Source organism: Plectropomus leopardus, chromosome 12 (genome assembly GCF_026936395.1).
Source record: "Plectropomus leopardus strain MGB_pleo_1.0 chromosome 12, ASM2693639v1, whole genome shotgun sequence".
Lineage (NCBI taxonomy): Eukaryota > Metazoa > Chordata > Actinopteri > Perciformes > Serranidae > Plectropomus > Plectropomus leopardus.
The window spans coordinates 17,075,664-17,219,842 of record NC_142187.1 but is presented as its reverse complement, the minus strand read 5'-3'; the positions used below and the strand labels follow the sequence as shown (position 1 = coordinate 17,219,842).

General features: G+C 40.1%; 1 protein-coding gene across 1 annotated transcript; it reads left to right on the top strand.

Moving 5' to 3' along the window:
* The first annotated feature begins 88,853 nt into the window (after positions 1 to 88,853).
* dnah9l (dynein, axonemal, heavy polypeptide 9 like) lies at positions 88,854 to 133,595 on the top strand. Its single transcript, XM_088085038.1, has 88 exons — positions 88,854 to 88,946; positions 89,817 to 89,916; positions 90,529 to 90,740; positions 90,829 to 91,062; positions 91,411 to 91,578; positions 92,106 to 92,222; positions 92,452 to 92,589; positions 92,849 to 92,973; positions 93,253 to 93,448; positions 94,251 to 94,355; positions 94,924 to 95,115; positions 95,484 to 95,684; positions 96,235 to 96,570; positions 96,686 to 96,763; positions 96,835 to 96,890; positions 97,004 to 97,124; positions 97,286 to 97,455; positions 97,998 to 98,220; positions 98,322 to 98,438; positions 98,660 to 98,746; positions 98,878 to 99,036; positions 99,248 to 99,331; positions 100,224 to 100,382; positions 100,661 to 100,783; positions 101,193 to 101,315; positions 102,152 to 102,376; positions 102,483 to 102,701; positions 102,947 to 103,114; positions 103,335 to 103,460; positions 103,848 to 103,955; positions 104,050 to 104,181; positions 104,776 to 104,936; positions 105,474 to 105,630; positions 105,755 to 105,900; positions 106,018 to 106,134; positions 106,224 to 106,362; positions 107,722 to 107,814; positions 107,979 to 108,173; positions 108,495 to 108,572; positions 108,892 to 109,024; positions 109,345 to 109,472; positions 109,698 to 109,846; positions 109,954 to 110,104; positions 110,371 to 110,502; positions 110,620 to 110,793; positions 110,898 to 111,102; positions 111,889 to 112,054; positions 112,182 to 112,284; positions 112,686 to 112,823; positions 112,997 to 113,098; positions 113,299 to 113,460; positions 114,343 to 114,426; positions 114,831 to 114,940; positions 115,092 to 115,254; positions 115,582 to 115,705; positions 116,207 to 116,349; positions 116,472 to 116,633; positions 116,925 to 116,984; positions 117,073 to 117,246; positions 117,338 to 117,484; positions 118,407 to 118,520; positions 118,765 to 118,908; positions 119,425 to 119,607; positions 120,426 to 120,527; positions 121,325 to 121,459; positions 121,602 to 121,775; positions 121,978 to 122,110; positions 122,700 to 122,802; positions 122,944 to 123,066; positions 123,185 to 123,389; positions 123,995 to 124,159; positions 124,306 to 124,446; positions 124,850 to 125,020; positions 125,104 to 125,226; positions 125,340 to 125,533; positions 125,631 to 125,779; positions 126,256 to 126,383; positions 126,667 to 126,804; positions 127,846 to 127,935; positions 128,017 to 128,208; positions 128,340 to 128,459; positions 128,866 to 128,925; positions 129,654 to 129,836; positions 130,032 to 130,214; positions 130,494 to 130,609; positions 130,781 to 130,893; positions 132,298 to 132,438; positions 132,718 to 133,595. Exons 1-88 carry the CDS (start codon positions 88,854 to 88,856, stop codon positions 132,963 to 132,965), a joined length of 12,762 nt encoding a protein of 4,253 aa, XP_087941164.1. The 3' UTR covers positions 132,966 to 133,595.
* The last annotated feature ends 10,584 nt before the right edge of the window (positions 133,596 to 144,179 follow it).

Genomic DNA, 144,179 nt, shown 5'->3' with positions numbered 1-144,179 from the left:
AGACAGACAAATGAGATGACATGAGACCTTTCCCACACGAGATTCTTTTCTTTTCTGCTTTTTTCCTCAGACAGCATCAGCATTGTATCTAAAAAACACAGTTTATGTGTAAAAAGGACACACATCCACACAAGTGTTTTCAGGTCTTTTTGCTAATGATCTCAGTGTACACTGATGATGCCCAAACAGAGATTATCTTAAACAGCGGTCACATAATGGGAAAATGGCTAGACTCTTTCCTTTTTCAGGCTGACAATTTACAGTGTGCATCATAGCCAACATCTGTGGAGGAGGGAAACAGACACAGTCCTGTTACTCTGCCAAGTCTCAGCTGGTTAAACCTCCATTCTGTCCCCTCGTAGACTTAAAAGAAATAATGAACTTCGCCACCATGATGTCATACATTGGTTTGCGGACTGTTGTAAATCCATCTTGCATTTTTGAAGCGAGAAGTGAAGACGAGAGGGTGGGGCTATGGAGGAGCAAGAAGTAGATCTGACTCATTGGCTGTGGTGTCTCCTATAGACTATATGAAATAATGGCCGTTAAGACTCAAGTTTGGCATTTTGGCTTCACCATCTTGGATTTCTGGAGCCAGAAGTAACCATATTAGGACAAGAGGGTGGAGCTAACCCAAGCGCTGGCTGCTCGCTTGGTAAGCATGGTGACCAACAGCATTGTTTCTGCTACCATTATATTGGGGGCTCTTGGAGACAGCCTCAAGTGGCCATTCAAGGGATTGTAGTTTTTCGCACTTCCGCAGTGGGTCCTATTTTAGCCCCAGGAGGTTGCTACTTGCTGCTCTCTGTAATAGAACAATAAAACAATTAATGGAGTCAATAATGTAGTAATGTAGTGTATTTTTCATATTTTCCTGTTTCTGCTGTCAGACAACTGAACAAGAATCAAATCATGATTTGGTGGAGACGTAATTGATGTCTCAGTTCAGTAGCACATTACAGCACAGTAATAGTTAATAGGTAGCACTCACTATCACTAAAATGCAACGCCAGTGTTTTCTGAATCATCCAATCCAGTCTAGAGGTCAAAACTGATAGAGAGAGTTGTGTACTCTGGACGTACGCTCAGAAACGCAAACTACTGCAAGAGTCTTTCCTTGACTTTCACTCACTCAGAAAAAAGAGTCCATTGATAGAGAGCCGTGAGAATCAGGGAGACGAGCAGTACATCAGTAATAACATTATACTGCTCTTTTTTTCATCTGATAAACAGTCAGATGATTTACGTCATGCTGTCCGTAGCCTCATGACAGACAGAGACAAGAGGAAGAAAGAAGAGCAAAAGGGTAAAAAGCAGGAGGGAATGATGAAAAAGAGAGAGAGGAGAGAGACAATTTGTGCGTTCACATGTTTTTCTCAGACTTATCATCACGCAAATTAGGTCCTGCTTTCTGCTGATAAGGTCAGCTGTCAGTCTTGACTTATTTAAAGGAGTGTGTATACACAAACAGACACATACACCGCCGTATGCTCAAATGGACTTTTAAGCTGATTTTTGCGTGATTAGGACAGTATATACACACATACATAAACACATATCTGTGCACTTTACACATTCCATATAATGTGACGGCAGCACACTCCCACTCTCTGCACTTCACAAAACTCTTCTTTCTTGCTTGGCCTTCTCGGGATTTAACTGCATAGTCATGTATTCTAAAAATCCCCCTCTTATAATCTTCCCAGTCATAAGCTCATGAGTCATAAGTTTTAAATTCAATTTCATGTTGCAATCCATCCATTGTGAAAACACCCATCTGAATTGTGCACAAACAATGCCGCTAACAGTCAAGTGTCTTCTGCGCAGAAATATTCCCATATGCAGGTGCCAGGCCCTGTCATTCTGACATATTCATTTGACTATGGCAGAGGGTGCATAAAAGGTATTGCCAAAAGCTGAGCGTTTGTTAAATGAAGATGAATGGGATGGTTTGGATTGAAGGTGATATTTTATTTAGGATCAGACGTTCTCTGTTTGGTAATGCAACAGCCACTCTCGCAATAACATGACAGCCCCGGGAAATGGATATTGATTAGAAAAGGTTGATGCTTTTTCTCCCCCTCATTTTTTTTTCTTACACTCCCTCCATCTCTTCCCTCTCGCTCTCTCCTGCTGTTTGGCTCTTTTTAATACTTTCCCTCCCTCCATAGCTGTTTCAGAATTTCCCTTTCTCTCCGTCTCTCGCTGTCTGTTGTCAGGCCGTAATGTGTGATGTGCTATAAAGCATGATGGATGGTTAGAGCTGATTTTAGGGCCCCACAGCTGAAGCTGGGGGTTGGAGGACACCTGATCAAATTGCAGTCTTGTACGTGCTGTTTTGTGTGAATGTGTGTGTGTGTGTGTGTGTGTGTGTGTGTGTGTGTGTGTGTGTGTGTGTGTGTGTGTGTGTGTGTGTGTACATGCACGCGCCAACAAAAGCTGAGAGAAAAGACAGAGCTCTGTCCGTGCATATTATGAGGAAAGAACGTTTTGTAACAACAAAGCCTGAAGATGACAGAACGGCATGAATATCAGTGTGGCTCAACTTGTGGATCATTTAACAGCAACAACAACAAAAAATACCAGAAATATCCTTTTATACAGTGAAAGAAATTATATCACTTTAAGCTTATAAGACAGCATTCATTAAAGAGCGCAATAGATGGCTTTGTTCATTAGAATCAGTCCATAACTAACATCATCAAAACAAACCATTATATGTACGTGTTTCTTTCTCTCTGTGTATACCATGTTGTATGTGTATGTGATCAATATACCCTGCAGCTGTCGCCACAGACTTACGCAGTCAACACTCCACTTTTACAGAAGATGTATGGCTGTGCACTTTAATACAGTATTTTCCTACAATCTCACTTGTTTTTGATGCTTTGGGTATTACATTGACTAACATCCATTCCCTGGTTTCTTGCCTAAAGAAACAGTTCAACCCTGATCCAAAATAAATATTTTTCCTCTCTCCTGTGACACTATTTATCAATCTAGATTGTTTAAAACATGCGTCTGCTAATGGATAAGAGACTAAGTGCTCATGACAGTGCGAGATGTAAACATTAATGGTGTCTTCCTAGGCTGCGCTGTAATGTTAGCCAGCTCAGTGATGTTATGATGATGTGTTACTGTTGGCGGGAGTAATGGAAAAGAAATAGTTCCTGCACAATTCCTAAAAGAATCTAGATTTACAAATAGCACTAGAGGTAATAGTAAAAATTGGTAGTTGTTATTTTTGGGTCAAACTGTCCTTTTAATGTTAACGATAACCGTTACATATCTAACTCAATTCTTCTGTAACCTGAAAAACCTGATCTTAAAGCTGCAGCAACTCGTAAAATAACTAGCCATAGGGACCTTGATAGCAAAATATTGTCTATCTACACATCCAGCTGACACAGAGCAACATTAGCATTTCTTTGGGATGTTTTGTTGGCCACATTAAGTCTAACATTTACTCTTCTTTTAGCTCTGTTTTTAATTTAAGCAATGTTATTGGTGTTTGCCCGAACTGGTAAGACCAACTAGCATGGCAAGCCCACTGGGCATCATATTAGGGGTTTATCAGGGTCTTTTTTTCGCTGAAGCTGCAGCATTGACAAGAATAGTAAGAACGAATTAAAACAGTAGAGTTGGATGTCAGTAAACCAAAACAGTGAGCTGAAAGACACTAGAACGATAAAACAGAGCTAAGGGCAATAATGGGTGGTAATTCTCTTAAATTGTGAGCCCTTTCAAATATGTGAAACATTAAAAAAAAAAAAAAATTTGATTATCACACCTTTTACCAAGAATCAAGAGAACATTTAATGGTCTGTCTCACAGGGACCAGCTTTATGTTTCAAAATTAGAGGCAATGTTTCCTTATTTTTATAGTGTGAACAGATTTTTGTCCCCACAAGGTGATTAATCAAGTGTATACATACACACACTCAAAGATGAGAACACAGAAGAAGAAGAGGCATGAAGAGGATATATTGTGTTTGTGAACAATAGCATACTCTGCAGAGGGTGGTGCCATCATTAAAATTCCAAACACATGCTGACTAACCCCCATGTACCTCCACACCACCCACATGCGCGCACACACACACACACACACACACACACACACACACACACACACACACACACACACACACACTCTCAATACTACTGGTATTATCTCTTGTGCCCATACACCCTCATAATCATTCAGCTCTGATCCCTGACGATAACCTCTCCTGGGCAGACGCAGCCACATGGTGACCAGGATTATGCCTTTTGACAAGCCTAATTAATACAGACCTAACGACTGTGATCGATAGCATTGATTAAACATGGCAGGGAAATTCATAATTGCCTGAAGGTGAAAGGTTAAATGACTTATACAAAATCTTAATACACCATTAAACACACCCAGGGCTCTCTTGTGTCGCTCTTTCTTTATGTTCACGGTATAATTGACCCCAAACACAGCACCTGTAATTACCGCATTCTCTCTTTTTATTCTTTTATAGTTGAGGGCAACAGCCTCTAACACAGTCATCAGTGACTAGTGACGGAATAATATGGATGCTTTTGTTGTAGATGACACACAGTATTGACTACACAGGCCAACAACATATTACAAAGACTATAAAAAGTAGCACTATTGATTAGTTTTTGTAAGCTTGTCAATATATCCTTCTGAATGGGATCACTTATTCCACACTCAGCTGCTCTGGTGGGGGATGTCTCTATGAATAGGTGAGTCAAGGTGTATTATTTCATTTGTTAAATATAGATTTCTTGTTTGTCTACACTGAAGAGGCGGTGGCAGTTACATTGTGTACATAGGACTAAGAGGGGAAAGACATGCTGGTTGCCACCGGCTACAATGTAAGCACTCAGGGCACACTGTTAATTTACACCCGCCAAAAGTGCTTCTTTTTTTTGCAAATGATGTAGCCAGAATGTTATTCTGTGTCCGACAACTTTCACAAAGGATCCCTACAGAGACACATACAAGAATGGAGTTTGCCGTTTATCTGTATCAGCGTTTTATTTTAATGATCACCAATAAAATGAATTAATTAAAAAGCGCAAAGAAAGTGTCAGCATGGGAGGAACTTCATGCTGACACTTTCTTTCATTCATTTTTTCTTTCTTTCATTCATTTTTTAATTTAAATTTTCACTCGAATTTATAACCGACTGCACTGTGCTGTTAGCAGACTTTAACAGTTTCAGTTGCTCGATAAATAAAAGTCTCCCAGCCTTAAGAAGTACACAGAAAATAATCCAGTTTCTTCACTACAAGCCTCTGATAATTCCTTCTCTCAATGAACTCTTCAACAGCTGATATCTAAATCTTCACTCCAGTCGAGCTACACTCTGCTGCAGCTCCAAACCCTCTCAGCAAGGTTTCCCCCCACAGCTCTCTTGTCTTCTGTACTCTGCTCCGAGCAGCCGCTTGGCTGCTGAGATGAACAAGATGGAAGGCAAGAACAAGACTACTGCAAGGGCATGCTGCCCAGCAGCGCAGGCTTTGATCACTTCTCTGAGTCAAACACACTTAACTCCCTTTAGGAACCAGTGGGGGTCGACCCCGGTGTATCTCCTCCTCCTCTCTGCGTACTCTCAGCAGCAAAATACTGCTGCTGTATATACAACGCTAGAAGGAAAATACTATGATGAAATGATAAAACTTGTTTATCCACTTCTGTTATCAAATCTAATTGGATAAACTGAACCATGTAATAATTCAGCATGCAAAGAAAGACTTGTTAAGATGTGGATTTCTATATTTAACTACTTGCTATAAAAAAACAAAGCTTTCTTTGTATATTTACCACATTGTTCATAAATTCCCGCAGCACCTTTATGAATGTATCGAAACCTCAGTCTCACAAAAAAAGAACAGTCCTCTCTTCCCTCCCTCCTCCACACGGCAATCAGAGAGCAGATCTGTTTTCTACCAAGGCTGTCGTGGGAGTTTTTTCCTCGTTGTCATTGCCGGTCTAACATCAGTTGTGCCATTTTCATTTACTGTTATCAGAGCGTGGGCGTTTTTATAAAGCTCTTGGAGCCTGTAAGTGTAGTAAAGGGCTGCACAAATAAACTTAGCATTTAAAGAAAGCACCATATAGTACGGGAAGGTTTTCAAGGAACACGTGCAGTGCCACTAATTCTTCTAACTGTGCTTTAGGGGTTATTTACTTTCAGAAAACGTGAAAGTTCAGTTGTGGTGCTCTTTAATACTCAGTCTTCATTCTGCCTGTCTTTCTCCTTTCCAAATTACTAACATTCTTCAGCTGAAAAGTCAGGATTTTTGATTAATGTGCCAGTATCATAGCTGCAAAATTGACTTTCTAGAAGGTAATTTTAATCCTGCATTTTCTGTTGTATCCAAACAAGGTACTGGTATGAACATTATGGCAACAGTTTATGCATACCACCATGTGTTTAAGTGCTTTTTAAATTGAAAGAGCATTAACCAATCCATGCCCATACAGTACTTACCCAGATAAAAAGCATCTAACTGATTACCTCTGCCATGCAGACTGCAAATTGTGCGCTCTGCATTGTTGAAGAGAATGCCATCAAACTGGCATAAAGAGCATCTAAATCACACTGCAAGTCTATACAATGTAACTAATGGAGCTAGTAGAGTTCTGGTGATGCATCTTTCAGGCTGGGATGCAACATTTGTGTAACTAGCAGCAGTGTTTCACTCTAAATCATGTGCTTGTTGAGGTCATTAAAATGTCAGAGGTACTGTAATGCAGAGTTAGCAACTAATAGTTAAGTGATGTCAAAGGGAGTTCAGATTTAAGACAGCACAGTACTGTCTGCATACTCTTTTGTTAGCACAGAGTAAGAAATAGAGTGCATTTGTACAGTGAATAACCAGAAGCTTAAAGTGCTAAATCTTACAATAGATGTAATCTATTATGATAATGTGTGTGTGTATGCCTGTGGATGTTTTTGTCAGCGTTTCCTCTGTTTGTGTGCCTCTGCCTGCGCATGTGCACTCCAGAGTGCCTGTCTGTGTAAGTGTGTGTGTGAGTGTAATCACCAGGGTTCCTTGTCAGAGAAAGGGCAGGGAGGGTCCCAGAGGCGTCAGAGGGGACAGCAGGGAGCAGACAGAGGTGACACAGGGAGAGGACTCTGGTGACATTTGCGCAGTGGGAACCGACCATCACAGCATAATGATGAGCAAGGTCCGCTTTTACTAATGAGAAAAACAAGGAGGAGAATGTGAGCAGAGAGATAGCCTGACATCCACATGCCTACAATCAGAGAGACATGCATATACTCAAATATACACACTTCTTTGTCCATAAAATACAGTCTCTTTCTTTGAAAAAAAATTTTTTTTTCAAGGTGTTTTTTTCTCTATTTTTTCTAATAATTTTAAGTTTTCTGTTTATTTATTTTCTAAATAATTTTGAGTTTTTTTTATTTTAATTTCTTTTGGATGTTTTTAAAATTATTTTTTAGGGGATTGGGGTTGTCTTTCTTGTTTTGTTTTGTTTTGTTTTGTTTTGTTTTGTTTTGTTTTGTTTTGTTTTGTTTTGTTTTGTTTTGTTTTGTTTTGTTGGTTTGGTTTGGTTTTTACATAACTGAGGTTTTTAGGTGCTTTTAAAAAATAATAATTTTGTGTCTGTGTGTTGGGGGGATCTAATAATTCTAAGTTTTTGTGTGCTTTGTTTGTTTCTTAATGATTTTTTTATATTGGGTACTTTTACTTTTAATACTTTGAGTATATTTTCCTGATAATACTTATTTTTTCTTAAATAACATTTTCAATACAGGACTTTCACTTATAACTTTTACTCTGCATTGTCACCGTGTGGTATTAATACTTTTACTTAAGCACAGGATCTTAATACTCTGGCAACCACTGCTAATAACATAATAATTGACTTATTGTTTCTGTATAGGAAGGCATTACATCCACACACACCTGTGTTCATGCAAATGCACACACACCCACACACACATACAGTGAGCTGACCTCAAAAGCCCTCTGGTCAAACAAAGCTCTAATGTAGCATTCTCTGTGTATTGACATGCACTTATCCAGAGGCTGCTGAGAGGCAGTGATGCACCGTCTCAGCTCAGACCAGCCATTGGGAGTCTCTGTGCATCTCAATAACAGATGTCTCAGGGCCGTCGAGGACTCACATTGGCTGGTCTGGAATTAATGAAAAATGTGTCTGTGTGTATCTTTGCATTAGAACAAGTACACAAGTATTATTTAGTATTTAGCTCATTTTAATTCTGTCTGCATCATATTATTCACTGTCTTTAGCATGTATAGTGTGTTCATCATTGATTTTCTTGTGGTCTTTTGTGTGTTGTTTTCAGTACTGTGGCATTACCCATTTGGTAATTAAATAGTATCCTTAGCACACCGATATCTCTCCCCTTGAAGTAAATTTATTCCCTTTCTTTCTGAGGGTTAGGTGGGAAGATTGATACTTCTCTAAAGGGGACAGTGTTGAGCACCACAAGCCGAGTGGCATCTAGTTCCATTATACTGGAGAAAAAGCAGACATCTCCAATATAATCTGCAATCAAACCAAAACAGTCTAGACTGATAAATCGCACTACAGGTAAGAGGGAATATATGCATCCTTTTAATTTTGGGATGAACTGTCCCTTTCTGTCTGCCCAGGAGGCGTTTAGCTTAACTAAATTATCAGCAAGCCTGGATCTCTAAAAAGTTTAAAAATGTGTCTACCAACGCCTAATCAACATGCATCTCAGTTGTTTATATAATAAACAGACCGGCAGGGTCCAGCTCTGTAAACACACAAAATTCCTTAAAAGGAGTTAACTAGTATTTCCTTCAGTTTTAGGTCAGTGTTAGTGCTGTCAGAAATGTCAAAAAAAAAAAAACAAAACACTAAAGCAATCTTCCAGGAAGAGTCCGACCCTGTACCAGATGTAAAAAATGCAAATGTGAATTGTTTCTTACACTGCGTATAGGCTGTATCCCTATCTGTACTGCTATTGTTGAATCAAATTGCAAATAGAGAGTAGCAGAACCGGCTTTTACTTAAATGGAATTGGAAATATGGCAGATTGTTACTTGGCAGTGATTTGGAGAATGGGTACTTCTTTGGAAAAATGGATAAACAAGCAGTTATCGAGCAAAGGTGGCGTAGACGTTGAGGCAGCCGGGGGCTGCTGAGAAAAGCAGACTGTTTGAAAGGCCGTTTGAGGGGGGCTTCCAGTGCTGTGAGCGGAGACAAGCAGACACACAGACAGTGCCATAGAAGAGGAGCCAGTGGCTACAGGCTGCACAGGACACAGGCCAGAGAGATGAGCTAGGTATTGATCTGTTGAGTTTGAGTTTCTTTGTGAAACAGAATCTGAGGGCACGAGTGAGAGCCTTATTTAAAAGTCTCCCTATTCGCATCCATATCTATTGATCCATGCACACTTTCATCCAGCTTTAAGTAACTCTCTGGTTGCCTTCTTCCTTTTTTTCTGCGTCTCCTTTTCTCGTTCTTTATTTTCTCATCATCCTGTTATGGCTGTCCAGGCTTAAAGTATCCCTTATTTTCTTCCTCTGACTCTCGTATTTCTTTCTTTCTCCATCTCCCTTGGCCCCTCTTTAAGACTTATGTGAACTTTTAAGAGCGTACAGTATTTCCTGATCATGTTTCCACACAATTCATCTCTCAGTGATTGAAACTGGTTTCCTTTATGGCTATTTGTTTTTCTAATGCTTCTCCCATAAAAGTCTGTCTCACTATCCCCGGAATCCCCTATCTCTGACACCGATAAATAGAGCAGATCAACTCAATGTAGCACAATCACATTTAGCGATGACAGGCCGTTTTCAACACCCCCAACAAACACACACACACAGAAGAGATAACAACTTTGTTCTGTGGTGGATTTGATTGGCTGCGGATGCTGTTGTCAGACTGCAGGAGTAAAATATGTCGGTCGTTATTGTGCGCTGTCATAACTTGCCCTGTAAATCTCTCCCTGAGTGGAAGAGGGGAGGAGTGAGGAGAGAATTGATTCTCTTGTACTTCATCTTTAGCCGTGCTGCTCTTGGTGCCGAGCCAGAGGCCTTGGACACCATCTTCATTATGTGCACATCTACAAGAGGAGACAATATTAGTGGCCCCTCCATGTGATGTCATTTTAATTACTCCACATTCGTATCAGGGATGCCAGGGCCTTATGTCTTCATGTTTTTTTAACCTTCGCTGATTCTATTTTACCTTATTTCCATCAATTTACTCCATCTCCTCCGTCCCCTCCCCTCCCCCGTCTGACTGCTACCCAGCAGCAGCTCTGAGCAGACCTCCGCCGTTAAGCGGGGTACAACTGATAACGTCAACCATGCTGTCTGTGACTGACAGCTGAGTAAAATGGCTGTGGCAGCACACAGAGGCATGGAGAATCCGTTTTCAGGCTGCACCAGAGTCGGTCCCTGCGCCCATCTGTCAGCCGAAAACACGAGCACGGACTATCAGTCACAGCTGACCCCCAGTCAGCCACGCGAGGGACTAGCTGGGAGGGTAGAGGCTCAAAAGCAACACAAATAAGCATGAAGATCAACAGATGGCTCTCTGTCAATCACGTCTCTTTCTTGTTTTAATCTCACAACGCCTCTCTCTGTTCTCCACCATTCACTCTTCTATTATCCTCACAACATATTGTTTTATTCCTTGTATTTTCCCTCTACATCTTTCTTTTTTTCCCCTTCGTATCGCTTTTGTCCTCAGGTGGTTCAGCGGCGAATGTGACATGAGCTCAGTCAGGTGTTCCTCTCCGCTCCTACACACAGCTTAGATTGCTGTCATTACACTCACTCTGTGCTATTTCTCTCCCACTGTAATGGGAGGTGCTGTGAATGAAAGCAGGGGCCTTGATTTCATACTTTGAAGATACTGATAGCCAGCAGTGTGTTTGCCAAGGTAAAGTGTGTGTAGGTGTGTGTGGGCAGTGTGGGAGCTGTAAAATTTTGCATTACAGAGAAATAGACTGAAGAGAGCCATGCAGATTTAAGTGTTGCAAATGTTTGAGTAATTACTCCAAGAAAGTGTTCATTCACAGTGCTGCTGCCAGCCTTGTTTTAGGGAGCTGCTGTAAGAGTGTGACACAGGTTCACTGCATGGCCTCTCTTTTCACAGCCCCTTATTAAAGAGCACAGAGTATAATGTCTAACAGCTTGTTAATGATCTGCAAGCTGAACCCCGGAGACATGACTGGATACTAGAACTGCAGGACACAGAGAGACTATCTTCTCTTTTACGCTCGCAGATAAATTCATCTACGTGTAAAACTATAATTCTGCTGAAGGAGGACAAAAACGCACTTTTCGTGTGGAGGGGAAAAAAATCAATGTGGCAATTTAATTTAGTGTGGAGTGAACACTTTTACATATTACTGTACAAGATGCAAATGAGATTTCTCTCCTTGAATAATCATCCGTCTAAAAGGCTGAACCTCACTGGGAGGTAATTACACTGCTCTGATCATTAAATAACCCCTGTTCTCGCTCTCTCTCACACACACGCTTTCTCACTTACGCTTCCATCTCTCTTTGCAAACCGCTACACTTTTCTATTATACATACAAACTGAAAAAATGCCACCAGTTCAAACACAAGTTTACACAAGTTATTGGTTCGCTCACACAAACTTTAGCCCACACAGACACAAATGGACGGTGACACATGATTCACACAGCTCCACACCTTCTGAAAAATTTAACAGTCTCGGTATCAGCTACACCTCTTTTTATAATGTGATTTTTTTCCACACTCTCCCCCACCATGTGAATTAGCATCTTCCCATTGCTAATAATGTGCTGTGGTGAACCAGTTAGGCTCTGTATGCAGTAACAAACATTCTTCTGCTATTTGAGATATGGCATTTATTTGGAAAAATTCAAATTACAAAGACGATATTATCTTTATTCATTTCAAGGTTAAAAAAAATTGTTAGCAACCAAAGCCACCTGTAACACATTATTGGAAATACTCCATCTCAGCATATGAATACATGACTATAGTTTTTTTTTTTTATGGTCAGATAGTACTTCAATAGACGATGTAGAAATGAGTGTTAGTTTTTCAACAAAAATTGTTGTAATGCAGTCTTATTAAACAACTGACATGCATCTGATTATACTCTGTATGCTCCAGATTAGTAAAACAGTACAGTTTGCTATCTCTTCGCTATCTGTTCTTCTGGCATTTGTTAAGCTCCTAAATCTGATGCACTTATTGGCAGAATCTTGCATTTGCAGTCTAGTAGCCAGAAGAAAATGTTGGCATTGTACATTTCTACAAACAACGAAAAATTTTGACATTTGTATGTTTCATATAAAATGCTGTTAACCAAGTGTTTTTTGTGCATAACCATAACTGCATGTTAACAAAAGCATCACAATGGCAACACTTATTCAAGCGACTGGGTTGTCATTTTAGTAAAGTTATGTCTTTGGCTGTAATGGTGAAGAGTGTTGCTTGGATAGAAATAATAGACTTATAGTATTGTAAATTGTATTTCTATGAAAGTGGTCTACAATTCATTGACGAAATATACAAATATACATAGAATTTGCAAAAAATGCAGGCACTTCTGAAAAGATAAGATAATGTTTCACATTAGTTTCAGAGACTAGATTCAGGTGTAGTAGTGTAAGTATAAAAGCATATTACTGCATTAAATGAAAAAAGCAATGGCTATACATTTTCTGAAGAAAAAGAATTAAAAATTCATGACAAGGAAATAATATAATTGTCACTGAAAATAATCTAGACTTTTTTGTTGTTGACTAAAGTATCAGTTATCATGTAACTTAAATGTAACTTAAACTAACTCATCAAACACTTTAACTCAGGGTTACCAGTTTGTGAGGTACAGGTATATAAAATAATACAATTTGGGGCACCCGGTGGATCAGTTGGTAGAGCAGGCGCCCCATGTGCAGAAGCTGTGTCCTCGCCGTAGCGAGTCTGGCTTCAGCCCTTTGCTGCATGTCATCTGTCTGATCAAATAAAGGCACTAAAAAAGCCCAAAAAATGTATCTAAAAAAAAAATAATAATACAATTTAATACAACACCACTGACCCAAAAGTAAGCTTATAGTCACAGTTCTCTTTTTTTATACTGACATTGTAGAAACAGAGTCAGAAACATACAGCTCCTACAGAAGAATATTATTTTGTTATTTTTGCACACGTTATTCTGAATATTCTATTATGTTGTTTGCAGCATTATTCCAGCTGTCTGGCTGGCTTCACCTGTCTTGCAGTCGTAACTCTACCAAACATCTCAACCTGGCACAGCTGACGGTTTGCTTCGCTCAGATCAAAGAGTTGCCAAACTGCAGGCATTTTTCTTCACTGGAGAAGTATTGTATTGTGTCAAAACACAGCTGGTTAGTGGGAGCACAGGATGTTTCTGAGTGAGTGGCACGAAAACTTTATTTGCCGCTCCCTTTACAACTTGACAGGAGGATTGCTGCTGATTCGGATACAGTAAATAGATCGGAGAGAAGTGGGACACATTACTCTGTTCGTCTGGCTGCTGCCGTCTTTGTTTATGTCATCAGCAGTAATCAGTGAGGGAACCAAAAGTGACTCCACTGTGCCAAAAAGAGCCTGATCTCTCTTAACTTTTATGGCCCTGACACACCAAAGCGACAACAAAAAACTAGTGGCGATGAGGGCTGACTGTTGCATCACTGTTACGTCTCAGCCAAAAAGTTGCACCTGAACGGCCAAGTAGCGATGTTCAGCACCTTTCACATTTCACAGATTTCACAGTCTGTTATTGTGATTGTTGTAGCCTGAAATGTCGCTTTTCTTGGCAGCTCTCTTAATAAAACTGCAATGCATGTTGCTATGTTTATAGGCATTTTTTTTACAATGTCATTGCAGAAGCAAGTAGTAACTGCAAAGTAGTTGCAATACTGTTGTTGATAGTCTGTATTCCTCATTCTGTATTCTTTTAGTTTACACATCAACAACACATCCCGGCATTGAAGGAACAAATGTTATTTACTGATGCACTAGAAAAAATAACAAACAATCATGAACCGTTCCTGCTATATGGGTAAAAAAAGAATAATCTTACTGAATATAATATTGTTTGATATCAAGCCTTTGACTCTGATTGCTTTCCTCACTTCTGTTTCTTGTCTGCACAATGAATGAATATTACATAGATTGAAAGGCAGTGTATTTTATGTCTCCTGCTGGTAGGTTATCATGAGAAGAGTATTAATGATATGATGTTAATTCCGCTACAGATTGATGAGTGCTCAAATTACGTGGGGGAGTAAAAAATGTATTTATTGATATCGGTATCAATTATCCATCAAATGAGTTGTTATACATCGGCATATCAGATATTACCAAAAAATCCAATATTGTGCATCTCTAATCATGATAAATAATAAAACATGCATCAAAAGCTTCCACTAATTTTTCAGTTGTGTCTAATCAGAAAGGGAGAGGGACAAGGGACACACAAAGACAGGCACACAGAGATGCCCACACACACACACACGCACGCACGCACACGCACGCACGCACACACACACACACACACACACACACACACACACACACACACACACTCAAGCAAACAGTGACAGAGCTTTACATGTGATTAGATAACAGCAGAGATGCAGAACAGCTTTCTGATCGACGCACAAAAATGCAATCCTGGTGTGAGCAGCCAGGTGACTGCTGCAGGGGGGCTGTGCAAAGGTTAACATTTCGGGGAGCTTCTGCGTCCAGTGTGAACTCAGCATAAGGATTTGAAAATATGGCAGACAGAGAAGTAGATTTTCTGAATTCTGACCACAGCAGCTGAACAATGTCAGTATTTCCTGGAACCGTGCCTGGCTGAAATCCCCGTCTTGGATGTATGGACATCAAAGTAAAACCTAAACAGCGACCTTGCTCATTCATGGAAGACATTGCTATTGCAAAACTCATTATGCTAGTTGTCAGGAGAAGGTCAGCACTATGACACAGAGTTTCAAGCTGCCTGGAGAAATTTAGTATGGATCACCTTCTGCAACATGCAGAGCTCAATTCCAGCTGTCATCAGGCTGAAGGAGGCAGAAATGCATTACCAGCCAGGATAATATGCTTTATTATATAGCTTATATGCCAGCTCACGATGCCTCGGGGCAATGAGAGGAGCAATTACAAGGACAGGGATGTCTAGTGTGTGTGTGTGTGTGTGTATGCACATGCACACATACACACCTGCCAGCATTCACCTCTCAAAGCCAATAAACTCCTAATGCTTTATTTTCAAAGTCGTATCAATGTTTAAAACGTTATCAGCCCCCGGACATGCACCACTGCTTACTGATGATCTCCAGTACAAGGACATAATCCTTAAGCAGTCAGCGCAATACAAATACTGTATAACACACACATACAGTGCTATACATTCCTGACAGTACAGTGGTTGTCATTTGTTAGCTTATGTTATGAATTTCTGATTATTCCTCCCAATGACAAAAATTATTTGTAGTGGGGAGCTCCAGCAACAATCTGGTAGTTTAGAAGATTCAGCATTAAGTGACTCAAACCCCCAAAAGGCTTTCTCTTATTCAAAAGGGAACAAAAGCACTAACTGATATCTCTGTTGGATGAAATGCAATTTCACCATGATACCACCAATAGAGCCTCTCCCGTGGCACACTAGCACTGACAATTGCCAGCTTTCATGTTCCATCTAACAATAATCCTCTGCGCCTGCGTTAAACCCCAGCCCTGCGTGTTCTTAACACACCAATATAACAGCATTATGTGTTTTCAGATAAGAAAACATCACAAAAGGCTGAATCAAATATTCATCCTGTGTTACCTCGTTGATCAGTAATCTCCTGTTTTCATTTCGGCGCCGTCGCTTTCTCCATCCCCTATTCCCCTGCTCTCTTGCTCCCCGGTTTCATCTGCACGCTCTTTCCGATGTAATCTTTTTGTGGATGTGGGATGGGATAGAAAGAGAAATGATGATACCTTAAAAACAACACAAGGCTATTTGCTGTACTGCAGGAGTTACCGATGAAGTTCATCTCCCAATGTTTGCTGGTGAATATCAATGTGTGTGCTTGTGAATGCCATGCCCATTTGTGTGAGTATGTACTCTGCCTGGAATGAGCATCATCACTTTGCAAGGAAGATTGAAAAAAAATCTCCTTTATCTATTAGGTTTGAATCCGATTTATGCTGCAGCATGGGAAGGACATGTTCAGGCAGGCAAAGAAGTAACAATGACAATGTACAATTTTCAGCTCTGCAGCTATGCTGGGAGCTCACTGCAGCCTTGTACTTGTTAGCCCTGATCATTCTGAAGCATGTGTGTTTGTGTCTGCCCTCTGCTCTCCACGAGCATGTCTCTTGTTGATTGGATCGCGACACACACACACACACACACACACACACACACACACACACACAGACAGTGCCCGAGCTGCTCTACTGCTAACAGCTTAACAACTTATGGGAGAGACTGCAGATCTTTAAATTGACTCATGCTGACTCTAACTTCGATGGCACAAACAGAATGTAACACAATACTTACTTTTACTATTTTCAATTTCTATGCACAAGAGACATACATTTATATTTTAATTGGTTAAAATCCAACAGGAAATCACAATAAAACCTGTGTAAAGATAAGATTTATACTTTTTCGCCAATTTGTAGTTCAACCATCTAGTTTTTTGTTTTGTGTTATCTGATGCAAAATTAAGATCTAATTGCAATTGTTCCAATCATTTTAATACTAGGAACTATTGTTGAGCTTTTTGAACTGTGAAATATGATTCCCTACAAAGGCTAATTGTTGAAAATACACTAACACTTGATGCTTTAAGGTTTTTTGACTGTCTAGCCAAATGTGTTAAAGCTAGAGAACTGACCGTGCCCTTAATAAATAGGTATTAATAATGTAATTTTTATGCCTAAAAACCATGATCATCGATTTGACCTATCACCCCAAAAATGCACTAAAATTGTAGTTACTGCACTTTGCCTTTGTATTAGCTTTAACAGCTATAAAGATAATTCCACGGCAGAGTGCAGTTACTCCAATTTAAATGTCTTATCTTTTTCAGTGTGAGGAAAACTGTTATTTTTTTACTACATTCAATTTGTATTTGTTTCATTTTGACAGAAAATTGAAAGCAACTCTTGCTTCTTGCTGTGTTCAATGTAATGTTATCATAAACACAGTAACTACATATACTGCAGTTTACCTTTGATTTTGGTTGAATTTTGTTTCATTTTTTCCTTCTTAAAACCAATAACTGAATTTGCATATCAACAGATACCAGGTAGTCTATAGATTCAATACCATAGCATTAAAAAATAATTAACAGTTGTATACTAATATGGATGTGAAATGATTGCTATCATTGCTGTGTGGCATGGTTCAGGTTAAACACTTCAGTAAAACACGAAAAAATACATACAGAGAATCAATGCCATGAAGCTTACTTTTATCCCATGCAGCGTGCAGGGTGGATAATTAATCTGTAGATCCCTTTACAGCTGTTTAGGTTACATCAATGAATGAGAGGAGCTGTTTGCAGATGTTTGTAAGTAAAAGCAAAGTTTTAGATTCAGTAGAAGGCACGGTTAAATTTCATTTTTAAAGCGGCTAAAGTTCTGCTGCGTCATCCCAGCCCCAAGTGTGCTATAAATAACTGAGCAGTATATATATCCTAATAGCAACCCTAATTAACAGTCCAGCTGCAAAAAAATCTATTTGTGGCAAGGGATGATTTAGTTATAGCAAGCCAGCACACATAAATGAATATCTGGGAAACCCTGAATAAATTACATGTTATTAGATCGGTGCACTGATTTGCATACCTTCCAATGCACGATTATGCATTCTGGCCAGTATCGGAGGCATTCCCCATATTGTTATTGATATCAGGACAACTCTAGCATTTGCTGCAATTTTTTAAAATCTTTTTCTGTAGAACACAAGACTGAACCATTAAGTGTTGTGTTGTTAAGATTTATACTTAGTTTTAAGTAAATTTTGACCAAAATTGTAGTACTGCAGTTAGCTTTTATAGGGCAGTATGGTGGTCACTGCTTTCAGCAGGAAACACAACTATAACAAATAACGTAATAAAGTCTGGTCAAAAGTGTCTGTCAACGTATCTGATAATCTGAAAATGTGCGGGAGTTCTTCGCGTAAAGCAACAAGGGTTACACATGTGTACTTGGTTTTTCCTTGGCGTCCATCACTTTTGCTCTCTCTCTCCCTTCATCATTGCCAGTGGTCCCAGAGGTAATTACATGGAGTTTCAGACTCTCCACCAACCGTTATTCTCCAGATCAATTGCTGTGGACTAAACTGAACACACACTCTCAGAAGCACAGGACAATTAAAAGTCAACACGCACACACTCACATGTCCGCATGTGCACACACGCATTCACCTGAATTAACCAAGGCACAGTCATGAACATGGGAGCACAGATGTGTAGATTAGACAAATGAACATATTCAGCAAACATGCATGCACAAACACAAGAGTGCAAGGGGACAGTCAAGGAGAAAGGCTGAGACAAATGAACACATTCCCACATGCGACCGCAAAAACCTACGTACACAACGAAGTGGAAGTGGATTCAACAGAGCTTAAAGCCAATCTGGTGCTAAAGGAAAGCAGCAGATGAGAAATCTTTTTTGATAACTGCTTCAAAACAGCCTACCACTGTGAGGGCCCCACGGAGCCGAGTCGAGCGACAGCACCAAACAAACCTTTGCTCCGAGCACAACAAACGTTTTCATGTTCTCTCTTCAAAGGATCACACACTAATACACTCCGCAGCCTGCCTTATCAAAGCTCTCAAACTGCGTGAGTGTGTTTGTGCACGCGCATGAGTCAGTATCTGTGTCGTGTGAGCTTGCATGATCATATATATGTGTTTATGCGTGTGTTTTGCCCCCTGAGCACCACATGCGTACACGCACATGCTTGTGAGACGCAAGGGACTCAACTGTAATAGAAAAAGAATGCCACACATGCTAATTGGATGGAACACAGCGAACAAGGAGAGAAAAACACTTGATGTTCCAACAGCTTCACAAAGAAAATGTTTTACCAACCCACAAAGGCAAATGAAGGACATTCTGTGAACCACAGTTAACATCAATTTCATTAGAAATAAAGGAAGCCAAGGGAGATAAAACACAGCAAAGGCTTGTGTAAAAGCTGCTGTGCTTCAATGCATGTGGAGGTGCATGTATGCACACATAAACAGCGGCACAGAGCTGTACGGAGTGTGTAATGTATTGCTGAGTCTTGTGTATGCACAGTTGGATGCTGGGAACAGTCTCTTATATGGATCTAAATATAGAAACTCTCCCCTTGCTGTGTGTGGACTCTCACTTAGTCTCTCTCTTTCTGTCTCACTGGTTTCAACAGACACACACACACACACACACACACACGCACATCTCAATAAACACTCTGGATTTTCACAACTTTTGTCTCGCACACACACACTTATGCATCTATGCATGTATGTGTGTGAGTGTCTCGTGAGGGCCCTGGTGAAGTAGGGCAGGCTGGAGGAAAGTGGGGCGACAGGGGGGCGGGAAGTAAGCCCAGTCAGAATATCAATAATGGATAAACATGTTGCCATCAGTTGGGACTGAAGGGGAGGGAGGTGTGGTGAGAGAGGGAGAGTAAGGACATGGGAGAAAGGGTAAAGAGTGAGGACAAAGGAAAAGAAGAGAGAGAGACAGAGAGAGAGAGAGAGAGAGAGAGAAGCAGATAGAAGAGGGGAGGAGAAAGTTTTCAACAGTCAGACAGGCAGAAGAGTGAGAAGAGACAAGGTCATTTGCTTTAAAAAAATAATTTTATCTACACAATCTATAAAATGATCGCCATCATGATAACTTTTAAAAGAGTTCCAAAATCTTTTCTTGTCCTCCGTTGCCATCTAAGAAGACTTCAGACTCACGAAACTGTTACACAAACTGGAGTTTGTGGATTGCTATCTAACATCTCACCTCAATTTAGTCCCTTGCGCTGCTTTAACACGGGGCTGTTTTCAGTCTGAATGACTGCTAATACATTGGAGGTAAATAGTATTTAGTTTGTGCTGCTCACAGCATCAAAAAAATCTAAAATTCAACAGCAACGTTTGTCTTTCCGGAGACAACATTATTGTCATTTTGTTTAATTGAAAGAACACACTGTCAACAGTAAAAAAGCACAAACATACAAACAACACTTTTGTTTTTCGCTCGCATTTTTCCAGAGTTAAATCAGAGTTAGTCATTTCAAATTGTAAAAATTGGGAGCAAAACCAAAAATGTTTATATATGTTAATATTTTGTTCAGTGTAGTTTAAATGAAAACTGTGGTAAAGTTATTCTAATGGGGCAACCCTGACACTGACTCTACAGCGACATGGTGCTGTTGACATTTCTGGTCGAATGATACTACAATCAACTCTGCAACATTGGGGTGAAAGCTTAAATCTATATCAAATAATGTCTACAGATATTTCAAAATCTGGGCAAATAAAACCAAAACAATCTGTGCGGATAGAAAGCACCAGGGGTAAGTGAATTTTTGGTCATTTGGGGGAACCAACACTAACACAAGATTTTTTTTCACAATCTTTTGTCACCCATAACTGTAGCCAACTGTAACATCCAATTTCAAATTTCAAACAAAATTACTTGAAATGAAAAAAGAACTTTATAAAAGATTTATCCCTTGACTCTCTCTGGTAGTGGACCATTTATTCTGTCACCATTCCATGTGCAAGTAAGGTTATAATACATGCATGCCAATTACCTCCACCACTGTAAAAGCATATTATTGTTGTGATAATATCTCTGCAATTTTTTGGTCCACTTTTTACAAAGAGTCCATGAGTCACTAGTAGTGAGTGCTGGAGCGGAGGCGAGTGTGAGAGAAATGAAAGAATGTGAGGTTCAGTTTGAAAATGTACCATTTTTCACATTTAAGTAGGCAAATCAGTGTGAGAGGTGAGCCATCCAACAGTGTTCCAAATCCATTTAGCCTAAGGTAAATGATGAAAATAGGATGCACAGGGCTCCACTCTGCACGACATTGTCACCCCTGATTCATATTTATGCAGCCTCTAGCATAAAATCAGGTGCATGTGTGTGTGCGTGGCTCTGTTTTTCTTCTGTGTGTGGCTGCATGAGAGAGAGAGTGTAAGTGGAAAAGAAAAGAGAGTAGGTTGCTCAGAGGTTTTCAGCTACAGGGCACTCCAGCATTTACATTCCTATAAATTCTGGCTCTTGTAACCCCAGTCTATGAGCGTGTGTATGTGTCTGTGCGTGGGTGCGTGCATGTATTTGCGTGTTTTTTTGTGCAATCACAACTGCAGGATTGTGTCTGTATGCATTTAAACCAATTACTGATTGGCTCCTTGGCTCCTTTGTTCAACAGTCCACCCGAGGCATTTTTGGGTGATTGAGTAACTCCGGGTTACCGTGAGGGCTTGTTGCTCATGGCAGCTCAGTTGTGTCCACTTTTGTCTGCTCTTTTTTTCTACTTGAAAGACATGATTACACACAAAGCGCAAATAGGAGGCATATTGTGTTTCATGCAATGTGAAATATTGATTAAACACTATCAAAACTTCCCAAACCAATTGATTGGCTATTCATTCTTATGGACACTGATGACCAACGAGTTGCGTTTTAAATTTTAGTGTGTGTGTGTGTGTGTGTGTGTGTGTGTGTGTGTGTGTGTGTCAGGGGGGTGTATGTAAGCATGTGTGTGTCCAAGTGTGTGTGTATGGTGTGTGTAAACACATTGACAGCCTGCCTCAGTTCCTCTCCCTATGTACAAGCCTTTCTATTATTCCTTCCATAATGACACTAATTAGACTGTTCCCTTTAATTAATCTATTCTTGATTGAGCGTGTGTTTGTCTGCATGCGTGCGCATGGTGGCTTATGTGTGTGTGCACATTGCTGCCAATGAAGCGTGATAATCAGACTGCTAATCCCACTGATGCTGACGCTCCGTGTGTGAGTGATAGAAAATAAAATGTCAGGCTGAGTTTGACGCCGCATGTTGAGCTACTCGAATTCCACCGCCTTCTCGTCGATGACCTCCAAATGCAGAGCGGGGCAAAACCAGACATCTGCAATTATCAAGGTGGAGAGAGTACAAGTGGGATCCATTACAGTCTCCTAATTACTTGCAAAGGTCGCAATTAGTGAAGTAGTGCGTTGGGTTTGCATGAAGAAATATGAGAGCTGGAAAAATCACAGAGGGATTTGGAGTTGCACCAGCTCCTCCCTTTCTCTAATAGATATGATCAGGCATATTTTCCCTCTTTCCTTTGTTTCCTCTTGACTGTTTCTTATTTTGGTTTGCCTCAGGCCCTGTGCAAAACCCAGTCCACCTCAACAGAGAAAATGAGACAATGTTTCTGCCTATTGACTTTCTGTTTTCATTCTATAATTGTTGCCATAAAGCATAATTAAACTTCATTGTTCATTCCTTCATCCTCTCTCTGTCTCTTTGCCGCTCTCTCTCTCTGCTCTTCGTGTGTTAGAAAGTAATTATATCTCGGTGTGCCTGCGAGACGGCACACTCCTGATCCACTGATGAGAGCAGGCTGGGAGGTTGCATATAATGAAATGGAATACATTACAGGATGCCGACGCGCCATAGGCCAGGCCTTCCAGAGACATGCTGCTACACACACCAAGAGCTTCTGCTGCAACCACAGGACAGGATTTACTTCTTTCTCTGAATGTGTCTTTTTAGCCAAAGTTACCAGCTCACAAGTCTGTGATGCTGATGTTGTGCTTCGGATAATCATATTAGAAGTAAATGCTGCGGGAAAAATTCAACTTTTGTTTGTTTCGACTGTTGACAGCTAGATAAACCGATCCAGCACCCAAGATAATTAACAGCAACATATCTTGTGATCAGAGTTAGACATAAAGTGACATTCTCCCCTAAATTTGCATTTAGCTTGTTGGCATTTCCTTTCAAGTAAGCAAAACAAGTAAGGTGGGAGATCCTTCAAACCACATCACCCCTCACCCCACTTCGATCTCCAAAGTGGGTGCTTTGCGACTTGTTTACTTTGTTTGTTTGTCTGACTAACGTGCAGTAACTCCTGTTGAGATTTAGCAGTTATATCATTGGAAACAGAAATAATACACATAGAACATGACTACCTCTGCAATTTCAATAGTTCAAAACAAATTAAAACCCAACTGAAACTAGATTCATGGGGCTGATATGGAAATTTGAAATTTTTAAAAATTTCATCATGATATTTTGGCTGACTTTTCTGTTTTCAAAGTTGAAAAAAGGATAGTTATACGCACATCACGTAGGTGCAAAGCTTTCAAAAAACTTTCATGAGGAAAAAAAGTAACGCCTGCACACTAACTCCATGCCACACCTATATTTACATATGTATAAATGTAGGTATATATATTCATATATGTATAAATATGGGTGTGGATCGAAAGGTTGTCTCTAATAAACTTGTGTGGCATGGAGTAAGTCTGCTAGCGTTACCTTCTACTCTAATGACATTTCTGTTTTAACAAATTTGTGTGGTTGAGTGTGGTCAACTGGAAAATGGTGGATTGCACCTCTGGCTGAAGAAAGAGTGACTGCCCCAAGCAAAAGAGCTCAAGTATCTCAGGGTCTTGTTAATGAGTGAGGGTAAAATGGAGCGTGAGATGAAAAGGTGATTGTGTGCTGCACCTGCAGTGATGCGGACGCTATGTCGGACTGTTTTGGTGAAGAGGGAGCTGAGCCAAAAGGCTAAGCTTAAAATTTACTACATTTAAGTTTGGACCCCCACCTATGGCCATAAGCTTTGGATAGTGACCTAAGAAAAGAGATTGGGGATAAAAGAGGCCGAAATGAGTTTCCTTCAGAGGGCGGCTGGGCTCAGCCTTGTAGATAGAGTGAGGAACTCAGACATCCGGACAGATCTCTAAGTAGAGCCGCTGCTCCTTTGCATTAAAAGGGAGAAAATTGATCATCTGATCAGGATGCCTCCTGGGCACCTCCTGTTAGAGGTGTTCTGGGCATTGCCAACTAGTGGGAGACCCAGACCCAGAACACAGTGGAGGAATTATATTTTTTATCTAGCCTGGGAACACCTCAAAATCCCTCAGGAGGAGCTGGAAAGTGTTCCTGGGGGTATCTGGAGTACTTTGCTTAGCCTGCTGCCCCAATGACCCGGCCCTGGACAAGTGGTTGAAAATGGATAGATGGATGGAATGATGGATGGATGGATGAATGGATGGACGAAGAGATGGACAGACGGATGGATGGATGAGTGTGATCAGAAGGGCACTACTGTGTATCTAAAACCACCCCTATCAGTGATGTCACAGTGTGCAGAGACACCACGGACTACATTTCTGCATCGCTGCAGCAAGGTGAGAAGTTGGCTGACTGTGTAGCGTGATTTTTTCTGTATGGCAGCATCTTTTTTCAGTTGTTCCTAACATAAGGACAGACTGTATGCAGCTGCCTACAGAAAATGCGCTGCACCCAGTGTATTTTTTCAGAGTGCTCTGACTTTTTTCTACAACTGCTCTGAGCACTTCTGATTTAAAAAACTCTGAAATTTTCAGAAAGGCCATGATGTTGTCACTACTGCTCCTTTTCATATATCAGTTGGAGCAGGACTCATCACTTTAGTAACCAACAAAATTGAAGAGAATCTTATCCTGGTCGTGTCTGTTTATCGCGAGCTGTATATGTCTAAAAGAAACTATCAAAACAAAGCCAGAAAAGTCCATTTGTGGGAGCAGATCGGCAAGAAACTAAATGTTATTGGTGCGTGTTGTGCTTTTGTCACCGTACACAGTGTTAGCTTGATGTTAGCTGCGTAATCAACCTTCAGTTAACATTGCGTAATCAAAAAAGACAGTGCTTTTTTGAAGCAGTGGGATGAAGCTATCCCTAGTGCCCTGCCAGTGCTTTTCTGCCAGAGAGAAAAAGCAAGTATAATAGGGTTGATCTTTTAATTATGTAGTATTTTCTACTTGAAGAATAAAGTTGTTGGTGCTCTCTGGAAGACAAACTTTTTGATGACTCACTGACTCTGTATTAACTCAAACATATCCTTGGTATTCCCGCACTGAAAATCCTTGCTACATATTGGCCCGCATATGTGGCACACAACATACACCAGTGAGTCTATGATGCAGAAATGGTACCATCAGCCATGTTTATCCATCCATCTACCAACCGACAATGGTACACTCTAAAGAGGTCACTTATCAGGTCGATGATCACAGGGCTGACCCACAGGGACACGCTCTATCACACTCACAGTTTAGAGTCACCAGTTCACCTAACCTACATGTCTTTGAACTGCAGAAGGAAGCCGGAGAACCCAGAGAAAATCCACGCTAACACTGGGACAGCTTGCAAACTAAAACACAACCCTCTGGCTGTGAGGCAACAATGTTAATTTATGTACCACCATGTGGCCCATTTGTATGTATCAAAAGACAATTCAGTATATGTTATTTCGTAGATAATCAGCTTTTGTAGAGAACTGCCCCAGTGACTCAGTCTACTCAACTTCTATCAAAGCAAACAAGTCATGCAGTTAGTGTGCAAAAGGTGTTAAGAATTAACATTACCAACCATTTGTTAATAGGCCTCTACAAGAGAAATGAGGGGAATTATAACAGGTAGCAATTCCTATTAATAGGACAGCTGTGGGACAGAGAGGACAGGTGCAGCATAGGTCAAAGGTCAAGCACAGAAGTTTGTTGTCTCTCATGTAAACTAGCTCTGAGAGGAGCTGAAGAAAGAAAAGGAGGGCTTTAATGCCATCTGCCAGTGTGTTTTGCTATCTTAACATAAGAGAGATGACTCACTCACACACACACAGATGGATACAAGGAAAGAGTGCATTGGGGGTTGAAGCATTAAAATCTACATAAGTGGAGAACTTTAAAGAGAAAACGAATGACAAAATATGAGATAGCTTAGGGAGGTTACACCTCTGCAGCCACTTCTCTCTCACAGAGCAAAGAAGCTGGCATCACAGCATCAGCATACAAACACCTCGGTAATGAAGCGCCAGCAGTCCTGGGCTCTAACCACGCAGACCTATCCATCTCCCCCATGCATTATTCACCGCACACAGCCATTTTACCGCCCAGCGCACCCGGCAAAGATTGGTTCCACTTTTTATTTATCTGTTTTTCATCCCCTCCCTCCTTTCCCTCCTCCTTCCTTTCCGCAAGCTTTTCAATTAAATTAAGGCAAGCGCGACACTAAATCCATGCGGCAGAGGCTGCCCACATGACAATTAGACTGTCAGCCAGACAGAGAAAGAGGGAGAAACGAGATAGTGAACACAACCCAGGTAAGGTGGCAGAGCTGAAATGCTCATTTAGGGCGGCGAACCAGAGCCCTGACAATATGCCCGAGTCGGTGCATTGTACTTCTTTGAAACCAGATTCTGCTCAGACTAACAGTGAGACATTCATTCAAGGTCAAATTTCAATATTCAGACTTAAGTCAAACATCAAAAACTGCCTATTAATCAAAGCAGAAATACACAGGTTTATTGCATATCATTATGAAGTAAATGTTAAGTGCACAGATGTGATGGCTACAGAATAATGACACCATCAGTGTTTAGTGTCTAGTCTCATTTAAACCTTGCTTTCACTATGCAATCTTGTCTGCCACTGTGCACGATCTACGGCACAAAAGAAGTCCCTGAACCATTGTACAATCAAAACAGGAAGCGGACAGCACTTTTTTCCCCCCAGGTACCAAAGTGTATCAAAGCCAGTTCTTTGCAGTAACTATTCCCAGAGGTACAAGTGATGGACGGTGGTACAACCAAAGTTACTGTCTTCATCTTATTGGAATTTAAACCCATATGCATCAATATTTGACTCTCAGGGGAAGTCACATAGTGTAAAGGATGAGAAAGTCTGTGTAGGGATGGTGGGTCAAACAAACACAGACTTTTAGCCAAGCGACCACTGTTTGTGACCTGTGTGAAACCAAAAGTCTGTGCTTTTTCTACATCAGACTTAAGTCATTATGTACTTTTGAAACCTAAAACATGATGGTTTTTTTTCTAAACTTAACTAAGTAGTTTTGCTGCCTCAACCACAACCATGACTGTCACCCAGGAGACAACTGTACGTCACAAAAAGATGTTAAAGGGTGCATTTAATAGAAGCATAAAAGGGTGCCTCTATGAAACGCACACGAGGGGCATGATGACATGGGGTGAAAACACGCTGATGGAAACTCCACCTAGCAAAAGAAAAAAAGCCTGCTTGCTATGCTCTAAGGAAAACAAAAAGCTATCTGGTTGTCTTTGTGATGGTAGTGGCAACAATAATACCACTTGGAAACACTAGTGGACGGGGAAATTGAAAAATTGTCTGTTTCAATTTTAATTCAAACCACAGTGTGTCAACAGAATAACATAAATTGTATTCATTTCAGCCAGGAGTATGTCATTTATGCTAATAAAACATTATTGATAAAAACTGGATTGCGTTTTTTGGCAGAAACTCAATCTGTGATTAATGCCCATAATCTCAGATGAACCCCATAATCAGTCGGCAACATAACACCACAGCTTGGTAGGGGTGCAGCTGCTTGAAAGTTGGCAGCAATACAAGAAGCCAGATGCAGCGTGCTACAGGTGCAGCTAATAGGGTTACTACAGAGAAAACTGATCAGTGAGAGGCTCCTGTGTGGGCTGAGAGAGAGGAGTGGTAGTTTTAGGCACACTTTATTAAATGATTGAAATGAGGAAGCAGTTTCCTCTTGAATTTGAAACCCATAGGATAATAGCAGGAAGCAAGAAGAGATAACAAGGAGTAGAAGCCAAAAGGCATGGAATAATGAATGAAGGAGCAGAGGAGAGAGAATTAAGGATGTTTTTTTCTTCTTTTTTTTACAGCTGATTTAAGTGACCGCATTTTTCTGCTCTCTACTCTTGTCTTCATAAAATCTTGGTACCTTATCATGATGTCCTCCACTAACTGGTTACTGAGGAGATGGGACGAGAGATTTCCTTCATCCTCGTTTAAGCAATATCTGGAAAATGTTTCCCCTAATTTCATTTAACAAAAGGCAAGATTCAGCACAGCACAGCACCAACCCAAATATTTCAAGACAATAAATAAGAAAAAAAACTGCATGTTGTTAATTACCTTCAGATAAAGTCTCTGCTTAGTCTGCATTGCCCATTCATTGCACCCTGTTTTAATGTATCAATGTTATGTTAAATCACTCATGTAAACAAATTTAGAGTCAAAATTTGATTGTTAACTTGTCCGTCTAAGAAATATAAAATGCTCAAAATGATACAAATAAACCATTCGCTAAGCTGTGCTTCCTTTAGTTACTGCTGCTTTGTCCTTTAAACTATGAATTCTGGCACTGCAGGTATGCCACTAGAAATTCCTAACAAATTCTAGAATTACTGGAAGAATATAAAAGCAGGCATCTCATTTTTATCCACAAAGTGTTGTTTTTGTCTGCTGAAAGGAGAGATATTTTCTCAGCTAGCTTAATAATGCTAGAGAAAGGCAAAAGATAACCTGGCTCTGTCCAAAGGTAAAACGAAATAGCAACCAGCACCTCTAAAGCTCAATCATTAACATATTATATCCTGTTTGTTTTATACATTACCTATTGACCTTGGCCGTGGCTTGGCAGAGTAACTTCCTGGAGTTCTGTCGTGTTGTTAATGGGTGAACTATTGTTGGGATTTTGTTGGACAGAGCCAGACTAGCTGTTTTCCCATGTTTCCAGTCTTTATGCTACATTAAGATAACTCACTGTTGGATGCAGCTTTATTTGTACAATACAAACAAACATGAGAGTTTTATCTACCTTCTCATCTAACTTTTGGCCAGAAAGGGAATAAGAATTTTTCTTGACAACATCAAACTATTCCTTTATAATGCACCTTTTGCCACATTTTCACTGTATGGTACCGTTGGACTCTACTTGACTCACTTTTGGTACCAGGTCCTTTTCTCTATTTCGCTTTTCACTGCAGATAGTACCCCCTAACTGTAATCGTGATTCTCAGCCAAAGTGACACTGCTTAAAACTGACATGACATCATCATCAACACAGTGCTCCCTAAATCCTTTCATCTGCAACCCAACAGAGGAACATTTGCACTTTGCCAATTGTGCGGTGTAGAATGCGTGGTGTAAGGGGTAGTTTTGTTTGCTGCCACAAATGAAAAAATTTAGTCCCTATTGATGGTAGCTTGACTTTTTAAAAGTTGTGGGTTTGTGCAGTGTCAAATTTGCATTTAATATAATGGTGAGGGCATGACCTCCCCTACTCTCCCTGTGTGGAGCTAGTACCCATTGCCTTTGTTTGTAAGATTGGTACCGTATGGACAAGAGGAGTGTGATTGGTTAGGGTTAGGATAAGAATGTTAGGGTAAGTTAACATCAAAAGCAGAGCAGAGCAGGTAATTCCTTCGCTATCCTGGGAAATTTGCATTGGCACCGTGTTGTGCAAGTGACGATTATAGTGACAATTCTTTTTACCAATCAGTAATCAGCAGTAATTGAACTCCAGCCTCCAGAATTGGCTTAGCTTACTTGGAACCTTAACCAAGGTGGTACAAAAACAACCTCTGTAATGAAAACTGTCCATTCCATCCAGTGGAAATGTGGCTTTCAATGGCCAGAAAATGCCTTCAATAGAGGGACCGCCACTTTTCAGTTTCTCTGCATGGGATTAATTAAGTTTATCTTGTCTTAGCTGTTTCTTAACTATAGAAAATCATGTCTAAGAGAGGCAACACAAAAACATGGATGTGTGACATGAAGTGAGATACAGATAAGAAGTATGTTCTAATAAGAATGTCCAATAGGACGGAGAGGTGATATAAAACCCTGCACGCACACTGCCGTGTACTTTTTATATGACATTGTGTGACATTGAAGACCAAATTGCCTTACTTTCTGGTTTCCTTGGTAATGGCTGATGCACACGTGTGTGTGTGTGTGTGTGTGTGTGTGTGTGTGTGTGTGTGTGTGTGTGTGTGTGTGTGTGTGTACCTTTTGCTTAAATGTGTGCGTTTTCAAATGTGGGTCTGTGGGTTGTCAGTTGCGACAGGTAAAGTGAGGTTTTGCCAGAGACAATTGGGAGTCAGCAGTCATTTCAGGGAGACCGCTGTTCGCGAAATGAGCAGAGACAGAACCCAAACCAAGCAATTAAGGAAAAGGTCAGGCTGGATAGATAGTCTCCCATTTCATGAAGGAGGGGAAGCACACACACACATATGCACGCAGTAAGTAGTTTTACTATACTTGTAAGGACGCTCAGGGAATCCATTATTTCCCCTACGATTAAATCTGACTTTAACAGCCGCTACTGCACGTTTAACCTTAACTCTACCCCTGATTTTAAGTCATATCTGAACCCAAATCCTACTGATAAAAGTGGAGTGACCAGCAAACGTTCGCGTTGTGGCTACTTTATATTCTTTCCTTCTTGATCCTCAGAAATATGGATTAAGGAACGTCCACACATATATGTGCAGACACAGAGCAACACACAATGTAGCAGTGTAGATTCAGCGACACACATGAGGGCACTCGTATGCACACTTACATGCACAAAGACGCACATCACTTTTGTACATTTGAAAGCCAGTGTCCCATGTCGAAGGGTAGTTAAGATGGTGACATTTCACCAGAGGGCTTTTTAATGAGACGTGAATGGTGTAACTGAAGCAGAGAGGGGGGATCCTGCTGCATGCTGTGGCATCAGTGAACAACAGAGGAAGGGGCAGAGAGGGAGGGACTGCATGAGGAGGAAACAGAAATTATTACGTGCATGGGAAAGAAGCATGGATGGGCTGTATCGGAAGAGGAAAGTGGGTTAGTTAGGGTTGCAGGAAGAATAAGAAAATGAGAGCCACAGAAAGAATAAAGAGGAAAGGAGAAAGATGGAGAGGGAAAACGGGAGAGACACTCAGTTGAGTGAGAACACAGAAAAGTCATAACCCAGATTCAATTAACGTCTGATTGCTGTTCTATTGCTTTAATATTATACAGCTGAGAGCGGTTTCATATTTCAAACAAAGGCCAAGCATCAGCCTCATTTATGATCTCCCTCACACTTATTCCCTCACACACATATAAAGACACCCAGGAACAGTTTGCTCTCACTCCAGAAGAAAGAAATGGAGAACATTATAAGAATGAAAACAAAAGAAGCGATGACATCAACAAAAAGTGCGTCTGCGCAAGAGATGGGGACAGAGACAGGGAGAGGAGATATGGCACTGAGTCGACAGAAGCTTCGGAGGGCTGAGTGACAGCCTATTTGTTTGGGATGATGAAGATATTTCCATCCAGGCAGCCATTTGTAGCGTTAGTGCCTGGGACAGCCTGTCAAATCTGCTTTAGCTCTCCGTCCTGTCTGCACACTGCTGCCATCGTGCACATGTCAACACACACTGTCTGTCTCCCAGCAGACCTCAACAGGTGTGTGTCTGTGGGTTTTTCTGAAAGAGGTAGAAAGCCAGCTCGCTTTTGGGGCACCATTACCAGCACAACACCTCTGGGCTGAATTATTTAAGCCCAATACACACACTCACGTGTGCACAGAGTAAATGCATTATCCTCACCTTTTTCTATGTTAGAAAGTACTTTAACCTTCGCCCCTCTATCACCTTTACCCAGTGGCAAAACATTACAAGAACACGGGAAGGGAAGACAGCTGATGTCTATGTTGTTAGCAGGTTGAATGCTGTTGTACAGAAAGAAAGTAATGTAGTTTGTCAAACACCACACATCTTTCATCTGTGTACTAGCGGGAAATAGAGCTGAAACCATAATGTCACACCGGCCTATAAAGCAGATGCTCAGGGGCATCGCAGAACCCCAAGTCATCAGAGGCTGGACATCTGTCACAAATGCACACATGCAGACTTGGGCGAGACATAAATACACATGTGAACATACACTAATTGTCTCTCTCCACACAGTCATAACTTTGTGAGCACATAAGTGGCTTTTGGGGAGTCTCCAGGCTGAGAGATGAAGACACACACACACACACTCCTCCTGTGTGTGTTTCTCTTTCTCTCTCTCTCTCTCTTCACCAACACACATTAAGTGGCGAAGGGGAGACTGTGAACTCTGGTTGAACTCGGGGTGAAAGAGAGGTGAGAGCCAGTGCCACTCACATGCACGAGTGGAATCACACATACACACCAATAAGTCTAAGACAAATACAGTGCGAGCCGCTACAAAGGTATACAGTGAGCAAGGAAACAACATGCAGGTGGCGTTTGACAAATTTGATCTAAATTGATGTGATCAATTCAAACAAACATCTGTCAACACAAACTACCACTTCTGAAAACTGGACAGTTCTCTCAGATATATCGCACATATTCTTCAATGGAATTTTTGCATGTTTTTAATATAACTTTATTATACTCTATGTTTGGATATCTTGATTGCTGCAACACTTGTTTTTATTCCAAATTTATTTTTTCTTACTACGTTTATGTTGTGTACCAATACACTAAAGCAAATTCACGTAGACTGTATCAATAATGAATGCAGTTGTTGTAATGTCACTCATTGGTTTGTGAGCTCCCGTTTTGACGCCTCAACTGTTGTGTTGTTATGTTATGTTTTGTTTTGTTTTGTATTATTATTTTTGGAGCCAGAAGCAACCATATTTGGACGAGAGGGTGGAGCTGTGGAGGAGTGAGGGTTGGATCTAACTTACAGACTGTAGTTACACCTGTAGTTACATGTAAATAGATCAGTAATATAAAAATTCACCCCCTGTACAGTCGTCATGAATGTTCAAATTTGCTTTAGAGATCAAAACCATTTTTTTGTACAAAGGCTATCAACATGATTATTTCTGCTGTAAAACTGAGCGTTTTAACAGGGGGGGTCCATGGGGATTTGCACACTTCTGAAGCCAAAATCCAGTTCCCATTAGAGGAAGTGTTTTTGGTACTTCTATGTTGGCTTAATTCTGATTCTGATTCTGAGCTGCAAACACACACCCAGTTTGACCTGGTGGATTTTATGTGCAAACACACACGTGTGATGTCAGCGCTCACAGTCAGAATCCCATTAACCTTTTCAGACCTTGTGTCCTTAAATACAGGTTGACTGATTGTTTCTTAAATCCCCTATCATTTATTAAACAAGGCAAGGTGTCACTGTCTGTTCACCTCACACATCTGACACATGATGCTCAAACCAAAAAAAAGAAAGAAGAATTTATTTAATTTGTAGATCTGATTTTAAGGAGAAAATTATATGATGCTGTGAGGAACTGTGGTGTGGGGGAACGCAGGAACAGTGTGGCGATACTGGTGGGGATGGTGAAGGTGGTGGCGGGGTCCCCTCTAAAAGATTAATGTGTAACTTTGTGTGACCCTGGCTCACTGCCTCTCCAAGTCTCATTGGAAACCTCAGCCTTGAGTGTTCACCAAGAGCTGTTAGCCATGGCTCATCACACACGTGCACGCACACAAAGACCCACACATCCATGCAGCAACATACGAGCAGAAATGGGCACAAAAAGGGTGCACATACTACAGCACACATACCACAGACGGGCGCGCACACACAGGAAGGCATGCGCATTCACATGTGCACGTTCATGGATGTCTACACACAACGCACAGAGACATACACACATATATTGGCTAAGTGGTGGTTGATCAAGCCAATCTAAATGCTAAACAAGAATCTGTCTCAGGAGTAAACTACTGGCTGGCTGCAGACCGTCTCTTCTCTAGAGGCACTCAACAAGGGGACATAAAATTGATGTGCATGCGTGTGTGTGTGTGTGCGTGCGTGTGTGTGTGTGTGTGTGTGCGTGCATGTGTGTGTGTGTGTGTGTGTGTAGAGTTCAGTCTCCACGCATTTTCAAGACCCCAGGCTCCCCGTCACACTGAGAAGATTCTGAGGCACTTGCTCAAAATGATTTTTTTTCTCCATCAGTAATTGCTAGGTAGAGAAGAGAAAAATAACGCCAGCATCACACAAACACACAAAGGCTGTGAAGGACTCACAAAAACACACTCCCATACAAAGACAGTTTTCTGCAGGTAACTCAGCCGCAAAGCATTACGTGCATGATAATACAGCCTTTGAAATCAGCTCATAGCTTCTTCGACGGTACGACTCTGTGATGATGTATCTGTGCAAGCAGAGAAAAGGGATGGACTGTGTACATGCATGATGTGTCCTTACTTGATATTCTGTGTGGCAGCTTTCCCTCTCCACAGGTCCGCAGCTATAATGAAGAGGACTACAGATAAGTAAACCTGCAACTGCAACTTAATCAATTTCAGGAAAAGACAACAAGCTCCACATTAGCATTTTATCTTTTGTAATATCTCAGCACAGGCACCGGATGAAATGTTGGCATTGGCATCGTTTTTTTCCGAATGATAAATCAGAGCACATTTCATGCGAATCGTATCAACATTTCTAAAGTGACCTTGTGTATGAACTCACTTTGTCATCAGGAGCTAGAGGGGATTGGTGGATGGCATGACACCTAAGTGAGACGCCTGCAAAGCTGCAGACCACTGTTGAAGACCAACAAACAACAAAACCAGTTGTGATTAAGCGAGCCATTGCTGTTTCCAGCGGTGTTAAAGTCACCCAACATGGGTGTTTTGTAGCAACCCACTGCTCTGTTTCCTGCCAGGATAGTGACACAAAAAATGCTTTTTTATTTTGCTCAAAACATCACTCTGTTTCCCACCAGAATAGTGGCCCGGTAAGCAGTTGTTTTACATCATTGCATTTCCTGCAAGGATAGTGGCATGACAAGTGGTTCTATTTCACCGAAACATTACTGCATTTCCAACAAGAATAGTACCACAAAAAGCATTTATGTTTTACTGAAACACCACTGTGTGTCCTGTCAGGATTGTTACACAAACAGCAGGTTTTTTTTACCGAAATATCACTATTTCCTGCCAGTATAGTGGCATGAAAAGTGTTTATGTTTGACCAAAACATTAGTGCATTTCCTGCCTGGATAGTGTTATGAAAAGCTGTTGTTGTTTTTACTAAGACATCACTGCATGTACTGCCCAGATAGTGGCACAAAAAACTTTTAAGCCATGATCCTTTCCTAACTATAACCTAAACCTAACTAAGTTAACCACAGAATTGTTGAAATGTTAAGTTTAAATTTATCCACTACATTGTAATGTGCAAATGAAAGCCAACATCTTTTCTCCCGATTGGGGTTTATCTAGTCTCACATCTCACTGAATGCATCTGCACAAACCTCCTTCTCATGAAATGGCCAATAATTTCTCGTCAATCTACCATTTCTGCTTTACTTAATTATGTCAATAACATACGGTGTATCAATACATGCTTTAAGGACATAGGAGGATGCAGGTGGCGTACACCTGTGTGTGTGGATTTGTGATTCAGCGTGTTTGAGCCAACGAGAGCACACAGAGGACGCCATGATGAAGATTGACTTGTTGAGTAATGAAAACCCACTGCAGCCCTCCTCAGAGAGACAGAGCGAGGGAGAGGAATGAGAGAGCGAAGTAATGAAGTAATGAAGGAGCAAACAGCTCAGAGGCTCGCACTTTGGAGACAGGGGCGTCTCTGGGTGGACTGAGAGAAGAGGGGCAGAGACAGGGAGCTCAAGAGTGGAAAGAGAAACTGGAGAAAGGGTTGGGGGGGCAGGGAAGATACAGTGGAAAGACAGAAGCCATGATGGATAGAGGGATATTTGCATGCATTACACATTTAGGGCGAAGCACCTGAGGAGTCATGGGAAAGTAATATGTTGTTTGGAAGGCATGCGGTCATCTGAACAGTTTGTTGTAAAACAGGTTGTTTCAAAGTTGTTTCTACTTGCTTCATAATAGAGAAGGGCTCAGGTGTGTGACTGGGAGACTCTTCAGCCTTTATCATAAATCCTACAGCAACACTGATCTATAATTCATACCAACAAATGGAGGTGACACCACAAGGAACACAGGGTCGCATCTACACACACGCGCTTTCAAAGCCCCCAAAATCCGCTGATACACACACACACACACACACACAATCTCCTTCTTTCAGGCAATCTGTGGAATGACTTTGTCTCTTGGGGTATGGGCTAAACACCCATTGCTATGGTGATGGAGCTTGGGCTCTATCCAAAGAGACAGAGATGATATATAGAGAGGTTCATCCTTCATGGATGGCCATGAGGGGAAAACAGAAGCCAAATAACACCAGTGCCTAAAGGGCCTCCGGGCCTTTCAATTTGGGGGAAATTGTTGCTCGCGGCAGCCTACGAGGATATTTGTCACGTCACTGGACGAAGCAGAGCAACAGATCACTATCGATTGGACTGTTCAGGGTTTTCATGACGCCGTTCATGGGAAGGTGTTGCTGCGTGAAGGCAGTATGTCAGCTCAAATGTGTGAGAGGAGAAATGGGAGTATATTAACCTACATGCTAATGATGTTGCTTTTTCATTACTGTCAATATTGTCTGATCGCATTCCCTGACGCAGACACACAAGGCCAGGAGGTGCACAAAATGTGTAGCTTTTTGTGTGTATGTGTTATATATGTATATGTGCACCTGAGAAGGTCGGAGTATATAATTAGACGCATATCTACGATCAGAACAGCACGAGTGTTGGAAGGTATTAGGGTCTCTGAAGACTCAGGATTACCATCCAAGCATCTTTTATTCCATCCTTCTCTTCAGGGTGAGGGGAGAAGCGAGGGATGGGGGAGGAGGGATGAAGGAGGAGGGGGGGAGGAATATGATTTATCCCTCACGCTACTTGATGAATCTGCTCTGGGTGGCTAAACTATTTATGAGCCTCATAGCTAAATTCCTCCATGCGTCTCTTCCCTTTCTCGCCTCGGAACCCAAATCTAATTCGGCCCTGGCAAAATACACACATACACGTGCGTACCCGTACGCGTACACATACTTAACACAAAGTCACCAGAATTTACACACGCACATGAACACACGCTTGCACGATGATTAGCATTTGTGCCCGCCTGTACACAAATCCATATTTCATGAGGGGAGAACACAGAAGTGTTTAGTGCGGCAGGTTTGGCTCTTGTGAAGACCAAAACCAGCGCAGACACGAGCAGATATCCTATTATCTTAGCATGCCAGGGCCTCTCCTCTGGGTGATTTCCATCTCTCTTTAAGAGATAGAAACAGGACGAGGAGCTGCTTTGTTTACTGGAGAATGCAAGTCTCCAAAACATTAGAAAGTGTGCTCCCTCAGCTGTGCACAAAAATGCTAAATGGCACTTCGCACTCTGTGAAATTAAAATCAATGACAGTGTGGAATATTTATGAGCCTACTACTTCAAAATTTGGGTATGTTCATTGCCATAAAGTCTGCGTACCAAAAGTTTATGTGCAAGGTGGCTGAGCAAAAATCCTGGCACCAAGAAATGGAAACGGAAGACAAGAATTTAAGTCAGTTGATGAAAAAGTTAGAAAAGTTTTGTGTTTTTTTCTTGGGAATACCTTAAAAAATACTAAAAAGTGGCACACGGCACACACCATTTGTGTCTACGTTGCCCATACAAATCACACAATACGGATGGAACTGAAGATCTGGCAAAAAGAAACTCTGTAAATCATGCCACTACATTTTTATTCAGGTTAGGCTGACAGTGTTAAGAGATTACTGAGCTGTACACCAATCTGAGCGGCACTTGTACCGTGAGACCTCTCCACTCCAACTGTAAGTCAGCTGGAGGTTGACTTAGCAGATTTTCCCATGCCCTTGGCTTTGTAGATAAGCAGCGGCTCTAATGCAGCATGCAGCCAGCACTCCAGATCAATGTGTAACAATAATACATACCAAAGAGCTTCGACATCCATTTCATAATCTCCTAATCAGCTCAAAATCAAAAGCGTGCTGTGAAAATCTAGCAGGGGGATGGAATATGCTTGTGATTGAGATTATTTTGCTTATCTTGTAGAAAATAAATTTACAAAGCTGTTTTATTGCAAAAGGAGATTTGAGAGAGGAGGTTCAGTCACAGTTACACGACCCAGAGCTGTAATAGTTTAAACAATGGGGGCTGAGCAGTTGGTTCCTGGCTGAACACTTGTTGAACAGTGTTGCTTTGTCCCAGAATGATTATAAATTACCCTGAACAAACACAAGCTGAGCGTGCTGTGGTACAAGAGAAAACAAATCCTCAGCGATGACCGTAAAGCAGTGGCCATTTGTCCTGAGCTCTACTGTATGTAAACACATGTACACTCACTGCCACTGTCACACAGTCATTACAATACCTTGTAAAAACCAACAATACACACACACACACACACACACAGAAAGAATTTGGGGCACAGATATGTGCTGGCCAAGCGCACTGACTACCTGATCCATCACCAAATGCTGAAAATGGCCGCTGACTTGTTTTGTAGAAGCTTTTTTAATGAACGACACTGGTGTAGGTGCTAATCCCACTGACAATACATTGCATGACCTGTGACTACTTCATGATAATAAAGCCACTTGTTTCACAAGTTAAATTCTTCTGAGAAGCTTCAGCAGTAGGAAATTTTCAGTTTGCAATCGCAGTAACTTAATACAGCAATATCCACAAATGCCATCTTCAAACATCCAGATCATAATACTGCAAATCTTGAATTTGGGCGGTACCTGTCTCAGAATTAGCTTTCCATCCCTCCTGCGAGTTCTTTTATTCTTATTAATATAACTAGTTTATCTGATCCAATTAGTTCAGATCTCTGATGAGAGGAACAGCTGCTGCAGAGGAAAGTAAAAGCAAACTTTTAGACGCAGCACAAAGAACTGTTAAGTTTCACTTTCACTGTGCCTGGCGTTCTGCCGCTCCATCTGTGCCACTGACAATATATAAAGATTAACAACATATTAGCTCACCAAAACATCTTCATTGCCTCGTGGTGGCTAGCTGTAGTAGAAGCCATAAGCCCCGTCCCCTCCATGTTAGTAGATGGGTCATGGGCCGAACTAAAAAAATTTATTTTCACATATTATATGTTATATATATGTTATATTTTATTTCATTTTTGATAACTTTTTCCTAAAGATGGTTTCTGTCATTTAAGGTGGTTCTTATGTTCAAGTGTTTTCTTTTCTGATAAGATAGGTTTTAAGTCGTTATTTGATGCTATAAAATTGATAGCCGTGTGCAAATCGATGCGCCTGTGATCAGTGGTACTGCTCGTAACTGGTCTGACGTGGGTATGGGCAGGAACTAGATACTACAGAGATCACAACTGTGCAGAGTCTCACTCTAAATGAAGTAATCAGTGCAAGATGGCAGTGGCATATTTTGGCTTTATGTTTATACAGTGTAAGTTAGTGAAGAAGTGTCGTCCATCTTTGTATACAGTCTATAGCACTTCTTAGGAAAGGTTCATCTCCACCAATAGAAAATCAAGTGTGGGAAAGCAATAGTGACTGAACGGGCATTTATATAATGAAAATCATTGAGATTATTACTTCAAAGACACAAGATAGAATTTGTTATTAAATGAGTATTAGAAGTGTCTTTGACCTTCATATTTAGTAAACAGATATGAGAGTGGTATCTAATGTCTGGAAAACAAAACTGGTAAGTGCAATTTCCCAAAATGTCAAGCTTTTTTTTTAGGTTATTTTTGAGGGCTTTTTTAAAATTACCTTTATAGTAGCGCAGACAAACTGCGACAGGAGAAGAGGGAGAGAGGGGAATGACACGCAGCAAAGGACCACAGCTGGAATCAAACCCCAGCCACTGCAAAGGACTAAACCTACATGAGGCTCACGCTCCACCAGGTGAGCTGGAGGCTGCCCCAGAAGTTCTGTAAAGTTTTCTAGAAACATTTAAAATGTCATAAATGAGGTCCATTTTACAAGATGACAGAGGGTAGATTGGCAGAGATGTGAGCTGTAATTAAAGAAACAGGCAAGGATGGAAAATTACAGAGATACTTAGATATAATGTGCCCTACTGCGTAACAGAGGGGCAGGGGGCTCACTGAAGGACAGGACAGAAAATGACAGAGAGAAATGTAAAGGGAGAGTAAGATGGAATGACTGCAGACTGACGAGATATACAGAAAAAAGGGAGTGACTTAGAAGTGGCAGACAGAGAGAAATGACAGTCTCAGGAGAAGGTGAACGGCTATTCTCTGAGGTGCATTGATCATGTGGAGAGGTCATTACAGCTGAAGGAGACGGACTGATAGACAGAAGAACAGACAGGCAGACAAACCGACTGCTCTCTCCCCTCATTTTCTCTGTTTCCCTTATCTCGTCTCTCTTTGTGTCTTCATCTGCACTCCACTCTGAACAAGGTTTTCAGGGACACTTGGCAAGTTGCGAAGCATGGGGCTGAATTTCAATCAGCACCGTCTTACTTAATACACAAGATGTGAAAGTGAAGATGGAGTAAATCATTCAACAGGAATTCAGTGTCTGCTTCTCGTACCTTGTTTGTACATAATCACACCTTTGAAGCTAAAGAAATAAAGCCAGAGTAAAATGAATAAACAGGTGGGAGAGGTGAGGAGAGCGAAGGCCGTCACGGCAAAAACAGAGAATGGATTGAGACAGGGAGAGTGAGATGGAGAGAAGAAAATGATGGAAGAAGATAGAGTAATGATTTGTCCAAGGAATGGGTTTGAGAAGATGAAAGAGTGGTAAGAGAAAAGAGGAGGGGGAGCCATAAAGTAATAAGGAGGGGGTGAAAGGCTGAGAGGTGTGTACCGTTGCACACTGGCCATCCTTGCTTTTAAAACCGCCACAATCAAACAATTATTGGATACTAAGGGATGCTTTCTGTTCTTTCCCACTCTTCACTATCTCTATGTCATCCTCATCATCATCCTCCTCATCATCATCATCACACCATCTTGACGCCTGTTTGTTTCAGACCATCTTTGTGTTTTCATCTCTCTCTTTCTGCCTGTGCTTCCTTCTCTCTCTCCCTCCGGAGCATTTGTTTGTTTGCATCTCAAATATTCTAAACGAAAGGGTGTTGTTTTATTCGACAGGTTGGGGTTGCTTGCAGGCATGCTGTGTGCATAAATTGTGTGTGTGGGGGCACATGCATGTGAGACACAGCAGCGCATGGCAAAGAGGTAATGAATTCCTCAGCGAAGCGGCGACACACAACAGCTTGCAGATCAATTTTTAATAAGAACTTTGCAGTTCACGAGCAGCGCAAAAACTGTGCGCGTCCGTGAGTGAGTGTGTGTGTGTGTGTTTGATAAGAGCTCTGCGGTTGGCTTGCAGAGTAATAAACATATTGTAATCAGTGGCTTCTGACCGAAAATCTAATCCTTGTGTCTGTGTTTGGGAAAGGGAGGGGGGGGGGGACTAGCTGCTTCATCTCTTTATGCAATATGACTAAATATGATTTTGCAAAACAGAACTAGTTTATTAACAAAAAGCAGATAAAGGCATCAGGTTCATCATCAGAGAGTAAAGCTGAAACGACTGGTCTACTAATCAATGAGTTGATCAACAGGGAATCACTTTAGATAATTGGTTAACTTTTTAAATAATATTTAAAGCAATGCCAAAAAAGCACTGGTGCCATACCTAACAGGACATTTTAAGACCCTTTTTCACACAAAATAATCAATTTAAAGACATCCTCTTGGGTTCTGCTAAATGATAATCAGCACAGTTTTATGTCATTTTATAGAGATAGAATTAATCAGCAGATCTTTCAATAATGAAAATAATTATTACTTGCAGCCTACATCTCAGGACAATTGGGTCATTGACAATCAGCTAAACTAAGTCAGTGGTCACTGCATTATTCAAATTTCATTTAATTTTAGACATGTTCACATATTTCAACCCTTAATAAAACACATCAAAGCTCATAAATTCAGGTTTCATTATTTCTGTTTTTGTTTTTTGCATTTATTCAAAGGTAGACATGAAAGACTTCGGAGGAAATGTGGACAGAAATGAGGAATGCAAATCGTACATAACTAAACTACTATATTAACATACCCGCTCTTTAAGACGTGGCCTTCAACTAGGGCAACAACTAATGCGTATTTTCATAATTGATTAATCTGCTGATTATTTTGTATATTGATTTCTTTTTTCGGTCTATAAAATGTCAGAAAATAAGAAAAAAATGCCTGATGAAACTTCCCAGACCCCACGATAAAATCTTCAAATTCCTTGTTTTGCCCAAATGAACAGTTCAAACCCAGAAGGTATTTAATTTGCGAAAAAAGTGGCAAATCTGCACATTTGAGAACCTGTCTTAAAAATGACTTAAATGATTTGTTGATCCTCAAAATAGTTTGGATTTTTTTTTTCCAAATGGCTAAACAAATTTACTGACTTCTCATTTCACCTCCACTTTCAACAGAGGCTTTACACTTTGGCTGTTAAAGCTTCGTTGACTACTATCTAACTACTAACTACTAACTAACTAACTACTAAATTCTGAATTTTACCTTTTTGTGCCTGGCTTAACAGTGCTGTTCATGTCTTGAAGACATTGACATGTGTAACATTTGTGTGTACCCCTGCCAGACAAACTAGACCACAGTAAAAAAAAAAAAAAGTTCAACCCCTCAGTCCACAGAGGCTTTATATGTCTCCAAGCCAATCTCCACTGACCTCTTTCCTGACCAAGATCATTTTACCAACAGAGCAGGTACCAAATGGATGTCTTTTGGTTCACATATTCTTCACTATAATCACTGCAATGTGAAGAGAAATGTCAAGGTGGAGGACACCATCATCTTTACATCTAAGACCAATAATCATATTACTTTCAAAGTCCCGACATTCAGTTGAATAGTGACTGAACCTTCTGTACCTGTCTGGATCTTCTTTTTTACAGTGACTCATGCTCATGCAACTGGCTGTCTGGAGCAGTTAGCCTTTAAAATGTGTGATAGACCTAATAACGGCCCTATACTGCAGTAGATAACATACTGTTCAGCTAAATAGATTTGATTCAGTGTCACAATGGAGTTTGACAGACTATATACTTCCAGCAAGCCATCAGTGGTGGAGAGCAATTAAGGACATTTACTCAAGTATTGTACTAGTACAATTTTTAATTACTTCATATATATATTTATAGAATGCTGCTTATGCATTAATACATCAGTAAAAACAATCTATTAATGTTTCATATAATATTGTGTCAGTCATGGGGGCCTCTGTCTGTAGAGCAACTAACACTAACTAGCAGTAGTCCTCCTCAGCGAGTGACCTATAACAAGTTATCAGAGTAGGTGTAATGGCCTCCTACTAGAAAGAGGGATTTAACATTCAGAGCACATCACTGAGGTGTAAGTATGAGCCCCGATCGAGCCAGGTGACTGCAGGGGAGGCCATTCATATTCAAGCCTAACACGGACCCTCTGTTCCCATCCATTATTCATGAGAATCTTCCTCCTGCCTGCCTCATCCCCTGGCCTCCTGGTCTATAGCCTTCTCCGCCTCCCACACTGTATCATATCTGAACTAGCCATAAAAGCAGTTATTCACCAAACATTAGAGGGACTGGATGTGAGCTAATGTGGGAGCAGAGGAAGGGGTTCAAGGGTATCAAATACGAAGCCCAGATTTGAGTTGTTCGACTCACAAATCACCCTGGGAGCAAAAGAGGGATGACCCTGATTCATTGGTTTGTTTGTCTCCTATTCTCTTTCTTTTCTCTCTAGGAACAACTGCAAAAAAACAAATCTTACTACTTGCACATACTTGCCCTTCTCACACACATACACTTCTAAACACCCCTTAGCATTAAAAAACTCTCATTCTTGCAAACACTGAGCGCTGTTGACGGCCATGGGTACTCTAACAGCTAGGTTCTCAGCTGCGAGTCCTCTGATGTTATCTTCTGCTCCGCAATGAGAGTGCAACGCGAGTGCAAGGGGATACTTGCCCTTGAAAAAGCAGAATGACAAACTTATTTTCCACAATGTGTTGATCGCCTTGAAGATCCTGTAACAGTGTGAGCATTTAGCCCTGACATGTCAACATCAGAAGACTCATTACTTTGATTGCTTGTCAGCATATAGGCGTTAACACCACAACCACAGAGAATTCATCAAGCAGCCAGAAAAACACATTGAGGCGCTTTCATCAAGTCGCAGCGGAGCATGAGGAACACTGATGGTCACTTTATACAGACACAGTTCAGCATAAAGCTATCAGGAAAGCACATCACACAAACAAACGCAGAGAGGGGCACGCAGATGTTCAGCTAATCACTTAGAGGAGCAAGAATAATTGGCCGACATTTATTGTGCTTATCTGGCCCTCCATAAACTCTGCTACAAAGTGTATTGTTTGTGTGTGTGTGTGTGTGTGTGTTAGTTCCCCTGAGCTTTCAGCCTATTTGCATGATTAATCTGTTTGCCATTCCACAGTGAGGCAAAAGGTCAGAACAATAAGAAGATATTTCAATTTCATTTAAAATTTGCTTTTTTCAATCCCACACCTAAAATAGAGAGGTATTAAACTTAAAGAATAACCCTTGTTTATTACAACCTGGGCCTTATTTTCAAACTTTCCTATTGGTCATCAAAGTATTGCGCTCACCAAGTAAACTGCCGGGAGCAGAGAGTGCAAAACCATTTAAAAACACAGAAGACCAAACGTGGGCAGTCAGATCAAATCATAATCACGCCCCCTTTTTTGTGGTTCTTATTTTTCTGAAAGTGTCACTACATACATTGAGTATTATATGAGACAGATAGTCTCTGCCTTTGAGGATTTCAGATAAGATTATCCTGTATTAGTCCCACAAAAGGGATATTTGCAAATAATCATCAGTTTTTGCATATAGTGACAGTTTTAGCAAATATGACAAAATGTTGTTAGCAGATCTCATTATTAGTGGCGGAGTCCACCGTTCTTGCACTGGATTCACGATGCCTTTAAATTTACATTATATGATTCAGCATGTGATACAGTGCTGTTTGCTGGTTGTGTTTCAATCTCATCTGTAACTGCTTCACTGTTTAATGTTCACTCTTCTACAGCCATATTAGAGCTGCATTAATTTACTGTTAATGCAAACTGAACATTTCCTACAGCTGCTTTGTTCACATTAAAAGCATTCAACCGGCGAAACGCCGGATGGCTTTCATTATGAGGCACTCACAGGAAACACTAAGTATTTGTCAAAGAATTAACACTGGCAACGATCATTTATCATAAATAGAACCAAGACAGAAATATTTTAACTTTAGATTTTGTTAAAGATAGTATTGTACACCTCTTTGTCCCACAATCCCCCTCGTTCCCTCTTCCATTCGGTTTGTTTGTTGTTCTTCAGAAGTGAAGACATCGGCTACGATGGGTCTGCATTGACAACAATTGATTCTCATTCCTACTTCTGCAGGAGTCTGCATACAATCTCTGCATGATATGCTCAAAACAGTATTTCCTGACCATGTGTGCTTAGCAAGATGCCTACCAGTATGCCTGTGTCAGACACAATGGTGCAGGGTGTAATCTGCGAAAAGCCAATTTCATACTGAGCTGTATTTTATATTGCCCTGGAGCCAGGCAATGCAAGGCTTGTGGGAAATGGAGGTCTCCAATACAAGAAGGTAAACTTTCAGTGTGAACAGTTTGCCGTCTTGTGTACACAGCCTGCATTCTGGTATTATCTGAAAGCCTTTATTTATTCACATACATTGCAAACACAAACACAGAAATGCTAAACTCATGGAGTCTGTGGCTTGTGTCCGCTCCAAAAAAATGACGAGGGACATTTTTAGATGTAGTGCAGTGTGTTGCGGCTGAGGGTGGGAGTGTGGGTTTTGAAGTGGGTTTGGCAGCACTGTGTTTATTGAGCTGGCAAAAGAGCAGTGGAGCCTCATGACTTAAACATGAAGTAAGAGTGTAATAAGTGTGTGTGCATTTCGGTGTGTGTGAGTCTGTTTCGGCACTTTTCACTTTGAGCTGAGAAAGGAACCATGCTAAACCCATTACAACAAACAGTGTACCCCCTAAGAGATCTCCCTCCATCTCTCCCTCCCTCTATTTTTAACTGGGTCAGTAGTAGACTTCCCTTTTCTCAATTGCTGGGTCCAAGTGTAAACAAAGAGACAACAAGCACACACCTCCCTGCATGTTCTGTCCACAACCTAACAACCACCTGTGTAATTCTCTCTGCGTCTGTAAAGTGGTAATAGTGGGAAAATGCTCCAGGGCTACCGATCACTGGGCTAACTCTGCACCAGTCCAACAGGGCGCCTGCTGTGTCTGACTGAAATAACACTGCTATAAAAAAAAAAAAATAAAAACACAGCAAGAGGCTGCATTGCTGTGGACATATTGCTACCAATCCAGGAAGTCAAGTTTGAGTACATGCTCAAAATACAGACAATTCTCAAAAGATAATACCAAATAACATAGAGCCAACAGGGAAGAGGACACAGACAGGCAGAGCAGGTACAAGTACAAAGATTTTACCAAGACAGGGTCATTGACCAGGCTTGTAATTCAGCAAGAGGTGGACAGGCATTAGAGACAAAATAAGTCCAAAAGGGGGACTCTGACCATACAAGCAGGCCAGAACTCAGTAGAAGTTGACAGGATTCAGGGAGGCTTGAAATGCCACAGCAGTAATGCCTGGCAGTGTAACAATTCATTGATATGGGTTGATGTATTGATTCAATAATCCTTGATCAAATATCACAGATGGAAATTAAAAACATCAATCCATATCATCATCTTTGAGTTTGTCCTTATTTGGAAATCCCAAGGCATGTCAGTGTCACCATCAAACAGCACCGGGCATATAATGGCAAACAGCCCCTCTCTCAGGACTAAATCAGCAGTGTGGAAATACTCTGGATTTTTGAGAAAAGGTCAAAAGACAAAGCACGTCATACTCAAACAATGCTGTTTCGTGAGTGTTAGTGGAGTCAATTTACAGTAAAGCTAACTGCACTTCACCTTAACCTGCACTTTTATCTTTTATGACCAAAAGCAAAAGAGAAGAAGTGACGGCGTCTTCTGTAACCAATTGTGTACAATTGTCATATGATAGTCTCATATTGCAGGTCCCTGAACTGAATTGAAAATGTATCCTGGAAGACTCTCTGCTCTCAGCAAATATGCTGCTGTCCAAAGAAGCATGATATTATTCTATCATGATATAACTAGTGATTCATACCCCTGGTAAAGAACTGATAATCTGGAGGAAGAAGACAGAGAAAATTATTGGTATATATACACTAAGTTTATTAGGTACACCTGACTAAAACAGCAGTCCTGCAATAAGTCTGACCTTCATGGAGGTCATATCGTTCAGTTTTTGTTCAAACTGTTTAAGAGAGGTGTTGATTCAACTTTATGATCATTTGGAGGATGTTGTTTGTGGTGCTGTAAAAGAACACTGCACTGGACAAAGAGGTGTCTCTATTAACCCACCCTTGCTGATATAAACAGGGTGGACAAAATAAGACAAGTGTCAGTATAATTCAGTGCAATTCAACAGCAACACAGATGTACAGTACACGATGATTCATGATGTAAAGCATCATGACTCACAAGCACCCACTAACCTCTGACTGAATTCCTGTCCTCTCACCATGCAGGAGCTCGACAACAACAAGGTGAGTGTTATAATTACACCAGCCTGCCCTGTCTAAGATGTTGAATCTAACATAAGTGCCTGGAGACAGCAGGTTAAAAGGGCCTCAGAGGGACTGCTTAATGTAGATGTGGTCGGGTGGGTTATAAGGGCTGCCCACAATGTATGTGCATGTGGATATATGGACATAGATAGTGTTGTACACACCCAAACTCTGCATCTCTCAAAGACACACACACACAGCCAATTTACACACGCACAAACCTTGAGGCAATCAGCCAGAGGTTAGCTTGTTGATTTAACTGAAACCAGCTTTGAATGAATAAATACCAGCAGCAAGCACACGAAGACAAGATTCTTGATTTGCACCTCTGATTTAAACTTTGCACATTTGCAATATGTGTTGAATCAATATGATGTATTTTAAAGGACGGTCTGAGAGAGAGTGTACTGGATGTTCACACACAGACATGCATGCATATGTATAGAGACATTTTTCACTTTGCAATTTGTGTTATGTCAGCGCCTCTGTAGATGGTTATGACCTGAGTTAACCGAACATTTACACCCACCTGCCCACACACACACACACACGTCAGAGTCATCCATCAACGGAAGTCGGTGACCATGAGTTGACCCTGGGAACCATGGGAATCCTTGGCTATACAGGGAAAGGGCAACATGGATCTGTTAAACACACAGACACACACGCACACAACATTACTATCGTTCTTTCTGCTCTCTTTCAGACACATATGGTGCTGAACTCCTCCCCACCAAGAGCACACATCAAGTTATGGTTTCATTTTCTATGTGGGGAGCCATTTGCAAAAAAATGCTTTATCCCACATGTGCATTTCTATTTCAGGCATATTGAAGATAAGAGCTGAATAGCTTAGCAGGGTCTCTGCCTTCATCTTGGTACAATTATCACCTAATGTGACAGGTGACATTTTCTACCACGCTGGGCCAGCCGCTTGTTGAGGATTCAAATGCATGAGTAATAGAGTGTAAATGAAAGAGCATTTACTTCTGCCGGCACATAGAAGCACATTACATGCGGACATCTTGCCAATGCCTTGGTGAATGCTTTGTATATTTGTATGTAAAAAAATGGAAGGTGATGGAAGACATTAGGTTATCGACGAGGAGAGAAAATGCTCTCTGTAAGTGGTCTTTCTGCTGGAGACGAAACCAGTCTTCGTGTAGAACATCTGCTACTTTGAAAAGCAAAACAAAAAGAAAGACTGTTTAAACTACCAGTTACTCTCTGGAAAGGCAAGCACTTTACTCTCCTTGCATGTTTTACCATCACATACAGCAGTGGTCCTCAACCAGGGGTCCTGGAGGGAGTCCCAGGGGGTCTGTCACCAGAATATGGGAAATAGTTTATATCCGTAATTTAATCCACAAAAGACTGTAACTATACTTGACCACTATTGAATTCTGGTCTTAATCATATCTAATGACGAGAATCTTCTCATATGGAGGTCTCAAAAGTGTGTTTATCAATGTAGGGGTCCATGACAAAAAAAGAAAAGTTTAGTCACTGACATACACAAACTTGCCATCTTAAGGTAGACATGCCAGTAGTATTTTGCCTGAAAGAATTAGTACTTATCACACCCCGTTATCATTTTCAGTGTAACACTGGGCCCACTCAAACATATTCCAATGTGGGAGGGGGATCCTATTTACCCTAACAAATCACTGGAGAGCCATGAATCTGCCAGAATCTGTGGTTACTTTAGGTCCACAGTGATGTGTAGCTATGACAGCATGTTGGTTTTGCCGGGGTTTTAGGAGTGGAGCGGAGCAAAGTAAACACAAACTACAACATGAGTTTGCTATATACAGCAAGCCCTCTCAGCTCTTTTAGTCTAATAAATACATGAATAAACATCAGTGTTAAATGCCACAACCATATAAACAAAAGCAAAAACAGCCATCACTAGAGTATTTTTTGGTCTTTAAGGTTAAATCAGCTACTTGGTCTGCCGGCAGTTCCTGCTACCTGCTCTGGTAGTGTGCTTTGTGCCAACATTAGCAGTTAACCAGGAGTCTGTGGCTGCAAAGCCTCCAGGAAGTGCGCTGGATTTTGAAGTCAATCTGACACAATGGCCAAACTGTGGAATTTAACTTCTAGGTCATTGGGCCAAAAAAGAAGAGTAGTCTGTAAATCAGCTGATACATTCTTTTGTGTGTCCCAAAATGTGTCCCCCTGCAAAATGACTTGTTTCACTATAAGGAAGGTGAGATGAGGATTTGATCACATTTCGATAACATTTCAGAAAGTAGAACTTTTTTGGCTTCGTGCGCAACTGACCAACTTTATGGGAATGCACAAGACCCTGCGTCTAATGCAGTTCTTTTTGTACATCTATATTTGCTGCGCAGTGGCTCACGGTGTTTGCTCTGCTACTGGTTTAGCGACTTAAGCACCTGTCGCTTTGGAACGACTCAATTGTTCTTTGTTTCAGCGCCTTCAGCAGACACACCTCCAGCATTTCAGAGCAGAGAATACTGGTTTTTTTTTTTTTTTTTACAATTTTGTAACCTAATTTTACAGACTTGTCAATTTTTTCAAATTCGGCTGGGTGGTTAATAACACATTTTTCTGTGGTGTGACAAACTCATAATACATCTTGCTTTAAAGTGCGCAATGGCTTACAAAGAGACTTGACAAGCGAGAGCAGCCACCAGCCTCATAGTCCCTCTGTTCACATTAACACACAGGTCATCTCCAGCCCACACACAACCACATACACTCCTAATTAATGTAACAAGGGGTAGCAGAGAGAGGGAGGGGACAGCACGAGAGAGTGACAACATTAGAGTGCAAGAGAGAGCGAGAAAGCAAATGTGAGAGCAAATGAAAGCGAGGTTAGAGAGGTCCTGCTGTACAAGCAAGACACCCTCATTACCACATAATCTCTGAAAGGAAGTGAAAAGAGAAAGACGGCTAAGAAATGAGAGAGACGGGGAGTTAGGGGTGATTCAATTTGCATTGACGAGGTGTCAGCGGAGCTCGGGGCTAGTTGTTTAAATCTGTGGCTGGGAGGCAGGGTAAGAGCAGAAAGGGAAGAAGGGAGAAACAGGAGGCTGAAGCATAAGATTAGAGGTGAAAGGGGCAGAAAAGGCAGAGATGGACATGAGGAGAGAGAAAGAGGGCAAGAGGTCTCACAAACAGTGGTCATTAGCAGGCAGAACACAAACCCAAAGAAAGACACACACATGCACACACACAAGGCCTCTCAGTAGGCTAAGCACATAGTCTTGATAGTGCATTGTAATTAATATTTCATGGGCTGTCTCCTGCAGGTGAAGGGAGATGAAGACAAGATGGAGAGATGCATTGTCGGTAAGGAAAAAGTAAAGAAGAAGAAGCTTTGAAAGATTTTTATGTGCGCATGTGTAAATTTGTGTGTTCACATGCATTGCACTCTTGTGTGTGTGTGTGTGTGTGTGTGTGTGTGTGTGTGTGTGTGTGTGTGTGTGAGTGCGTGTGTGTATCTGAATGCTCTGCAGTTTAAACTGGTGATCCATCCTAAACAATTTCAGATAAAAACTTAAAAACATTGCTGTCTGTGTGGTTTGAATCTTCACAGTGAAGCATGAAAAATGTTCAAACATTGATTGATATTTGAGGCAAATTACTTAAGACTGCAACACCATTGCATTTTCTTTTTAAACCTAACTTATTCTGCAACCTGTTTAGCCGCAGGTGTTTTGTGTCAATCAGTAATGTGTAAATAAGCGCATAATGAAAAACAAGTTGGCCAAGCAGCCACACAAGGGCCTGGCCATTCCACCGGTGGCTCCGCTATGTTTCAAGCCCTTTGTTTCGAGCAAATTGTCTGTTGCAGTTCCCCAACGGCCACTTTCCTCCTGCAGCATTCATGAAAGATTGACACGGTAGAAACTGGCTGAGTGGCACAGGGTCTCTGGAGCCCCTTAGATCAATGGGTGTCCTTTGAGCTTTCCTGCATTTCACGAGGCACGGGGACCAAAAGAAGGAGGGGAAACCAGATTACCATAACATTAATAAAACAAACTGTAATCTGAAACAAGAGCAGGAACAAAAGGCTGCATCCGTGTTTTCCCCCAGGAAGAGTCTGTGCGACCATGTGCCCGCATTCGCTGTGACGAATACACACAGGCGCACGCACACACACATATGAACACACACATGTATAGTGGGATTCATCCATGCTTGTTATGGCATTGTTCCTCAGAAAGGTTCATTCATTCCAGTTCAGCATGCTGGGATGGAGGGAGGAAGAGACAGAGGTGAAAGAGAGATGAGGGGAGGCATGAAATGGCAGAAGAAGAAGGAAGTTCAGCAAAACAAAGTCAGAAGGAGGTTTGTGAAGGTTAGGAGAAAGGGAGAGATAAAGAGGGAGCTAAGGAATCAATAGCAGGACAGCAATGAATACAGATGATGAGACGACACATGGGAAGAAAACGACACAGAGCCTTATTTTCATTAATCAAAGCACACAGTAAAAAGCACAAAGAGCACACATGGGATGCGATTTTTGACATTTCCATAGCTGGTGCACAGCCCACCTGAAGCGCATAAGGAATATATTATCAGGCAGCATAAAATCAGAATCACATCATTTTATAGATTTAACTCTATTTGATGATATGTTGCACTGACAGATCCTTAATGAACGGACAGATTAACAAGTGTTGGTGGGAAAAAAATGCAGCATAACAAGAACTTGCTAACATACTTAATAAACCTTATAATCTCATACAGTTTTTCAAGTACTTTAAGATCTCAGCTGGCAGATCTCCTCGTTATCCCAAGAACTAAGACTCGTTTCTCAATGAGTTCACTTCTTTTGTAATATATTCCAAAGTGCCATTAGGGAAAGTGTCTCTTCTTGGCTCTCTTCTTTTAATCTTGATCCACCCTGCCTTTAAACTCAAGATTTTTTTGTATATTTCGTTGGGATTAAACTCAGTCTCTACAGTGCAGGAAAGTGGCAGTAGTGATTTGGCTTTGATCAGATTTACATACATTTTTTAAATGTTTTTATGTTTATCATGACATGGATCCAGTTAACACCGATTTCTTTTCCTGTCAACCTGACTCCCTGTCTAGATACCTCTACAACAGGGAACCCACCCAATTTTCCAAGTAGGGAAAGCAGCTTATGTATTCAGTGACAATAGTGTTAAATGATCATAAAGACATCAATTATTCACCCTGCGCGCTCTTAATTTGTGAAGACTTTGTCTTTTTCGAATGCCTCTAGTGAACAAAGAATAAAACACATTCCTATTTTTTTAAAGCAGTAACCTGTGACTTCAATTTATCAAGATTTTCTTCCATATTTTTGATTTTTCGTTTGCCAGACATGTAAGACAAACAAATTTTTCTTCACAAAATGAATGTAACACAAGGTAAGCGATATAGAAATTGTCATTTTTGGTACAATACATGGTTGGCGTTATGATACGGTACAGGCTCATTTCAACCAATACAATATGATACGAGTCAATGACTAAAAATCAATATAGTAACTTTTTCCTTATATAGAGGAAAAGAAAAGGCCTATTTCTAAGCAGTGGTAGTGCAGGGACAATAGTGTAAAAACATGATACACTGAACTACACAAACATTCAGTGCAAGGCCTCCATTTCAATGTGTGTGAAACAAATACCTGGATACTGGATAGCAGAGGTCAGGATTCTGCAGTATTTTGCCAGCTGCCTCTTTGGGCGGCACAAGCACGCCCAGGCACACTCTGGCACACCCGTGGCAACACGCATGATTCGCACAAATTCGCCCTAAACAGATAATACAATTCACATGCATCTATTTTTTATTTTCAGTGACAAATGCAAGTGAAATACTCGCGCTGTCGTGCCCTGATATATCAAAGTCAGATGTGCTAAAGGCGCAAATACTTAGTATCGATACAATCAATTCACACCCTGAAAAATGATTTCAGATTAAAACAAGTCACACTAGAAAGACAAATTGCTTGTTACCTATGTATGTAGTGTGATTGTAGGAATATAAATCATCGATGCACCAATATAATGAATGTATTTCTACTCCCCTATAATTCCATGACAACAGCTGTAATTGGTTTGGTTTTGCAAAGACATTCCCCTCACAGTACAAAGTCTGACACAACAGCGATTTCTGCCACAAATGAATGACGATCATTTTAAATAAAATATTGTTCAACTCCATGACAACAAAATAAAACATGGTCGCACTTTGCGCCATGGCCTGTTGACCTGCTCCCAGCAGGCATTCAGTGGTTAGCACACACATGAAAAGAACAGAAAGAGACAAGCATTGCACCACCTCAGGAAAATGTTACTTTGCCGGCACAAAGCTGTGTCTCGCACTGCATGCATGTACAAAAATAGAGCCCACATACAGAGACAGAGAGTAAAGGAGACAGACCTCGTGTGGTCCAGCGCATCCAATGTGAGCAGAAGGCAAATGAGTGCATCTTCATTGTGATTCAGGACTGTTGTCGTGTTTTGGTGGTAATTTTGGGGTCCTCTGCCGTGACTGAAGCATATGGCCCAGCTTAATCAAGCTAACGATTCCCTCCACCCTTCTCGTTAAACATAACCAAATGGAGCCTTACTTCACATAAACATACTAGCAAATACAACCATATTATTATTCAGCTGATCATTTCAGGCACAAGCCAGTAGGTCTGCGGCATTTACTTAACTAACTTGGCTGGTATTTACTCCTTTCACATAAGGGACTGGTGGCAGATGGTGCATCTAATTGTCTGAGTTGGATTCGATTTCTTAGTCGTCTCTGACTTAATTTTTATTTAAGAAGCACACGTGTAACAGTCATAAGTGGGTTTTCCAGTGAAATAGGCGTGTGACAGAAATGAAAAGCTATTCCAAAGAGACCCTGAAAACATGTAAATTATAGAAGCTAGAGCCACAGTGCAGCCGCCATCCACATCTTTGTCTACTGCTTTTTGATGGAAATTATGTGCAAATGGGTTTCTGCAAAGCCAATACAACCAAATGGCTCCTTAACAATCACCGTCTCTCTACCAATCTTTCACTGCTTTTTCTGCTCTGTTCATCTCTGCAGATGAGTACCGTGTCCGGCAGCTACTGTTAGACTCTGGATACAGACACATCTCAGAAAAGCATAGCAACCTCTTAGAAGGTGGAAAAAAATGGAGTGGAAAACTGGCTTTTCCCTGAATTGTCTGACACAGAGGAAAAGGAGGAACAAAAAGTACAAAAACCAAAGAAATGCATTGGTCAGGGGTTTGCTGTGGGGAGGGAGAGATTTGATGGAGGGAGGGTGGACATTTGGAACGAGGGGGAAATTAATTTAGTCAGGAGGGGGCTGTCAGAAGTGGTGATAATAGCAGCAGGTGAGATGATGATAGCCCTGACATGAGAGTGCTTACTGGGGCTGCTAAGGCATGCTCCTGTGCACACATGCATGCGCACATGCAAACCTGGACAAGTCAGGTTGCTCATATGAATATTATAAAGCACTCACAAATTCATACATGCACATTAAATGCATTTGCTGTATCAGTCCTCACAGATAAGTGAGCCCTTGCTGTGATGTCTTTTTGAAAATGGGATTTTCCACCATTTCCCCTATTTCACAGATGTTGCATCTAGTGGCAGGGAGGAGCAACATTAAAGACAGATCTAGCAGATAGAGGGCTAACTCTTCCTTTTGCTGTGGAGCTTGCAAAGCAACCATGGGAGGCTACCTGTGTGTGAAGTATTATGATTGAGGAGGATGGAGAAGAAGATAGCGAAATATGTGCTTCGAGGAAACATACAGTGAGATGAAATCACAAAAAACTGAATGCATCTCTGAATTAGTTTAATACCAAAGCACATGTTGGTTTTCTGCTTTCTTTTCTTCTATGCTTTTACAAATACATCACTGCACAAACACCTGTGAAAAACACCTCTATCTTCTCTTTTTTCCTGCCAGGTTTTCACTCTTTTTTCCACAGGATTCGGTGAGTGAAGGATGGCAAATGAAGAGATGGTATCTAGTTTTCCAGAACATTAGCAGCGGGCATGGTGTGGCGTAATGTTGCGTCTCTAATGTCCACAGCCAGTCATGTTCACTAATGATGTTGAATCACCACCACAGGGTGCCTGCTAGTCACTCTGGTGATGGTGGTGTCAGTGGTGATGATGTTTGTCATGGGCACATTTAAGGAGAAACACTTAGATGGTAATTATTGCACTGGCACAACGACCCATAGAAGGGTTAGAGCAGTCGCAGAGACGTCACTGTCACACAGCACGCTATAAACGCCGCCTGTCATCTCTCAGATTCAGCCATCCAGTCTTAGCAGGTTTAAGTGTTTTTCCACTATAGATGTTTTGATCTCAGCCTTTAACCCTCTCCATTTTTTTCATCTGTCCGTACTCACTGAAGCTTAACAGGTTCACTATTGTCTTGTCTGCTCCTCTTGATGTATCTTTTCACCTGTCTCCATCTTTTGTGCTTTCAGATTGTCCTCTAGTTTTGGCTATTTCCTCTAAGACTGTGTGCTGTTCAGCTGTTCAGGTGCCCTCAAGTCGTCTGACTTATATCATTAATTTATCAGTCCATCCTCTCCCCCTTTATCCCCTTCGTCTTTCTCCTCATGTCTTCTGGTTTCAGGCCGTTATCATCCCTGGTTCCATTCTCATATCATTCCATTTTTATTTCTCTTTTACGAGGAACCATTTCTAAAGCTGGAGAGCCAAAGAGGAACTCGGGCGGCTTTGAAGCAACAATGGCCTGGGTGCTGAAAGCAATCTACATTCCAAAATGCTGCTGTTCAGAGTCGGGACTTTCATGCTAGCTGAATAGAGGGCACCTTTTAACTCAGAGCCAGTAAAACTGTCATAAAGTTTTTTACTTAAATCTCACATTTTTCATTTTAGCAGACAGAAAAATTGGATATTAGCCTTTGAAGGAGAAGTCTTTTTAACACGGCGGATGGCATTACAAGGGTTAACGTTTACAAAATGCAGCAATCCCTTCTATTGGAACAGTGCACATTACAGCATACAGGGGGATGACTTTATATGATTGAAATATTTAAGAGTAAATGGTAAGGGAACACTGAGAGGAATAAAAAAATCAGCAGTTTTCACTTTGATTCCTTTTAAGAGCCATTTCCCAATAACGTGCTCTATGTTTTTTTACGGAGAAACATACCTTTATTGTTTGGTGTTATTGCTTCCAGTAAAATGAGTTTGACTTCCTTTCAGACTCTTCAGAGTCTTTATTAGTTTTTAAAAGTGGCAATTACCCTTTAAAGGTCAAACAGCCAATCAGGCCACTTCCCTGCACTGGCATTTTTTAATGACCTTGCTGTGGCACACATTAATGACCTGGGTATCTGTGGAAACCCTGCGAGAGTTGCTTAATACTGCATTTACATCCAACCTTTGTGGTCCCACTTGCTGTTCACTCTGTACATTTCTGTGTTTCTGTTTCTTTACTAATTAGTCATATCTATACAGATATTGTTGTTGTAATAGAAGATAATGTCCTTGTCTTATCTATATTGAGATGCATTTCTGCCTGAGCATTAAAGGGATACTTTACCATTTCTCAACCAGCTTCCTATTGTTAAAATGTGGGTTGCATGTGTAAATGAACTGTGGTAAACTTCTCTCCATTTTACCAGCAACCAGATTTCTCTGTTCATTTTCCACTGACTTTTGGGCTGCTGCTCAAACTACAGATACTCCTTCATTTTTGTATGCTCACCACCACCAAGGACACAAAGCGTATAGAAGATCAAGAGAAAGAGCCATCCCTCCCTCCCTCTCTCTCTCTCTCCCTCTCTCTCTCTCTTTCTCAAACTCAGACCAAAGTCAGATCAAACGATAAACAATTTTGTTACTGTATTGCCTATTTATCACCTAAAATGTTTTCAGAAACATATTTTAGTGCACTGTTTGGCTGCAATACATGAGTTTGAAATGGAGGCTGAAAACTTAACAGTGTCAATCAAATATCCAAGATTTTGTAACTACACTGCCTTTTTGTAGCCTAAAATGTTTTCATTAACATATTTTAGAGCACTGCTTAACTGTATTTCGAGATCATTTGTTATTAGACATCTGCCATATTGTTTTTGGACAAGCAACTGAAATTATGTCATGTCAGCCACCAGTGGAAGCATTTATTAGTTGGGTGCAGCCAATGCACTCTGGTAGTTGTAGGTTTCCATCCTCTTGAGCAAAAGCAAATTCTCCGTTGTCTCTGGTCATGTGGCACCAATGTCAAAAGCATAAGGGTCTTTCTACTGCATAGACAGCATAGTTTAAAAAAATACCATTTTCCTGCAGTGAAATACTTCTCCAAAGTGAAAAAATTATGACAAATCTTTGGTGGTTATCTGTCAAAATCAGCATGCTACATGCTGCATGAACACATGTACAGCAATTAAACAGCAAAGTAGTCCATCTATAATTCATGATGTGATACTGATGTGAAAGACTTGTTTAAATACGGAGAACTAGACATCATAGTGCAAGTGTTCAGTCGCGATGCTATTCCCGAAGGTCGCTCTCCTAAGAACAAAAGCCTCACTTTCCTCTTCTTTCCTGTCCTCTGGCAGACCACCGGCACTCACTCCCACTGCAATCATAATCAAAGAAAGGGATAGGTGCGCACACACACAGGTGTCCACGCAGATGGGTAAACACACATGCATTAGACTCAAGACAGCAGGCATGAGCAGCACACATTCGCCCATACTCTTGCCAATCAGCGAGCTTGTCAGATGCAAGAGATGACAGCTCTGTAATCAGCAGGTAGTGATGGGGCCCTCATAGAGAGGAGAAGAAGAGAGAGGAGAGGAGAGAGGAGGAAAGGAGAGGAGAGAGGAGAGGAGCTGTCACACGGCCCTTCAAAGCAGCATAGGGGGGCTGAATCTGAATTGGATCGCAGCGTTTCAATGAGAGCCTGTCAGCACCAGGTGCCTGCTGAATGCCATCCCCTCCCCACCTCATGCGCGCACGCAAACGCACACGCACGCACGCACGCACGCACGCACGCACACACACACACACACACACACACACACACTCAACTCATCTCATCTCATTTTGCACTCACTCACACCACCTGGCCCATGCCATCTAAGCACAGTGGGGTCTCTGCCTCTTCATTTCTCTCCTCCTTAAGATAAGACACATTTACAGTTCATCAGGCTCTTTTTCACTTTCATGGGATGAAAATCTGTGAGCGCACTTACAGACCAATATAGATATGCGAAGACATAGTCTACAATTATGGACAAGAAACACGAAATGCGCTAATCATAAAATCAGTGGAGAGATGTTGCAGCTGCCTGGCTGCATACACTTAAACTCTCACATGAACAAACACTGAAATCAAATGCTAACTGTAGAATTCAGCAGTGTACACTGGATATTAACTGTGTGTATCTAACCTTCTTTCCAGCGTCTAACCTTCTGTGGCTCTCAATACATGAGCGCACTTAAAACTTGGAGTATCACAGTACAAAATTAATACAAAGAATTACATGAAATCCAACGTGTTAGTCGTGTTGGAGTCTTTCCTGAAATTACAATGATGTGATATGTTATATATCAATCTCCTGTAATCCTGTAACACACAACCCACTTTGGAGTGGTCTGGGCAAATTTAAACAAACTATAATTAATCATTCGATGAATTTAAACTTGAAGATTTCAACAATTCATGACAAAGTTGCACAGTAAGAATGCGTCGAGGGCCATCATATTTTTTAATTTGCCAAAATATTCTCCAATAAAGACCACTTTTGCCATATCACATGGTTTTCAACAGCAGATGAAGTGTGCTTGGTTTTCACAGAACAGTGGATGCTCACACGCACTGTTATCACTCTGCATCCACTTTGGCCTAACTAGTCAGTTAATATATTTAAATTGATATTTTCAAAAAAATTGAAAAAGACCGCACTGACAGAAAATACAAAACTCTATTTTTTCCATAAATTAGATAATCATACTGATTTAACTTTTCATGAAAACAGTTGTCTGTGCGAGTTGTACAGTGGAAGCATCCTGCTGGTGCAACAGTTCGTAGTAAAAGTCCAAATACAAGTATTGATTCTGAGGCGGACACCTTGTGGTCGTTTGGACAGTTGGTTGGTTGATGCTCTTGTCTGACCAAATTCTCTTTGGTTGGACAACCACTGGCATTGCTTTGCAAAGTGTGTCCACAAAAGCATTTTGTTTTTAAAAAACACCTGGCACTCTTCTGAAAACAACTCAGGACCGTCAGAGCACTTTGGAGGTGCAGCGTGTTTTCAGGTGAGACACTTTGGTTGTTTCTGGTTGTGATAAAACTGGATATCCACTGAAGTAAAAATGTCGGCACAGGGTAGAGTACTTGTTTTGGACGAAGGGATGACTGAAGCACATTGGGAGAGAGGACAGACCCTCCAGGCCAGCACTATTAACTTCTCCTCAATTCACCCTTTCCTCAGTGTTGTTTGGCACTTGTGTGTGACGGATGGTCTTTGTGGTAGGCTATTTGTCCCACTCCTCCTACTCTGATTGGACAGCTGAACATTTCTCAGCTCGACACAACCAGAAAATAAAAGGCAAACATGCAGGGCTTGGCACAGAAAAGACACTCAGTGCCTGGTCACATTGCTGGCATTTATAGCAAAGTGTAAATATGCAGCACTCCTGAGTCCCATTGCAAGCCTGGCCTCTGGTAAAAAAAACAAAAAAAACACTTTGGCGGACACACAATGCTACCAGGTAGAGAGCACTCAGTGCACTTTGGTCGATTTAATCTACAGATAACATGCAGACTTTCTCTCCCCATCAATCAATTGATTGGTTTAAGAGTAGGTAGAATTTCAGTTGACAAAGATTTTCTTTTTTTGGCTACAGCCCTACCTGGCTGGGCCTTTAGTGCCCATATTTCATAAAGATTGCAAGTGTTTAACCAAACCTGGTTCTCTTTAAACATCTTATTTGCAAAAATGATAACCTTAACTGAATTAAATCAAATTTTAGTATTTATAAAATGAGTCAAGGTCAGCCCAAAATAAACTCAATTAATAAATTTAGATGAGTGCAAAGTGATGGCTGATTTGAAATGTGTTTATGTCATTAGCAGCTACTGAGTAACATTTTTCCATCAGATTGACATAACTCCAATAATGTCATGTGGTCATTAACTCAAATAAATCAGGGAATGTCCGTCCTTTTTGATGTTTTGTTTATAACACTGTGTTTATGGATTATAAACATTAAAATAAATACATGTCTAGTTTGTAAACAAAGCACATATTTTACATTTTAACATTTCTGTTATGTTTTTCAAAACTAGATTCCTGTGAAACAATTGTTTGTCTGTGTAAGTGCATCTATACCCATCTCTGTGTGTGTGTGTGTGTGTGTGTGTGTGTGTGTGTGTGTGTGTGTGTGTGTGTGCGCATGTGTTTGGGACTGTGAAATTGATTGTGGCTGGACAGGAGGCAGGCAGGCAGGCGTGTGGTGGAGCCCAAGGGGCAGGACAGTGCTGAGTGAGCAATACTTCACCTGCACTGGAGACACACACCCACACACAAACATCTAAACTTTGTCACACACACCCTGACCATTAAGATTTACTCCAGTCATCCAGCTCATTGATCTGAGGAAGGAACAGAGGGAAAGGGAGAAGAGAGAGAGAGAGCTGGGAGAAAAATAGAAAGGCAAAGACAGAAAGAGAGGTCCTGACATAAAAATTAACCTGGAAGGGACAGCGTATATATGAGATGGAGAAGTCTGACTATCGTCTGTTCAGACACTGGGACAGAATTTATTCTCCAGCCGAGATAAAAATTTAAATTAATTCATTATCATCTTTTAAAAAATCTAAATGGTCTGCAAAATAATCTCAATAAGGAATCGACTAAGGTGGATGCATGGTTTAAATGCATAAATGATCCTTAAATATAGAAAAGACAAACTTCACTATTTTTCACTCAAATAAAAATCAACAGAATGTTAAACATGTTTGTATCAAAATAATCGATCAGATTATTGAGTCCGCAAAATTCCTGAGGCTACACACTGATGAATATCTAAACTTAAAGGGTCATATTGATGAACTGATGAAAAAAAATCATATAAATATGTTTGCTTTTTTCTCTAATTGAGGCTTTTTCTTCCACTTACGTACTTTTAACCTTGTTTCTGTTTGAGCCTCATATAAATTACTGTAATGTTATATGGTGCAATATTTATCCTTGTTATCTTGTGAAATAACAGATTTTACAGTATCAAGTTACATGTGCCATCATGGTCCAGGGCAAAAGCTCCCACTGACCCTATTCTCCACAGCTACAGTCTTCTCAAGCTCACTACATGTAATATCTTTCACAATGCATGCTTGTATAATGTTAAATGTCATATGCACAGCAACAGACTTTGTCAGCGTATTGATTTACCTTCACTCGCATACATATAAGACAAGGAAAAAGCATTTTAGAAAGGGTAAAAAAATTGTAAGCTTAGATGTACAAGCTTTACTGTGATTTGCAGAGATTCACATGTATGAGGTGGCACTGGTAACAATGCAAAATTATTATCTGTGTTTTAAAAAGAACTTAAGGCAGCAGTTACTACTAAAATATGTTCTTCTAAACAAGTTACTCTACTTTGGAATTGCATATTTCCACTTGCCATATGTCTCTATTTGTTGTATCTATTAAATGTTTGGAAAGATCAAATAATCATTTTGGGATCATTTTGTAGTTAGCCCTTAAGGTCCTTGTTTAGTTTTAGGTGTTTTGTACATTGTAAATGTATAATATGTACACTTTTTCAAACAAAGACGTGCTAGTACACATATTTTAAATACTATATGCTGACGGTCAAGGGGGCAGAAAACAGATGGGAGACCTTGCAAAACAAATATGGCAACATATTACAGCAGCACCGGAAGCATCATCCTCCAACAGAAAAAGCCTTGGCAATAGGAAAGGGGTACCCACACAGGAAGGGTGGATTCACCAAAGGCACTTCATGACTATAGGACCCAATCAGGAAGCGCACAGAAAGTCATCGTTTTCAAAAGTCTCTGTCACTGCCTGTCAAGACCAAAATGCACATTTGGAGTTTTCAAACTGACATGGAGTCAGCAGGGTTTTCAAAGGTGTTTGTTTTAGGGACTCCAAAAAGCTGACGTAGTGTGGATGCTTTGTTGTCATAATGCCTTGTTGTGAAAATGATGGTTTTCCTTGAACACCGTTGCCATCATGATGCAGTATGAGTGCCAAATTTCATAGGTGTGATCAGGCTGCAGACTTGAAAACATCACCATGTCAACTGCCTGTCATACTCACTGCGCCACCTACTGGCAACAGGAAGTAAGCATTGCAGGACAATTATCTTTAAATTTACATGAAATTTTCATGCTCTGGTCGACAAATGATGTACACCAAGATGACGCAGAATTTATGTGCCCTCCAGTGCCACCTAGTGGCCACTGGAAATACTACATCACGTGAAATATCTCACTCCAGAGTCCAAATTCTCTGCGCTTTCATCGCTGCTTGCAGCTTTAATGATTTTACTTATATTTCAACTGTCCTGCAAACGAGCCGAACTAAAGCCATTCTAAAGTTAGACCACTCTCTGGCCGAAGTTACGTGTTCTCGGTATTCTAATAGCTGATGTGACAATGACATATGTCAGAGTGTGACAATGTGTTAAAACTCACTAAATGAATAGCATGCAGTGACATAAAATAAATGGTATGACCTAGGAATTAAAACAGACAATTCACAGGTACTCCTACCTATGAGCCCCTTTTGAGAACAACAGACATAATAAAAAAGATATAATAATAAATAATGGATGACTCATATCTCATTCAACATGAAGCCTGAAGGCGAGACAAAGGCTCCCCTGGAGACCTTTATATTTTAACATCATCTCTATATTAGACATGCAGAAACTGTCTCATATATTTTACCTGCGCCCCTTTCAGACTGTGTACACCAAGTATGTGTGTCTGTGTGTGTGTGTGTGTGTGTGTGTGTGTGTGTGTGTGTGTGTGCGTGTGCGTGTGTGTAAAGGCTGATTCTTTTAACTAACTCAATTCTTTCATGCTGTCCAGCCGTACCAAAATCAATTCAGGTTCTTTTGATTCACCTTTCCAAAAATGTCAATTTTGTAGCTACAGTAACAGCGATTTAGTCTCAGACAAAATACGAAATGAAGAGCTGCAGCATCACTAAAAAAGAGAAATGCTGTACAGTATAAAGGAATTCATTTGAAAAGGGCACACAGGCCCAGCAGCTATTAGTGTAATCTAAGTGAAACTAGTTTAATTTTCCTTCTGCTTCCAAGTAACAAAAGGCATATTGGATATTTTTAAATGATGATGAATGAAGACACAGTTAGCCTGTTTGTACAATCAATGACAGATTGTAGCAACTGCAAAACAAGCTGAGAAATAATGGATGGCATTGTGACTTAAATCATATATGCTATTGGGGCATCTGTTCATGCTTTTCAGGATAACAATAAACTAGTCAGTGTGATAGAGTGTTAACACAGACTGTATAAAATAATGCACACAGCTACAGTGATGTCACCTAGTTAACTGCCATTTTGAAGCCTCCAGTTTGGCATTTTGGCTGTTGCCATCTTGGTTTTGTGGAGCCAGAAGTAACAATATTTGGATAGGAAGGTAAAGCTGGGGAGTACTGAGGGGTGGATCCAACTTGGAAGCTCAAGAAGCAACTTCTCACGAGGTAGCCACGCCCTAAACAATACCCTGTTTTTTTTTAACTTCATGCTGTATTGACAAAGACTTGAAACTATCGATTGAGACTATTCACTGATAAGGAAAATGATTACTGAGGTATTTAATCAAGTGAGAAGCAGGGTCATTTTTGCATACACTTGTACAAGTAGAGTTGGGGGCCTGTTTATTCCTATGAAAGTTGCTCAGTGCTGCATGAAGTCAAAAAACTGCTTTGTATAAAATCATGCTAATGGTTGGCACATCTTCCACACTGTGTAGCCCACAGAGCAGCGCTCTAGAGACGTCCGAAAACCAAGGCTATATCCTGGTTAGCACTCCACTAACTTGAATGAGGGTAAAATGATTCAATCATGCAGCTCTTCTAGACTTTCCATATGTTATTGGGCTGAATGGACCAAATCTCAATAGCAAAACAAGTTAATTCACTACAGTTGTGAAGCTAAAAAAAATGTACCTCTTTCACAATGTAAGTTTTAGGGAAAAAGGTGTTTTGGGGCCACATGGCATCATGTGACATGCATAATTCCACTATTATTCTGCTACAAAAGTTGGCTACAAAGCCCAGTGCACTTCCAAGGGGCCTGACTTTTATACACTGTCTTCTTTTTGCAACCAGTGGAGTCACACCCTGCTGGCCAATAGAAAGAACACAGGTTTAAGGTTCCTCCACACTGGCTTCACTTTTCAGACCTGGAGATAATCACTTTGTTTTAAATTATGTTTATTGACCTATCTTGGGTGTGCAGCTGCAGACACAGCCAAAGTAAGGCTCAAAAATACAATAAGTGACAATGACAGCTAAAACGGTCATTACCGTAGGGCATCTAAAACTATTTTTCCAAGATTTGAATTAAATTTGCATTGTAGTAAAATAAGGACAACACAATTTTTTAACTTCTCCCAGAGTAGGAAACTTCTTAGCTTGGGTTTAAAATAAAACTTAAAGGCAAATTTTTGTGACCAGCCACTATTTCAAAACCACAACCCAAACTTCCCCCAGCATTATTTCAATGTCAAATTCCAACCTGTTTATAGATATGTCTCCTTCATGAAACACTTTCAAGGAGGGCAGAATGTATTTCTCGCGCTTTTTGTGCATGAAGCACATATTTGCATTTTAGGACATTGTGCTCGTTTCACAAAATCTCAGGAGGCCAGGCTGTAAAGTAGAGTGACAGATTGTCCTTTTCTGCCTCATGGATTGCTTTGGCAAAGGTAGCCCGCTGACAAGAAACACTCTGTGCAATAATTATTAAATGAACGGAAGTATTGATAGTTATTTATGAGACAGGTCTCACATTAAACAGTCTCATAGATTAGGCGTAAATGTATCCAGTCTAAATGGTGTAATATAGCGTTTCTGCAATATTGCTTTTTCACAGACTTACTCCAACCCATAAGGGATAATAATTCATGGGGAGGGAGAAAGAGAGAGAAAGAGAGAGAGAGAGAATGAAAAATGTACAATGTACAGACTGAGTGGACACAGCCTGGCCGTAGAAACAGGCCGTCACAGGCAGAACAGACTGCCCACGGAGGCCAGGCTGTGTTCACACTCTCACCAAAGAGTAGTCGAGACTGAATCTCTCTTCCTACTACACTACGACAAATACAACGATTTAAGAGAACATTTCTTTGAAAAAATTAACAACATATATCCTGAGTTTATCCATTCACCAAATCTTCAGAAACTGCCTTATATATGTGGGGAGAAAAGTCAGTGTGCAGTTTTAGCAGGAAAAATATATGGAATACTGTCATAAACGAAGAGTACGCAAGCTCTACACTAAATGTTTCTATGTTATTTTGCTTTGGCAACAACGTGACAAACATTCATGCCAATAAAGCTGATTTGAATTCGAATTTAAGAGAGAGAGAGAGAGAGAGAGAGGGAGTCTGAGTATAGCTGCTTGTTAAGTAGTTGAGCTCTTTATAAAGGTCACATGCATCCTCTTTTAATAAACAACAGGGGTTAAATCCAGAGCACCTGTGCAAGCACGCACGCAAACACCAACATGTTTACAGACACAGTCCATCAATAAACTCATCACTTAGAGTAGAAACAAAGATTCAGTAATAGAGGAAATGTGCGGAGAAAGAAAAGAGCAGTGTGTAATTTTATGTAACTCCGTGTTGGCGCTTTGAGGGAGGAAAGACTCAACAAGTGTTCTATTGTTGCTATTGTTTGTTCCCAGGAAGGCTTAACAAGAGAGTCTAATACTCTCTTATTGTTCTCTCCAAACGCCACACAGCATGATGAACTTCAAAGCACTTAGCTCCTGACAGCTATGTACACAGTCACACTACAGCATGCACTCCCACACACATGTGGCGACGGTGCCCAACACAGCCACAAAGGAAACTGCCTACACATTATAATGTGCCACAAACAAAAGCAGTAGACTTGGTGTGTAAAGATCCAACTAATGAATCAATATGCTAAGAGAACAGTGGCGCCCAAATAAAGCCAAGGAAAGTGTTTTAATGTGACACTGCTGACTCATTTCCAAAACCCCAAAAGAAGAAAACATGTTCCTCTCGCAAACACACATTACGGGAGAGAACGAAGCAGTGAGTTTATTAGGAAGATTAAAGCTCTTGAGGCCTTGGCCGCACGTTGCAAATGTTGACAGATCTGCAGTAACAATCTAACAGAGAGATGAAGAAGAGGGAGGAAGATAGGTGTGAGAGGAGAGCAAATATGATGAAATGTGGTAATAAAGAAGAAAAATCCAAGGACACAAGACGCCTGCAAACCTGAGAGAGGAGTCAAAAGAGACAAATGGGACATGAATGGATGCAGATGAGATGCAAAGAGGCATGACATCAGAGAAGGAATAGCAGGAGAGAGATGGAGAGACGACGGCATCAAAGGATGAGTAATGCTAAATTTATTCCTGTCCGCCATCTACTCCATCTAACTTCTCTCCATTCTCGCAGAGTGCAAACAGCCCTCCATCAACATGAGACGAGATTTTTTGCCTTTCCCTGCGTCACTTAAAACAGATATACTGTTATAGCTTCATCAATAGCAAACGGTATTTAGATCAAACACAACCACAGTTCGATTCATATTTCTCCACCAGACACAGACACACACGCACTCTGACTAGTCATTTCACAGGGTTACTCTCTCTTGCTCAATTTCATAAAACAAAATTAGCTGTTTTCGCTCAGCTCTGGGTGGGTTCACTGAGACTGATATGGATTTCTTATTTTATTGTATTCCTGATGGGGATGTCAATAGTTGAATGTTAGGCAGCAAACCACCAAGAGTATTTCTCACTGGTTAGACATGGTCTCAGTCTATAGGTTAAATATGATGAAAAACAGCAATGCGCACAACTACAAAAATCTGACAAAATAGCGCTGCATGGCCAAAATCAAAACAATTACAAGCATCTGCACCCACAGAAAATTTCACTTTTTAATATGGGAAATTTTTGATAGAAATGGATGCGTTTCAGCTAAAGAAACATGGTGGCAGTCCTATCTGTCCCAAGATCGCCCCAGTGAATAAGTGGCTCAATTTTGAGTTGCAAACCCTGTTTGGCATGTTAACTCTGTTAGTGCCACTGGCAGTGTCAGCATAGCTAATAGTGCTCACATAGCTGACATTGCTAAAGAGATTTCGCTTCTCAAAATGAAATCACTTGCTTATCAAGGCGACCTTCAGGGACCATGTGTCCGCTGCAATTTCATGCCAGCAGGGCGGTGTTACCAGCGGTAATCGCCAAACAAGCAGCGCCGCTTGCTCCTAACCAACCAGGGTGGTACACAGTGAGAGCGGCCAAGGCTAACCTTAACTAACCAGTGGAAACCATAGGTTTGGCAGTGGGCACTATGTTTCTGCATATTAAAGCAGCTAACAGACTGTCAAGAAAGCCTAAAGAAAATAAAGTCAAAGGCAAGACATTTACATCACAAAACATTAAAATTCCAATCTCTCTAAATGAGTAAAGGAGTAGCACTTTGAAATGCGTTGCTAAATCTGACTATTTCATGTCAACTTGTGTTTTTGTTTGTTTATTTTTTGTTATTTGGTGTTAACCGGTTAGTTTCGGTCTACCAAAAGCAAATTTAACGGTAACTGACATCCCTAATTCCTGCTGTTCCTTTAAGTCTAACCAGGTTGACAGTGATGAAGATGTCCACTGCCCAACACTCCCAACCAGTTGTGAGGACACAATACAGCAGCCTCACACAGCTATGGAGAAGAAAAGAAGACATTACTCCCATTCTGTTTCTTTCTCACCCAGAAAAAATGTCTTTACATAGTCGTTCTTCTTCAATCCAGTCTGCTGCCCACCTTTCTTCCTGCATATCCAGACATCATGTGTGACAGAAAGCATTGTAAAGCTTTGTGCATGAATGAGCTCTGCACCACTTTGAGCTTGAGTGTTATTCTCCTCATTAGTGACACAATGACGTGTCAATTGTGTTTTTGTGTCTCAGTGGCATTCGTCAAACTGGCTCACACTTCAAACTCAACTATTACAACGATAAAAGGGCTTGGTTTGAAATCCTGCCTCTTTCCGCCTCAGCTGTTTCTCCTCTGCTCTTCATAGTGTACGGCACCATACCCATCAGTCTTCCTGTCGAATAAAGTGTTGATAAAAAAAAGAAAAACGCTCTCCAAGTCTGATTCCAAAACTAAGATCTACACTTGACAAAGAGAAGGAAAATAATTTGAGACAAAGAATGGAGTAACAGCAGAAAAGACCAACATGTGTGTTGAGAAAAAAGGGGAAGATGATGAAAGGAAGTTCAGGAAAAAGACAAACTGGTAAATAAATGGGGTTTTTTTTGGGGGGGGGGGTCTCGGAGGTCTCGGTGCTTTGTAGATGCTGACATGCTCACCATTGCCTAACAGCAGCCAAATGTAATGCCAAACCAGCCAGTAGTTGTTGAGCTATTTCAGTCTGGAACAAATTGGTAGACCAACAGGCCCTAGCACCATGCAGCTAACGTGGCTAAAAACATCAGACATACCGTCTTTTATAAGATCATTGTAATCTTGCGCATGCCTTTACAAGCAATGCAACCTTTTCACTCTCAACTGAGCAGTGTAAAATTGTTACAGAAATATTACTAGGTTCTAAATAGACAGACTGCCGGAGTGACTTTTACAGGAAAATGGCTCAAGGTCCTTTTCAAATTTGACACCAGTGTATTAAATTGACAGAGATTTTATGAATTACATATGGTGTGAGAGGCTTAAGATAGAGAGACAGACTAATGTAAAGTGGAGGGGGGAGTCATAGAGAGGAGAGGAGAGAGAGAGAGAGGGAGAGAGGGAGAGAGAGAGAGAGAGCACCGTGCTCCTACAGTAAATCAGGTCTGACGGAGTGACCTTTGATAGCCCCAGACAGAAAAGGTTACATGAACGGTGGAGAAAATGGGTCTATCTGTCATTTACCAGCTAGCTATAAATGATGCTATGTGTGTATTTGTGTGTCTGTGTGTCTGTGTGTGTGTGTGTGTGTGTGTGTGTGTGTGTGTGTGTGTGTGTGTGTGTGTGTTTGAGGTCAAAGGAACAAAGAAAACTATGTGCATCTTTCTTCCATCCATAGATGGAACAATAAATTAACAATAAATTGTTTTCTGTAAAAATCCCTTTATATACTTTCTCCTTCATGCTTACTGAAGGATTGTGAGAATGTTTTGTGTGGTGCTGCACATAAGCACAGGTGATCTGTTATATAGCCTGTAATGCATAGGTCATCATATATAAAAGAAATTTTTTTGCCAGGGAATGTAAGTTAACCTACAGTGTATAAGGAGGTTGTATGCAGGTTTGAAAGGCAAAATATGCATCACTTTCAAATAAATAAATATCCACTTTGCTTTTGTGGTTTCTCTTAAGAATACAACAAAAGAGTAATTCTATATATTCGCAAAAGCTGCACCAGTGGATTTTTTAGAACAGAAGTACCACGAACATAAAGTTATATGCAAGAAAGAAAATGCATCTCAATGTTGTTGACCCTGTATGAATGCACAGTGACCTCTGAGAGGTGCATCAAAAAAGATTTTTTTTTTATAAAAGTACTTTACCAACTTTAAAGGGATACTTCGGATAGTCAGTGTATTACCTACGGTAGATGGCAGTCTGCACACCACCTGTGTAGAGAAGCAGGCATGAGTACCGCCATGGGAGATAAGTCATGTGCTGCTGTGGACGGAGGCAGTGGCAAAACATATACAGCCAACTAAAATAAAAACACCTAAAATTATTAATATTACTTTAAGTATATGTCATATTTAGAATATTTGCACCTTGCCGTCAGACAGACCTTTACAAAAGGGAACTAAGGCCATTATATCCATCTATGCTGTCTTCCAAGCAACCAGACTCCTTTGACAGAAGCAGTAGTTTAACCCTGCAGGGTATGGGAGCTGCTGATCTACTTGCTGACTCTATCTGTTAGTTTGTTTGCATTATTGTGTGATTCTGATGAATCCAAAGTAACCCTTTTAAACAACAAAGTCAAACAATAACACAAACTGCTGGTGCAGTGGTGCACCAGCAGCTCCTGTGTTGAGTGAGGTAAAATTACTTTTTTAGTCAATGGAGTCTGGTGGCTTTGAAGAGAGCATAGATAACAGCTTCAGATCGCTGATGGAATGGTGAAAATATTCTAAATATAGTATAAAATTGAACCGATTATTTAACCGAGTATTTTTCCACCTTTTTGGTGGAAAAATACTGACCCCCCCAACAGCTGCATAGCTTCTGTGTTGGTACTCCTGCCTGGTTCTCAAAACTGGTGGCGGGCCTACAGACATCTACTGAATGTTATATTCTAACTATGGAAAAGTACCTCAAACAACCCCACTTAAAAAAAATCCCAACTATCCCTTTAATGCAGCAGCATAAAATTAAGTAGCATTTGTCAGGAGGTTCAAATCCCAGTTACACATAATTATATTCACAGTGATCAGCACCTCTAAGGCAGTTTAATAAGTAAAAGCATTGTTGGAGGGCATCATGGTTGTGCTGAACAGCTCACCTATTACTGCTGGCAACACTAATTTACATCCCAAGCTATGCCAGTTGTCCATGCCCTTGATACTCCCTTAAGTCCCCTATGCTCCCGTAGTGCCAAATGTGCTAAATTAAGCTTACTGTATTTTACAAACCTCAGCGACCCATGCTATCTAATAAACTACTAATGGAGGGAAACACAGGCATCTCATTAGGAGGCTGCCAAAACACACACACAAACACACACAACTTGAAGTAACTTTCCTCTGGCTCAGAGCCAGACATTAATGATGTTCCAGCTGGTTTTAACAACTATTTATTTATTGGGGGAGTAATTTTGCAGTGTAGGGAACCTGATGAAGGTGTTTGGGGAATTCTTATGTATTAATCAACCTGCAGTGTTTGTCTTTTTCTGAGGAGAGGAGAGGAGAGGAGAGATTTTACATTATTCACTCATGTACACACATGCATGCACACACGCACATATTTCTTGAGTAAACAGAGGAAAACGGGGCTATTTAAATGGCGACTTGGTGACAATGTGCCGTGATTGACAGCAGAAGGAGGGGGGTTGATGGGAGGATTCTGTCAGCAACTGATAACAGCTGTCTGCTTCACTCACGAGAGAGACACAGACAGTAAGTGAGAGACAGAAAGAGATGCACACACAAACCTAAACAGATGCACAGTAACGCACCCTTGCATATATTTCTAATTAAAGTTGTTGCTTGCGTCATTCGCGAGTTACGTAATGCATATGGAAAAAGGCAGATTACAGAGTCCATCATGTAAATTTCCATCAGCACAAACAATCCATCGTTGCCTGACACTGCTCTGTACCCCAGATGATAAACAGAGATGTGAAGTCTCACACACTATCACACACACACACACACACACACACACACACACACACACACACACAGACTTATTAAACATTCATCGGAGTGAGTTTGGGGTAATGAACGGGAGTCAACAATGAATTATGGATCATATTCTAATGGTTGACTTACCCCTCTCATTACTGGCATGCTAATGTGATTGGGAAACAAATGATTATCAGCTTTATTAGAAACGGGAAAAGCGTAGGAGAGGAGCAGAGGCTCCTAAACCCCAAGACACCACCTGATGGTTTCACCTGGAGGAATGAACGAGGTGGGAAGACAGAAGAAAATTGAGACACATGTCAGGAAAGAGAGATCATTTAAAAACTTTGGACACAATCCAAGGTCTTAAAACTATTCTCGTATTTGTAATAATAATAACATTCTCACACATAGCTATATACATATAAGCACTTGTCAATAACAGTGCACAGCTCATTACTAATGATCATTTTGAACTGTTTTGTATTCAGTTTGGATTTCTTCCCCTAAAAAGATACTTTTTCCCGCAAATGTGCTGAAAATGGTAACTATCACATAATGAATTCCTCTCTGCATCACGAAATGCATCTAATAACAGTAGTTCTGCACCAATCTGCACAGACCTACAGCTCCCAACTGATGTAATACATTGGAGTGCATGCATACACACCCTCAGGCATTTATCACAGCACTGGTCAAGGTGGAGACATCTCTGGCAATCCATCTCTCAGGTTATTGGCACCAAAAGACCTGCTTTTATGTTTTGCCCAGAGATTTATGAGCGACTAAAGGCGCGTGTGTGTATGTGTGTGTGCGTGCATGAGTGAATACATTAGCAGCATATGCACACCTCGCAGTCTGAAAGGGATCAGGTTGATGTGCTTATTGACACCTCACCTCCCTCTCACTTCTTCCCCTCGCCATGTCCCTTCTCCCCTCCCAACATCCATCTATCCCTCAATCCATCACCTTCCTTTAAAAGCCTGTTAGGAAACCCAATACCTTTCATTAGCACAAAAAGATTAGCTTTTTAGCAGGAGGGGTGTGTATGTGTTTGTTTGTGTGTGTGTTTGTGTGTGCGTGTGGTTGTGTGTGTGTGTGTGTGTGTGTGTGTGTGTGTGCGCGTGTGTCTGGAGAAACCGTGGGTGGGAGGGATAAATAAAGATAATCAAAGATGCCTGTGCCAGACAGCCACTTAGCTTAACCTACAGTGAGCTGAGCGCGCTCAAACACAAGCGCACAGTTATTCACGCGGTTGCGAGACATCACACACCTCACCACTTAGATATCGAAGGATTTGGAACAGTTTAAAGAGTTTCATTCCAAAATAAAATATCCACCATTAGAGAGAACTGACACTGACTGTTACAAAAATCATTGGCAGCATGAAAGTAAAGCCGGTTATAGATTATAATTAAAGTTATGAGTCATCTTAATCCCTTTGCCTGCAAACTACTCACGGTTTTGATGATAAAATCATTTAAGTGATTGAAATGTTAACTGATGAATTTTAGATTGCATTAAATTGGAATGAAATAGCATGAAAGACATCCTAAAGTCATTGATTGAAGAGGAAGTAATATTTTTTTGTGAATTACATACACTGTGTGAAAAACCAGCTGTACTTCAGTATTCCACAGGAGCATGAACTCTTATGTTTGAGGTGCTTTATTGACTGCCAGCAGAACAGTTTGTCTGAATGTCAGCGAACACAAAGACAGAGCTTTGCCATATTATTTCAATAAGGGTAGCTGTATATTGCTTGAAACACTCTTCAATTCAGGTCTGTATTTATTGTATCAAGTGTGATTGGCCAATGTACAATCCTGCAAGTCCAATATACAATCTATTTTAAGCTCTATGTTTGGTGTTTAACAACCCCTGAGAAAAGTATCTCACTCTTTAATTGCTAAATGATCCACTTTGTTCTTTAGCTGGTCGCCAGCATTGTCTTTCTGACATTTGTTGCTTAGCAAAAACTTTGCAGTGGGTCTATCAGAGCTTTTGTGCTATGAATAGCTGCCTGCTGTGGAAATGCGGTTAAGGGCAATGCTAAGACTGAAGTAAAGAAGTTAAGTTGTGAGCAGTAATACAGAACAAAACAATTAAATGAAAGATATTAACACCCTCTGCAGAGCTGAAGGCAAGTTCTCAATTCTCTTTAGGTACATCACTATGAGCACGCCTTCAGTATTATACAATCATTAGACTCATTGAAAATATGAAAGTACTGATTAGTGCAGCTTTAACTTTTCATAATTTATTGAAGCAGTGTGCCTCAAATTTTTTGATGCACTTAATTTGTTTGATTTGTAATCAAAACTGAATTGAAGCTGAATTTAAGATATAAATAATGGTCAATTTACAATATGGCTGTTATATGTAAAATGGTTGAAGGGATTTCAAGAGGCCCCCTGTGCAGAGCAAATTCCCTGGGGAGCAATAAAGGTTTTCATTCATTCAAGTGTGAGGTAAAATCACACCAACCCACAGACACAGACAGACACACACACACACACACACACACACACACACACACACACACACACTCTAATTAGGCACATTTCGAGTCATCTTGAAGGACCTGCCATCAGTAAAAACAATACCAATGCATTTCCCCTGGGATAGGACAGCAGTCCTATTAATCTATCAGACAAACACACCTTAGAGAAAACACATACACACACATAAGCAAAAAAAGACATAGTTATTTAACCCACTATTTCCCTGGAGAGAAGGTCTTTAAAAGTAACAAAGCAGCATTAAGTCTCGTGCTTTTTCCCTGGTGCCTCCTCTTTTCATAGAAAACAATCTGGAGAACAAGATTACGTCCATACACACAAGCATACATGCACACACTCATTCACTCACACACACACACACATATATACCTTCACCTAATACCCATCAGCTTTTGGGACAGAGGAAAATCTATATTTCATCTGAGAGGCTGAGGTGTTTGTGCACATGCTGAGTTTGTTTGTCATTAGGCCTAACCCCTGTGGCTCACCTAATCAGGTTGCTGTGTATGTGTTTAATTCTGTTTGCAAGGGTTTGAGCAAAGGGAGAATATGACTGTGTGTGTGTGCATGTACGGTTGACAAGTGTAGAGGAGTGAGGGGTGCGCGAGACGGAATCGTGCAAACACACACTTGAGGCCGAATTAAAGTTATCGATCGACCATGGCATGCTCTCACACAGAGATCAAAGCTTAACCCTGATCAATGACTAATCTATTTGTTTGTTTGTTTGTTCATGTGTTTGTTTGTGTGTGTGTGTGTGTGTGTGTGTGTGTGTGTATTTATGCTCAATATCTCAATTTCCATCTTTCTAGACAGCGGCATTAATATTCTTAGACTTCACATGTTTTATAAGCAGGCCCGATCTTCCCCATTAAGCTTTGATGTAACAAGTCTGCAGTCATGCTGGGGGCTCTATGACGCTCTGCTTTTGCACAACCGTGCTTTGCGGCTGTAAGCTAACATCAGCTAATGTGCTGATAATGACAATGTTAACATGCTGATGTTTAGCATGTTTAATGTTTATCATCTTCACCATCTTAATTTAGAGTGTCGGCATGCTAACATTAGCAGTAAACACAAAGTCAAGCTGGGGTTTTGCAGGTATTTAGTCATAAACAATAAGCCTGATGATGGTAGATTACAAGTTCAGGGATCACCAAAGGTATTACAATTCATCCAGAGTGGACATAGATGTCTGAACCAAATATCAAGACTATAGAGTGGCAAAGTCCCTGCCCTTACAGTGTCCCCCATGGGACCTTATTTCGGAAAAAATATGTACAGTTGTCAATAATGAGGGAAAATTAATGTTTTAATCCTGTCTGAATTGTGCCATGATTTAATCAGGTTTTTGTCAATATTAATGATAAATTGCCAGTCAAGAAAGTTGCAGTTTGTTGCAGGTTTGTCACAGAGACATTTATTTGTGTGTGAAAACACTGAGTGAACTACATCTCTTGTCTTGCACATTATATGTCACTAACATGGTGACAAATGTAACATTGTCTTATCTGATGTGTTTTATCCAGTGACTCCAGGTCTTTCTCTGGGCCAGAAAGCAAAGTAGAGTACAGAGGTGCTGTAGTTTCATGGAGACAGTAAACTATGATGTCACTTACACGACTTGTGTAGCCTTTCGAATTATGTATTTTCAGTCTTGTGCTTCAATGATTTTATGACAACTGCGACTTTCTTGACTTGCAAAACTTTCTTTTAAATTGACAAAAATCATGGGTCTTACAGCCGGTGCAAAGCAGCACAAAGTGCAGCGCAACTGTTATTACTAGTTTCAGGCTAACGCCATTTTCATTTTCATAGCCAGCTCTCACATTGTGTAAGTTAATAGCAAATGGACTTGCAACCATCTGTGCCCCAATGGTTGTGTAGGTTTTTTTAAAAGGAGGTGCGGTCAGATGCATAGAAGGCAGATTTCGATTTTAAGGCAACTGAAAGTAACTGCATCATTAAACAACAAAAACCTGGTGTAAAGTCAGAAGCGTGCTATATTTTCCTGCTATTCAAAGAGCGCATTATTCAGATTGCAAGATGTGCTTGAATAGGTGGGTTCATAATGCATGTACCCTCTCCTTGTTTTATATATACGGGGACATGTGGGTGTGTTGTAGGTGGGTGGCTTAATACATTATTAATGAGGAAAATATTAACTATATTCTCAGAAAACCGCTCGCATTTCCAATTTCCCGAATAAGCCATGTAAATAGCAGTGCGCCAGGTGCAGGCACACCTGGCTTTTAAAGGGAATGGGAGATGACACCGATATGCTAAATATATATTACACTCATAACACACTTATGATTAATTAAGGAGTAAATGCAATCCATTTGAATTTGCACTTACTTTGCACACAGATTATGTACCATTAATTAGCAGAAATGGTTGGACACTCCCCACATGCAGTTGCACCATGCACTTTAGGCCATGTGCCATAGATAATTTAAATAGGGCAATGTATGTGTAATCCATGGCACACTTTGAAACAGTATCAATAAATTATTTGTCTCTTGCCACTGACTACCATATCCCATGTTGGTCCACTGGAAGGGGAGGGACTTCATCTGTATATAGTCCCCAAAGTAATCTGGATTCATCCTCTGGACACCATTGATATCTGCACTACATTTCAAGGTAATCCATCTAAAAGTTGTAAAGGCATTTATCTAAAAAACAAAAACATGAACCTCATAATGGTGGTACTAGGGGAAAAGTCAGGGGGATAGGATACGTCCTCTAGTCACCATAAATGTCTGTACAAAATGTCATGGCGATCCATCCAACATTGATTAGCAAGTTGGAGCAGCAAGCAGGGAGAGCATCCTTCACCCAGAGAAATTCAAGCCTGTGTTACAACAAGCATCCATTTTGCTGAAGTGTCCTTGAGCAAGACATTCAGTTCTTACAAAAGATGTTGCTCTGTGGCAGATAAAGTTCCTCTTTAGTAGTCAAGCATCAACAAAATCTAACAACATCCAAGAGGACCCTGCAGGGGATGACAAACACCACATGATAACTGTGTGGAGGTCAGCTTGAAGCCTCATTCTCCTGACCAGCCAACCCTGCATGCAACCCTGTTGCCTAAACTTTGCACTCACCTAACAATTACTCAGAGTTTCCCAAACAATTTTCAGCACAAAGCTGCCCACTTTCCATACGATAACAATGGAAGAACAAGTGTCTTTTTGCTAGTAAGGACATCGGACGGCACCGCAGTTAACCTATATGCAACATTAAACTAATTGTTGCCCGATGCAATAATTGCAAATGAATGGCAGCAAAATGACGACAATCAGACTCTGTGCCCAGCGATTTTATTCATCAGAGCGAAAGCTCAGTCTATCATTTCCCCTCGGTCTACCTTCATTAGCACATCTTCGCATGTAATGGCCGAGCACCGTGGCAGCCAATCAGACAAAGTAATGTAGTCGTTTGAAAGGAGGGTGGTGGCACAGTTAGTGTGTCAGTATGTCTAATTCCCTGCTTTGTTCTCAGACACATTTTAATGGAACCATGGAAACGTACGGCTCCTTTCATGTCATTTGGCACAATCACGAAGCATGAAAAAAATATAGGCTACAGGATGGTATTACTCTTTATCTAATCACATAATGGGGTAAGGTAAATGTCTCTGAGTTGAGACAGCTCTGCTCATGAGCTTTACTAATCTTGCTTTTCTGAAAAGTTAAAGAAACAAAGTGGAAACTGAAAATTTCTGCAGCTCCGAATGCTCTGAAAATGTGTTCCACTGCTGAAAACTACCAGGTATGTGTAATTTGTATCTGTTGAGAGGTTACCCAAGTGTATTTCACTCCGCCTTTATTGTTTTATGGTCTTAATATCTCTGAGGTGAGCAGATGATGATAAATCAATAAAGACAATACTTTCGCTTCTTGTCAAAGACCAGGGGAACACTTTGAATCTGTACAAACACACGTCTGCTGGTTTGTGTGCTCTAGTATCTGTGTGAATACCTAGCATAGCAATATGTTTGCTATATGCCCACAGTGGTGGAGTTAAGCCAAATCCAATTCAGCTATTGACAAGGAGCACACATAATACATATCTCCCCAGAGCTTATATGGGTATTCATAAGCAACAAGAGGATGAGGCATGGGAGAAATTCTGAATTAAACCATAGAGGGGACATTCTCTGGAGCCTGATGGAGAAACAGCCCCATCTAGAGGATTTAAGTGTGACAAAATCAACACAAAACTTCCCCTCTCATACAGGGAAGGTTTTGTACCTAACTTTCAATTTCAGCACATCTCTTTGGCTCAGCAAAGCTTAATGAGCCTCCTGAGATGCACGCCCAGGTGAACTTGCTGTAAGAGGAAACTACCTGCGTCTACCACAGCACAGAACAATGCTAGCCTTTTTTTTTTTTAACAGAAAATACTGTATCTGCAGATTTTGGAGGGTACGCTGCAGTACTTTGCCAGTGAAATAAGGGTGTTCTCTTACACAGTGTTGACTTAGTGAACAATATCCTGGAAGTGGTCAGCATGGACTCAGCGTTTCCGAACACAAGTTGCTGGGTCCCCTCAACTAGAAAGCACAAACGCGCGCACACACACTTGATATACTCAGAGGAGAGCAAGCTCAGGACTTAAATTCACAAACACATACATCCTGAGAGATTGGCCATGCTCTCTAACCCCTTCCTGTGAACACAGACCTGCCTCTCAAATATCACTGAGTCCAGACAGAAGGGGAAAGACCTTTGCAGAACAAAGGAGAGGTTTGATAAGGAAGAGCTTGCTGGTGGCCTTTCCCCCCCCAACTACAAAGAGACTGTCTGCCCATGGTGGCTTGTCCGAATTGTCTCCATCTCTTAACTCATTTCTGGTTGGAGAAAAACACCAAAGACGCAGAAACAGCAAAAAAAAATGGATGGACAGGTGAGAGGGAAATTTTGAAGTGGATCAGATTATAGCGATGAAAGGCAAGAGAGGAGAGTTACAGAGTGGAGTGGGGGGGGGGGTAAAGAGACAGACAGATGAATACTAACAGAGCAAGAAACTGAAGGACTAAAGGGTCAGTGTGTAGGATTTAGTGGCTTATACTGGCAGAAATAGAAAATAATACAAAAAATATGTTTTCTTTGGTGCATAATCATAGGAAAATAAGAACTGTGGTGGTTTTGTTACCTTAGAGTGAGCCTAAATTACGGAGAGTGCCATGTTGCACCACCATGTTTCAACAGTATCCCAGAACAAATTAAACACTGGCTCTAGAGGGGGCTGTTCATGTTTTCGCATTGGCCACCAGAGGCCCCTCAGCATCAAGAGCCTCGGAAAAACACAGAATCTTTAAGTTGAAACTGCTTTATTTAGTGTTTCGTTCAAATCACCAGATCAGTTTCATTTGGAGAGGCTGAGTCCTCTGCGGATGATTCTGCTCATGTAAAAACCTCCTGAATATCTGGATCTTAAGTTATTAGTGGAAAAAAAGTGGGCACACATTAGCAGGTGCTGGGCTAGCAGCCCATCTCTCACATGCCAAACAGCAGAGGAGAAACTGATTTATAACAGGAATCTGCTTTATTCACTGTTAACTGGTTTAAATCACCAATCAACTCAGCTCCCAGTAAAAACCTCTTGGACAATGAACACTTAAGGAATTCTAACCAGGAGAAGTTTCAGCTGGTTGCAATATATTACCCTGTTAGATGCCACTAAATCCCCCTAAATCTTACACACTGCTCCTTTAAGTAGAGTCACCTTGACAAGATGGGTCACATTTCATCCAAACTGAATCTCTGTGTAAGATGCCTGAGGTGTCAACTAGCTGCTTACATTTTCACAGTATTACTGCCCACAATAAAATAACAAACTGCAAAACTGTAAAAAAAAAAAAAAAAATAGCATCAGATAAAATGAGCATTATAATGGGCTTTGCTTTCTCTAACCGACTCCACAACTCTCAGCCAATAGTGCTTGTGTTTATGCTTGTGTGTGTGTGTGTGTGTGTGTGTGTGTGTGTGTGTGTGTGTGTGTCCAAAAGAGCTGGCAGCCATGCAGAGGTATGAGACAGATGTGTGTGTCGGTCATTACTGTAATCGCTCCATTTAGTTCATCTACCCTGGGAGGGACGGCTGGTCAGCACCATCTGGACGCACACGCACACAAGCACATACATGGCAATCTCCAGCAATGGTCGGGTTTCATGGGTAGTCAGCCAGCAACAGGAGGCAAGCTTTGAAATGATCATTACATGTGTGTGTGTGTGTCTATGACAGTGTGCATGGATTTGCCATCTTTGTCACTGTCTCTATTTTTTTCTCTTTCCCTGGTGACATTTTTCTCTCTGCTTTTCTCTTCTTGCCTTTTTCCCACCACCTTGTCTCTATCCTCCTTTTTCATCCATTTCTCTGCCTCCCATGAGTCCAGCTGCTTCAGTAATACATGAATTTGTCGTGTTCCCTGGAGACTACAAGGCAAAATGAAAAAGGCCGTGGTGAATGGTACCAAAGTGCAGACTTGTTCGAAACTCCCTGTGCCGGAGGAGACGATGGTCGCCACAGTGTGTGTGTGTGTGTGTGTGTGTGTGTGTGTGTGTGTGTGTGTGTGTGTGTGTGTGTGTGTGTGTGTGCAGTTGAAAGATACAGAGACCTCGAGCTCATCTACATGTAATTTCCTCCCCTGACTGAGGACAGGCAGAGGGTGATGAGGAGAAGAGCAGAGGAGCGGTTGAGGGGGAGAGTCGGAGAGTGAGCCAGGCTGAAGCTCTGGACTCAAGAGCGGCAACCTGATCGTCAAGCAACACGTAGTCATGGCAACGGCAAATGGAGGGAGCGAAGAGGAGAGGTGGAAGAACACGAGGAGGAGAAAAGAAATGAGGGAGACGCTTCAGGTTAGAACTACACTGCTGGGAGATTAAAAAAGATTTTAGCTGGTGCTTTGCTATGCTACATTGGAGCAGAATATTACATCCACTTACAGGTGATATTTCACAAACAGTCAAGAGCTGGGAGTTTAAATATTGCCTGAGGATACGTTTTTTTCCATCTGCACTCTTACTCCTCCTGTTTACATTACTCAGCAATGACTCTGCTCTGAACTACTCTTGAATATTTATCACCGATAGCCAAGTGCATATCTCTATTCTGCTGTTGCTCTTCTGCTCCTTCATCACTCTATTCTCTGTCTCATTTGTATTCTGGAAGCTTGCTGCCCCTCCTCATTCTCCAAACCAGCATACACCCTCTCTTTTTTCTTTTTTTTCCCCCCTTTTGTCTCTCCATTGGTTCCCTCTCCTGCTCCTCTTGTCCCCCGTTTTCCTAGGATCTCTTTTTCTGGCCTCCATCCTTCTATCCCTACAGAGCACAGCTGACATTGGGCATGAGGTCAGAGAGATGGGCAGTCATGCTCCTGCTGTCAGCAGGCTCAAATGGGCTTAGATACAGTGTATGTGTGGAGACACCCAAGGGACACCCTCACTAGCCTTGGGCTCTGGACAGGCATGCACACACAAGCCCCACACGCTCAATCACACACCTCTGCAGGCATGTAATAATAGAAACACATACATACATTAATACCATATGAAAACTGCAGCCCTACATACCACATAGAGGACATTCATTTAAGCTGTGCACACACACACACACACACAAAAACGAAGTGTGTAAAGAGCATGCACACACATGTGTTCACTTATGCAAACAGAGTGAGGCATGGAATTACAGATTTCAGAAAGGACAAATTCCCTTGGAAAACTGCCATGGATTATTGGCTGGTATGACCAGTGTTGTGAACAATGGAAATGTTCACTGCTGAACACTTATGTTAAAAATAAAGACATAAACCTCCGAAGGTCATATGCATCCATTAGGCATATATGCGTCATGTGAAGTGAAAAGTCGCTTTCATGAATTGTGTCTAATGTTTAAAGCAGACATTAAGCCCAAAGAGGAGTGCCTACAGAAAATGAAGTGGCTGTATGAACAAGGAAATTTTGTATAATCTAATGGGGAATGGCTCAACTGCATTTAGACACCATGACAGAGGAATACTAGAGATAGGAACATTTTGCAGCTGTTAAATCATTAGGTTTTGACAAGCCCTCTATTACAGGGTTGCTTTTATTATCAATTTGTAGTAACTGCATAACCTTACATATGGATCATACATATGACCAGGAGTTTAGCAATACACTCAAATGTCAGACATCTCAGAAAAGCTCTGCCTTCTACAGTCAGCCCATTTTAAATTGGGATGTGATTATATTTATGTATTAAGGTTAAACTCAGAAAGTGAAGGATCTTTAAAAGGGTAATCATTGCTGTGGTATTTTAAGTAACGCAGTTAGAGAAATGTCCCATTTTCCATGTTTTTATATAAATGGTATAATATGTGTAATAGGATGTCATGGCTAGGGTCACTTTGGATTACAGCTGGAGGATGCCATCAGAAACACTGTACCACACTGTCCCCGTGTGGTAATAAAAGACACTGCATAGTAAGGAGAAGAGTGAGAAGGGACTCCAAAGACCTCTTCTACTGTATTTTAGATGAATTTGAAACATTCTTCTACATATTAAAATACAAAACTTCCCACAATGCAAAAATTATGAAACCAATGTTTTGCCCTCTGGCATACATACACAGACACACAATGAGTACCATTTGTTAAAAATGTACAGGGTGTCTGACAGATATGAGACACTTAAATTTAGTGCTTTTCAAAACCTTTTCAAAAGTATTTCAGACTGATTTTGGTGATCGTTTTCTGACTTAAGTATTGCAGGCAGGAGAATATAAAGTTAAGTTATACAGTATGTGATCCCCTGAAGAGATATGTTTTTAGTAGGAAAATGGTTATTTGAGTGAGTTAGGTTAATCTAAATTTTGTCTACAAGTAAGCTCAAGTATAAAGTAAAAGACAGTGTTAGAAATAAAATCATAAATTTGCTTGATTCATTTTGACAAATAGAAATTGAAAAAAAAAGATAAATTAGATCAAATGTTTGTGGCAATTCAGACCTCACAAATTCAAATCTACAAGTATTTCATGACTTTTAATATTATTATTTGCAATTTAATTTGAGACATTTTAAGACTCTTTAAGGGCCTGCAGATACCCTGACTGACACATTGCTACATTACTGAAAACCTTTTCCAGTGCACCATATGTGTAATGTTCTTACCTGTCCTGGAGGTGTCACTGTAGTTAGGCCTCTTCTCACCGCTCATGTTACAGGATAGGGTTGCAGACCATATGGGCTACACAAACAGCCTCCACCATGCAGGATAATGAAGCCAGTCCATGCTGCGTTGTCACTGTGACAAGCTAACCTATCCACCAAGGTGTGTATCATTTTTCCAGCTGATAGCCCTCAGAGCTGGAGAAGAGAAAAGGGGGCATCATTGTTATGACCTGGGCAACATTAATTTATAGTGTCTAATCTTGACTAGGATTGAGGTGAGTTTATACCTTTTATTTCACTCAACATAGATTCTCTTCTCTGGTTTCACATCCACGACGCACCAAACCAAGTAGTAGTAGCACTATTTCTTCTTTCCGCCAGCTGAGCCTTCATGGCTGAGGCCACAGGCACGAGCAGTAACAGTGGAGGTTTAAGCAGTGGAGGGGCTGGAGGGGTGCGTGTCCCCCAGGAGCCCTCTCTCAAAGCTGGGGTGGTGTTGTCAGATGAAAGGGTGGACTTCCTCCGGGAGCAGGCCTTCTGTGTGCTGCGAGTGAAGACGGATAAGTGGAACCGCTTCATCGGAGCCGAGGAGAACCAGAAGATTATACTGGATTTCCTGGACCACATCTGGACCAACAGACTGCTGCTCTTCACTGGACCTGGAGGGACACTGCATGCAGGGGATGCTCAGGTAAGAAAAACACAAAGGTAAATAAACAGAGGCAGACACTATAAAAACTTCAGGCACCTGCTGTCATAAGTATATGTAATTTTCATTTTCACCTCCCCATCTCCCCAAAGTCAATTTTGTAGGCAAATTCAATTATGGCTGTAGCCTTGAGTAAATATTTAATGGTGTAGTTCATCTATTGTTTTCTGTATGCACTGTATGCTAGAAAGTCTGTATACTAATATCCCTGAGGTAAAGATACTGTGTATACATACAGAGTGGCTGTTGATGAGGCACATTTCACAATTTGTCTGACGATGACACAATTTATTGAAAAAGACAGCAACAAAATTCCTTACACACCCAGAATTTTCATGTAAACACCGTCATGCACACACAACACTCTAGAAAACGTATATACCCCTTTAAAATCTGGTCCAACATCAGTTTTCTTGTGCTACATTCAGACACCTCTCACAAGCTATTTACAGCTTTGAGAACTGAGCAAATTGGTTTGATTTCTTTCAAAAACATGGGGGAAAAGGCACTGAGCAACTTGGAAAGACACAAACTGCAAGAAATCATTACAAGTTGATGAAGAAAATGACCTGAAAATTATTTTGAAAAACGGGGGCAGAAAACTGTATATAAAAAACATTTTCTGGAAAAATGTCCAGAAAATATATTTTAAGTTATTATCATTAATACATTTAAAATCATGTTACAATGAAGAAAAAAAACACATATTTTTAATATCCCTCGCTTTTTGGGGTCATTTTTTTTGTTTGTTTGTTTGCTTTTTATTTACTTTTTTTGCTGCTTATTTTCAGATGATTTCCTTCTTTTTACTAATTTCTAGCTGTATTGGGAGCTAGGTGTTGTTAAGTTTCTCATTTACTTCTCTCCATGATTTGAAAGGAATCAAACCCAAGTTGCCCAGGTTTCAAATGGTTAAACAAGACAATAAGCTGACATGCAAGTCTTAAACACAATCTTCCAGGCTTGCAATCTACACTTCATCTAACAAACACATCTTTTGAAATAAGTCACTACTTATTTCTAGTGCTTTCAATGCTGTTGAAAGCATTCCTACTGTTTTTGCATCTGCAAAGATGTCCCCACCATGGAAGACCAAGCTACTGTGTGTGCTAAAAAAGGGTGTAAAGAGAGTCTCCCGCCAAGGATTCAGACACCAACTCTGGCTGGGGGAAGTGCCTGGATACCCCATGGAGCACCTGCCTGTTGTCATCTCTGAGGTGGGCTACAGTGGGTGTGTGTGTCTCAGTGTGAATTGTCCACCTTGTCATACACTAATACAGGTGTGTGTAGGTATGAAATAGCAGTGTTGTTAGGCCTCGGCATCAAAGGCTTCAGCCACTAATGTTTAATGAAAAGTCTCAGATCTAAATATCTAAATAGGTTATACATATATTTCAAAAACAAGCATAGGCTAAGCAGCAACAGTACAGTGTAAAAATTTTCAGTCAAAAGTAAAAGTCATGCATTCAAAACGTTACTTCAGTTAAAGTTAAGGATGCACGATAATATCAGTACATCATTGGTATCGGCAGATATTGGCTTTAAAATGAAATATCAGAATCTGCCAACATACTGCTTTCTGTCCATATCACAAACCGATTTTTTTGTTTTGTTTTGTATTGTTTTGGACAAAGTGAACATGTGCAAAACTTGAGCCCTAAGTTTAAGGTTTCATCTTATTTTGAACAATGAATGAATATTTCATGCATTGAAAAGCACTGTATTTTATGTCTCCATCTGCTGGTGGGCAATCATGATAAGAGTTAAAATGTTAATTCCTCTACACAAAAGACATGATGATGATTAAAATTAGCAAGGGGAAAAGTGGATACATCAGTATTGGTATCAGTTATCGGCCAAGTGAGCTGTTATACATCGGTATGCAGATATCAGCCAAAAAAAATCCAATATTATATCCATATCCCTAATTAAAGTTAAGTATTAGCACCCAAATATACTTGAAATACTCAAGTGCAAGTACATCAAAACTGCACTTAAAAATACTTTAATTTATGTACTTTGTGAGTCCACCATTGCTAATATGTTACATTTAAATATTCAATATTTTCTCTAATAGCAGTTGCTGAGCATTCTGTTACACCACAAACCTAATTTCTAACAAGTAGTAATATTTTAAAAATCACAATTCATAACTAGTCTGGATAATAACAGTTTTTAATGGTAAATCAGATGCCAGAGTGCATAAAAAGCAACAATAGAAAAGCTTGGTTATTAAAAAAAAATCCTCAAATCCTAGAGATGTCCCTGGTATGAAGCATAGCAAGAATGAATTGTCATTTTCCCCCTATGATATGATTATTTGGGTTTTCATACAGAATATTGGTGGCAAAACAAAGAAGGAAAGCATGGTAGGTTAGTAGCACAGTGTGTTTGTCCACTTACAGCTCGTGTGTACTGCACAGGTACTGGTGTGTGTCCTGTCCAACGGTCTGAACTATGAGGACTGGCCGCGGGTGGTGTCCGATGACATCCACAGGCACCTGGAGAAGCTGAGGAGCAGGGTGGTGACTCTGAGAGGCCGCGCTGAGGGCCGGACTCTGCTGCCGCTGCCGCTGTGCGTGGAGAGGGCACGGCCACAGGACATGGTGCACAGGTCAGCGCGTACGCGTAGCCAACAGCCTAGCTAGCTAGCTAGCTAGCTCGCGTTAAAGTGCATTTTCCGTTGCACATTTCTGACGATATACGTAGCCGTTACTATATAGCTGACAACAAAATAAAACTTTTCTCTTCTCTTTTTTTGAAAAACGCCACAGGCCATTTGACAACGTTTAGCGTATTTCGGGTACTTCCCGTGGACGTACATACGGCTTTCTCTCGTTTTCAACTTTACCGGAAGTGACATATTTGTTGTCTCACATGACTCAGCAGTAAAATAAATATGATAAATACAATTAAATTAAAATTAATAAATAAATAAAAATTATTGTATTCTTGATACTTCATACGATTTCAAGAGTTTTACTGGGAGGAAAAAAAAACACTGGCAAGGATTTGGAAAGAAAAGAAGGCTGATTGACATTTTTGCCATCTTAGTTTACTTTTTTTTTATGTAAACTTTATTCAACACAATAAAATATACCGAACAAGGCAGCAAAGATGGCGATTAGCAGTAATGGAGGAAATTATACTACAACACAGTCAGATACAACAACATCAAAAAAACATTAGAGGTAACATTATATTGGAATATCAAAAGAGACAATGTTTTTTTTAAACAAAAAGGCAGTAAAAAAGAGAAACAAGCGAGTAAACGCAGGAGTAGCACAAAAGAGCAGGGTAAGAGGCATTAAAAGAGCAGCGACCTAGATATACATACCATGTTTTTTGGCTTTACTATTGAATTTTTCCATGTTTTAGGGACTTGAAGTAGTAGTAGTAGTAGTAGTATTTAGCAAAGTGATTAATGATCACAGTGAAAGAGGGAGTATATCCTTTACACTTAAAGGTATGAATGTGTTATTAATCTAAAATAGTCACAAGATTAACAGTATCTGAAGTGTTTGCATCCAGGTCCTCCATGAAATATCTTTGTTTACGATAGCTTTACTTAACTTGTGGCTGAAACAGAATCACAATCTGGAGTTTTGATGAATCTTGAAAGGATATATTTGTCTTGAGGCACTACCTTGAAAAGTAAACATCTTTAAAACAGCAGTAAATGTTGTCAGTGACCTGCAGGGTTTTAGAGTTTAACTAAACAGGGGCGCAAGCATTAGCTTTGATAATGTCATAAACACAGCAGTCTCAAATTCATGTGTTCCTGGTGTAGCTTTTATAAAAGTAACATGCACCTTGTGGAGAAGCACACACTGGGCTACTGCCAATTGCTATTGCATAATATATATTTAATCCAATGTATGGTCATATACTACTACAATTTTCAAATGGGTATGTCGCTAACATGCAAACTGGGCAGTGATGGCTTATTTCAGGAAATGTTGGTTGTGTCAAACTAACTGAAAAGATTAAAGCTGGTTGTGGTGACACTTTTATCAAAGGAATATTTTAATCCTATTTGTAGTTTGCAAACTTTACTTTCATCTTTCAAAGCCCATATTGCCATTTTTTACCCACCCCCTCTGTGTCCCTCAGCCCCACTGGTTGGCCACTGGACCGTGGCTTGTTATACTCTATAGAAACTTTGATAGTTCAGTGGTCTGGACAGATATGGAACATTCTGAAGAAAGACTCTGGTATGGTGCTGCTCCGGGGAGACCATCCAGGCCCCAACGTGGAGCTCCAGTTTTGGACCACTCAGAGGGAAAACCTGCTGGGCATCCAGTCACAAGTATGACAGTAGTTCTGTTAAAGTTGGCAGGGTGCAGTCAGTTCAAAGTGTAAACTTAAACTGCAGTTCTTAATGTTTCAGTATTTGAGGTGTGTTTAATCCATATAGACTGGATATGAGACTGTTATTATTCCCAAAGAACAGATTTTGAGTCCACAGCTTGAAAGGCGAGAATTATTAAATGCCAACAGACCCCAAATGCATTTTCATGACATGATATTCACTTTACTAATGACCCTCAAAATAAACTCAAAATAAACCCTCAAAAACATATAATTTCATTTACACATTTTAGAGCAGCGGTTCCCAACTGATCTCACCAAGGGGTCCAGATTTCTCCTTAGTCATTAGTTCAGGGTCCACACATAAGATAAATGACCATATATTCAATTTTATTTGACAAAATGTAAATAAAACTTGGGCTCAGAACACAATAAAATGAAACAAACTGCAAAAAGAAATTTCAATTACTTAAAGCTTAGTAAACAAATAGCATAGAACAGGGTATTAAAATAGTTGCTGTACTCAGAAAAAATCTCACTCTACCACAGGAAACTGCACTTTGAAATAAAAGCTCTGTACTCGAAATTCACTGTACTTCAAACTTTAGCGGGTTTTTTACAACCTTAACATGTTTGCAAGTCACTTTCTGTCAATTCAGAATGGACCTGCAACCCACTTTTGTAACACAGCCCACCAGTTGTGAACCACTGTTTTAGAGAATGTCAACAAAAATTGAATGTTAGAAATTTGCAAGTATTTGCAAGTAGAATTTATGGCAGAGGCGTTGCACTGAATTGCATCACATTGTAAAGGTATACTTGAAGTGTCCACTGAGAGTACATCCTACTTTGATTTCCTTGTTTCCAGATCCAGAGCCCGAAAGTGGGGCACATCATGGAGATCCTTAAAAGAGCCAAGAGCAGTTACTACTCCTCCTTCATGGACATCTGCCGCAAAGTCGATGAGGGTAGATCAGCAATACTCATCATTTATCAGTTCCAGTTAATGTAACTATGCTGTTCTATATTTGTGTCATCACTCTTATTTAGCAGTGGTGGCAGTTCTAGATATTGTCAGTCTAAGAACACAACAGCATGATTTGTATTCTGTTAATCTTTTTAAACCTGGAGTTACAGCATTTTCCTTGTGCTGTATTTCAGACACCTTTCACGAGTATTTAAGCCTTGAACCTTTGAATGTATTGCAAGAAATTAGTAGAAAGAAAATATTTTTTAAAAGCTGGGAAAAATGAGTAGGGTAAAACTATTTTTAATGATCCAAATTACATTAAAATTATGTTACAGAATTATTGTAATTTTTAAAGCACTTTTTTCTAAGATGTGTTTGCCTTGTTTTTTGTTGAGTTTTTTTTTTACTTAAAAAACAAATAATACCCTTAGTAATTTTCTTGTACTTTTTACTAATTTCTTGCTCGTTTTTGGGTCATTTTCTGTTTTGTTGCTCATTGCCTTCTTGTTTTTGAAAGAAATCTAGCCAATTTGATCAGGTTTTAATGGGTTAAATTACCCCCTATTAGGATCATGTTTTCCATTACAAATGCTGTATGTGATTATCATAGCGGTGCTGGAAGCGGAGGACATAGATCTGTATCTACGCCCTCTGAGGAGAATGATCAGCAGCTTAGAAGAGAGGAGTTTTCCACAGGTAGACGCTCTACTGCCTCCTCTTTTCCACACACTTTGTCTCATCTGGAGCCGCTCACAATACTACTGCACTCCACAACGAATGGTGGTCCTCCTGCAGGAGTTCTGCAACCTGATCATTGAAAAGGTACCGTGATGCATCTCTTTGTGTGAAAGAGAGAGAGACTGAATATCTGTCTGTGATCCTCTTGATATGATTGTGTGTTTGTTTCCAGGCCGTTGCCTACCTTATCCCCGAAGAGCTTTTTAAGATGGAGCTTGAAGAGGGGGTGGAGAGAGTCCAGATAACCATCTCAGTTCTTCGCACCTTAAAGCAATTGTTTCACACTCACCGCCAGCGGATCCCCAACTACTACAGACACAGCCAGGACGTCAAGCTATGGGACTTTCCTGCTACACTTGTGTTCAAGCGTACAGACCGCATCATGGAGAGGCTGCTTATGATCGAGGTGCATTGGTCGGCACACATAGCTCTGTTTGTGTTGGTTTTAGAGGAAGATTAATTGTGTCCAAGGCTTTGGCAATACTGTTTTACAAACATCCATGCCAATAAAGCAAATTGAATTAAATTGAATTAATTAGAAATGTGCACATCTGGCTGTTATTCCTAAAATAAAATGCCAGAACAATTTACTTTAAGAACTCATTTTTTCCATCCATTTTTCCATAAACTGCTGTATATTCATTTTTAAAGTGCATATTATTGTTGTGAAAAGCAAAACTTCCACAACACAGAAAGTGTTTTGTTAATTATGATAACCTCCATCCTGTCACCTTAACCCTCCTCTCATCTGCAGGAACTTTTTGCAACAGCACTTGACTTTCTAAAGCTGGAAAAGGTTGAACTGGGTGGATCCAGAGGAAAAGTCCTCAATGAGATGATCTTCAGTATGAGCGAGGAGTTTCATGACCGCTGGCGGTCCCTCAGAGAGAGCAAATATGACCCCCTGGATTATACTAACGATGTGAGGCCTAGTAAGATTGTTTCTTACAGTCGTCTTTGATATCACACTGCTGTGTAATTAATAAGCCCCAAAGGGCTGGGATTCACAGCAATTTATAAATGGCATTGACAGGCACAGCCAAATAATAAAAAATAACAATTAGATGTTATTTTTCTGCCCAGCAGTACAGTAATTGAAAAGTAACAAAGCGGAGTAGTTGCTAAGCAACACGCCAGAAGCAGTAACAGCAGTCATTATTAGTCAGTGCATCAATTTTATTTAATTTACTACATATTTTACAGCTATTTTACAACAGCTTCCACTGTGACTCAGCCAATTAAAACTGGAACTGAATCATAAATTAATCTGTGTTACATTTTTTTTGCGAGTGCTTGTTATTCCAGCCAATACTGATGAGCAAAGGAGAAGTTGAACAGCTGCACTGAAAATGTAATGGAATAAAATTGCCAAATGATAACTCAAAGCTTTTTAAACGGAGAAGGGACTGAAAATACCTATCATTCTGTCTAATGCTATCTTGTGTGCAGGATTTTGTGCATCACTACAGTCGTTTCATCGAGCAGAACAGAGATTTTGACCAGAGGCTGGGAACTGTCCTCAATCTGGCCTTCCAGCACTCCAAAAACCTGAAGTCAACATTTAAGGTATGTCCCTGAAATCTTGGCGCCTTAAGTAATCCCATTATTGTATTCAGTAGTTCAGTGCCTGTGTGAAAAGAGCGAGTAGAAAATGTAAAGCACGTTAGAATCACATTGATCTTAGCTGAGAAATATATGGCCATCATTTGGGATTTCAATTTAGATTAAAAGCCAGATAATTTTCAAAATATCAGAACACTGTTCCAAAACTGTGTTGGTTTTGTGTCTCATCTAGTTGTTGAAGATCTTCAGCACTCTACTTGAGAGACCCAGGATTCACCAACTGTTCTCTCCCAACTACAACGTGTTGCTGGACATGTTTAACGAGGAAGTAGACCACTGTCAGTTTATACTTGATCGACACAGAGATGGGGTAAGAGAGGCTTAACACTGACAAAAAATCATGGATGACATTTGAATATTGACACGCTTACTTCAGAATATAGAAAAGTGCAGTCATATCATCAGCTACCACACTGAATTATACAATAGCAGGGATTTCTCAGTTTAATATGACACATATGGTGTTATAATTCACAGATTTAGCTAACCGTGTGATACAAACTTAAAGTATTAAAGTCTTAAGGTATTAACTTTAAGTCAGCCAAATTAATTCAGCCTATGTGTTTCAGCTGCGGTCAGGCTCTACTGTCCTGGGGAAGAATATGCCATTAGTGGCCGGCAACCTCAAATGGTCTCAGGAGCTTCGGAATCGCATCCTCACCAACAGGAGCAACCTCTGCCAGCTGACCCATATGTACTGTTCAACTGTACTTATTACACGCAGACACAATCATTTCATGCAACAACTGTCATCAGGCAGACCTAAAATGCAGATTTGATATCAGTATTAAATGAATCATTTCGCCAAATCAACCAGTACTGAAATCTTCGAGATTGCCACTTTAAATAAAGCTGGCGTTAGGTTTTGGAAATGTTGTTAATCTGGAAACATTTACAAAATAGAGATAAAAATTTATAGTTTACTCTTTTCTTAATTTTTCTTTGGCTTTTTGTCTACCCTCTTCTCTTCCAGGCCTCTGGGGTGTGCTGAAGCAGACGATGTCCTCGCAAAGTGTGAGCATGTTCTGGAGGTTCTGGACCAACATGATGAGGAGCTGTTCTCAGAGTGGACTGAGGGCCTGGAGGAAATCTGTCAAACCCACCTGAAGGACCCACTGCTCACACTGGACACTGACACAGGCCTGTTCCAGGTCAACTTCAGTCCTGCAGTAAGCACAAAAAAATACTTTTTAATGTAACTGTAATAACTGAATAGTTTTCTATCCATTGGAATTGATGCAGAAGTGTACCTGCAGTTGTACCTGTTAACACATAATTTGGATTTTACATTAAGTGAAAAACGATGGAACATTTATGACAGATATGCAACTATACAAGTCATTACACAATTAAGCATGCTAAGGTTGTGTTTACACTGTAGATAAGTGGATAATCATATGAATACAAACAGTACACATAATTTTCTGCTGCAATATATCAGTGATAACTACAGTATGACATTAATTAAAACTGCACTAATTTCATGAAAGCTTTAATGTTAGCCTCATTTTCTTTCCTCAGCATCCTTTAGCTGGTGTGTCTGAAATTACCAGAAGTGGCAACAGTGGTTTGTTTACTCTAAACAGTTTTGCATTAGCAGCAATAACCACAGTATGTGCCTGGATAAAGGAAATCACAAAATGCACTCAACATCAAATCAAAGAAACAAGACAAAGTGAAAAGTGCAGCGGCAATGAATGTGTATTACCAGGAGCGACAGAATCAGGCACTTTAATCCAGGGATAAACAACTTATCTGATGCACATTTTTGTAATGTACTGTGTATGTGTGTGTGCACTTTGTTCCGACACTAATGAGATCTCCGCTTTAAGATGCAGATCCTATCTATTCAGATTTTCGCTGTCACGGTAAAAGGAAACAAAACAATGAGCTGCAACTTAAGATTCAACAAATTGTTTACTGCATTCCCCTCCTCCCTCTCTCTATTTCTGTCCCCGTCTCTGTCCCCAGTTGACATCAGTGCTAAGGGAGGTGAAGTATCTGAGCATATTGAAGAACCAAAACATTCCTAAAGCAGCTCTCCATCTCTACTCCAAACGGGAGACACTCTACATGGTGGGTAACTAAGTGCTTTCTGTTGAATTGGATGTAATGTCAGACAGCTGTATTCGGTGAGATATGTGGCTGTAATTTTTTTGACCTGTGAAATATGTTGACAATTTTCCAGAATGAAAGTGTTTTCCATTGACTCTATAAAAATAATATACAAAGCCACTGTGGCATCACCCATTGGCTTGTGAACTCAAAGTTTAAAGTTTGACACTTTGTCCAGGTGGATCTGACTGTGGTGACACCTCACAGACAGCCTGTTACTCAAAGTGGCCACGCCTCTAAATAACTTTTATCCTTTATAAAATTTAAAGGGGTGTGCTATATAAAAGTGATCTCCCAGTTCAGTTGTCATGAATCGGATAACTAAATATAGAGACCCAAACTGTTTTTTGTACCAGCCTGTAAACATGTTTATTTCTACTGTAAAGCTGGGCATTTGGGGGTCTGACTTGCTTAAAGAAATGGCTTCAAGTGGATTTTTAAGGAACTGCAGTTTTCGTTACTTTGTGTGGCTTCATTTTTTCCCCCCAGAGGTTTCTGCTTTGTGTTAACCCTGCATTGTATCGTATAGTACACACAGACACTGACTATGGTGACCCAGTGGTACAACCAGCTCCGCAGTACCATCCTGGCTGTGGAGCTGGGATTGGTGAAAGATGAGATGGATGGGACGAGACAACAGCTGGATCCAGCCCTCCGGGAGCTGACCTGGGCTCACGACGACCTGTGGGACTATATCCAGAGCACAAGGGACCTGGTCAAGGTGCTGAATATTTCTTGTGTATTTTTTAGAAAATGTTTTGACTGCAGTGAGTTTTTTTCAGGACTCATGTTGATGTTTTTTGCAGCATATTCACACTGTGCTCCTCTATTTTAAAACATCTGTATCAGCTGCATATTTTGCTCAAATATAAATAATTTATTTTAGAGTTTGTTCAATATCAAAATCAAAAGCTGCTATGAAACTGCTGCTTGCCAAAGTAGCATGATTCCTGGCATTCTCATTGTGTAGTCTATGCCAGCTTTCCTCAATTATAACAAATAGTCCTAAAACAAAAATCAACATGCAGTTGTCAACCAAAGAGAATGTGACTGCTGGTTGTAATAGTCTCCCTCTTTTGCTGTTGCCAGAGCATTTCTAGTCGTGTCCAAAAGAGTAAAGCTAACGTGGAGGCCATCCAAGCCCTTATGGGGAAATTCAGCCATCGTGCCTTCATCACCAGAAAGAGCCGTGGTTCTACTCTCCTCATCTTCTCTGACATTGAAGAGAGTGTTTCCAAACAGCACGCTCTCATCAGCAGCACAGGGGAGGAAATACACAAACTGCTGCAGGTATACTCTCTCATCTTAGTCTCAATGCTTAAGCAAAGGGTTTGTTCACTACAGATCTCTTTCATAGTCATATGCAAGACGGGATCCCCGCAGATCCTTTAAAAGTCTTAAAGGGCATTCAGTTAATTAATCTAAAAAAATAAGGCCTTAAATGGGATTAAAATAAATCTTTCAAAAGTCTTAAAAATGCTCAAACATGGGAAATGTGATTTCATGATTTTTTTTCTTATAGTTGCATTATAAAATTAAATATTTTTAAAGTCATTGTTATTATTATCTTAGATTTATAAAATCAGCCGAATTCCCTTTGCCTGAACATCACCAAAAACATGTTTTATGTTACAATAAATATTTGGGCAAAATTTTCCCCAAACAATTGATTGCCCATATTTGTTTTTGTAAAATTAGTCTTAGATTTTATTCCAGGTGACATTAAAAAAATCTTAAATCCAATGTGCTTTATGCTTTAGGAACCTTGTATGATTATCAAATGGTTTTTTTTTCCTCCCCTTAACTCACTCTAACACATCACTTTTCCACTCTACTCCAGGAGAGCCGGTCTCTGCTCGGTGTTACAGACCTGGACAGCAGTGAGTGGCAGGCCTACACAGACTATGTGGACCGCATGATCCTGACAGGCTTCTCCAGTGCAGTACGCTGCTCCCTGCAGTACTTTATGGACAACACAGATGCAGCCCAGCGCATAACACCACTGTTTGAGGTCCAGCTGGTGCTCAACAGTAATGAGATGACCTTTGACCCCTCGTTGGACTTCAGCCACAGTGGTAATTTCTATGATATTGTGGATAAGATGGTAACCAACATCACCAACATGGCGTCCTTCATTCCCAGAGTGGCAACGCATAAACAGCTGGATAACTATCAGGTGCAAATTAGATTCTAGGTTTGAATACACAGTGTGCGTACATTCACCTATAGAGCAATATATCTGCACACACAGACATCTTTGTCATATGCTATTCTGTTTCTTCTTCCTGTAGAATGACATAAATCAAATGGAGGATTTGGCAGAGATGTGCCATATAATCCGCTCACGGGCACGTGCAGCCATTGCTAAGGTAAGCGTGTTTCTACGCCACACATAAAGCTCATTTATGATGCTTACAGTAAAGATTGTGTTGATTTTCAGGCCAGAGAATATCAGGGATCGTTTGCCAGCTACCGCTACCTCTGGACTGATGACAGGTCAGAAGTGTTTGGATCTGTTTTGTTTTTTTTAACTTTTAACAATATCAATTTTCATTACTTGAAAAGCGTCCTTAAAAAGAAGAGTTGTCTTTTTTTCTCAATTTCCACAGGTCCGAATTCATGAGACAGTTCCTGCTTTACGGCCACGTGTTAAGTACAGAGGAAGCTGAGCTATATGCAGACTATGAGCTGAAGAAGAACCCACCCACCCTGGATAACTTCAAAGAGCAGGTGTGCCTCAAGTTTGTAGTTAAAACAGCCTTTAACCTAAATCATTTTGACCACAATTGAGTGTTTTGTTGGGTTTTTTTTTTTTTTGTGGAGCTGGTCAGTGTCACCAAAGTCCTCCTCTTTGATCAATGTCTTTGAGTCACTGTCGTTCTTTATTCCAGATCAACCTGTTTGAGTCTCTATATGTACGAGTGAGCAAGATGGAGGACAGAAGGGTGTTTTTCGGCTGGTTACAGCTCGATATCAGACCCTTCAAGCACACACTGATGAATGTCATTAAGAGATGGAGCTGGATGTTCAAGGAGCACCTGCTCAACCATGTGAATCAGAGGTCAGGCACACATTTGTTTATCACACTAAGGCTGGGTTGCACCAACAAACCCGATTAAATCATTGTTTAACTTTAAATCATGTTGCACCAAAAAACTAGCTCAAAATTAAAAAACAGATTAATTGTAACCCTTCTCTTTAAGCATCAGTTTAGTTTTCATTCTAAACTCTGATTAAATTTAATTCCGCTACACCAAAACTTTAAACTACATGAAGACATTGGCCATTTTAAACTTACACTTCAGGAGGGTTAACAGTTAAAATGGCTGCCTTTTTTAGATGGACTGAGCAAAATGAGAAAGTTCCTAAAGAAAATAGGAGACAGCGACCATTGAGTCATATAATACTGCTGAATATCTCTGTCGTTTTCAATAAGTACAAAAACATATAAGAATTACTTCAAAATATGGAATACAGCACACCAAATAAGCAATCGGTTTTAATTGTTCAACTAAGGGGGTGACGGGTGATATGATTGATTTTATTATTTTTATATCATGTGTTTAAACCCTTACATCATTTTCTCCCTTCTCTATCCTGCAGCGTGAGGGAATTATCCTCTTTTGTCCAGGACACGGCCCACGGCCTTTCTAACAAGGTGTCAGATGGCGACTACGCAGGCCTCGTGGACATCATGGGACACCTCATGGCCATACGAGATCGGCAGATCAGCAATGAACAGCACTTCAAACCTCTGAAGTCAACTGCTGAGCTCCTCAAGACCTACGGACAGCAGCTGCCAGAGAGCGTCTACACACAGCTAGAAGTGTGTGCCAATGCACAAATACACACATCTCCATACATGCTGGCAAAATTTGAAGATTTATCATAACATCATATTCTTTACTTTGTTATTCCAAAACACAGGAGCTGCCTGAGAAGTGGAAGAGTCTGAGGAAAATTGCATTCACAGTTAAACATGAAGTGGCACCACTACAGTCAAATGAAGTTTCCGTAATACGCAGGAAATGTGTCCGGTTTGAGGTGAGGCTGTGTGCGTGTGAGGTAGGATATCAGTGTGGCAACCCCTTACAAAGAGCTCAATATCGGACACATAAAGCCTCTCCTTTTCTTTCCTGCATTATAAATGACTGACGCCACAGCCCCCGGTGTGCACAGTGATAGATGGAGAGATGAAGACAGATATGCATAGGACCTGCAGCTTCAAAGAATTCTGATTTTTGTAGTTTCTTTTCACATTTTAGGTCAAACAGCATGAGTTTAGAGAACAGTTTCGCACTGAGTCAATCTTTAAGATCACTGTGGAGGAGCCATATAAACTCATGGATAAGGTGAGCACAGGGAGGCGAAATGTACCTCCTATTCAACAAGAAAAGTTTAAAAGTCACACTTTCGGTTACATGCAATCTAACAAACCATACAATTTTAAGCCACAGCATGTGAAAAGATTTTTTTTCTCCAGTCCAACCGAGCAGTAGCAGTTATGGAGGCAGAGATGAAGAAGCTGCAGGACACAGCCGATCTGTTTGAGGTCAGTTTCCCAGACTACAAGCAACTGCGCCAGTGTCGCTCTGACATCATCCTGGTCAAAGCAGTCTGGGACATGGTCATCTTTGTGAAGGTAAATCGGCAAAATACAGATATGCTGACATTTTGATTACATAGTATGTCTGAGCTCCAAAAATAAACCATTAAGACAAGGCAGAAGGGCCTGCATATTGAGGCTCAGCTTTTATGTGCGAGTCTCCACACTGCACGTACCCACAAGCTATAAAATTCATGTCAAACCTATATATGACCTTTACCTGCTTTCATCCTCCTGTCCGTTTCAGACCAGTATAGAAGATTGGACCAAGACTCCATGGAAAGAGATCAATGTTGAGCAGATGGACATGGAGCTCAGACGATTCGCCAAAGTATGAAAAGCTTCCACAGAAAAACATTAGAGGGGATCTATTCTGTTTTTTCTTATTTTCTGTCATATACATATATATACATATATAATTACAATGTTAGATGTTTCTATGTTTAAAATCTTTAATTGAGAAAAATACTACATTTTTCTCCAGGGAGTCTGCAGAGTAAAAAAAGTCTAAAAAAAAGTTCAATCTAACTTTTATTTTAACTTTTTCTCCGCCATTGATGACTTTTTCCGTCATTTACAACTCAATACTTCCCCGCCATCGATTCCATAAATCAGTGTTCTCACTGTTATAGTGTTGGGTACACTGTTACAGATGTTTTGTAATAAAACAACATTTCCACATACAAAAACAAACAAACAAGACGGTCTAAGGTCCCAGGGTGAGGGAAATAGAGAACTAGGCCTACTAATGTGCTGTCTTTATCGCTATTTAGTGGCTTTTCAGACCCTCTCAGCAGCGTTACATCGTACTTAGAAAAATGACCCCCAATGTTATTTGCAGTTATGGCCATACAATGGGCAAGTGCAAGTTTAATTATAGATGGTTAGAGAACAGCGAATTCAGTGTGTGGTTGAAACCTGCTGAAAACCAACTTAAAGCCCGCCGTACCTTGTATAAAGGAAGGCTGCAACATGGGACATTGGTTACAAAATCATTACAATTGCATGCGAAGTCTGACAAACACAAAGCAGCTGTAGAAGGGCAGCAGCAAACGCCTGCTATCAACAAATATTGTCACACATCAGGAGCGTGAGTTTCAAAGTAAAATGGGTCTTAAGTTACATTCATGGTGGTCTTGAAAATAAGTCTTAAATTTAACTTGTTGAAAGCTGCAGATACCCTGTTTCTCATAGTTTATGACCATTTCTGTTACATGTTAAAGGAGATGAAGATGCTGGATAAGGAGGTGCGGGTGTGGGACGTCTACATGGGTCTGGAGTCCACTGTGAAGAACCTGTTGACCTCGCTGAGAGCCGTTAACGAACTGCAAAACTCCGCTGTCAGAGAAAGACACTGGCAACAGCTTATGAACACCACCGGTGTACGAGACTGTCACAGCTACTGCATCACAATATCTCTGATTCAATAATGTTTCACCAGTGATCACATTCTGCTCTGTATGTGATACTTTTCCCTCTAGTATGAGCCTAGAATTGTTCTTTTTTTTAAAAGCTAGTCTTCTCGTACTCTGCCTTCATTCAACTATCCTGCCGACTCATGTTCAGGTCTGTCATGACCAGCACAGTTCAGTGAACCCAATTATCCCAGTCTGAAATCTGATCACACTCATGGTGGCTGTGTATCCCTTTTGGTCCTCAGGTCAGGTTTGTAATGGGCGAGGGCACCACCCTGGGGGACCTTTTGGAATTACAGCTTCACCGTGTGGAGGATGAGGTCAAAAACATTGTGGACAAGTCTGTAAAAGAAATGGCCATAGAAAAAGTAAGTATCATCAAGACCAACCGCTAGTAGAGTATTGTACTGTGTATCAGTGCAGCAGTCGTAAGGGTCATGGCTATTTAAGACAATACTTTGTTGAGATTGTCACAATACTGCATTTATAGAAACAGTTCAAAGAGTAGTTTACAGGATGCTAGTTGTTAGAAACGTTAATTTTCAATCTCAAAAAATATTTCTGGCAAATACTAACCCAAATAACTTTTATCTTGTTCTTAAAATGACTACTACAAAAAATCATAAACTAGATTCACAATGGACAAGAAAGATGAAATTACAAATAATATTAATATAAAAGAGACAATTAGCATACTTAGAAACATCCTTACCAGTTTGATTCACAGTTTATATGTTTTTCCTTGTCTTTTAAGAAACTTTTTCTACATTTACTTAGGTTTTGGCAGAGATAACCCAGACGTGGAGTGTTATGTCATTGTCATATGAGACTCATACCAGCACAGGAACCCCTCTGCTCAAAGCTGATGAGAATCTGATAGAAACACTTGAGGACAACCAGGTGAGCGATACCTCACTGACTCTCCCAAACATGTGGTCTTTAGTTTTTTTCAGTAGTTTAATTGTTTTTAATGCTGAATTGTTTCTGATGTAGAAATGAGGCTCAGATTAAATATTTTAGTTTCTTGTGTTGTTTTATGCTTCTGTAGCTGTGTTTCCATAGATGTGTTTTTCTGTGCATTTTGAAGTATTGCATTAGAAAAGCAATATGAAAACAATTACGATTGCACAAAAGGTTTTATGCTTACTTTAGAGTTGATGTACTAAATGAGATATGTAAACACCTTCACTATATTAAATCTGACATAGTTGACATTGAACTCACATGACTGATCAGCTGTTTCTGTTGATCTTTTTTGTGCATTAGAATCATGCAATTAATTTATATTTGTCTCTGTACAGCATGAAACATAGTCAAATACTAGTTGACATGAAAAAACAATTAAAAAATGCCCCAACTAAAACAAAGTTCTGAACTCTTCAAGGTTTTCCTCTCATAGATAGGTTAGATGGGCATGGTGACTTGTTTACGGTTTGCAGCCTCAGTTTTTAGTCTGCTCACTGGCAGAGTACTGCCATGCATAAAGCTTAGACTTATTTATTTGCTCTAAACTGTTTGATGACAATACAATTAATTCACAATTATTTTATGCAATATTTCACAACTTTGGAAACACAACTTGTATGGGGCTCACTGTCGGTCTGACTCCCTGACATTAGGGAGGTATCTGGTCAGCACAAAAATGTGCTTAATTATAATTCTGTTTATCTGAACATATATTAAACACGATTCTTACAGATCACCACGTAAAACTCCAAATTTTATTTTCTCTTCAGGTGCAGCTGCAGAACATCTTGATGAGTAAGTACGTAGAGTATTTCCAGGCGGAGGTGAGTGGATGGCAGAGGAAGCTGATGGTGGCCGATCTGGTCATCTCTTCCTGGATGTCTGTCCAGAGGACATGGGCCCACCTCAACAGCATCTTCACCAACAGCCAAGACATCCGCTGCCAGCTGGCCAAGGACGCAGAGCGCTTCCAGGGAATTCACACTGACTTCCAGGTAACATATAATACATAACAGCACCAGCCTACATATATCCATCTCACCGTATCATTGTTTTGTTTATATCTTTTCCCGTAATTTTACTCCTTCCTCCCTCACACAGAGCCTGATGACTGAGGTGGTGCAGAACAGTAATGTGGTCGAGGTGACTAACCGGCCTGGCTTCCTGGAGAACCTGGAGACCTTGCAGCAGAGGCTGTCTGTGTGCGAGAAGGCCCTGGCCGAGTACCTGGAGACCAAGAGACTCACATTCCCCAGATTTTACTTTGTGTCTGCCTCAGACCTGCTGGAGATTGTCTCCAAGGGAACACAGCCCAAACAGGTGACAGATTAAATGCTGACTATGTTTTCCAAAAGAGCACATATATAGAGATAGTCAGCACATTGTAGTTATCAGTTCAATATATTCTTCAAACAGTGTCTTGGTGTTGTTGAGAATGTTAATAAAGATAAGGATGAAAGAAAATTTTCTTTTTTCATTTTCTGTAATTCCAGTCTAGAGATTACGGTCTGTAAACAACATAACCTTTGAAATAAAAACAGTCCATCTTTATATGTTTTTTCCAGGTGACCAGACACTTGCTGAAGCTGTTTGACAACATAGCAGATTTAAACTTCAAGGACTCAGACAGCGGTGGAGGAGGAGAGGAGGATGGGGCGGCAGTTGCTATAGGGATGTACAGCCGAGAGGGCGAATATGTTCCATTCTCTGAGCCGTGTGTCTGTGAAGGACAGGTGATAAAAAATGAAATTTGATTTGTGTGCGTGCAAATACTAGTAGAGTCAGATTAAGTTATTGGTCTATTCATTGATTGCATTGCTATGGTATGCTGGTGCTTTAATGAATAACTTTTTCTATGTTGTTTATTGTTTTAATGTCTTTTTCAGATAATTTCTGACATGTAATTCTATTGGTACTTTTATTTATGTTTTGACATTTTTTGTATTTCTTCAGGCAGAGTGTTGGTTGAGTTCCTTAGAGAGCACCATGCGCTGCACAGTCCGAAAGGAGATCCAGGAGGCCGTAGCTGCCTATGAGGACAAACCACGAGACCAGTGGTTGTTTGACTACCCTGCACAGGTCTGATATTGTACACTCTGTAAAATAATCACCTGAGATGGTTTGGAAGTTTGGTACCTTTCAACCTGGACTCTAAATTTTACAATACCATAAGTTGTTAGACATGGAAAATAACAATCTGAACATGTCAGTGGTAAAAACAAGCACTTTTAGTAAATGTACATTGATGGTGCAAATATACCCTAGCCTTAACGATTACATTGCATCCTGTTTTACCACTTCCAGCTGCAGAAGCCTCCTCACTACTAGACCAATTTAAAAAATGTTGCTCCCTTCAGTCACTTATACACAAAAACATGGAAAAATAAGATCCAGATTGTAAAATACCAAAACTTAACCATTAATTTCATCAACATGCAAAATGACAGTTCTCTTTTCCCTCCACAGGTTGGTTTGACTGGTAGTCAGGTGTGGTGGGCCACAGATGTGGGCATTGCCTTTGAGAGGGTGGAGGAGGGATTTGAGACTGCTCTCAAAGACTACAACAAGAAACAGGTAGTGCTAAAAATCCAAAATAATGTATTGGGGATGATGGATAAATGCACGAGTTGCTGTATTCAGTGATTAATTCTATTTATGCTTTGTTTAGATCACACAGCTGAACTCACTGATCCACATGCTGCTCGGAGATTTAACTCCTGGAGACAGACAGAAAATTATGACTGTTTGCACCATCGATGTCCATGCTCGTGACGTGGTCGCCAATCTCATAACTCAGAAGGTATGAAGCAAGAAATGCATTTGTTGAATGAGCCATTAAACAAGCAAGAGGACATTTAGATATTTAGATATTTATTTGTCCTTTTGGAAATTCTTGTGTGCCGTAAAGCAATAATCAGATAAATAAACACCTATAATAACACCAAAAGACAAAAACATCAACTCATTACAGTGCTCTACACATCATAAGGCATCTCATCCTCTCACACAGAGGTTCAGTTTTTTTTCACAATTAGTTCACAGTTTGTTCAACAGAGCAATACGGGTAGGCACGAATGATCTGCAAGCCCGATTGGTGCGGAGGGCTGGCACCCTGTACCTTCTGCCTGATGGTAATAGATTGTATACTTGTATACACTAAACAGGGGGCGTGAAACCTCTCCAGTAATCACCTGCCCTTTTCTCACCACTCAGGACTCACAGGTTACCATTATGTTATGCTGCTGTCCAACAATATTACTGGATATGTGACTATCTTATGCAGTTTCTGTTTATTGCTTACTGACAATGAAATTACCAGGCAGTAGAACAGAAAGTTAAAAATCGTTGAGTTACAAAGATCTTCCCTTTGGTGTTACTGTATATTTCTTCTCAGGTGACAACAGGCCAGGCCTTTGCATGGCTGTCGCAGTTACGCCACCGCTGGGATGACGAAACAAGACACTGTTACGTCAACATCTGCGATGCCCAGTTCCAGTTCAGCTATGAATACCTGGGGAACACTAACAGACTGGTCATCACTCCTCTCACTGACAGGTACATGTACTGTATGCTACACCGATACACATGCACACAGTGATTCCGTGGGCCATTTGCAAGGACTGCACCTAAAGAAAATACCGGAGTGCACAATTTGCTTAAATGTTTAATAAGGTCCACACGACTAACATGCCAATGTGCACTGCTTCTTCATCACAGTGAAACAGTCATGGTACAGATTGAAACATTTAAATAACCTCTCCGTACAGAGAACAATGTCTCATTGGATAATCAGAGTGGGAGGTACACAGTCCATAGGCGAATGACAACACTCAATGAAAAGGAAAGTGTGAAACAAGAATAAAATGTAATTTTGCTATAACAGGGTATAATAATATAGAATCTTCTTAAATAATTTATGGATCATCAATAACACAAGAGGCTCAGTTCTTCATTAAGCGTGCTGTGTTTAATGTATATATCTCAAGGCTTCGAAGACACATGCTCAAAGATTGTACATATTATTAAAGATAAGTACATTAAAAAGAGAGGTGACCTTTTCAGGATTTAATATCTGAACCCTTCCTCTGTTAGGTGTTACATCACACTCACCCAGTCCCTACATCTGACTATGAGTGGTGCCCCCTCAGGCCCAGCTGGCACCGGTAAGACAGAGACGACCAAAGACCTTGGGCGCTCCCTGGGCATCATGGTGTACGTGTTCAACTGCTCAGAACAGATGGACTACAAGGTAGCACTGACAGCACAGATGTTCTCTTTACTAATTATTTATGTCATATTTACTTAATTCATGTTGTTTATATTCATTTCACCACTTATCGTACTCTCTCTCTCTCTCTGTCACATGTCTTCAGTCCATAGGTAACATTTATAAGGGTCTGGCTCAGACGGGGGTGTGGGGATGTTTTGATGAGTTCAACAGAATATCAGTGGAGGTTCTGTCTGTGGTAGCTGTGCAGGTCAAGACTATACAGGATGCTGTACGCAACAAGAAGCAAAGGTGGATGTTAAAATAATTACATTTAATCCAAATATTTATTAATTAATTTGTCTGCTAATCCAGTCTGAAGTTTCTCTAGATGTCCCTCAATCTGTGATTGTCGCTGTGTGTTTGTAGGTTCCTCTTCCTGGGAGAGGAGATTGAGCTGAAGCCCACAGTGGGGATCTTCATCACTCTAAACCCAGGTTATGCTGGCAGGGCCGAGCTCCCAGAGAACCTTAAAGCTCTTTTCAGGTTTGATATAAACAAAGAAATAAAGAGCGATTAAGACTTAACAAATGATCACAGATGACTGATTAATGGCAGGTTTGCTAACTGTGTAGGCCCTGTGCCATGGTGATCCCAGACTTTGAGCTGATCTGTGAGATCATGCTGGTAGCAGAAGGCTTCATAGACGCTCGTCTGCTGGCACGCAAGTTCATCAGCCTCTACACTCTTTGTAAGGAGCTCCTGTCAAAACAGGTACATAAAACCGCTCTCTGCTTAAAGGTTGAGTCAGAGTCAGCGACTGTGGGGAAAGGACGTTGATATTTGAACATCACCTAAACAATTACACCCCTCACATCAGTGCTCCCTCAGAAGCTCCAATGATATCTGCAATGCTATTTGCGTTTCATTACTGTCATGGTGTAGCTCCGTTCCTTGTGGGCTACGGCATGAAAGAGGGAGGGCAGTGACCAAAGTGTTGTGTGGCTGTTTGTTTGTTTTCCATATACAGAGCCACGGTTATATATGAACACCAGATTTTTTTTTCAGGGCACACAGAACAGACAGCTAGCAGACCATGAGGAGATCTATGTATTGTGTATTGGATAAGAATCGCCAACTGCACCTTTAACATACAGGACACTAAACGCTGTTACTACTCATTGTGCTATTTTAGGGATGAGCACCATTTACAAGAATATGAATGTTAATTGAATTCAAAGCAGGTTCTTTTATGCCAAAACTAAGCTCTATAATCAAATATTTGCATATGTATGGAGAATTTGCAGGTAGTGGGACAAGATTTGGATATCAGAGGCATTCTGGTTTCCGTTTGTGGTCTGAATAGTACTGACCAATCACATTTGAGAAACAGGTAAACAGTCTGTATGGAAAGCTGAAGAGGAGGAGTGCACTGGGCAAAATGCAATCTTTGAACCCATTAATGATTGTCTGACTACTATTTAGCTTTTTAGCTTTCCAATTTTTTTTTTTATTATCTGCATTCATATGCAGATACGTGTTTATTGCAATGATGACCACCACACAAGAGGAAGACTTGCCCTGGATTAATTTAACTGGCCTTAATTACTAGCCATTGTTCCTAGAGGTTTATTGTCGTTAGTCTGATAGCCACTGGGTTATGAGATTGTCCTGGAACAGGTTTTCTTGCCAACAGTCATTGGGAAGACTGTATGTATTTAGCAACGACGCCTGCATCAGTTCCAAAGGCTAAACCATCTCGTGGATCTTAACTTTGATGGTGCAAGTATGGCTACAACATTGAAACGTAGTATGCTCCTTCATCACATGTTGGCCTTGCTGGCTCAGAAAAAAAAGAATCACCACACCCCTCCTTTTTTGCTTTACTCTTTTGGCCATAGTGAACATATTTTGAACAAAAATATCAGAAGCTACTAAATTTTCTCCCATCTTTTTTTCAAGTTATATGTTTTGTCTTTGTACTGATCATTATATTTGCACTGTTGAAAATGCTATTTGGCTGCTTTAAATACCCTCTGCTGTACTGAAGGACAAAATTAAACAAATGAAAAAAGTGACATATTAGAGTCCTTGCTTTCTTTGTTTGATCAGTTCATTCTCTTTCATGGTTAGGATCATTATGATTGGGGTTTGAGGGCAATCAAATCAGTGCTGGTTGTGGCCGGATCTCTGAAGAGAGAGGACCGGAGCAGACCAGAGGAACAGGTACGCAGCAGTCTGTTGTCACAGGTTAATGATGTCATTCACACTGAAGCCTCTCATATGTAATGGGTATGGCAAAGAACAGTTTTGTGCAATTATGTGGCTGTTGGTTTCCACAAATCTCACTTCGACAGTGCATCTAAATCATGACATCATTTCTTGCCCAGGTGCTGATGAGAGCGCTGAGGGACTTCAACCTGCCAAAGATAGTGACCAGTGATGTGCCGATTTTCCTCGGGCTCATCAGTGACCTATTTCCTCAGCTGGACGTGCCCAGGAAGAAAGACCCTGAGCTGGAGAATGCTGTTCGACAGTCTGTTAGTGAGCTGCGCCTGCAGCCTGAGGAGAACTTCATACTTAAGGTCTGTGAAATATTAAGATCCCAAGGTTTCATTTGCTGAAAAAGAAAAGGAACTGCCGCAGGATTTCAGGCCATTGTGCATTTATATAACTTTGAAACAGAATTTATCTCTGTGTTTACAGTTATTCATATTTATAGTATGATTATAGTTCTGAATTACAAGTTTTAACTCAGGAGGACGTACAGTACTGAATTCATTTGGGAAAAAGAATGAAGACATGCATATATTCGGTCTGTAATTTTTAAGAAATTTAATTTGTAGTTAATAGTAGTATTTCTATTATCAGGATTCTAGTATGATTTATTGTTTGTGTGTCTGCAGGTGACCCAGCTGGAGGAGCTGCTGGCTGTCAGACACTCTGTGTTCGTCGTAGGAGGACCAGGAACTGGAAAGAGCCAGGTTAACTTCTGTATAACTACTGTGTCCATTAAATCTCGCACAAAATAGTATTTACCCTTTTATTTCGAAGCCACTTTGTATCAGAGGTGGCTGATAACCATTGTCCTCATACCCAAACATACAGGTTGTTAGTATACTGTAAATAATCCCAGAACAGTCTTGGGTTTAAAAAGCAAAGTCTCCCATAGTTAAAGTCAAGGAAGAGTTGAGTTTCATCGTTCTCATATCTATGGACTACTTAAAGTGACAATTAGTGATTTACTTTTTTGAAAAGAGATAGTGTGCAATGTGACATATATTTCTAATGTTTATTCATCAGATCTTGAAGACTCTCCACAGAACTTATGCAAACTTGAAGATGAAGCCTGTTTGGAACGACATCAACCCTAAAGCTGTGACTACAGACGAGCTGTTTGGATACCTGCATCCTGCTACCAGAGAGTGGAAAGATGGTGAGGGGGCTCGAGGATCTTACAAGCTGTAAATGATCAGGGGAACCAGTGTTTTCTCCAGATTTTGGGTCGCTGTCAAGTTATTTTGGTGCCAAGACCATAATTTATTCCCAGGCCTCTTTACAGAATTAATTGGAATTTGTTAAAGCACTTTTTCTGGTTCAGAGTTTGCTCTTGTTAGAATAGATTTGATATGGAATAATTTAAATGTGATCCCATTACATTAGTTTGCTTTAGCACTACAAGAAATAATGCCTCAGCGATGGTCTGCTACTCATGTTAATATACCATCCTATGTTTTATTTTTTACTTTACTTTAGGTTTGTTCTCTTCTACCATGAGAGAGCTGACCTCAGTGGGCCATGACGGGCCCAAATGGATTGTTCTGGATGGAGATATTGACCCGATGTGGATTGAGTCACTCAACACAGTTATGGATGACAATAAGGTCAGTGTGCATCTTTGTTCTCTGGTATTGTTTTCACCCTCTAATGCTGGATTTTGTACTTTTTTTAAGAGTATAAATATATTTTGGCTTAATTTTTACATCAGCCAAAAAGACCCAAAGCCCAAACTGCAAATACAGTTTTGTCAGTGCCGGCCACTTGATCTATATATTTAAACATATCCTAAAGCTCAACAAAATCTATTTTTTTTCTTCTTCTCTCTCCAGGTTCTGACTCTTGCCAGTAATGAGAGGATCAGTTTGTCCTCTTCCATGCGTTTGCTCTTTGAGATCTCTCATCTAAAGGCTGCTACACCAGCCACTGTATCCAGGGCAGGAATACTCTACGTCAACCCACAGGACCTCGGCTGGAGCTCGTAAGACACACACAAGTACAAAAACACATGTAAAATTACAGATTTCTACTTCTTCACTTTTCTTAAATTGCACATTGGCTACAGTGCGATCTTTAATGTGTTCCCAGGAATGTGACAAGTTGGATCGATACCCGACAGGCTCAATCAGAGCGAGCCAACCTCACCATTCTGTTTGATAAGTATGTACCGTACTGCCTGGAGCAGGTCCGCTGCAACCTGAAAACCATCACTCCCATACCAGAAAACAGTATGGTGCAGGTGAGAACACACTACATGCTCATTGTGTATTTTACAGATATGACAGAGAAGGCAGAGCTGCAGAAGGAGGCTGTATTTCCAAATTTGTTTTTTATTTATTTTATTTATTTTCCTTTTCCCAGAAAACAGCTTGCTCCAGTTTTAATCGCTGTGTCACATACCGTGACATCATGTCATCTTAGTTACTATGTTGTGTTTTTGCATATTTTCAGAGAGAATATGTGATATCTTATCTGATGTTACAATTATGTATTTTCACCAATCAGACGCTGTGCTCCTTGTTGGACTGCCTGCTGACAGAGGACAACACTCCTGCTGACTCTCCCCGAGAACTTTATGAGATCTACTTTGTTTTCGCTTGTGTCTGGGCCTTTGGAGGGGCCCTCTTCCAGGATCATGTATGTGGTGACTAAATGCTTGTTTGAAGAACTAACATGTTTTTATTGCTGTATTTTACAAGTAGATGTTTCATATTATTATATCACATTATGATGTTGCCTTCTCCCAACAACCAGCTGAATGATTACCGTGCTGAATTCAGCCGCTGGTGGTCTAAAGAGATGAGAGCTGTGAAGTTTCCCTCCCAGGGCACCGTCTTTGACTATTTCATTGACTCTGAGACCAAAAAATTTACCCCCTGGAGTGAGAAAATGGTGCCATTTGAGCTGGAGCCCGATGTACCGCTACAGGTAATAATGTGTGTGGTGGTGTACAAAAAATGACTTGTTTATACTCATTATTGACCACATTTTGGACCAGCCTATTCAGTTCAGTCATGTAATGTGTGTTTCAGACAGTGTTGGTTCACACTCCAGAAACCATTTGTCTGACCTACTTCATGGACCTGCTGCTCCAGAGAGGAAAACCCATCATGTTGGTTGGCAACGCCGGAGTGGGCAAGACCATCCTGGTGTCTGATAAAGTCGTCAAGGTGAAGGAGGACTACATGGTTGCTAAAGTCCCCTTCAACTACTACACCACATCAGCCATGCTGCAGCGTAAGTATCACAGCAATGAGAACAAATATTTTGCAAAGGGGTGGTTATAAATAAAAATAGATTCTATGACATTTTTCATGGCATAGTGGCGTTTTGCCATGTATAAGTGCTGATTTATAGATAAACCAGAAAACTACAAGCATCATACATAAAAGATCGAATACAATTTATTTGGGATTGTGAAATTTTTTCACAATGACAGAACACCCCTATATAACTGGTAAGTGTTTTGCTTGGTAAATAAGCGACATGTTTTACAGAGAAGTGCTCATAACTGTCACATGTAGAAAAAGATGTAGCGTTGTTTTGGATTTATCTCTTGACACTGCTGTGTCTCACTCATTTTTGAAAAAGGACAGTGCTTTAGTTTATGTAGAATTGGGTTTTTTTTCAGAAGTCTGAAAAACTAATTTATTGAATAAATTCTGTACACTGTGTGAATGGGGAAAGTCCCAGCTACACATAAGATTATGACCCTGCCTTGTATCACCATGTATTGACATCTCATTATTATAATACTGCACCGCATTTGCCCTACAAACGGACAGTTTACTTAAAATCAAAGTATATCAAACTAGTATTTCTTTTTACCTGAATTGTTATTTGTCAGTCTATATGGTTTTGGTGTGAGATGCTGATTGTTGTTGAACTTTGAAAATTGAGTGATACTTGTACTTTTGATTCTCTTTTCCCGGCCTGGATTACATTTGGAGATCCATAAGTCATAATCTAATTGTTGTGAGCATTACCCACAGTTTTTTTGGTTCATTTCTTCAACTGTCCCAGGTGTTCTGGAGAAACCCCTTGAGAAGAAAGCCGGCCGTAAATTTGCTCCTCCCACCGCTAAGAGACTCATCTACTTCATAGATGACCTCAACATGCCCGAGGTGGACGTTTACGGCACCGTCCAACCGCACACACTCATACGCCAGCACCTTGACTACAACCACTGGTAAGACACACACAATTATCAAATTTTGCATAATTAACAGTCCAGTCACATTCCCAGATCTCTATATAAACATATGGACTATGCAGTAAATACTGGTCATACTGAATTTAATCTAAAAATCTTTGAGGTATGACAGACAACGACTGGTACTGAAGGAAATACACAACTGCCAGTACATCACCTGTATGAACCCAACAGCTGGAAGCTTCTCTATCAACCCCAGATTGCAGGTACAGATGTTCGTGCATACGGGCATGTGGCACATGCACACATAAGTGCATATGTAAAAGTACTATTATCTTCCTTGCTCTTCCCACTACAGTTACTTTAACTGATTAGCTTTTTGAAAAAATTTTTACAAAGGAAATCATCAAGGTGTTAATCATCACAGAGGGAATTTATTCAGCAGTAAAAGCAAGAGGTAATTAATTTAAAAAGAAATAATAAAAACAAGAAAAAAGGTGATATTGAAGTTAGAATGTCCTCGAGAGCGAATAAGTAATGATAACATGAAATGATCTAATTAACAGTTACATTTAGCCAGCAGTTTGAGAGGTACTTATTGTTTTTTGAGTCATTCTGCAGCGTCTTAATGGAACGTCATTTGTACATCTCTCACTTCTCCTTACAGAGGCATTTCTCTGTGTTTGCGGTGCATTTCCCTGGTGCAGATGCATTAGCCACCATCTTCTCCAGCATCCTGTCAGCTCACTTCCTTCAGGGAGGCTTTAGCTACGGCGTCTCACGCTCAGTCGGGACTCTCATACAGGTGCACCTACAGTATCATGGCTGCGTTAAAACTTAATTTCTTTGTTCTAATCCATGCAAATATTGGTCTGTCAATTTATCACTCAGTCTATAATAATGCCCATCTCTTCTGTCTGCTCCAATATCTATCCAACCATCTCATCAACTGTCCATCTTTTGCTTCTGTTTTTCCAGGCAGCAATCTGTCTGCACCAAAAAATCAGTCAGAACTTCCTCCCTACAGCAATACGCTTCCACTACATCTTCAACCTGCGAGACCTCTCTAACATTTTCCAGGTAACACACACAGTCATTCAAATAAAAAACAAAACCGTCAAATGTGCGTAACTGAATCCATGTCACCTCTTTCACGTTAAAGGCTGCGGGCACTGTACACACGGTCCAGAAAATTTGCTGTTCTTTCATGAATTCAATTCATTTATTTAGCAGATTCAAACATTTTAGAAACATTTGATTTCATGTATGTTGGTGTGTAGGGTATCCTGTTTGCCCTGCCGGAGAGTATTCGTTACCCCATGGACCTGGTGCACCTGTGGCTGCATGAGAGCTCCAGGGTGTACTCCGACAAACTGATGGAAGAAAAGGATGTGGAACTCTTCAACAAAATCTTGCTGGACACTGGCAAGAGATATTTTGAGGTAAGAAAAAAGGTGCATGCAGAAACTCCTTTATCTTTAAAAAGTACAGTATTTGGTGATGAATTTCTCTTTCCAGTCAACACAGCAACAACCCTTGTGGCAGATCCAGAAATGTCAAAACACAGATGATGTTTCAAGGCAATGTGAAGAACAGTATTTTTTACTCTACAGTGTTTCCCACAGGTCTGAAATATACTTGTGAGGGTAGCTGACAGAAAGGGCTGGCATTAGCTGCAAAAATAACAACGGTCTACGACACGTGACAGAATAGTAGTTTGAGCTTTTACCCAATATTTTTGATGTATTGAATATTTCCATTAATTTCATAATAATTACATCATTATGCTATTTTACAGGTACTGCTTATCTTTACCATCTCTCTGTGTCTGTCTGCTTGTCTTTCTCACTCTGTGTAGACACAAGTGACAAATATGTGGAATAAGTACATAATTTAAAAAACAATCACAGCAGGAACACCGGTCTGTTTACAGTAAATTTTATTGCCTGTAATGGACAGGATAGTTTTAGAACGAAGGGGGGGGGGCACATGCAGCAAAGGGCCGAGGCCGAAATCGAACCCGCAGCCACTGCGGCGAGGAAATGTGCACATGGGGCACTGCTCTATCCACTAAACCACCAGGTGCCCCCTCTCTGATGGAACAAAAAGGAAAAAAATGCACAAATGGGTCACTAAATACATAATAATATGATATTTGGCAGCAGTTAATATACCTGGGTGGTCCGCCTAAGTGAAGGTTACGTGTGGGAAAGACAGCTGTGTAACTGAAATAATTGGTGTGTTTCTAGCTATTGAAGAGCAGCTCAGCCGTGGCATGGTCAGTATTCTCTTTTCATATCTCTGTTTCTGCCAATTTTCTCCAGGGAATAGATGAGTCCATTTTTATCCACCAGCCTTTGGTGTATTGTCACTTTGCCCAGGGAGTGGGGGAGCCTCGCTATCACCAGGTTCGACACATTCATGTACACACACAAGCTACCTCTGATTTCAACTCCATGTTGCTCCTTTCAAGCACTTTTTTTTATTAACTGTGGTAGTAAAATAGGTGAGTTTAATTGTTTCTTATTTAAATCAATTTAGCATGTGGATAATCTGTGGCTCACATATTCAAAAACCTTATGGCATAATTTTTGCTGTCATGTTTAATCTGTCAGAAAACAAATGAGGATGAATGGACTGTCATTCGCAAACTAATTACCTCTCATTTCTGAATGGGGTTTGAACTGAAAGTTAATTGACTCAGGTCTTGATAAGAACTTTAATTACATCTCTGGAAGTTACCGCATAGTTACTTGGACACTGCCGCTTTTACTCAAGAGAGCCAGGTTTGTTTATTTGCCCGTCTTGTCAGGCGTCAGACTGGGAGAAACTCCAGAAGACACTGGCTGATGCTTTGGAGCATTATAATGAGCTGCATGCTGTCATGGATCTCGTACTGTTTGAAGAAGCTATCCAGCATGTGTAAGACACACACAGGCAGACACACTTGCATGCCAATTGCAGTTGCTCACATACCGTCTGCTCGTATGCACAAGGGGGGGATTTACACAGATTAGCACATATGTAAAGCACAGAGCATATACACACTGTTAATTCTGGTGTTTGCGCTTAGGTGTCGTATCAGTCGTATCCTGGAGGCCCCCTATGGAAACGCTCTGCTGATGGGGGTTGGAGGAAGTGGAAAGCAGAGTCTGTGCCGGCTGGCTGCCTTCCTCAGCCTGCTGGAAGTTTTCCAGATCACTCTGCGTAAAGGCTACGGCATCAGTGACCTCAAGGTAAATGTGTATTTCTACCCACATGCATTTTGGAAAACAGTACATTCAGTGGTCAATACCAAATTTACAAATAAAAAATCACACACAGAGGTTTACCTAATTAGTTATATAATAAAGCTGTAAGATGTGCCAAAATTAATCGTTTTGGTTAGTATTTTATTACATGTTTTTAAGTTTGATATTGTTTTAAGGTATGTGTCTAGATCAGATTTTTTAAAGTGGTATATGAGGGCAATGTCTTTATAAATTTTATTTTATTTTATGAATTTAAAATTAAGCTAAAATTTACATATTCTTTGTCTCTTTTCTGCAACACCTCATCTCCAGAGTGATATAGCAGCGCTGTATATAAAGGTGGGGGTGAAGAATATTGGGACAGTGTTCCTTCATACAGACGCCCAGATACCAGATGAACGCTTCCTGGTGCTCATCAATGACATGCTGGCCTCAGGTTTGGCTACACTAACTTAAGATGGGCGCCTTTTCTTTTAATGAGCAAAAAAATGTCTCAATCGTTATAAAAAAAAGTGGGTTCTTTCTTAGTGGTTCCAGTATGTTTCAGTGCCATTTTAGAGTTTAAAGCATATTTTGATGATTACAGGACTGAAATCATGTATTGCACTTATTTTGGCCACGATAATCATGCCTAGATTCAGTTTCAAGTTACACGGGCTGGTCTAAGTGCTGTAATCTGGTTTTAATTCACTTTAAATTATTATTATTATTTATCTACATGAAATAAAATCTAAATAAGTGTGTTTTTATAAACTTTCTGAGTATTATGACTGTCAATGGGCAATAGATCTGAGCCTGTACCCTAAAAGGTGAAACTGGAAATCAGCAAAAACCAACTTCACTGAACATTGCTGAGTTCTGCATTCACATAAAGTGACACATTTATAGATAGATTGTGACACATACACATTTTGAGCATGTAATGTTTGTTATTCAGGGGATGTTCCAGACCTGTTTAATGATGAAGAAGTGGATATGATTGTGACGTCAATCCGGATGGAGCTGAGAGGATTAGGACTGATAGACAGCAGAGACAACTGTTGGAGCTTCTTTATTGAGAGGATACGAAGACAGCTGAAGGTCTGAAACATTATTATATGTGACATACCGCCAACATGCAATATGATACCTGCTTTATTCAAACTCATTTTCCCATATCATTTATTATAAATTATGTCTGCCACTGCCTCTGTGTCCTCCAGGTTGTCTTGTGTTTCTCCCCGGTCGGGTTCACATTGCGGACACGTGCACGGAAGTTTCCTGCTCTGGTGAATTGTACAGCCATAGACTGGTTCCACCCCTGGCCTCAGCTGGCCCTGCAGTCTGTCAGCTCCACTTTCATAGAGAAGATACCTGGACTGGAGGTGACAGCACATTCCTCGAGCATTCATGTCTACTTTGTTTCAAATATTAACGACTCCCTCTGCTCTTAGGGAGTTTAAGAATAAAAAAGTTTATTTTTAACGGTGGAAACATGATGTGGAAGTGTAGACTTAAGTCAGTTATACCCATAAATATGAAACAAAACGATTAGAAAAATTGAACTATTATTAGATTTCTCAATGTTATTAAGTCCAGAGAAGAAATGTAGTTACTCTAACCGATGCCTGCGTTTCTTATAAATCCCTAAATCTCTGCATGTTTATCCTTTGCAGCCAAATGTGCGGGCTTCTATCAGTGAGTTCATCTCCTATGCCCACACCAGCGTCAATGAGGTGAGTTGTTGCACAGCACCATTGGTGATGGGTGATAACCAGTCCTGACACCTCCTCTAACATCATCTCTTGGTTTCTTGTTTAACAGGTCAGTGTCAAGTACCAGCAGAATGAGAAACACTTTAACTACACCACCCCGAAGAGTTTCCTAGAGTTTATGAAACTGTATGGGAACCTGCTGGGGAAAAAGCGCACAGAGCTGACCCAGAAGATGGAAAGGTTAGAGAACGGCCTACAGAAACTGCAGACGACTGCGTCACAGGTCAGACGATATGTCTACTTAATATCCTCCCAATCTGTCCTGTCATTATCATGTTTTTATATCCCGGGTTCTTCTTGTCTGTCTTGCTCAGGTAGAAGATCTGAAAGCCAAGCTAGCAGTGCAGGAGGTGGAGCTGTGGCAGAGGAACACAGATATTGAGGCTCTCTTAGATAAAATAGGACAACAGACGGACAGGCTCAACCAAGAGAGAGCTGTGGCCGATGCAGAGGAGCAAAGGGTAAGACTTGACACAAATTCAGCACAAATTTGAGTTTAATTTCATGCCACTTCTTCTGTTTACAGTATATTTATGCTGAGGGACAGAAATCATCAAACATGCAACAATCCATCGAAAGTGCATAGTTGACGTCGTAGTAGGGATGATCCCAGCAACTTATTTCCCTGATATTTGAGCGAAGGTTAAACTTAAACGAGTCGACTAGTCTAAAAATAAGAAAACACTCAGACAAAGGCCAAAACTGAGCATAGTTTTCCCCAAAAATATGAGCCTTTTAAAATAGTGCACATTTTTCAATAATGGAATCATTTTTTAAATGCCGCTGAAATATGTGGCACTTTGCACCTTGCATTGTGAACATTGCACATTATACTACAAAACATCACAACTGAATCAAAGTTAGAATTATATTTATTTACTGTGTATTTAACACCCCAACTCATCTCCATTCAAAAACACACACACTCGCACAGTGCCTTTCACATACCTGAGTCTGCACGCAAATTGACACACATACAAACACACACTGAGACTTTTCAGCATCTTTTGTGGGCCTAAAAGCACCTCTCTTTCAGCCTACCGAGAAGACACTCGGCCAGTGTGAGCGTGTGTAGTTTGAACATACTTTCCTCACATAGATCTGCAGACAGCTTCAGACTTGTACGAGTCGTGGGGACACACACGGTTCCATCCATTAAGTCTGAGAGCACGTGTGTGTGTTTGAAAGAGGGAGAGATGTCAATTATCAGATGTTGCTGGTCAGTCTTGCATATGAAGATCCAAACTCTTCCTGTTTTCCTTGGTATTTTAAAAGGTTTAACTGACTAGTATTTCTGGTGTCAATGAGGCTAGAAATGTTTAATCAACTAGTCGCACACATCCCTACTTCAGACATTTTTGTGTCTTTGTTGTGTTTTTTCAGGTGGCAGCAATCCAAGCCAAAGTGACCAAACAGCAGCAGGAGACTGAGGACGACCTTGCGAAGGCTGAACCTGCCCTGCAGGCAGCCAACGCAGCCCTCAATACACTAAACAGGGTGAATCAATTGTGTACACATAAAGACAGAGACCTGTCACCACAACTGATTTATCTTATTGGTTTTATTTTATTTCATTCAATTTATTTTATAGAAACGGATCGCTACCGGTGCCAGTGTACAAAAAAAATAAATAAAACATGTTGCAAGGTTGGCTTCATCCCAGCCCACCAAATAAAAAAAAATCATTGTGTCTATGTGTGTGTGTGTGTGTGTGTGTGTGTGTGTGCGCACGCTCATCCAGTTGAACCTGACAGAGCTGAGGACGTTCCCTAACCCTCCAGCTATTGTCACTAACGTCTCAGCAGCTGTTCTGGTGCTGCTGTCTCCCCAAGGCCGAATCCCCAAAGATCGCAGCTGGAAAGCTTCCAAGATGGTCATGAGCAAGGTGATATTTTACAGCGAAGCCTCATAGTGTTTCCTAGATTAATGGCTGGCTACAACAAAGCCAAAAAGTACATCACAAATAAATTTCCTAAAACAATGTTGCATCACACTTAAAATTATTTATTGCCATTTTATTTCTTGTCCTTTATTGTGTATCTATTGACTGCTTTATTGATCTTTGACTGTTCTCTTTGTCTTGTACTTTAAGTCTGTGTTATAACTAAATGTGCTAAAACTCTATATTTTATGTTCTGTGTACTTTGGCCTCTTGTAAAAGAGATTTTTAATCTCAGCGAGGCACTTTCCTGACTAAAGAAATGCACATATAAAACCGAAAAAGAGATTTTAGCAAACACAGTTGCCAATATGGTGTGTAGCTTTGTGTATATTTTATTTCACTTCTCAAGCTCATGATTTAGAGTCCAAAAAGCTTGCAAAAGAATTATACATGGAGATCATGAGGTGATACCATTTTATCTAAATCCATACACACCTCTGCACATGGATGCACATGCAGGTGGATGACTTCCTGCAGGCTCTGGTGAACTTTGACAAAGAGCACATCCCGGAGGCCACGGTGAGGTGCGTGAGAGAGGAGCACCTCAGTGACCCAGAGTTCAACCCAGAGTTTGTGCGACAGAAATCCTCGGCTGCTGCGGGGCTCTGTGCCTGGGTGATCAACATTATACGCTTCCACGAGGTACACGCATGTACAGCTGCTGTCATACATATTTAGTGTCACCCCAGCTAAGCCAACATGTGACATTTTTCATTGTGTTCTTGTCTGATGGATTATTTTCTGTTTCCCCGACTACTGTGCTGCCCTGGGTAGATTTTTGTAAGTACAATTCTACATATACAATGTGTGCATGACATTTTATGTTACCGTATAAACAGAGTGTTTTAATGCCTATGCGCTGGCCATAGCCGAGGCCAGAGGCAATATGTTTTCACGTTGCCTGTCCACCTGTTCTAGCCAATTCTTGTGAACGCGATATCTCAAGAACACCTGGAGGGCATTTGTTCAGATTTTACACAAATCTTCAAGTAGTCTCAAGAATGAGCTGATTTGATTTTGGTGTTCAAAGGTCAAGGTCACTGTGACCTTGCATTTGTCTTATTCTTGTGAATGTGATATCTTAAGAACACTTTGAGGAAATGTCTTCAAATTTGACACAAACATTCACGTGGACTCAATGATGAGCTGAATAGAATCTGACGTTCAAAGGTCAAGGTTATGGTGACCGCAAAAAACATGTTTTTGGCCATAACTCCAAATACTGGTTGTATAGATCTTCTGTGCTCCCATGGTAAAGATGTGTATAAAGCATCCATGGTTTTACAGACATGAGTCTTGGTTATGGTTTTGTCTGCATCCCTGAAAGAATTACCGGTACATGGTATTTTATGGATTATACTATGCATACACCTCTAAATTAAGCTCACTGTATTTCCTGTCAGAATAATGGGTCAAACTGCTCTGTGTGTATATGTGTGTATGTTTGCTGTGTCCCCAAGGTATCATGCGAGGTTGAGATGAAGAGGATGTGTCTGTCTCAGGCCAACGCTGATCTGGCTGAGGCTGCTGAGAAACTAGAGGCCATCAGGAAGAAACTTGCAGTATGCCTGATAAGATCATTCTCTCCTTTCTTTCTTCATTTTCCTTTTTCTTATTTTCTTTCTTTATTTTTCATTTTCTTGCTTCATTTCCTTTCTGTCTTTTGTGTGCATTCATTCAATTTCTTTTTCAGTTTGTTCTTAGTTGTATTGCTTCATTTTCCTTCTGTCTGTCTTTCTTCTTCTTTCATGTTTGTCTTTTATATTCTTTTTTTATTTTCTTTCTGATGTCTCATTTTCATTCCTTTATTGTTCTTCTTTCTTTTGTCTTTCTTTTGCTTTTTTCTTTATTTTTTTCTTTTGTTTCCTTTTTTGTGTTCTGTCTTTTCATTTATAAATAAATTTAGATAGCAGATTAACTGTTGAAAAAGAAAATTCATTGTTTACTTGCTTCTTGCAAACATGGCAAGCTCCCACATTTTACTCTTGTGACAGTCAATAAGGGGCTGCAGGCTTTTCATACTGGCTCTGCATAATTTCACTCCTGTCTGCAGTGACTTTTATAGACCATCTGATAATCCACTGCCACCACACTACTGCTTCTTCTTTCTCTAGTCTGGTAGCCCCTGGATGTGTTTTATTATCTTGTTGGCAATAATAGAACTTCCTAAGCACAATCTAGACAGGGGTTAAGGTGTGGTTTCACCTTGATATTATTGCTTTATTCCATGAATTTTCAGGTCATTAACAGATTGTACATATTGGGGGTTTTTTTTGTTTGTTTTTTCAAATGTTTTGTCAAGCAAGATATTTTATTCAAGAACACTTGTGGCCACAAGTTATCTTTTTTTCTCTCTTAGGAGCTGGACAGTAGCCTGGAAACTCTGACGACAGCATTTGAAAAAGCCACATCAGAGAAACTGCGATTTCAGGAAGAGGTCAACCGCACCAACAAGACAATAGAGCTCGCCAATCGGCTGGTCAAAGGACTGGAGGTGGGCACAGCAAAGACGAATGGAAGATCAGTATATTTTATGTGTCTTACTGTTGAATTGAGACTTTTTTTATATATTTAGACTTTTTTTGTATAATATCTAAGTGTCTCATTGTATGTACACTAACATGTGCATGTTTCAGAGTGAGAACGTACGCTGGGCCCACTCAGTGGCTCAGTACCACGAACAGGAGGAAACTCTAAGTGGGGACGTCCTCCTGACTGCAGCTTTCATCTCCTATGCTGGATCCTTCTCCAAAAAGTACAGGAGAGAGCTGCAGGACAACATGTGGATGCCCTTCCTGCGCAGCCAGAAGGTCACAATCTTACAATAGATAAATGTTTTCTGAAACCATATGATTATCTTTATATATGATATGGAAATCGGTCACTCATTCTGTTTCCATATACCTCTTCCTTCCTCTGTCATTTGTACTGCTGCCCTTCCCTACAACAGGAAGTTATGTTAAGATTTCCATGATTTTTTTCTTTTTTTTTAAATTTATATCTTTTCATCAGGTGCCTGTCCCCATGACAGATGGCTTAGATCCAGTGTTGATGCTGACTGATGATGCGATGGTGGCCCAGTGGAACAATGAAGGCTTACCAGGAGACAAAATGTCAACTCAGAATGCAACTATCCTCACAAATTGTGAGTTGGGACAGTAAATATACATCTAACTAAAATGAAAACAGTGTCTGTATGACTGTCTTTAGATTTTCTTGGCAACCATTTATCTGATTGACCTCACACCTGGCAGGTGTATTGCTGAGGAGCCACGGAAGTGCACTGTCGAGCACAAGCTCTTTACACCTGTGGGATACATTTATTAGCAGTGTATTACTATAGCTAGAAATACAACTGTGATATGTATTAAAAGCAAAAAAGAAGAGGCACCTTAAGTAAAAGCCAAGCTAAAAAACATCTTTCAGTTTCTATTAAAAATGTCTACAGAGTTGGTGTCCCTCAGATGCTCAGACAGGCTGTTTCATAGACTTTGGCCACTGTGGCTTTACTATGACACAGCAGGTGTATTCCTCAGTACCTAAAAAAGAGTAGTGTCAAATATAAAGTTATCAACAAGTTTTCAACAAGCACCGCACTAGTATACTACAATACTAATGTCACATCACCACATTGATGATAGTCCTTCTCTGACAGGCAGTACAAACTGTGCAGTGCTAATATGGTTAAGACTCCATTTGTGGGTCACATGTGGGTTGTGTGTGTATTGTTTCAGGTGAGCGCTGGCCTCTCCTCATTGACCCTCAGCTGCAAGGCATTAAGTGGATCAAAAGTCGCTATGGCAGCAGCCTCAAGGTTGTCAGTTTGGGACAGAGGGGGTGAGTGTTTTCCATTTTTATCCTCACATAGAGATAAAGACTTTCATGTCTGATGTTCTCGTTCTCAAAACTATTATTTTCTCCTTAGGAATGACAAAATTTGTTTAAATATTCTTATTTCATAAATCAATGTTGTTCCAGGTATGTAGATGTGATAGAACAGGCTGTCGTGGCGGGGGATACTGTCCTCATAGAGAACCTCGAGGAGACCATTGACCCCGTTATTGACCCTCTCCTGGGACGTCACACCATCAAGAAGGGAAGGTAGGACATTACCTTTTATCATGTGTACGGTACATGCAAAACCACCATTTGTTCCTCAGTTTTCTGCCCTCTCTTCTTGTTCTTTATGCTTTCCTCTCTCTGCACTGCTCTCTCACAGCTGTATAAAGGTCGGGGACAAGGAGTGTTTCTTCCACCCGGGATTCAGACTGATCCTTCACACTAAGTTAGCTAATCCTCACTACAAGCCAGAGATTCAAGCCCAGACCACTCTCATCAATTTCACTGTGACCAGGGACGGTCTGGAGGACCAGCTCCTGGCACAGGTGGTGAATCAGGAAAGACCTGACCTCGAGCACCTCAAGGTGGGTCATTTTGTTATTAGTTATGTTCTCATTGGGCACATTCAGAGGGATTTTATATAATTTGGAAGCAGGTGAATCTGGCTATAGATGTTTTGAATGTTAAAAAACTTTTTTGATGTCTTATAATTCTGTTATTAGTTTTTGTTTTCATTTTAAATTGTGATATGTTTGTTTTGTTACTTCAACCATGTTTTAGTGCTGCTGCCTGTCTTGATCAGGACATTCTTGAAAAGGATATTTTTAAGCTTAGTAAATCTTTTACTCCAGGTTAAATAAGGGGTTAAATCAGATTTAATAACTAATAAATCATCTTTGATGATCTTCAATCATCCTCTTTCCCTCCCTTATATAACAGTCTGTCACATAACATAACATAATACTTTTTTCCAATTGCAAATTACTGTATTATTATAGTAGTTGAGGCAAATAATATTTTTTATATTAGATGATAAACCGCTTTTTCCTGTTAACAGTTGTTGGGTTTTTGGGTTGTTTTTTTTTTAATTAGGTTTTTTAACATAAAATAGATAAACTAGGGAAAATACTTCTGTATATAATAAGCAATTCCCCAAATGATCTGTGCTGTTTATGTAAACTCCCTGCAGAGTGAACTGACCAAACAGCAGAACATGTTCAAGATTGAGCTGAAGCTCCTGGAGGACGAGCTGCTGACCAGGCTGTCTGCTGCGGAGAGTAACTTCCTGGGTGACAACGTGCTGGTGGAGAAGCTTGAGACCACAAAGCACACTGCTGCTGAGATAGAGATGAAGGTAACAGTGTGGATATGTTTGCTTTGCTGTTAACGCCTGACTTGAATACAACAGTAAGTTCACTTGGTTTGCACTTTTATATACCTCGACACTTTCGTCATCTCTTCTACTTCTTCTGTCTTCTTCCTCCGTTCCTCCGTTCTTAGGTTCTGGAAGCTAAAGTTAACGAGGTGAAGATCAACGAGGCCAGAGAACACTATCGTCCTGTCGCTGTCAGAGCTTCTCTGCTCTACTTCATCATGAATGATCTCAACAAGATCAACCCTATGTATCAATTCAGCCTCAAGGTAACCAGAAGAGAAATTTAAAGCAATACTTCAACCCCCGAAATTACCTTTTTTGAATCAATTACTCATCCTGTGTTAGGTTGATTTTGTGATGAAAACTTTGTTTGCTATTATTAAATGTGGAACCCTACAACTTCAATTCATCAAACATTTTCTCTGTTTTTGAAGTCTCTGTTCACCGTGGAGGCATGCGAGATTTTATCATAACACGGTGTGAGTGATTAAAATACAAATGGTCATTTTTGGGGTGTAATATCTCCCAAGAACATACTGACAGTCTAGGAACTGAAAAAATGGCTTTACGAAAAAGCAGGCACTCATGTTCTAACTTGTGAGAAACGTGTCACAAATTTATGCAACAATCAGAACAAGCTATGCTAAACTTTCTCCCTCGTGTTCTCAGGCCTTTAACGTGGTTTTCCACAAGGCGGTGGAGATGGCGGAGGCCTGTGAGGATGTGCAGAGCAGAGTAAACACTCTCATAGACTGTGTTACCTACTCCACCTTCAACTACATCAGCAGGGGACTGTTTGAGAGAGACAAGCTCACCTTTACTGCTCAGCTAGCCTTCCAGGTGTGTATGAGTCTGTCTTGGCGTTAGAGAGAGAGAGAGAGTGAGTGAGTGTTTCATCCCTGATTGTGTTTTTTTTCTTTCAGTTGCTCCTGATGAGTAAGGAGATAGATGTGCGAGAGCTAGACTTCCTGCTGCGGTTTAACATTGACCACAACTACGTCAGCCCCCTCGACTTTCTTTCCAACTCAGCATGGAGCGCCATCAAGGTGCACACACACACACACAGGATTTTTTTTTGTTGTTGTTGTTCTTGTTTTGCTGGCACACATTCATAAAAAAAATTGTCAAACACCACCTGCTGTCTGTCGTCTTTGCCCAGGTGATGAGTTTCACTGATGAGTTTCGTGGTCTGGACCGGGACATTGAAGGCTCCCCTAAACGCTGGAAGAAGATGGTGGAGTCAGAGTGTCCAGAGAAGGAGAAGTTTCCTCAGGAGTGGAAAGGGAAAAGTTCCCTGCAGAAACTCATAATGATGAGAGCCCTGAGACCCGATCGCATGACTTATGCTCTCAGGTGAGGAGAGTTTTTTTTCCCCTCTCTTTAAGGACGTGGGGTTTTTTTTGTTTAGATTATCCACTTTTAAATCAATTTTCCTTTTGCTTTTCTGTAGGAACTTTGTGGAGGAGAAGCTCGGGGTGAAGTACACAGAAGGCCGAAAGACTGAATTTGCAAAGTCCTTCAGAGAAAGTGGTCCAGCCTCACCTGTGTTCTTCATCCTGTCCCCTGGCGTGGACCCACTTAAAGATGTGGAATCACTGGGTACTGTAAACAGAGAAGCACTGACTGCATGCACTCACACACAGACTCATACTCTCTTACTGTGTGTCTTCCTGCAAGATGTTACTTAGCCTATCAAGTCTGACCATTACAATAAGCATTGGGACTCGAGTGAGCGAGATATACACACAGGAGAAACAAGAGATAACAAGACAACAGTCGGAAAAGTAATTTCACATGGCGAATTCTAAAGAGAGAAAAGTAGACAACAAATATAAAGCTTTTAATTAGGAATGTATAGACTCTTACATGTTTATTCTTCCTCTGTGCAGTTCAAAACTAGTATGACTCGCAATTATTAAAGGTGTCAATGTGAAGCGCCACTATGAGACAAAGTACAGAGCATCTTTTGAACAAACAAATCCACTGAAATCAAAACTGAGGGCATTGAATATAAAAAAAAATTAAATGGCTCTAAGACCTAGACAGACTTTATATTCAGTCTTGTGTGTTCCCAGGAAGGAAGTTGGGTTTCACTATCGACCTTGGGAAGCTTCACAACGTGTCCTTGGGTCAGGGCCAGGAAGCTGTGGCCGAGGTTGCAATGGAGAAGGCTGCCAAGGAGGGTCACTGGGTTATACTGCAGGTCTGACTGCATGTTTTTTCTGAATATGTGGGTGGATAGAAATAAAGTTTCATCTAAGGATAGAAATATTTGACAGAATGGTTACCCCTATAGTTTTGCAAATACATATTTAAAATTATTTAAATGCAGTTTGCAAAATAAATTTTAATCATAGTCACTAAAAGTATAATTAAAAACTAGATACTGACACTGTAAGTACTCAATTTGCAGTGCCTCACCATTCACACTCGCCCTCTGTGCTATACTAGACTTTGATGGTGTGTTTTCTTTCACCTCCCTGTAGAACATCCACCTGGTTGCTCGCTGGCTGGGTTCACTCGAGAAGCTGCTGGAGCACTGCTGTGAAGGCAGTCATCCGGACTACAGAGTGTTTATGAGCGCTGAGCCGGCACCGACACCTCAGGAACACATTATCCCACAGGTAGAGACGCAGTTCGCGTGCAGCAAGGTTATCTTAATGCGTGGAGCATATATACATGGAGTGAATGTAGACTCTAAGGTGTCTTTGATGTAACAAGTTCCTCACTCTATTAGCGGGACAGGTTACCTGTGTTCACCGTTTTGGCGATATCTCCTGTAGAGATGTATGCCTTTTCTACAATTTCGATGTTTTAGATTTTATTATTTTTGCACATAAAAAAATAACAAAGTATACAGTGCAGAGAGAGGCAAATTACCAGGTGGGCTTATTTAAAGCCTCTAAAAAAAAGTCATTAAAAGTAGAAAAATGTAAATGTGTAATTTGTAAATTGAAATATATGTAAGTTTGTGTAGATGTGTCTGTGTGCATGTATGTGTACGTATGCAGGTCTTTATGAGAAGGAGACTCAGTCCGCAACAATAACATTGATTGGCTACATGTTGCTAAGAGATAAAAACAAACATGAATACATTAGAGATATTTAGAGAACAGTACTAACAAAACAGCAGTTAAATAGTCTTGTAAACATCTGATGCACCCTTAGAAAGAGACTGAGATGACTGGTTGCTCTGTATGATAAAAAGTGGGTCAAAAACTTCACATGGAAAACAGGAAATGACAGGATAAACAGGAAGGAAATCCAGGCGTTCCAAAAATGTACCATAATGGCAAAACAAAGAAAAGAAGCGAACATGAAATGAGATAACCCCCCTGAAATATATTTATTTATTTATTTACACATTGACTGTGAGAACATTAGAGACAAATCACATATGTTTTAAAAGCCCCGACAAAGAGTGGCGGTGGAAAATCATGTTGGCTTTAATAATTTAACCACTACAATAAAGGCTTGTTTTTCTGCCAGGTGAGAAAAAACATTCCATAATTTGGTAGCCCTGAATCTTATATAGTGGATCTAGATGGCACACAGCTCGTGGTACTCATAGCACCAAAAAACTGCATTTGAAAAACTCAGCAGCAGTGTCTCTCTCCAGAAATCATTGTCATGTTTACGTGGCAGATATTAATCTTTTTCCTCAGGGCATTTTGGAAAACGCTATCAAGATTACCAACGAACCTCCCACAGGCATGCATGCCAATCTGCATGCTGCTCTGGATAACTTTGACCAGGTGAGCATCTACTGCTCTTCTGCTTTGTGCTCATTGTGCTTATTTATTGATTTATTTATTAACTCACTGTTTTGTCTCTAGGACATCCTCGATCAGTGCAGCCGTGAGCAGGAGTTTAAGACCATCCTCTTCTCTCTGTGTTACTTCCACGCCTGTGTGGCAGAGAGGAGGAAGTTTGGACCACAGGGGTGGAACAGAAAATATCCGTTTAACACTGGAGACTTGACAATATCGGTCAATGTCCTCTACAACTACCTGGAGGCTAATGCACAGGTGGGATGTGTTTTTGGTGCATGTGTGTCCGGGGTTTGTATTAGGCAGCATGCCACGGCACGATGAGGGGAATAATGGCGATAGTGATTGTGTTAGCAGCGATCATTTTTATGATAATTATAATGATGAAGGTGCCATGGGAGGACCTGAGGTATCTGTTTGGAGAGATCATGTATGGAGGACACATCACTGATGACTGGGACAGACGTCTCTGCAGGACATACCTGGAGGAATACATGCAGCCCAACCAGGTTTGTACATTAGTTCATAAGAGAGAGAGAGAGACAAAGGGAATTTAATCCTCCCAAGTCTGGCTGATTTGAGGCTGAGTGTTGGCACACTCAGCTGTGTTCTAGCGCAAGAGGACCAAATGTGAACTGGCTTCGGCACAGACCGTAAAAGACTGCCAGATTTAACTGAGTTTTTGGAGTGCAGACTTGGACCATTTCAGGCTGAGAATCAGCTCCAGTTAGCAGCAATTTGGCTAGTTTTGGGCCAGAGACTGCACATGCAAGCTAAAGAGTGTCTGGCAACCAGACGTGCCAGACGCTGTTTGAACGAGAAATTTTGGCCTCCTAATTTGGGACTGTTAAATGCTTTGTACTCTGTTAGAGATTTAAAGCTGAGAATTCTTCTGTCTTTTGTTTTATTTCTCAGTTTGACCGGAAGCTTGCTTTGGCTCCTGGATTTGTCGTCCCCTCCAACCTGGACTACCAGGTAACTAGAGATGGATTCAGTCTGAGGAGACATTTCTTTGAAATGGTTCAAATTTAATTGTTAATAATGAACATTTAACTGGTCTGAACAAAAGTGTAACTGAACTCTGCTGTGTCCTTCTTTCTGTGTCTGTCTACTTTGCTTTTTATTATCGGTCGTATGCTCAGAATTTCCTAAACAGACAGCCCTTTTCGATGGGAAACTGAACTTTGTGTTATTGTGAAACTTTGGTGAATCCTAACTATTAACACCAAAGTCAAACAATAAGACAAACTAATAGATGAGGGCGTGGTAGGCCTGCAGCTTCCTTGTTCAACAAGAGAGAGTTATTTTTTGTCAGTGGAGTTTGGCTATGAAGAGTGTGAATAAACTACACTTTCAGTTCAGTTTTAAAAAATGCACCCGTAAGGGAAGTACAGAGCATACAGTTGGATAAACTAGACTTGGATTATCCTGCACAAGATTTGTGAGAGTTTGTAAATGAATGATCTTAAATAGTTTGACTGTTGTTAAACACGGTCGCCTATGACATCACTTTATCAGGAATTCTATCTGTTTTTGGTCCACTGTGAAGGCATGCAAGAAAAACTAACTTTTCTTAGAAAAAAATACAACATTAGTTAGTAACAGTAATTTATACCCAAATGTTTATTTGTGTACTTGGGTGAAATATCCCTTTAAATGAATGTAACAGATACTTTCGCCATTTTCTCTTTCTACATCTCCAGGGCTATCATGATTTCATAGATGAGATGCTCCCCCATGAGAGCCCAGTGCATTATGGGTTGCACCCGAATGCAGAAATTGAGTTCTTGACAGTGACGTCAGATAACCTTTTTCACACTCTGCTGGAGCTGCAGTCTCCTGATGCTGTGATGGGGGAGGGAGCTTCACAGACCCTGGAGGAGAAGGTCGCTATACCTGTTCAATTATTATGGGATTAGTTTTTCTTGACAGGAATTAAATAACGTTACTGTTCATTCCCAACAGACTTAACCTGCCCTTAGCCTGGCAAACACACAAAAATATTAACACACCAATTTAGTGATGCAAGAAACAAAGTGGAGAGAACCGCTTTAATAAATTCAGTAACTGCTCTCCCTCAGGTGAAAACGATTTTAGATGAGGTGCTGGAGAAGCTACCCGAGGAATACAACATGTCCGACATCACCGCTAAAACAACTGAGCGATCCCCGTACATCCTGGTCTGCTTCCAGGAGTGTGAGCGCATGAACATGCTCATCTCTGAGATGCGACGCTCACTCAAGGAGCTTGACCTGGGACTCAAGGTATGCTTTATTTCTTTGCGTGTTTGTATGTCGCATATTGCATACAGTGTTGCCCTCAACTTTTTGACATTATCAAATAATTATTATCCCTTAGTCTGACACTCAAATTCATCCTGCAGATTTTCTTCAGATCAGGTGCAATATACTGTAGTGTGAAAAGTGCAAAGTAATTGCACTGGTCTTTCAAATTAGATGGTAGATGGTAACAGTTCAGTAGTGTGAAATTTCCACATGTAGCACCTTAGATTTCTGTATTCATGTTAAATATATCTGTCAAAGGGTGAACTGGCTATCTCATCTGAGATGGAGAAACTGCAAACTGCCTTGTTCTTTGACAACGTCCCTGATACCTGGACCAAGCTGGCCTATCCCTCCACCTACAGCCTGGCTATATGGTGTGTGTGTATGTGTGTCACTGCCAGTATTTCCAAATGTGTTGTACTTTGCAGTATGCATTTTCTAATTAAGATAGACTGTTGATTAATCCATCTACAATAGGTGTAAGAAATACAACTGCAGTTTTCCTTGTCTTTGTGTGTTTACACGTGTGTCTGCGTCTGTATCAGGTATAATGATGTGTTGCAGCGCTGTAAGGAGCTGGACAGCTGGACTCAGGACCTGTCTCTGCCCAGTGTTGTTTGGCTGTCTGGACTTTTCAACCCACAGTCCTTCCTCACTGGTAAAATACATTTGTGCTCACAGATAAAAGTACTACTTAACTATTATATTATTTCCTACTTACTTGCTTACTATTATATATTTTCAAAATGGCATGAAAAAGTCATGCTATAGTATGTTGTCCAAAATACTACCAATGAGTCATACTATAGTATGTCGTCCAAAATAGCATAAAAATCTTATGCTTTAGTATGTCGTCTAAAATAGCACCAAAATGTCATACTATACTATGTCATCCAAAGTACCATAAAAAAGTCACACTATAGTATGTCGTCCAAAAAAGCATAAAAAGTATGACATCTAAATCAGCATTAAAAAAAAGTTATAAACTATATAATAAGTCACAAATAAGCAATAAGTCACAAACTATATAATGTCATTTTCAGTCATTTCAACATGCTATATTATGTCTTTTGGGTATTTTTTTCAACATGGCATACTATGAAGTGTCTCTGCAAGCTATTATATTTCGTTTTCAGCCATTCTTTCGACTTGTCAAAATTTGCAGTTTGTTGACATACTACACTATTTTTGTTTTTTAGCAATTTTTTTCAACATGCTGTACAATGACGTTTTTGATATGCTATACTATGATGTGTCTCTACAAGCAAAAATATATGGTTTTCATCCATTTTTCTGACATGTCAAAATGTGAGATTTTTCAACATACCTTTGTCGTTTTCAGACATTATTTTCAACATGGTATAATATCTCGTTTTTTAGCCATTTTTTCAGCATGTCAAAATGGGCCGTTTTTCAACATACTATATGATGTCGTTTTCAGACATTTTTTTGACATGCCATATTATGACGTTTTTGGCCTTTTTTTCAACATGCTACATTGACGTGTCTCTAAAAGCTATAATATGCAGTTTTCAGCCATTTTTATGACATGCCAATAGGTGAGATTTTTACGACATGCTATACTATGACGTGTCTCAACAAGTTACAGTTACTGTACTATGTCAGTTTCAGCTATTTTTTCAACATGATATACTGTGGAGTGTCTCTACAAGCCATAATATTTAGTTTTCAGCCATTTTTTCGACATGTCAGAATTTGCCGTTTTACATCATGCTTTACTATGACGTATCTCAACAAGTTACGTGTCTGCATACTGACGGTATTTCGTCAGTTCTGGTTTTCCCTTCTTTGTTTCTCCGTGTTTTCAGCAGCATTGCTGCTACACTTCAACCACAACTCCACTGTTTGTGTCTTAACGCCAGCAAGTGATTGATTGACGGGTGATGTAATTTCATATCATATAATAAATACCTCTTCAGAGGTATGTTTGCTTATCTATCAGGCTTTATCCTCCTCTTTTTTCCTTAAAAATGCTTGCCCCCGACCCGTTGCTGCACAGCAGGTATCATCTAGTTTTGTTTTGTTTGTTTTTTTGTTTCAGCGGTGATGCAGTCTCTGGCACGGAAGAACGAGTGGCCGTTGGATAAAGTGAACCTTACGGTTGATGTGACTAAGAAGTTTAAGGAAGAGTTCAACCAACCTGCTAGGGAGGGTGCATACGTATATGGACTCTATTTGGAAGGTAGAAAAACATTCTTTCATTTACTCTATTGTGGGACAACATGGAGGGTTCTAGTTTTCTCGCTGGTCTGAGATCACTTTTACTCATCTTTGTACACTTTGAGTAGAAGCTGAATTTGCCTCCACTGTGAATCAAATCACGTCAGACATGTTTAAAGGGAACTTTCGTGGGGGTTTTTCAACCCTCTTTAACCATACCCTTCTAGCTTCCCACCTGTTTTATAATGTCTAGATTCCCTCATCTTTGAAAACATGTTAATCCCATTTTTGTTTCCCACAGGTGCAAGGTGGGACACTCAGGCTGGGGTGATCACTGAAGCCCGTCTGAAGGAACTGACCCCACCCATGCCCGTTATCTCAGTCCGAGCTGTGCCCAATGACCGCCAGGAGACCAGGAATATCTACGAGTGTCCACTCTACAAGACCAAGGTCAGAGGACCTACATATGTTTGGACTTTTAGCCTCAAAACCAGGGAGCGGCCCGCCAAGTGGGTGCTGGCAGGAGTGGCTCTGCTGCTCAGTGTGTGAGAGCCAGTTTTAGGGATCTGGGATCAAGATTTGGAATTTGAGATGGATTTTATTTTATAGGGCCAGGTATATGTGTACCATATGTGATCGTAAAACTTGTCATCCTTATTGTTAAATGTATAGAACTTTACATATACACATATACTGAAGACTTATTAAGCAAAATTACAGGAGTGGAATTAGAGTTTCTTTTCTTTTTATTGAAAAATGATAAAATATACCAAAAGAAATGCCAAAAAAATTCACACACTAGAATCACAGTTAGAACTGATAAAGTCAAAGCTTGTTTCGAACAAATCAAATCTATAAACTACAAGATAAGCAGGAAAAAAGTCAGCCAGTGCTGCCTCATTAGAGCTGCGATCAAGTGTGTTATTTTGTAACACTTGTACCTCTTACAGTATGTTATGCAGCAGTTTTAATAGCACATTAAATTACACAGGTGAAGTCATTCTGACATGACAAGACAACCTCGAATTGTCTTTTTGCTCCTTCCTACTTCACAGTACACATGGGTATAGTATCCATCTATTCAATAAAAAAATTAACAAAAGAAAAGTGTGTAACCAGCTCTTTTTACAAAGTCCCTTAAGAGACCTGGGGGAGGAAAAAAATTAGATGGTTCGGGGAAAAAAATGACATGAAGTGAAAAAAAATAGATGGTGAAATAAATAGCTAGTGAGGAAAAAAATAGATGGGGAAAAAGAAATCTTGCAAAAATTTCCTTACAAAAAGTTTATCAGAAAAGTGGAAATTTTCTTGGTATAACATGTTTTCACTATATAATTATTTTTTTTTTTAACCATCCAACTTTTTTTCTCCCCCTCGTTCCTTTAGGGGCTCCTTACATTTTCTACTGGAGATTCTAAAGCACATACTGTAGCTCAGATACAGTCTGTGCTAACAAGTCGAAATCTTTCTAGTTTGGCCTTTGTGTGTGTTCCTATGTGTGTTTTCTGTGCGTATGTGTGTGCTCGTCTGTCGTCTAGTCGCAGTCAGACCAGTCGAGCTCCATTATGTCCATGGCTGCAGTCGCCATGTTGATTTTGGTTCCATGTTGCACAATTTTCAATTTTCTTTTCAGATGTCACATTACACTCCCTCTCCAGTTTCCAAAGGCGCTCCAAGGTGGACTCGATTTCACACCTGTAGTACGACACGCAGACGGAGTATACATCACTTATCTTGAGTTTGTGCATGTGGCCTAATTATAACAGCAAGTTTACTGCAGCAAGAGAGTATTTCAGTTGCATGAGCATGTGATGGCTTTTTGTCCTTTTTCCCCAAAAGGCTTCTTTTAAAAGTTAAAGCCCTAAATATCACCCATGACCAATGTGACTTAATTTTGCTTTGGTTTGTACTGTAGAGTTCTGAAACTACAACACATATAATAATATACAGTACTACATACAAAGAGTAACCTGTTCATACTGTTTACTATCTTTACAGCTAAAGCTAAGGTTGGTAACTTTTAAGAAAATAACCTTTTTGTTAAATTTTCTACATCCAAACAGTAGTGCATGTGACAGATGTGAAAAAAAGGTTTCTCTGCCTCGTCCTGCATTTGTCATCTGTTTAAATATACTATGGCTGTTAGAAGCAACCAGTCAGAGCTGAGGAATCTCTAATGCAGCTGTCATTCGTGTCGATCACTGCACGTGAACTGTCATCAAACTGTCAAACAAGACAGCGCTAATCGGATATAAATCAATATTCCGTTACTGCATTTCGTATTTTTTACCTCAAATGCTGTCATAAACATATTTTAGTACACGATTTAGCTGTAAAGTGATTAAAAAATAAATAAAAATTAGCAGCCGCGGGTCGGAGCTTGCTTAAGTTGACTAGGATGGTGCCCAACACAGAGTAATGTCAGTTGAATGAGATTCAACTTTTAAATATGAATATTCCAAGGTTACTTTTTTATTTTCTCCACATACTATAGTATGCCTGCTGTTTCGGACAATATATTATACTATAACATTTTTGTGTGATTTTTTTGGATGGCATACTATATTATAACTTTTTAATTTTTTTTTATCTTATACAGCATGCTATTGTATGATTTTTTAAAATATTTTGGATGACATACTATCTACAGTATATATTATGTTATTTTTGACTACAACTTTTTGCCCTATTTTTTCAACATGGTATACTTTGAAGTGTCTTCACAAGCTATAATATTTCGTATAATATTCCGTATTCAGGCAGTTTTTTTTAGACAAGCTACATTATGACGTTTATGGACTCCTTTGGGGTTTTTTTTCCCCACTTTGTATGTTATGTGTCTCTACAAGGTATAATTTGTCTTTTTTAGCCATTTTCATAGCATCTCAAAATTTGACGTTTTTCAACATACTATGATATGAAATTTTTGCCATTTTTTTGCCATGCTAAATTATGTTTTTGGCGTTTTTCCCACTTTGTATGCTATGATGCATCTCTACCAGCTATTATAAGTTGTTCTTAGCCATTTCTATAACGTGCCAAAACATGACCTTTTTCAACATACTATATTATGGTGTTATTTTTTTTTTTTTTTTCCATGCTAACTTGTTGTTGGCATTCTTTGGCCTTTTTTTTTTGCACTTTTTATACTATGACGCGTCTCTAAAAGGTATGTTTTAATCAGCTATTGTTATGACATGTAAAAACTTCACGTTTTCCAATATGCTATACTATGGCATAGTGAACCATTTTTTCGACGTGCTAAATTATAACTTTTTTTGGCCCTGTTCTGCCTTTTTTTCCACTTTGTATACTAAGACAAGTCTTTACAAGCTTCTATTGTCAGAATCAGTGACTGGACCCAAATGCAACACACAGGCTGAATGGAGTCTTTCAGAGACTTTATTCACAAAAGCAAGCAGAATCACAGTCTCAACAATGTCCAAACAGAAGAACGTCCACTTCTGAGATTCTCCGAGCCGATCCTCAGAACGGGCCAAACCGATGACGTGATTCGGGCAGGGGACCCTCCGAGAGAGCAGAGCGGGTAAGTCGAGCTGCACAGAAGAATTCACTTCAGCAATGGCGGAACTCTCTGGAGAGCAGGCTCGCTGAGTATCTTTTCTTCTCAGGGAGCAGGAAGGTGGAAAGCGCAGATCAAACTCGGTGTCGAGAATCAGAAGGCAGGTCGGATCACCGGGGTAGAGACAGAGTAGGTTAGTCGGGGACAGACAGAGTTGGAAACAGGCAGGCAGAAACAGAATGCTGGAAAGTCTCTCATTAGGAAGAACAATCTGGCACTGAGGGTGAGACACAGGGCAGGTATATAGACTCAGACAGGAAATGAGCAACAGGTGGAGGTGGTTACTGCTGACGAGGGTGCAGCCAGGCAGAGGGAGAGGGAGAGGGAAGCACTGCAGGTGGAAGAAATCAGGCTGATTAGGAGAGAGGTGTGTGAGGAGAGCCTGCAGAGGAGAAGACGTGACATCTATAAGTCGTTTTAAGCCATTTTTATGACATGTCAAAATTTGACCTTTTTCAACATACTATGTTTTGTCGTTTTTTGCCTTTTTTTTAGCCTTCTTCCTTTTTTTCCACGTTGTATACTAGGATGCATCTGTACTATTTTTTGGCAAAAAAATGACAATATAGTATGTCAAAAAACATCAAATTTTGACATGTCATGAAAATGCCTGAAGAAGACATATTATACTTTTAAGAGACATGTAATTCTATCCAAAGTGGAAAAAAAAGACCAAAAAAAATGAAAAGAAATGTCAAATTTTGACATGTCATAAAAATGGCTGAAAAAGACGTATTATACCATAAAGAGATGAGTCATAGTAAACAAAGTGGGAAAAAAGGCCAAAGAAGGCCAAAAATAATTTACCGTGGCAAATACAATTGGCAAAAAACGACACAGTACAATATGTCAAAAAAACGTCAAATTTTGACGTGTCATAAAAATGACTGAAGATGACACATCATACATTTTAGAGATGCGTGGAAATGGAAAAAAAACAAAGAAGGCCAAAAACATCATAAATTAGCATATAAAAAAAAGGACTGAAAAGGAATAATACAATATGTCGAAAAGTCAAAGAAAGTAAATTTTTGAATGCAGCTAAAAATGGCTGAAAGCAACATAGAATAGCCTGTAGAGATGCGTCACGCCAGAAATTGCTGAAAATCTTTTAATTTAGCATGTCAAGAAAATGGACAAGAAGGCAATAGTATAGTATGGCAAAAAAGTCAAATTTTCACTGGACCTAAAAATGGCTTAAAACAACATAAAATAGCTTGTAGAGATGTGTCATACTATACAAAGTGGGTATGGAGGCAGGAAAATGCCAAAAACCTCATGAATAAGCATGTAAACAAATATCCAAAGAGGCAATAGTATAGTATGTCGAAAAAGTTTAAAAAAAAAATCAAATTTTAAATGCACCTAAAAATGGTTCAAATCGACATAGAATAGCTTGTAGAGACATGTCAAAACACACAAACTGGGAATAAGGGCCAAAAAAGTCCAATAACCTCATAATTTAGCATGTCAACTAATGGCCCAGAACGCAATAGTATAGTAGGTCAAAAAAACTGCAATTTTCACTGCTCCTAAAAATGGCTGAAAACAACATACAATAGCATGTGGAGATGCATCATAGTATACAAAGTAGGAATAAAGTCCAAAAAAGCCCAAAAACTCATAAATTAGCATATCAAAAAAATGGCCAAAAAGGCGATGTTATAGTATGTCCAAAAAAGTCAAATTTTCACTGCTCCTAAAAATGGCTGACAACGACATAGAATAGCTTACAGAGACACGTCATTGTATACAAAGTGGGAATACAGGCTAGAAAAGGCCAAAAACCTCATAATTTAGCATGTCAAAAAAATGGCCAAGAAGGCAACAGTATAGTATGTCAAAAAAAACATACTGTCAAAAAGTTAAAAAAAAGTCAAATTCTGAATGCACCTAAAAATGGTTCAAATCAACATAGAATAGCCTGTGGAGACGCATCATAGCCTACAAAGTGGGAATAAGGGCCCAAAACCTCATAAACCTCATAAAAACCCCCGCCAAATTTAGCATGTCAACAAAATGGCCAAGAAGGCAATGCCGAAAAAAGTCAAATTTTCACTGCTCCTAAAAATGGTTGAAAATTACATAGAATAGCTTGTAGGGAAGCATCATATTATACTCAGTGGGAATAAAGACCAGAAAAAGCCAAAAACCTGATAATTTTGCATGTCAAAAAAATGGCCAAAAGGATATGGTATAGAACGTCAAAAAGTCAAAAAAAGTAAAATTTTGAATGCACCAAAAAATTGTTCAAAACAATATAAAATAGCTTGTAGAGACGTGTCATAGTATGCAAAGTGGGAAGAAAGGCCAAAAAAGTCCAAAGCCTCATAATTAAGCATGTCAAAAAAATGGCCAAAAATCACATACTATACGATGGCAAAAAATGTCAAATTTTGAACCATCCCAAAAATGGCTGAAAATGACATATTATAACTTGTAGAGACACGTCATAGTATACAAAGTGGAAATAAAGGCCAAAAAAAGCCAACAACGTCATATTTTAGCATGTTGAGAAAATGGCTAAAGATCGCATACTATACTATGGCGAAAAATGTTAAATTTTTGCCAGTCCCAGAAATGTCTGAAAATGACATATTATACCTTGTAGAGACGCGTTATAGTTAACAAAGTGGAAACAAAGGCACAAAAAGGCAAAAAACATCATAATTTAGCTTGTAGAGACTTGTTATACTTTATAACATGGAAACAAAGGCCCAATACTGCCAAAAACATGATAATTTAGCATTTTGAAGAAATGTCCAAAGATCGCATACTATACTATGGCGAAAAATGTCAAATTTTGACCTGTCCCAAGAATGGCTGGAATTATTATATGTTATAGCTGGTAGAGATGCGTTATAAGTTACAAAGTGGAAACAAAGGCCCAAAATGGCCAAAACGTGATAATTTAGCATGTTGAAAAAATGGCCAAAAATCGCATACTATACTATGCCGACAGATGTCAAATTTTGACCCGTCCCAAAAATGGCTAAAAAGGGCATATTATAGCTTGTAGAGATGCGTCATAGTACACAAAGTGGAAACAAAGGCACAAAACGGCCATAAACGTGATAATTTAGCATGTTGAAGAAATGGCCATAAATCGCATAATATACTATGGCGAAAAATGTCAAATTTGACCCGTCCCAAAAATGGCTAAAAAGGACATATTATAGCTTGCAGAGACATGTCATAGTATACAAAGTGGAAACAAAGGCCCAAAACGGCCATAAACGTGATAATTTAGCATGTTGAAAAAATGGCCATAAATCGCATACTATACTATGGCGAAAATGTCAAATTTTGACCCGTCCAAAACATTCCTGGAAGTGACATATTATAACTTGTAGAGACTTGTTATACTTTACAACATGGAAACAAAGGCCCAATACTGCCAAAAACATGATAATTTAGCATTTTGAAGAAATGTCCAAAGATCGCATACTATACTATGGCGAAAAATGTCAAATTTTGACCTGTCCCAAAAATGGCTGGAATTATTATATGTTATAGCTGGTAGAGATGCGTTATAAGTTACAAAGTGGAAACAAAGGCCCAAAACGGCCAAAACGTGATAATTTAGCATGTTGAAAAAATGGCCAAAAATCGCATACTATACTATGCCGACAGATGTCAAATTTTGACCCGTCCCAAAAATGGCTAAAAAGGGCATATTATAGCTTGTAGAGATGCATCATAGTATACAAAGTGGAAACAAAGGCACAAAACGGCCATAAACGTGATAATTTAGCATGTTGAAAAAATGGCCATAAATCGCATACGATACTATCGCGAAAAATGTCAAATTTTGACCCGTCCAAAACATTGCTGGAAATGACATAGTTTAACCTGTAGAGACTCGTTATACGTTACAACGTGGAAACAAAGGCCCAATACTGCCAAAAACATGATAATTTAGCATGTTGAAGCAATGGTCAAAAATCGCATACTATACTATGGCGAAAAAAGTCAAATTTGACCCCTCCCAAAAATGGCTGGAAATGATATATTATAGCTTGTGGAGACGCATCATAGTATACAGAGTGGAAACTAAGGCCCGAAACGACCAAAAACGTGATAATTTAGCATGTTGAAAAAATGGGCATAAATCGCATTCTATGGCGAAAAATGTCAAATTTTGACCCGTCCAAAACATTGCTGGACGTGACATATTATAACTTGTAGAGACTTGTTATACTTTACAACATGAAAACAAAGGCCCAATACTGCCAAAAACATGATAATTTAGCATTTTGAAGAAATGTCCAAAGATCGCATACTATACTATGGCTAAAAATGTCAAATTTTGACCTGTCCCAAAAATGGCTGGAATTATTATATGTTATAGCTGGTAGAGATGCGTTATAAGTTACAAAGTGGAAACAAAGGCCCAAAATGGCCAAAAACATAAAAATTCAGCATGTTGAAAAAATGGCCAAAAATCGCATACTATACTATGCCGACAAATGTCAAATTTTGACCCGTCCCAAAAATCCAAAACATTGCTGGAAGTGACATATTATAACTTGTAGAGACTTGTTATACTTTACAACATGGAAACAAAGACCCAATACTGCCAAAAACATGATAATTTAGCATGTTGAAGAAATGGCCAAAAATCGCATACTACTATGCCGACAACTGTCAAATTTTGACCCGTCCCAAAAATGGCTAAAAAGGACATATTATAGCTTGTAGAGATGCGTCATAGTATACAAAGTGGAAACAAAGGCACAAAATGGCCATAAACGTGATAATTTAGCATGTTGAAAAAATGGCCATAAATCGCATACTATACTATGGCGAAAAAATGCCAAATTTTGACCCCTCCCAAAATGGCTGGAAATGACATATTATAGCTTGTGGAGACGCATCATAGTATACAGAGTGGAAACTAAGGCCCGAAGCGACCAAAAACATGATAATTTAGCATGTTGAAAAAATGGCCATAAATCGCATTCTATGGCGAAAAATGTCAAATTTTGACCCGTCCAAAACATTGCTGGAAATGACATAGTATAACCTGTAGAGACTCGTTATACGTTACAACGTGGAAACAAAGGCCCAATACTGCCAAAAACATGATAATTTAGCATGTTGAAGAAATGTCCAAAAATCGCATACTATACTATGGTGAAAAAAGTCAAATTTGACCCCTCCCAAAAATGGCTGGAAATGACATATTATAGCTTGTGGAGACGCATCATAGTATACAGAGTGGAAACTAAGGCCCGAAACAACCAAAAACGTGATAATTTAGCATGTTGAAAAAATGGCCATAAATCGCATTCTATGGCGAAAAATGTCAAATTTTGACCTGTCCCAAAAATGGCTGGAATTATTATATGTTATAGCTGGTAGAGATGCGTTATAAGTTACAAAGTGGAAACAAAGGCCCCAAATGGCCAAAAACATAAAAATTCAGCATGTTGAAAAAATGGCCAAAAATCACGTACTATACTATGGCGAAAAATGTCAAATTTGACCCATCCCAAAAATGGTTAAAAAGGACATATTATAGCTTGCAGAGACACGTCATAGTATACAAGGTCGAAACAAAGACCCAATACTGCCAAAAACATGATAATTTAGCATGTTGAAGAAATGGCCAAAAATCGCATACTACTATGCCGACAAATGTCAAATTTTGACCCGTCCCAAAAATGGCTAAAAAGGACATATTATAGCTTGTAGAGATGCGTCATAGTATTCAAAGTGGAAACAAAGGCACAAAACGGCCATAAACGTGATAATTTAGCATGTTGAAAAAATGGCCATAAATCGCATACTATACTATGGCAAAAAATGTCAAATTTTGACCCATCCAAAACATTGCTGGAAATGACAAAGTATAACCTGTAGAGACTCGTTATACGTTACAACGTGGAAACAAAGGCCCAATACTGCCAAAAACATGATAATTTAACATGTTGAAGAAATGGCCAAAAATCACATACTATACTATGGCGAAAAATGTCAAATTTTGACCCATCCCAAAAATGGCTGAAAAATGACAAGAAAGGCCCAAAAATGCCAAAAACATCATTATTTAGCATGTTGAAAAAATGGCCAAACATCACATACTACATGTTAGTATGTATCTTTATGATTATTCGTCCTCCATTGTTAGTTCAAGACTCTATGTCTACCTCAAGGAAGACCTACCTGTATATGTTGAAGTCTTAGTGCCTGTTAGTTATGCTTGACCATGGATATCTGAGCCTTACCTGTGCCAGTAAACTTAGCAACACAAACACATGCCTCATTCCTCAAAAGAAGTCTACTACCTGACATATTAGCAATTGATACCTACCATCTACGTCACAGCATTGTGTAAATACTATTGCCTTTTCATGTGATCGGTGTCAGCCAGCTTTCTGTGTTCTGTGTCATTCTGCATTTAGTCATGTCTCTGTCTGATCTGACCCAAGCACTCGTCTTTGTTTACTTGTCCTCATATGTAGTCTTTGTTTAAGTTCATCTTTGTTCTCATCTTCATTTATGTTGTGCTCGTTTATTGTACTCATGTTTGTTGTAATTGTAATTTTAATTGTATACTTGTACTTTTACTCAAATAAAATGTGTGCTGATTGAAGCTTCAACAGGTGTCACCATCCTTCAGAAGTCATTACAGAAAACTTATATTATCACTATACTATGGCGAAAAATGTCACATTTTGACCCATCCCAGAAATGGCTGAAAATGACATGTTATAGCTTGTAGAGAAGCGTCATAGTATACAAATTGGAAACAAAGGCCAATTACGGCCAGAAATGTGATAATTTAGCATGTTGAAAAAATGGCCAAAAATCGCATAGTACACTATGGTGAAAACTGTCAAATTTTGACCCGTTCCAAAAATGGCTGAAAATCACATATTATATCTTGAAGAGATATGTCATAGTACACAAAGTGGAAACAACATCCAAAAAAGGCCAAAAATGTCATAATTTTACATGTTGAAAAAAATGGCCGAACATCGCATACTATACCATGGCGAATAATGTCAAATTTTGACCCATCCCAAAAATGGCTGAAAATGATAAATTATAGATTGTAGAGATGCGTCATAGTATAGAAAGTGTAGACAAAGTCCAAAAAAGCCCCAAAATATGGCCAAGAAGGAAATACTATCATATGTAAAAAAAAAAAAAAATTTAAAAAAGGCTACAAAGGCAGTAGTATGGTATGTCAAAATGAGTCCAATTTTCACTGCTCCTAAAAGTTGCTTAAAACGATGTAGAATAGCTTGTAGAGGCGTGTCATAGTATACAAAGTGGGAATAAATGCCAAAAATGCCCAAAAAACACATAATTTAGCATGTCAAAAAATGGTCAAACAGGCAAGTGTAGTATGTTGAAAAAAGTCAAATTTTCACTGCTCCTAAAAATGACTGAAAACGATATACAGTAGCTCATAGAGATGTGTCATAGTATACAAAATGGGAATAAAGTCCCAAAAAGCCCCAAAACCTCATAATTTAGCATGCCAAAAAAATGGCTAAAAAGGCAATAGTATAATATGTCAAAAAGAGTCCAACTTTCACTGCTCCCTAAAATAGCTTAAAATGACAGAATAGCTTGTAGGCGTGTCATAGTATAGAAAGTGGGATTAAAGGCCAAAGAAGCCCAAAAAAATTATAATTTAGCATATCAAAAAAAAATGCCCAAAAAGGCAATAGTATAGTATGTCGAAAAAAGTCAAATTTTCAGTGCTCCTAAAAATGGCTGAAAATAACTTAGAATAGCTTACAGAGATGTGTCATAGGACACAAAGTGGGAAGAAAGACCAAAAAGCCCCAAAACCTCATAATTTACCATGTCAAAAACTGGCCAAAAAGGCAATAGTATAGTATGTCCAAAAGTCGAAAAAAGTGAAATTTTGAATCCCAAAAACTTGCCTCCTAAAAAAGACGTGTCATACCATACAAAGTGGGAAAAAGGCAGACGAAGGCAAAAAACGCCATAGTTTAGCATGTCGTAAAAATGGCCAAAATCGCCATAGTATATTGTTTGTCGAAAAACATCAAATTTTGGTATGTCATAAAAATTGCTTAAAACAACATATTATAGCCTGTAGAGACGTGACTTCGTATACAAAGTGGAAAAAAAAAGGCCAAAAACATCATAATTTAGCATGTCAGAAAAATGACAAAAAACATCATATTATCGCTTGT

Excerpts from the sequence above, each read along its gene's own strand:
- dnah9l (XM_088085038.1), top strand. The coding sequence starts at position 88,854 with ATGGTGCTGCTCCGGGGAGACCATCCAGGCCCCAACGTGGAGCTCCAG. Across the intron at positions 88,947-89,816 it reads TGCTGGGCATCCAGTCACAA|ATCCAGAGCCCGAAAGTGGG; the intron begins GTATGACAGTAG and ends CCTTGTTTCCAG. Across the intron at positions 92,223-92,451 it reads ACCTGAAGTCAACATTTAAG|TTGTTGAAGATCTTCAGCAC; the intron begins GTATGTCCCTGA and ends TGTCTCATCTAG.